The sequence below is a fragment of the Cinclus cinclus genome, chromosome 15 (genome assembly GCF_963662255.1).
Source record: "Cinclus cinclus chromosome 15, bCinCin1.1, whole genome shotgun sequence".
Taxonomy (NCBI): domain Eukaryota; kingdom Metazoa; phylum Chordata; class Aves; order Passeriformes; family Cinclidae; genus Cinclus; species Cinclus cinclus.
This window is the reverse complement of record NC_085060.1, coordinates 12,886,955-13,030,575: the sequence shown is the minus strand read 5'-3', so window position 1 is coordinate 13,030,575 and position 143,621 is coordinate 12,886,955. Positions and strand designations below refer to the sequence as shown.

At 39.9% G+C, this 143,621-nt stretch overlaps 4 protein-coding genes across 8 annotated transcripts; 2 read left to right on the top strand and 2 right to left on the bottom strand.

The window, feature by feature from the left end:
• Positions 1-58,471: 58,471 nt before the first annotated feature.
• On the top strand, positions 58,472-98,870 carry COL4A6 (collagen type IV alpha 6 chain). The gene is made up of 41 exons (XM_062502604.1): positions 58,472-58,510; positions 64,043-64,159; positions 64,930-64,998; positions 65,876-65,911; positions 66,327-66,389; positions 67,016-67,051; positions 67,184-67,225; positions 68,723-68,815; positions 69,838-69,891; positions 71,281-71,340; positions 71,803-71,847; positions 72,836-72,889; positions 74,191-74,260; positions 74,993-75,103; positions 75,911-76,060; positions 77,402-77,506; positions 78,318-78,478; positions 79,416-79,595; positions 80,152-80,335; positions 84,016-84,087; positions 84,488-84,595; positions 85,389-85,610; positions 85,849-86,010; positions 87,987-88,157; positions 88,827-88,970; positions 89,201-89,326; positions 89,622-89,803; positions 90,075-90,138; positions 90,626-90,700; positions 91,064-91,171; positions 91,864-91,971; positions 92,384-92,455; positions 93,740-93,865; positions 94,216-94,332; positions 94,510-94,671; positions 95,588-95,686; positions 95,946-96,092; positions 96,466-96,582; positions 97,276-97,467; positions 97,698-97,984; positions 98,610-98,870. The coding sequence occupies exons 1-41, from the start codon at positions 58,472-58,474 to the stop codon at positions 98,868-98,870; spliced, it is 4,791 nt and encodes a 1,596-aa protein (XP_062358588.1).
• Positions 98,871-101,233: 2,363 nt separating this feature from the next.
• On the bottom strand, positions 101,234-119,058 carry ATG4A (autophagy related 4A cysteine peptidase). 5 transcript variants are annotated; one of them, XM_062503143.1, is made up of 14 exons: positions 118,753-119,058; positions 113,756-113,850; positions 111,667-111,777; positions 110,415-110,486; positions 109,970-110,068; positions 108,600-108,701; positions 107,943-108,015; positions 106,976-107,055; positions 105,825-106,012; positions 105,644-105,722; positions 104,573-104,718; positions 103,963-104,019; positions 103,001-103,112; positions 101,234-102,678 (listed from the first exon to the last, which is right to left on the bottom strand). In XM_062503143.1, exons 1-14 carry the CDS (start codon positions 118,770-118,772, stop codon positions 102,614-102,616), a joined length of 1,299 nt encoding a protein of 432 aa, XP_062359127.1. In that variant the 5' UTR covers positions 118,773-119,058; the 3' UTR covers positions 101,234-102,613. The 5 variants fall into 5 exon arrangements, with proteins under 5 accessions (XP_062359127.1, XP_062359128.1, XP_062359129.1 ...); XM_062503144.1 differs by lacking the exons at positions 113,756-113,850; positions 118,753-119,058 and adding an exon at positions 113,276-113,291; XM_062503145.1 differs by lacking the exons at positions 113,756-113,850; positions 118,753-119,058 and adding an exon at positions 113,276-113,285 and having other exon boundaries at positions 111,667-111,729.
• Positions 114,712-116,472, top strand: PSMD10 (proteasome 26S subunit, non-ATPase 10). The gene is made up of 3 exons (XM_062503148.1): positions 114,712-114,958; positions 115,066-115,232; positions 116,194-116,472. The coding sequence occupies exons 2-3, from the start codon at positions 115,075-115,077 to the stop codon at positions 116,345-116,347; spliced, it is 312 nt and encodes a 103-aa protein (XP_062359132.1). The 5' UTR covers positions 114,712-114,958; positions 115,066-115,074; the 3' UTR covers positions 116,348-116,472.
• A 3,728-nt stretch (positions 119,059-122,786) lies between the features above and the next one.
• On the bottom strand, positions 122,787-142,550 carry VSIG1 (V-set and immunoglobulin domain containing 1). Its single transcript, XM_062502982.1, has 8 exons — positions 142,508-142,550; positions 139,040-139,200; positions 134,035-134,142; positions 127,761-127,959; positions 126,034-126,189; positions 125,275-125,394; positions 124,388-124,514; positions 122,787-122,970 (listed from the first exon to the last, which is right to left on the bottom strand). The coding sequence occupies exons 1-8, from the start codon at positions 142,542-142,544 to the stop codon at positions 122,787-122,789; spliced, it is 1,092 nt and encodes a 363-aa protein (XP_062358966.1). The 5' UTR covers positions 142,545-142,550.
• Positions 142,551-143,621: the final 1,071 nt, after the last annotated feature.

Genomic DNA, 143,621 nt, shown 5'->3' with positions numbered 1-143,621 from the left:
TAGTTTGTGAAATTCTTCTCCTGGCTTGTAGTCAGTGAATGATATCAATGCTTTAATTATTACTAAATGCACAAATTTCTCTCACCTCTTAGATTCAATAATGATTATATTACATTACCTGCTAGCAAGAGGATAAAACCAATGCTGTTTGTGAATGGGAAAATATATGGTATTCCTTTAATACAGTAATTTGGCAGAAAGAGAACTATACAGCATTGTTTCTACTTTCTGTATTTCTTTAGCTATCTACATACATGTTTAACCAGGCATGTTTCAGACACATGAAATAATTTTATTGTGTTATATTTGTTAATGTTGTGCTGGCTATGATCAACTACCATTGTTTATAAATAAAACAGATCTTCTCTTCAGAACTTTCTTTCTTGTAAGTTGTGTGGCCAGAAATTTAAGCCTTGCAGCTCTTGAAATCTTGAGCACAAACCAGTGTTCAAAATAAGAGTGAACAGCAACCATAGTTCTCTCACTGAACCTCCAAACAGCTGGTTCATGTTTTAAGACACCACAATTACCAATAAATGCAGAAACTTAACACATATCTTCCAGGTGAATAAGAAGGAACTTTCTATTTTGAAGGGCCAGCTTAAATTCCATATGCTGTGCATCTTTGTTAATGGAGTTTGGAGGGATGCCAAAAGCTGTTCATAGTCTCTCTCTTCTTTAGTGGTGAGTGGGACTAGAAAAAAGCTACTGATACTGTGGGACAGTAATGAGTGTTAAGAGTCATCCTACCACCTGCTGCATGACAGGATATTGAGCTCCAGCTCCTGCACAATGTGAGTGCAGTGAATGGTTCATGTAAACTCACCCCAGAAGGAGAAAAAGGGACTTTTCAGTCCTGTCCTCCTCTTCCTAGAAATCCTAGGAAATGTCTTCTGATCCTGCATCTCTAACTACTCTATTACTTTGTTTAAGAGCTATCAACAAAGTTCAGCAATAGTTGTAAAGTAGAGCAGCAAGGTTTGTAACATTCTTACTGATAGGGGAGAATGGGGAGCAGCAGAGAGTCATATCTCTTAGAGACATGCATCTACTTATCCTAGAGGAAGAATGATAAAAGATGAACTTGACTGCAGATCTGAAGGTCAAAAGAAAATCTGTGTCCTGGAGACAGTGAAAAGTGTAAAGCACTTTTGGCAGCTGAAAGTAAGGTGCCTGAACTTGGGAGTTAAGCTGACTAGAGAGCTGCAATAGCTGTGTATGGAAATGGAAAAGCTATTTTATTTATTTTTACTATAAGTGCCAATACAGTATTTCAACAAGAACTTTAAACCTTAAAGCCTTGCAAATGAGTTTCATATAACTCAGCATTTGTAGAAGAGCTGTGAGCAGATTAAATATTCTTTTTCTTCCCCATTTATTTTCCCTACCTCCAGCTAAATTCCAGCCTACATCTGCCCTGACACTGAAAGCTTAAAATCTTTTTCCTTCTGAGTGATCTTTGCACCTCCTCCCATAAGCAAATGCAGGAGCAGGGGTCGGAAGTGTTGTCCATCTCCTGCCAGCAGCAAGATTTCTTCCTGAACAAGGGCAAAATCCATTGAGAAAATCAGGATTCACATTCAGGCCAATACAGCATATATTAAAACCTTGACACTTAGATGTTATCAAAATATTATTGCCAATACTGAGCTCTTTTTAGTGCTGTACAGTTTTTCTTTTCTGCTTAAAATTTAGGAGGGTACTCCTACTTTTATTTTTGGGATCAAAGTACTAAAAGCAGAGGTTGATTTGAATACTTCCATTTTAATAGGTCCATTAAGAAGACTGTACTGTTGCTGTCAAAATACAATTATTCATGCAGCTCTTATACTGACATGAAATGCCTTAGACAATTTAAGCTACCTTTGCACTCCAAGGAATCTGACAAGATCAAGACCTACATGTTTCTTTTTATAAACTGTGTGCAGTTTATTTTTCCTTTTTAATATTAGTAGTTTCTTTCCTTGTCATTCTGACCTTTAAAGAGGGATGTGAAAGATAGGAACTGCAGCTTTTGAAAAATACCTCTGAATACAAAATGATTGAAGCTGATAGTTTTATATTCAATTAGATCTTATGAATGCAGTTCAACACATATGAGCCATAGGTTGATGGTCAAGGTTGTGCAGAATGAATGTACATAAAGAAATGTACCTCCTCTAGTCAAATTTCTGGTTTAAGCCACATGAAAATAAGTACATTTTAGATATTAGGTATGTGGAAAATGGAATATTCTTTGTGTTCTGGCTCTTGCTTTTTCTGTAAGCACCATCCTAAAAGTTTTTACTGAGTGCAGAAGCAAGGAGGGGTAGTTTACAGTGTTCAAGCTGTGAGGTGGCTCCCTCTTAGTCTGTTTTGGCATTTTGCTGACCTGTGCTAATGCTAGACCCATACATTTGCTATATTATCTGGATCTGTTAAGAGATAGATTTGTCTCTGCTCATAGTTACTAAATTTAAAAGGGCTTACATCAGAGCAACTCCCCAGAGTTGCTATATAAATAACACCCAGAGATTGTTTGGCCTTGTGTAGATTTAAATGACTCATTACATCATGGTGGCATGTTTTGTAATGAATAGAACTGTGGTTCTGTACAAAAAAGGTGACTGTTTTTATTTGCTCTATAACAATGCCAAGACACGTGAGGATACACTAAATAATTTTCTATATTCTGTTCTGAACATGTGAGTGTAAAACAACTCAAAACATGAGGCTGAATTAAGTATTAGGAATTAGGAAAATGAGCCACAGGTGTTCTTGGTTGTGTTGACTTCAAAGTTGCCATTGCCTTCCCTGACTCTCTTGAGATTTTGAAAAAGTAGTTTCTAAGAACATCCTGCATACTGGGAGGAACATATAATATTCAGACAAGATCGTGTGCAAGTGTTTGGCCAGTAAGATTCTAGAGCTCTCCTAGTAAAATCAAAGTCAAATGTATATGTGATGAGTAGCTTTAAATACATTGATTTATGACAGCCATTGATACTTGGTGTTATTATTGGCAAATTTTTACTCTCAAGATTTTATTTCATGTGTAAAAAAGAATGTTCAGAAAGAATGTTCAAAGGACCATGAATTCTTCAAGAGTATCAGAAGTGGGGTCCTGGCTATATTACATAGGCTAACAATGTTTATGAGTGTGATTACAAGAGATACTATTTTCAGTTCAAAGGAACTGTATTTAAAAAGTTTCAAGGGCTTTTTTTTTTTTTTTTTTTGTGTCTGTTAAAAAGATCTGAAATCAGCACATTTCAACTGCTGGTATGCAGTCTTTCAGTCATGGTCAAGGATACCTGAGCATTTCCCTATATTCTTGTGCTTCTACCTTCAACTACTTGATTTCTTCTGCTGCATTCAAGATGGGTAGAAGTCACAGAACATCCAGTTGTTCCCACAGTACATTGAGCTGAGTGGGGAGATTTTATGATTTAAGAGGCCCTGGAGGCTTCAGGTAAACAGTCTTCACTGTTTGAAATGTCAGTGTTTGTAAAACTCTCCTGGAGCTGTCTTCTTTAAACATGCTGTTCAAACTCCAAACTGGAGAAACAAAGAGCAATTCTAACAGATATCCCTGACAGAGCTCTGTTTACTTTGCTCTAATAATGATATATATGACATTGATATATATATACCACATATTTGTTCAAAGACGGAAAATATATGTGTACAAATGAAGGCAGAATTGGCTTAATCAGAATGTGGGTGGGAGGAAAGTGAATAACCTTATTCTGTGAATGAATGTAAATTTCTGTAGTGTGGTCTCTTTAGATATGTTCTCAGATGTGTTCTCATCATTGTTTACATCTCATTAGTTCCTGTTTTCTGAAAGAACTATTTTGCTTCACATTGCTGACATGAAAGAAGTCTTTGAAGATGGTCTAATGTAAAAGAAACAACCTTGTGTCATTGTGGAAGTGCCAAGCTAGAATTTTAAAAAAAATCAGAGTTTTGATTGTGGGAGCACTGGGTGACCATTAGTAATTTTGGTAATGTCCCTCTGTATTTCACTCTGCAGCTGTCAATGGGAGTAGTGATAAAGGTGATGAAAAGCTGTTGGCTAATACTGATGAAGTATATAGTATTTCCAGCATACTTTAAGCTCTAAGTATTAGCAGATGCTGTGTATGAAAAAACATTTTGCCAGGAAAACAAATTTTAAACATTTAACTGTGCTTGACACTGATGTTGTCCTTAAGTCTTATGCTGCATTTTCATGTTGATTTCACACTGACAGCCTCTGATTTCTGCAATATCATTTCTGTAGTCATTCTGAAATCACCATTAGAAACAGCATTTGCAGAGGAGAGGAAAAGAATCCAGCTAGGTAAATTACTTTCCTAAAATATTTGTGCAATAGGTGGAGCTTTTAATGAAGTCTAAGGATTTGGACAGTGCTAAAACTTATCTTCTACAAGATAAAACAGTACAGCATAATTGAAAAACCATGGAGAGATGTATTTCTGCTGATGCTTCAGCAAATTATTTGTTAGCCTTCAGATGGCAATACACTGAAGTCTCAGGCTGGGTCATAAAGAAAGACACCTGAGTTGCCTGTCACATGTTCTGTGTACCTTTATTGCAGCTGGAGCTGGAATGGATCAGGTAGGTCCTCTTAAAGTTGTAACCATTGAAATAAAGAGCTTCATCCTTTATGATACTGAGCTTCTTCAATCATGGCAACTTTGTTCACATGTTCTCATATAAACGAAGAGTAAAACTTAATTCAGTTTATTTTTCAAGTCAGCTGAACCTGACAATTGAGCCAGCTTTCAATGCATCTCACTGTCCACTTGTCTAACCTGTGCTTTATTAGTTTCTCTATGAGGATCTTGTATGAGTTTCTCTATGAGGATCTAGAGGCACTGTTGAGTACCTCATTAAGGTCAGGGTAAAAAACAGCAAAGCCTCTCTTCTCATCCATCAAGCCTAACATCTCATCCTAAAAGGCCATCAGGATAATTAGGCATCATTTTCCCTTTACAAATCTGTGCTGACAGCTTCTGGTAATGTTCTTGTTCTTCATATGTTTGGAATAGATTTTCAGAAGAATTTGCTCTGTTAACTTCCCAGGGACTGAGAGGAGGCTGAGTGCCTTCTAGTCCCCCAGATCCTCCTTCATGCCTTTCTTGAAGATAGGAGTGAGATTTGCTTTCTTCCAGACCATGGAAACATCTGGTCACTGTGACTTTTCAGAGATAATCAAGAGTAGCCATACAACATAAGTTGGCTCCCTCAGTACTTACAGGCACACTTCTAGGTTTTATGAGCTTGTGTATGTCCAGTTTGTTTAAACGTCCTATATCCAGCAAGCTTAAATCTGTATTAAGACTGCAACCAGGGTCTAAAATATCCCAGATCCACAAGCAGGTTAAGATTCAGTGGAGTGCTGAAATATTGGCTTTGCAAATGTAGTTGCGAAATGAAGGAACATTACTATTGTAATTTAGTTTATAAAAGGATATAATGTGACCTTTAAACATCTGCTTATAAAGAGAGGGTGTTAAGCAGGAGATAGGCCAGAGCACTTTGTTCTTAAAATGACATTTTTGGAGTTTTCATTACAAGGACTGGCTGTTCCTTTTTTTGTGAGAGGCCCCTACAAAACTGTACTGACATGTGAAATTCTCTCATACTGCTGCCTCTCTGGGCTGCTGTCCTTCTGCCATATGGTCAGTCAGAAGGATTATTTGCTTATAGGTTTGACAATAACAGGAAAGCTATTCAAATGGTGAAAGTTTACTAGTGCTGTACAAATGTGTTTAGTCTTGGCTTAGCTTCCGACAGCTGAGGCAAGGAAGTTTATCAATTTCAATATAATTATTTACTGTCCTATAATGATAACTCTGATGGCCTAGTAACTAATGCATTGTTGGGAAATATGCTCTTCTACCATATATAGTCTTTATATTAAAATTATGTGCAGGAAAGAGCAGTATAAGCAGTCCTGTTGTTCCAGTCTTGTAACAGCATCAGCAGTCCCTCCACACCACAGTTCAATTTTGTGAGACCACTAGACTGGAGTGCATGTATGCAGAGATTGCTGTCCTTCCTTGGTGTGTTTGTCCAGTCATACACCCACTGCTCCCTTCCCTGCATGGCCTGTGGTATGGATTGAAATGAAATGTGAAGTCTCTTACAGTATGGGAAGAAAGTAACCCTGAATAGAGTCTAAACATCCCAATATTGAGAGCTGAGTAGCTGTGGATCTTTCCTGTGCTTTGGCAGGAGATGACTATGAGGAAATTCCAAATGCTGGGGAGCAGCAATGTAAGAAGTGCAAGACATGGCAAATTATTTTTGTTCCTTGGTCACTAATAAGAAGTTAAAAGAAATCATGGAGCTGAATATGTAAACTACTTCTTTCCTATGATAGACTGTATTTGTGGACTTTAAAATCCATACATTCTCTCTTGGTGCTGATAAACACAAAGGTACCCTCAAAATGACATTTAAATCTTGTTCATGGCTGGTTCTTATACATAGCTTTAAATGTGAGTTGTATGGAAAATGTTTTGGTAGTTTTATATCTATAGTTTTGTGTGTGTATACATACATATATATATATATATATATATAAGCTACAATTTCTGGTGCATGCATGAGGTACTGTGTCAAAATATCAACTTAGGGTTGGGCACACAGCATAAAATACTCCCTTGAGAGTCACCAGATAAAATTTGAATTTGCATGAGAAGGACATTTTGGTAATAGGCTCAGTTTCACCTCTGTTGGAGTCTGTCAGAAATTTCTATTGACCTCTCTGAATGCAGTATTCACAAGTACTTGCAAATCTTTAGTGAGGTCAGATGCTTTGCCCCTCATGCCAATGCACCCAGCAAAGAAAAAGACTAATCCCACGGGGACCTGAGCCCATCAAAGTGAGAGAAGTAAGTACAACTGAATACTTAAATTCCAACCTTATATCCTCTGTCTTCTATGAAGTGCAGTCTTACATTGCACTTAATTCAATCCAAGTGTGGGCTAACCTGTCTCCTGATTGTGGTTCCCTGCCTCCCTTTTGCTGGATCAGTTGATGAGATGGTGAGGTGGATCAGTTTATTGTTCTGACAGAAAAGTACTCTCTGCTGTTCTTCTGACCCTCTGTTGCCACAGACTCACAGTTTGCTGGCTCTGAAGAGGTGGGAATGGGGAGCAGCAAGACAGGGAGAGAAATCTGTGAGAGTGGAAATGAAACTTGGGGCGGCAGCCTGCAGTCCAGAGGAATTAATGTGAAGCTAAGTATTATTGTATAAGCAAAACTTGCCAAATCAAACTCTTAACTGGCCTCTTCAGGTACCAAAAATGTACTTAAACTTTTATTGACTGAGCAGAGTGAAGGAACAAAGTCAGCTAGAATCGTGTCAGTGAAAATAATGTGCATGTTGTCGCAGCAGATGTGTTTTGTCCCTTGTCCCTGTGTGTTTAAGGAATAATGTAGCACCCATTTCTAGTTGCATCAGGCTGAGAAAAGCCTAAGTGTATGTGCAGTTTTCTTGAAGAAAGTTTCATAGTGGTCTAAACACTGTTCTAACTAATCTTAAAACTCTTACATCCTTTCTAAATCTTTTCATTGACCTTTGTTACTTAAATTTCAGAGGAAGGAAGAATTATAACAGTTCATATTGAGGTAATTTGGTTGGAAAAGTTGGAAAGAATAGTTAAAGGTGCATTTAGGCTTTTTTTTTTTTTTCTGATGATAGCAAATTTCCAGTCACTTCATGTCATGACAAATACATGATGATTTCAACAGTTATCAAGAGACTGTATTAATAATTGTCTTAAAGCAAATGAGTAAGTTGCAGAAACTTTAACTTCAAAGTGCTGTACAAATAAAGAGGGCCTCTCAAACAGAAATGCTTTTTCTGTTTAGTGCTATTGAAACCAGATAATGCTGCGTGTGTGTCTCATAGTTTGTCTCATAACGTGGCAAAAATACTCGGGAGTTGTCTGGTGGATATTGTTGCTAGCAGGATGCTTTCAGGGACTGAAGAACTATACAGCTCTTTCTCACCGTTGCTTCATATTCACCTCTGGAGAATAATGCAACAGCTACATTGTGTTGTAGATGTTCTCAGCTCAGGCCTGGAGAATTGAATATTTTCTTGTGTGAGGCTTTTAAGCAAAAGGAAATTATGGAAATCTATTTTAATAACTTTCTTACTCAGTTATTGTGAAAATTTCTGTGTTCCATTGTGTTGAGCTCAGATGTCAGTCCTTTTGAGGAGGATTATCTACTTTTTTTTACATATTCAGGTCCCTAAGATTAACTTCAGTAGAGGCCAATGGTCCTGATACTTACCTAGATAACTTACCTAGAATTGTCCTGTGCATGTATTAGCAGTCTGTCCTGCTGATATAGCCTGACTGCTGTACTGAATGGCTTTGCTCTGTACTCTGTTTCTGCAAGTGTTAATAATACTGTATACAAATTGCTGTAATGATACCTGCAGTACAAAGCATTCTCTCAGAAAACACTGAATTTCCTCACCAAAATGGCTTTTGTTTAGTTTGTAGGCTTGTAACTACAACACTATGTAAATTTTCCTCACTAGATTTTAGATTTTTTTTTCCTGCTGTTCTGTGCTACGAACAATCACAGTAGGAGTTTAAAAACAAGACTTTCAAGACTTAGCTTTTTGAAAATTGCTTTGAAATGGTTTTGACATCTTCAAGAATTTGGACTAGGATTTGTGGATAGTTGTTTTGGGGATTATTGCCACTATAGTAAATAATATTTTCTAGAGCTTTTGTAGGTTTCTTGAATATTTGTGTCCTGCAAGCCCAGGAATGTGATGTCTCTGCCTCTGCATTCACTGTCTCCTGACCCTTCTATAGCTGAAGTAAAAAAGCAGCTAGGGAAGAAAGGAGGCTGGGAAGTTTAACTAAAGTATTTCATTGGCAGAACACATGTGGTCTGCTCAACATGTAGTGGGGATAGATGTGATCTGTAATTGCAACCTACAAGGTAACAGCCAGGTCCATCTGTAGGTTCATGGTTGTTGTAGTCTTGCAGCTCTGGGAGTCACATCTGTTGAGAGCTGATGAGTAAAATAATCTTGTAAAAAGAAAATTGTTTAATCAGAAGTTACCTAAATAACTCAGTTTTACTGGACAGTTCAAAGGATGAATTAATTCCACTCCTGCATTTTCAGAAATTCTGAGGAACACGAAACAGTTACATTTAAGTTATCCCTTGTCCAGATCTAAACTCTGTGTTGCTCCCTAGTTTAATCCTTCAAAGGGCCATGCAATGGGAGTCTTGAAATATTGTCCTAAATTACTATGCGTGTAAATGTTACTAAGCCTTCTCTGATGCTAGGACAGAGGTGACTTTGGGAAATTCAGTACTGGTCTGTAAGTTTTCTGTCAGTTCAGATGGATAAGTTTTCTTTTTTCATGCTAAATTTGCTCATTTTTTTTTCCAAAGTTCTCTACAAACTTTCTTCTTTAGGATATAATATTATCCAGTAGGCCATTCCTTTTTTTTTTTTTTTCCCCTGATGGTTGTAGGATCAGAAGTCTTCGATGTGTCGTGTTGCGACTGTTTATCCCTGAAGAAAGCAACAGGGCTGCAAGGAGGTTGGATTTCATTGTGATCTGTGCTGCTGCTTTTTGGGGCAGGGTTGGTCAAGGGGAGTTCAACAGTCTTGGTAATAGGTTCCAAAATCAAATGAACTTGTGCAAGGCAAATTTGCAGCGTGCCTTTTCTCCTTAAGAAAATTCTCACTGGCAAACGATCTGAAAGGACCCAACATCTCAATAAGACATGGTCCCTCCCCTCTGCTCCTTGTCCTGAAAGGGCCCATTGTTTCCAGGTTTCAAGGTGGGCTCATTGACTTTCACGTTACCATGGAACCAGCATGTCTTTCTTCCTGAATTATATTTGCTGGTAATCTTCACAGCTTTTTCAGCAAATTAACACAGGTGATTTGTGAGTGGACTTGGTTGGACTAAAGGCCAGTGAAGAACCTGTTTGATTAACCAGATGAAGAAATAAAAGGTGTAAAAATAAAATTCTGGGATAAGCCTCAGTAGAAAGAGGGAGGGCAGCTAACCAGAAATGCTGTTAATTCCTCGTTTCTATTATATGTAACACAGGAATGCTGGTGTTGAATTTACATGCTGGAAAGCTTAAATACAAGTAAATCTGTTAAAACTTAGAATTTAAAATTGACAGTAGTACCTAGTATGGAGTTACTTAGATGAAAAAGGAAGAGGTACTTTCATAGTAATTCATGGTCCACACAATTAAAAGATAGATAATTATAATTTGTTCAATAAAACCTATGCATGCATTTACTATTTTTCCTCTATATATTTACTAGCCTGCTGTCCAATAATACAAGTGCATTTACTAATTTAGATGGAATATTTTGTCTCTCAAAAATTCTGATTGAGTGAATTTGAGGAATTGGATGAAATGGACAAATTTTGTTGGCCTTCTGTACAGGAAATTACAAACATTTTCATAAAATTAAGCCACTTTGCATCTAGTCCTGTTGTGGAAGTTTCATGCTTAGCTATTCAAAGGAAGATTGGATGATTTTGAGATGGTATAAGGTGATTACACAAAATCACAGAATGTTTGGGGTTGCAAGGGACCTCAGGAACTCCCCTAACCCAAGCCCCTGCTGCAGCAGGGTCACCCAGAGCTGGCTGTACAGAATCACATTGTCCAGGGGAGTTTTGGACATCTCCAGAGAAGGATGCTCCACAACATTTCTGGGCAGCCTGTTCCAGTGCTCAGTCATCCTCACAACTAAAGAAGCTTTCCTCCTATTCAGGGAGTGGAACTTTGTGTTTCAGTTTGTTCCCACTGTCCCTTGTCCTGTGCTGGGCACTACTGAAAAGAGTCTGGTGCCATCCTCTTGACACCCACCCTTAACACATTTGTTGTCTCCAGCCTGATCAGGACCAGCTCCCTCAGCCTTTCTTTCTATTAGAAATGCTGCAGCTCCTCATCATCCACTTCACAGCCCTCCATTGGACCTTCTCCAATAGTTCCTTGTCTTTCTTGATCTGTGGAGCCCAGAACTGGATGTAGCACTCTAGATGTGGCCTCAACAGTACAGAGCAGATCACAGAAATAGTACTGGCAAATATGTACCTGACTTGGGGAGGGAGGTTTATTCTGGCTGAGCACAGGCTGGGCTGGCCAGCTTTGAGCCAGGGCTCACAGGTGCTTTCTTTGGGTTCAGACTGACCCCTGAGACTCCACTCACAAGTCATTGTTCCACATTCCCAATCAACTGGGAGGAGATGAGTTTGGAGATGGGGTGGCAGGGTTTGAAGACAAGGTACCAGCACAAACCCATTAAACCATCCTGCAGGACAAAGAGGTCACCAGTGCAAGTGAGTCTGCTGAGTTCTGGCAGTGCTGTCCAGTTCAGTGCTGGGAATGACAGGCTTGGCTGTCAGGATGGATGCTGCAGGTGCATTTGACATTTGGTAGAATATGATTTTTCATCAGTACTTTGTTATACATATTTTCTGTCGATTCTGAGATTTGATTTGCTGAGTGTGCTGTCATGTCTTTGAATCTCAGAGTGCTCAGCACTTTGTAGGGCAGGTGGGCCCAGTGCCAACAAGAACAGTTCCTTTCTCTGCCTGGCATTTCCTTGTGAGTGATAGCAGTTGAAAGTATCTGAGTCTGTTATTTTAAGACATCTGTTGTTTTGTGTCACAAACCATGGTATTTTTCAACAGGAGCTGGTGTAAAAGTTAGAATCTGGTATACCAACTAAGGAAAAAATTAAGCAGTCTTTTCTTGATCCAATGCAATTGGAACTAAATACCGTGCAAGTGAAAGTAAAATAAGACAGGTTGTACAGAAACACATAGGAGAAATTAATATGCAGTATAGAGAAGGATTGTTTGTTCTTCCATTTTTTAGAAATTTACTTATATTTGTCATGTTGCCATTATGCATGTGGCCAAAAAAATAAAAGGAAACTGCTTAAGCTGGCAAAGTCCTTGAAAAATATAGTTTGAAATAGCGTGGGTGTTTTTTTCTCAGGAGGGCCAGCTGTGCTTAGCTAGCATGTTGCTCAATGAGACCGTAAATTTTAGCACTAACCTTCATTTCATGAATTGTTTGGTTTGCTGTTTTGAGTGATAATGTTCAAGGTTGGATATTAAGTTACTAAGAATTTTCTAGTAATGTGTTTTCTACACTGCATTGTACAGCAATTTTTAATCTCCTGGGGAGGTGCTTATGTGTAGTGTAGGTCATCCCTTATCGCACTGTGCCTGACAGCTAAGAAATGAAATCAAAGAACAATTTAGGAAAATTTCAAAGCTTCATGAGTTATTTGGTGCTATCGTTTCAACTGTGACAGTGTCCATTCTGAGCAGCAATTTATTTTTCTTTTTTTTTATTTTAAATGTTTCTTTTTAGTAAAACTTACTTTTGAATATGGTGGCAGCTGGTTCTTAAGTGAAAAGCCTTACCCTTTGAGTAACCAATGTCTGAGCAATTCTAACTGCACAACGGTGGTGTCAATCCTGAGGGACTGCTTGAGAGGATTTATAAAAACAGGTCATAAAGTGTTGATTTCAGTGACATTTTGTGATTTTTATCTTCACTGCGTTGGTTTCTCTGTTTAGGTGACATCTGTCCATTATTATCTCTAGTGGGTTTCAGGGAAGAGAGCAAGGTAATGCCTTAAGCAGAATGAATGTACTCTTGTTTTACAAACTAACTTCTGGAAACATACTTGATGGGACTTCCAGAATTAAATAACTGTTTAGCCTTGTCCATTTTTTATGTTATTTGGTTAAGAGTTTATTTTAGCTGCTTTTACTTCCTGGGCTGCTTTTTTGTCATCTCCCAAATGAGAAGTCCAAGCAGTATGGCTTTAGGTTGGATAGTGGTAAAAGGGGATTAGAGGGTTAAACATTTACAAAAATCACCATTTCAAACAGTTGCTTGCAAGGGCACAGGCACCTATTGACAAAGATCTGTGCCTTTGTCATAAAAGAGTTCTGAAGATTATATTAAGTAGGTGTTTCTGTTCTAAATTGCATCAGACTCTAGAATCTAATTTTGTATAGTTTGTCTTTCTGATGACAGATTTTCCTTTGCATGGTTTAATAAAGACTAAAAAAAATTTTTATTCAAATTTCATGGCAGGTTCTTTGGCAAACTGGACATCCAAAGGTTGACGCTGCATATGCTCACTGTATACATTATCTGTAAAATAGTCTGAAAACAAAAGCTTTGTTTTCTGTCCCCCCAACATACAAAATAGTATGTGAAACAAAAAAATCTAAAATAAGTTTTATTTACATAGAGGGGAATAAAAGGAAATTAAAATATTAAATTAAAGTTTGCATTATTTTCAACTTGAGAAATTGTGATAATGATGTCTCCAAAGACATATTTTCAGTTTTTTTAGCTGTTGCTAAGAATAGTTTTCTTTTGTCTCAGTTTTTCCTTCCCTTATCCAGTAGTAGCTGAGACATTTGTTTCTGTGTTTTCTAATATATCATTCTAAAGTTCATACTCTGCTTAGTAGCCTAGAAACACACTTTAAAAAAATAGGATATTTTTAAATAAAATGATACATTTATTCTGCCAATTCTATTTTTTGTCCTTTTTTGGTTTCCTGGGAGAAATGTTTGTGGCACACTTCGTCTCAGATTTAATCAGTGCCTATTCCTCAGCAAACATACTCTCATCCTGTCAAAATACTGCATCAAGCTATACCTCCTCTGATCTGTTTAATCTAGATAAATGTTATAAAGGCTTTTTGTCTTTTTCCATTCCAGACAGGTAAGATTATCCATAATGGAGATTGTACATTTTGGCTTGGCAAAAGCTTGCAAGATCCACAGTTAATGAATAGACATCTGCTCTGCTCAGAAGTGTTACTTGAAATTAAATAGGCATAACAGTAAATTAAATATTAAAACAGTAAATTAAATACATGGCTGCACAATGGAACTTCTTGAATTTCCTTTGACATTTTATTTATTTGTTTACCTCAGTTTATATTTTCTCACTTCTCTTTTATCAGTGTCACTAGGCAGAGAAGTTATCATGATAAGCCAAAGTTTAGAACACAGCCTGTTTTGGTTTCTGGAGTTGCTGTCTAATTTAGTGTAGTGAGTATGCAGTGTGCTTGCTGGGCTGACTGCAGGGTAATCCTTAAGCAAAGCAGTTGTGCCCTGCAGGGAGGGGCTTGACTGGCTGAATTACTACAAGGGATTGTTTTACCATGAAAGGACAGGTTGCTTGAAAATCTCAGTGAAATGAGAAAGGCAGCCCAGAAAACAAATCTGAACCAACAGCTGTAATAGTAAATACAAAATCCTATTGTGCACATTATTTGCTATATCTAATTATGATGAAAATGTGACTATTCTGTGGCAATAAAGTCTTGGGTTGATTTTGCATCTTGGATTCATCAGATAAACCAGAACTCTCAGAGTCCTAAGTGATCGTCTAAAACTGTGGACTGTGGTGCTTTGTTTGTTCTGCACGTGTTCCAACCAGGTTCAGATAGAGCCAGGAACCTCTTCCAGGGGTTATGCCATTCCTACTCTACAGAGCAGAAGTACAGAAAAGCACACTTTCAATGTTTCTTTGTGAATTTTTCTTGATCCCCTCTTTGAATTTCCGGGGCCTGGGACGAGCTCCCCTCCGAGCTGCTGTGTGAATGTGAAGTGAGGGTGGGACTCCAGAGAATGTGCAGGACCTACATCTCAAAGCAACCCAGGCATACTCAGCTGGAGAACAGGGAGCAAGCAGACTTGGCTGTAGCTGTTTATATGGGTTGGGCACAATTTGGAAAGGGTTTTATTTCTGTTATCTAAAAGTCTTAAATTCCCAGCCTTGTGTCCTCCAACCCCTTGTTATTCTTCTCTACCTGGTCTGAAGCTGTTCTGTCTCTTCCTTGCATCTTCACCCCTACCATTTATAGATGCATTTTGGGATGTTACTTGCTTTTGTTCATTTCCAACTAATGGACAGATATTTTATTTGCTCCCATGGGTTCGAAAAAGTGACTTTCATTGGGAATATTGCTGGGGGTTAAACTTGAAAGGCCCCAGAAAAATCTGTTGTTGTAGATGAATGCTGGGAAATAAGTTTTTTTTCTGTAGAAAACCTGCCTGGCTTCTGGTTTTTTGTTTGTTTTTTTTTTTTCCCTATCATCAGCCAGAGCCTGCAGGTTTTTGGACTCACATGATGCTGAAACCCAAGCTCCTGGGCCTTGCTGCAGAATGTGAAAATGTGCCCAGATCTCTTTCTCCAGTGTCAAAAACATCCATTTTATTTTATCCTGAAAAGACTAATTTTTCAAGTTTTCTTCTTTCCTAACATTTGTTCCATATGGAATGAAAAGAAGATGTGGAATGTAGTATTTCCAGTAGATAAAATTTTTGCCCTCCCTGTCTCTTCCCAGAGATAGTTTGTTTGAAAAATACTTTGCAGGACCACCACTGTATTTGTAGAGAACGTTAAGATAAATAAATTTATAGATAAGCTCTGTTTAGAAACATATGGTTATATTCATCAGTGTGATAGGAAGGCTCATCAAAGTCACTTCACTCTCTACCACTGTAGCTAGAAAAGGGAATTACTTCAGTAAATCCATAGTTAGTTATGTAAGCCTGCTTGAATGATGATATAGTATCTCAAATGCATACTCTCAATTTTTTAACATAATTTACTTTTATGATTTTCCACCTATTGCTTACTTTTGGTAATTCTGATATTTTTTATAGTGTTGGAAGATTCTTAATTGCCAACTGATTTATCCTCTGTTAGGGACTAAATGGGGAGCCTTTGGACTTCAAAGGGCATTTAGACTGCATTTGCTGCTTGGATGGACCTTTTATGCAACTTTTCTTTTGCAGCGTTGTAGGGCTACAGACAAACAACATGTCTGAATTTTACTCTTTAATTTGTTTGCTTTGTTGAAGATACTCACAGATGTACATAAAATTTTAAGGATGTCCTATATGCATAATTCATTATTTTTCATTTTAACATAGAAGAACTGATATATCACTGACATTTGTTCTAGCACAAGATGTTTGCAAATGGTACAGATATCCTGGTGGTATTCTACATTTCTCATAAAGGATAAAAGACCAATCATGAGTCTAAAGTTGTTAACAGCCAACAGTAGACAGTTGTATGGTCCTGGGACATGTTGTGACTTGATTAAGTCCCACTCACTGAATATAGAAATAGTACACTAGAAATAGCATAGGGGATAGAGGAACAGCTCCAAAGATGTTTACTTTTTTAAAAAAAACACATTCTTTTCTTAATTATGTTTACTACTGTGGTGCCCAAACATTAGTTAACAGCAAGGACCAATTGTGCAAGGACCAAATCAAACATAGTAACAGACATCTTCTTCCCCTAAAGGAGAGCAGTTTCTCTGTGATTCTACTCTTTGAAGTATTTTGTGGGTGGAGCATATAGTGCCTCCCTGATTTTTTTGTTATTTAATTAACCAAGAACACAGTATGTGCATGGTACTTTCCAAAGCTGATGTAGTAAATGTTTCCTAGAGGACTTTAAACACAGTGGGATGTCTCACTGTGCTATTTGCAGTGGCTTTACTCTGTTCTTGCTTCTGTCAATGACAAAACCTCCAGGGAAATTAGTGAGATACATCCACATACAAGCCAGCTCTTATTTTCAGGATTACAAGGTACAAGAAAATAGAATGTCTACAGGTGTGGAGGTTAAAGAGTTAATCATGTTGGTACTATAACAGGTAGTCTCCTGACAGTTCCAGGAGATGACTGCATATGTTTTTATTTAGATACTCTATAATTATATAGACTTTCAGCTGTTTGGTCTTTTGGCCCCTCTGTAACATGTAATGAAGATTGTCTATTTAAAAAATAGGGTGAAAGCTTAGGTGAGAGTTGAGTTGCTGAGTTGTTTATCTGTCCCACCCCAAAAGGAAGAAGTGACCTTGATGTAGATATTGTAAGTGAGCTGGAAAAGATGGATGAACTTTATACATGTGGGCCATAATTCTTTGCTAACTTTTGCTGCTCATGAGAGGCGTTCTTGGCAGATTCCACTCTATCTGCACCTGAATGTGTGCCATCGATTTTGGAAATTTAATCTGGGGTAATCTGAACAGACAAATACTGTGTCTGTAACCATTAATTTGGGATACAGGCATAGCTAATAGTTTTTGTGTAAAATGGTGATGCCCAGCCCCATCTGTGTATGAATTCCATTATTAATGACAAGCTCCAGCAGCAATAATCCTTGTTACAGGAACATTTTTTTAAGGTAGCCCAGTTCTTAGTCACTAATTTTAATTTTTAAAATTGTAGTCCTCCGGTAATTAAGCATGGGATATCAGAGTTTCTTAATGACTGGCTTGATAATGCGACCAGCAATTTGAATAGAAAGCTCTGTGTGAGATTATTTAGTGTAGATTTTGAGACCCTACTGCATTAGTTAGAATGAGTCCTTGCATTCCCTCCCCCAAAATATGGGATTTGTAGAATAAGAATTATTGGTCAGAATAATGTGGTGGTTGAAGTAGTCCCAGACACTTTTATCATGTACCATGTCATGGGAAGGGGATGCAAGAACTTTCCTATATATGCATTCTGGAAATACTAGAGGTATAAAAAATGGCTATGGCCAATCAGGATTATTTCTGTCACTTTGCTGTGGAGAAAAGTTGCTGTCTACATTATTTCAATTATTATTTCTGTGAAAATGTGCATACCTGGGCATTCAGTGCTGAGGGCAACCTTTTCCTAATCTGACAAGGAAGAAATCTGGAATATTCCAAACATTTTATTTTGTCCTATTGGCTAATCAAAAGAAATGTGTGCCACATTCCAGCTAAAAGCTATATGGAATATTTATTTAAAATAAAAGTGTCAGATAAAAGAGAGAGTTTCACACATATCTCTTAAGTGTTTTGGAATAACACTGCTTTTCTTATAGAGGTATTTTCATCTTTCTCACAGTGATTATTCCTAAAGAAGGAATAGTGCTATTTGGTTTTTCTTTCCATGTCATGTTCAGAGTCATCTGTGGCAGGGAAAGGCAGTCTGCTGTACTTCTTTAGCCTTTAGCCTTAGGCAAATCCAGGAGGAACTAATGCATATCCTTATTTCTTTGCAGGATTACTCTGTGCTGAGGGAGGTTTCCTGAGGGGGTTTCTGAGGTCTTCTCTGGGCTAAGCCAGCATGTGCCCAAATTCGTCTCTGTTTATCAGGACATTCAGCTGTGTTCTTTGGTCTCAATGATGTTATCAGATTTAAGTATGGAATTGTAGGATGGATTATTTTGGTGTTTTTTCACTAAAGATATGTTTAACAGTGTACAGCAGTGCGCAGACTTGTTTTTAGGAAGGTCATGTTTAAATAAAGTAGTAGTTAATAAATAAATTAATACTGATGTGTACCGTATGTGCACAAACCGAGCAGACCTGGGGGGATTTTATTTATTTATTTATTTATTTTTTATGCCACAAGTTGATTAACTTTGCTTAGGAGACAATTTAATGGAAGAAACTGGCATGAAAATAATAGAAACCAAGGTATTCCTTTGAACAGGATTGGTGATGACTTCAGTGACCTTGGTAGTTACACAAGTTGTGCTTCTTTGACAATATCTTGAAGGATGCAAACAGAATAGCAAAGTTCTACAGTCAAGTGCACTGAGGGCTGTCCAGCTGAAGCACCCAGTTTGCAGCTTCCATCTGTGTTTTAGGCAGTGTTTAATGCTGGGTCAGCTGAGCCTGCGGACCAAATTGTCCATGTGAAGCAATGACTCAAAAGCCCCTTGGCTAAGAGCTCTGCTCGTGTCCCTCGCTATGTCGTTCCCTTTGCTTGTCCTGCTCATCACTATCTCCCCAGCAGAAAGATCAAGCATCCTTCTCCCAGCTGTCTCCCACACATAAGGCTGCATTGACCCCTAGTGTGTCTTCACTGGAGAAAGCTGTTACAGAAGAGATTTTTTTTTTCACCTGACTCAAATCCAAAAGGTGTATAGAGAGAGTTTAGTAGATAACTTTGGTGTAGGAGGTCAGATGCAGCTCCTACCTTCACTTCTCTAATCCATCAGCATTTTGCCTCAAGAATCACTAAAAGTGTGGTCAAATTCTACCAATATTTTTCTTGGGTTTTACTATTTAATAGTCAGGCTGGAGCTTTCATATCATTGTTTTTGTGCCAGATGGTTCTTCCCTGTGACTAGCTGTTATAGGACAGGCCAACGTTCTGTCCCTGACAGTCACCCCTGCTGCTGAATTATACATTCTTGCCAGAGATCTGTTTCTGTACTTTCTCAGTTACTGATAGCCATGTAAAATGCTGCTAAACAGCACTGGGGTATTGAGAACACTATTTAAATAAAACTTGTTCACTTTTCTGGTATTTGCCTTTCTGATGAATGCATAGGGCCATTATATCACCACCCAAGTCTTCATTCATGAATTTAACTAAAAACCATGAATGCTGCAGTGAGTGAGGTTATCACAGCAGCTCATGAATGAACAGAGATATTAGGTTTCACTAATTTTTTTCCAGTGAAATTTCACAAGGGTGTTTGAATGTCTGGTACTGTGAACATAATTTCCTTATTAGCAGGTAATAAGATTCTGAATTATATGAAAATTATATATTTCAAGATTCCAAAAGTTTTAATTATACTTGCTTTTTATCTTTTGATTATGAGGTTTCTTGTTATGATTTTGTACTGCTGTAATGGAGCAGTCCTTAAATTGAGTTGGGAAGTTACTGGAGACAAGTGTTGGGGAAAGAAAAGTCATATCTCTATGCAAGATAGAGATTCTTTCACTTTCTGTTTTATCAACTTTTTTTTTGTCATCATCCTTTTTTTATATGCTCTTTTGTCAGCATACTTTACAAACTCCAATTTTGCGTGCTGCCATTCCTTATAATCCATTCTTTACTAAAATTTTCCAATTTATTTGCACATTTCCACCAGTGCTACTTTAGCTTCCTCATTATAAAGATGATGTTTTTAACCTTTCTGCAGTCCTTTCCCAAAACATGCTTCTAGCCCATACCTCTGGCTTCATTTTTCTATCTGATTGAAGTCATTGTCTTCAGACAAGATATTTAAGTCTTCTGCAGTTGATCCTTTGAAACAGAGCAGAAGTTTTGATGCAAAACTGAGCCGCAGCTCTTGCATCTGAGCTGTGCTTCCTGGTGGTCTCCCACTAAAGTCCTTTGTTAGATGGTTTACTCCTACCTACTCCTACCTACAATTTTTGGATTTGCAGGCAAGTCCTTCCAGGTCATGTACATTTATTCTGTTGCCTTGTATGTTGCTTTAGAGAAGCTGGAATGAACATTCTGGGACACCTCTTACAGCATCACAACTACGAGGCTTCTTTACTTTCAGAACAGGCTGAAGTAAATGGAAATATTTGAATGCCACTGCTTCTTCATTATTCAACTGTGCATAAGTTCTTGATAGAGATACACTGGAAGCACGAGAAGAAAATTATCCTTACAATGACTCTTGGTTTTGAATGTCTTTTAATAATAGTTTTTCACGTGTATCAGTAGTTCCCAAATGGAGCGGGTTTTTTATACATTGAAATCATAGTAGTGATTCTTATGTAAGCCTGAAATAACTCAGTTAAAATCAGGATGTATGTTACTCAGTTGATATTACAGCTATTTAAATCCTGGAGTATGTGTTTCCGTAAGTGCTGCTATTTTGTTTTTGTTTTCAAGATCTTGGTATGCTTTCATGCAATTAAATGAAAATGGTTTCATTAATTTTTCTTATAATGGTGGAGTTTACCAGTATAACTAATAACCTTATTTTTTAAACTTTTTTTTTTCAAGAGCATATTCATCTATCTGAAATGTAGAGCAGTAGGCAATAATCTCTTCCCTAAATACATGCGCAGAACAAGTATGACAGGCTCATGTTTACAGAGTCTGGTTACAATCTGTAAATGTTTGAATGACCTTGCATTCATATATTTGAATGGGAAAATGTATTAACCTTTTCATAAGAGAACACTGTTGTCTAGAATCTTATATGCAGTCTTTAGAGTTGTGTTCACAAATATTTTGCACATGGCTGTTTGCAATTTAAATAGTCATGGAGTGTCTGATGTCAGCTACTTCCCCTAAATAAAATACTCAGGACATGTACACCTGGTTTCAAGCCAATTGGCTTTGCTTTGCTTCCTTTCCAAATGCCTTCATTCACAAGTGAGCAAAATGACTCCTCACGCTGTGAGAAAGAAACCTAGAAGTACATGGTGATCACAGTTTTGCACAAAATAGTGATGTGGAATCACAGAATCACTAGGTTTGAAGAGATCTTCAACATCATCAAGTCCAACCCAAGCCCCAACATCTCAACTAAACCATGGCACTGAGTGCCACATCCAGACTTCTTTTAAACACATCTAGGGGTTGTGACTCCACCACCTCCCCAGGCAGACCATTCCAGTACTTGATCGCTCTTTCCATAAAAAACTTGTTCCTAATATCCAACCTGTATCTCCCTAGGCGCAGTTAAGACTGTCCTCTGGTTCTGTCAGTGCTGCCTGGAGAAAGAGACCAACCCCACCTGATACAGCCTCCTTTCAGGTAGTTGTAGAGGGTGATAAGGTCACCTCTGAGCCTCCTTTTCTCCAGGCTAAACAAGCCCAGCTCCCTCAGCTGTTCTCACAGGGTTTGTGTTCCAAGCCCCTCACCAGCCTTGTTCCCTGCTCTGGATGTGCTCAAACATCTCAACATCCTGAATGCTTTCAGTTTTTCACAAAGCTCAGTGAGAGTTTTGTCCAGCTTCCAATAAATTAAAGAGAAGTATTTCTTTTGGCTTCAGTGGGATTTTGACTGGAGCCATGTTTACTGCACTGCATCGCTGATGGGAGCAGCAGGAGTCTGAGGTATAGAAGGAATAATGGATTCTTGTCCAGTCCTCTGCCACTGGGAAAGATCTGACTGCCACCAGAGGCAGGGGACTAGTGCTCTGAGACAGCAGCAATTACAAGGCAGTGACCTTAGAGGGATACAGAGCTATGGTGAAAGGAAGGTTCTTTGCTCGCTCCTAGGAGGCATCTGAATGGGCAGAACCATGGGCCCCAAGGGCTTGTGCAAAAGACTGCTGGAGAAAAAGTTGATTGGAAGTTTAAATCTCTGAAGAATTTAAGGTTGAATAAGTGTCTGGGAAAGCATAATCTGACCACCTGGAGGCATAAAGCTGTGTGTGAAGAGTTTAAATGTAAGGTTAAGTGTCAAGAATAGAGATACACATTGCTTAGCAATGCGTCCAAATTTCCACTGTGAAATGTGCATCTAAGAATGATAAGAATGGCAAAATATGTATCTCAGTGCACTTCACTCTGAAAGCAAGTTCACAAAGAAATGACCTCTCAGCTGAGTGTCCATTAAGACGGGGACCAGTTTTTATGTACTTAGCCCTTGCTGTTGCACATTGCAGACTCAAGTTCATGGTGACTGTTCCTTGTCTGAGCAGAAAGCATGGAGATGCACTTGCAGTCTATAGCCTCTAGATATAGTTTGTCTCCTTCTCTTTGCTTTTGGATACTTTATAGGGTGGTTGGTAATTTTTTTTGTTAGCTGTTTGTTTTGGTTTACTTTTTTCCTTTTACCTCTACTTCATTCTTTATCTTCTGCTGCTGACAGCTAGAATTGTCTGTGATGCATTTCCTGTTGTGGTGACTCTCGTGGTGCCTTTCTTCAGTTCAAGTTTTGTGCTAGGTCCTATCATAGGATTTTAATGAATAGTCCAAAAGCCCCATATCTAATGGGGCCTCACCTGAACAAAGCTGCTAAAAAAAGTCTGCCAAGTGGTTTCACTTGATGCCTCTTAGAATTGCTTGAAGGTTGTTGTGACTATTTTACAGCAAGAGATAACATTCCTTTCTGGATAAGGACGTAGGGGAGGTTGGATTTAAGGCTTTTTGTTGTTATCTGCTCATTTTAAAACCAAAGGTGTTTAGTTTAGCAAAACAGTGTGAACATCAGCATGTATAGAGGTTTTTTATTTACCTGCTGCAGAACGCTGTTCAACTGATGTCAGACTAGTTACTTTCTTTGAGAAAGCTGATTCAAAGAAACTCAAAAGTTGAGAAGCTTGCATGAATTGTCTTTCATTTTTCACATTCCTCACTATCAGGGAATTTTAAAGGCTTTAAAAATATTTCCTGTGAATGCTTGTAGTAAGGAAATTTTTTGCTCCAGTCTGAACTTGTTTTGGCATTTAGTTTGAACACCTTGATATGAGAAGCTTAAATGTTTATTAGTTTCAGAATTTCAAAGCCCAGGGACTGTACCTGAGCATGCTGGACACAGTGAAAGTTTCCTTAAAGAGGGGTGCTCACAGTGTGTCACAAAACTACATTGCTAAAGGGGACCTTCTTTGCAGGACTTACAGTATTGTCAGTAGCATTACAGGACTTTAGGAAGCCCAGTTCTTCAAACCTGTTCAGTGTGGAAGCAGGTCAAACTCTCTAAACTAAATTAGTGTAGTTAACTTTCATGTACTCTATTAGATAGGAATTAAGTTTGTGATATAGGGACTTCAGATTGACATAAATATTGTAATTATTCTCGAAACAACTAATGCCATTGCAGCAAATTTGGAATATATTTTCAGTTTCATCCAAATCCATGATGGTTTCCTACACACTTCCTTGCACATGTGTTCATGGTTGAAAAGCCATCTCATCCAGTAGCTTTTGTTCTCGTGGTTTAGAAGCTTCTTGTTCCTAGAAAAATGCAAAGGTCCCAAAATTAAATTTGTCTTGATAGTTCCTATTGATGTAAAGGAACTTGTTTATGCAGGATGGCTGAAGCACAGGTTGCAGTTAGTAATTATGATCCTAGTCTAACAGTGTACTGAGTACCTCAAAACATCATCTAGTTTCATGGGTTTGAGAGCCCTAGGAAGCACTCTGCACCTTGCAGAAGAGCACCAACTTGTGTAAATTCAGTTGTCCTCAAAGAATTTCTAACCCAACTTTTTCTGTTTGTTTGGCGATTCTGAAAAGGACTCAGTTGTGGAGTAGTTAAAATGTAATTACATTTTGCCCCAATTACTTCCCAGCAAATTCACACAACAAAGGAAGGTAAAAAGCGTTGATACCGAGTGTTTTAATTAAAGGAGATCTTTAGCTAACAAATAGTTATGAAATTCAATTTTTAATTAATTTTTAAATATTTTTAAAATTTTTTTAGGGTGGAAAGAAGTCCTACAGTGGGCCATGTGGGGGCCGCAATTGCAGTGCTGGATGCAAATGTTTTCCAGAGAAGGGTGCACGGGTAAGTTTGTTTACACAAATATAACTTGTTCTTGCCTCTTATAAATATTTTTAGAAATAAATAAATAAATAAACACCATGTTAAAATGTGTAATTCTCAATCTAATGACCTCATGAAATGACAAATGATGAAGGCCAGCTGCATTTCAAATGTCCCTGGCCAGGATTTCAAAAGCTATTCTAAAGATTTACAAAAGGCTCACTTTGTACTGAGTCTTCAATAGAATCCTATTTCTTTATGTGATCTGAACCCTAGTTCAAAAGAAGTCAGATGGTTTTTAAGTAGATTACAACAATTAAATTTAGGAAAATCAAAGTAGTATGGACTTCTAGTACAGATTTTGCCCAGGCCTCACTATAATAGCTTCTTCTTTATTTGTAGAAGTGTTTTTGATTTGTGTATTTGGTTGTGGAGGAATAATAACTTGGAATGTATCTAAGCAATTGCCTTTGAGAAAGTTGCTTGTGTAGCTAAAGTCTCTCTCTCTGAAGTCTTCATTTGAAGAAACCAAATGTTTAAGCAAGACTTCTGTAAAATCTTGAATTTCTTTTGCTTGTGTGAACAGATTATAACTTATCTTAATGCAACTCCTTATCTCCTGCTTAGGGGAATGCAGTAACTGACTTCACCCTGCCTCCAATTGCAATGTTGATTTTTGTCCAGACACCATCTATTTAATGTTTTATCTTTATATTTAAGCTACAGAGCATTTTAACATGTATGAAAATTATTTACAGATTTTAATTTTGGAAATGAAAGGAGGAAAGAACACACAGTAGGTACTTGAGGCATTGGAAAGGCTTAAAGAGAAGGGAAATAATACTAGTTGTCTTGTTTAAGCAGCTATACATCCCAAAATCTTATTGAAACCTCATCCTCTGAGTGAAAACAAAAGAAATTAAGTCTTATTTAAACACTAGCAATCCTGATTTTTTCCTGTCTATTTCAGTGACACAGTAGGTGTATATGCAAGGCATTACTTTATGGACTGAATTTAGAAAAATGTTGCTATTCAAAAATTATTGGTTTTTAAATGATGTTTTTTTCTAGTTTCAGACAGAGTTGAGTGTAAATGCTTAAGTGATAATTGGATATATTGATAATGGAAATACAAAAATTCTTTTAATTCATCATGTGGCAGAGGGAAAACATGTCTGAACAGATAAGCAGAAGAACTTTGCAAGGAAGTTCTCAATATACCCTACAATATGGGCTGAAGTGAATTGCAGTACTTTTTGTGATTAGATACAGTAAGGGGCAGACCTAGTTTGGTTCCGGAACACAATATTCTGTAAATGCTTTGACCTTTAAACAGCAATGAGCATAATTTTTCTGTCTCTTTACATTCCCGAGGTCCAATTTGATTGTTTGAAGTGTCCACAACGCTGTTGACCTTGCAGTTTGAGCTCTTGGCATCTCTTTTGTTAAGATGTCACAAAGACTTTAGGCTGTTTTCATTGCTGACCTGAGAACTCATTTGGCTTTTAGCTTATTTCTTCTGTATCAGTAGTGTATATTCAGTCCTTCAAACACATCCTGCTGAGACCTTTCCACGGAGTAAACTGCCTGCTACAAGTGGTGATCTTTCCCTCTTACAACAGTACTTCCATCAAGGGTGCTGAGCCCTCCTGACACCTTCTTGGACATCCGAAGGCAGCTACTGGAGGCCTGCCATGCCTGAGGATATGGAGGTGACTGGCTGAACTGGGAAAGTGCATGGTGTGATTATGTATCCTACAGCACACCTTGTTTCTTGCAGGACACTGTACAGCCTGAGGCTAATTCCTTGGCTTCCTGCCTAGCTGCTTCTCCACTGCTGCAAAGCTTTTAAGTTCAGAAGCGGAGACAGGACTTTGTCAATACACTGAATCCATATTTTGTTTAAAAAAATGTTTCAGCTGTCAATTTTCCACAATTAACCAGATCAGAATAAAGCTAAGCTTTTTTTTAAAAAAGAAGGAAATAGCTAAAAAGCACAGGAAAAATGACAGTAAGCTGACAGCTTAATGAAAATAATATAGACAATGTCCTTAAATGTCCTCCCTGAATGCACTTCTGATCAAGATTTAAAAAATTTATTTAGGCAATAAAAATGTCAAAACTGCCTCAGACTTTTTGATTGGTGAGAGATATTTCTAGAAAAGGGATGCAGATGTGTGTAATCCACAGGTGCCCACATTCTTGTTTTTGCTATAGACTGCTGCTGCATTTGCAGGGTATATTAAAAAAACACCAAAAACCACAAGCACCAACCAACCAACCAAACAAAAAAACCCATCCCAAAACTCGACAAACCAGTATAATCTCACTATCTGTAAAACTGACCTTGTTAGAAGACTTGTCTCTGTGCAGTGAGTCAGCAATTTGTGGAATAATTGAGATTCTTTTCTGAAGGAAAAGAGGTACACTACTTGTCTAGCAGCCCCTTAGGGAGATCTCCTAGCAGAGTGGTAGGGCACATCTCCTGAAAGAGCAAAATTACCATTCTGTTGTCTGAATGCTTGCATTACATTTGAAAAGCCATAATGTTACCCTGTTCTAATTTTAGGCTGTGCATTGACTCTTGATATGATCCAATTTACTGTGAAACCTGCACAAGAAGAAATCTGTTAGGGGAGCATTCTTCATCTTAGCCAGTGATTCAGAATTGGTTCTTTTATCTAATGAGGAGTTACTGAAAAGCCTGTCTCTGTGCAGTTAAATTGTCAAACTCCTGGCCTTTGCAGCCATTCTGCCCTCCTTATCAGTTTCTGTCTTGTAAAGATTTGTGAGTAGCAATCCAGTGATTTATGCAGAAGTCTAGTTCTTTGTGGAGAAGTGTTACCTTCACTGGAGGCTCCCAGCTTGGATCTTGTCTGGAGCTTTTCTCAGAGGTCAAGTTAAAAGATTAAACTGAGTGTGTGGCTCTTGCTACTTAAGTGCATAAGAAGATATCTACGCATCGTATGATAATGTAACAGTAAATGTAATGGCAAATGAAGCCCAGGAAACTGATTTTAAATCTAGGAGTTTTGGATCTGGTTGTTCTGTTCCCCTAAACTGCATTGTTAGAACTTGTACTGATTTTGATATGAAAGCTAATGTAATGCTCTGCAAAGAAAATGCCAGGGAACATTCCAGAGGTTACACGAGTCCCTGCCTAGCTGGAGTCTCTAGATGGATGTGCATATCTTCTAAATCTCTGTGTTCCTACTCCCATTTTTCTGGCCAGCTGAGATACCAGTTATCTAAGTAAGGCAAGGGAATTCTGCTGTGATAGTACCCAAATGAACCCTAGTACATACATTCAATTTTTTTGGGGCAGGAAGCAGTCTGAACACAAACTTACTCCGAACACACTTTTGCATACAAGACTTACATACAGTCATCTTTATGAACAGCAACTGATGGGTAGAAAAAGTGCTTTATATTAAATTATAAAGCACAAAAAGAAAGGTGAAAGCAAAGCAACCGTAATAAATTGTAAGTTAAATGAGGAAGTAAATGTAAATTCTGATACTAGTCCCTATCCTAGTGCAAGGATATGTTCAGTTTCAGCGCAGGTGAGCGATCTACAGCTAGAAGGTTTTTGTGACTGTCAGAAGAATTTATTGTGTTTAAAACTGTTTTTCATTCCAGTTGCTCACTGGGTGTCCACAGTTTATGAGCAGGGACAATGCTGCTGAAAGTTTCATTCTGTATTGATGGCTGTCGTTGTTAAGAAATGCACTGCAGATAAATCAGCAGGGAACAGGAGGTGTTTCTCATACTTTCAGAGTATCAAGAAGCATTAAGTAGTTGGCAGCCTGTACCATGTCATTTTACAGCTCATTTGTCATTTATTTATAATAATGTTGGCTTTTTTGTTTTTATATAATGTCATCAACTTTCAAACACTCACAAAGATAAAGTAGCAGACCCAGTCTTTGTTGCATGTATACCTTCTCCTGATGCCTGTTCACTTATCTTGGAATTTATAACAATATTAGAGTTTGTTTTAAACTTTGCTCAACATGTGCTGGAACTAAGCTTTTGGGTTTTTTCATTCTCCCTCACCAAAAAAGAAATCAAGGAAAACAATTTGAAAATTGTTTCCAAGGCTTCACAAACTACTCAGGAGGGGCTGTGTCCCAGGCAGCTTTTACAGCTGCAAATTGGGAAAGCTTGATGTTACTAATTGTATTAATTTTTTTTCCCTATAATATGTAATCATGTCAAATAATATATTTTTAATGTGTTCTTTAAAGGCCACTGAATTATTGTTACATGATCAATTAGAAAATAATTAATGGCATTATAGAACTACTTTCCTGTCTCGAAAAATATCTCCACAGAGACTGTTTCTAGCAACTGGTGTAGTTGGAAGGGGGGTATCTGTAGAATGAGGCAGTTGGTTCTGGGGGCATGATGGACACTTTACACTGGATTGAGTCTGGTCCAATAAAGTAAAGGATCACTGGAGTGCATCAGGTATGCCAGGAAACCCATCCCCTGACCTGGTCCCCCTCAAACAAAATCCTCTTTGTCTACTCCAAGACTATACTGCAAGGTGAAGCAAAGCATCACGAGTAGGAGGAATTGACTAAGATTGAGAGATTTGCTCAAAAATGTGGCTCCCATCTGAATGACAGGTTAGTGTAACCAGAGATACACTATTTTTTTCTGAAGTTAAAATGATGACAGCAAATGTAGTGTAAATTATCTCTGGGCAATCAGAGAGGTTTTGATAGAATTACTGCAGATCAAACAAGCAAGAAAAGATAGACAGATCCTCAACATCCATGCAGTGAACAGTGTAACCTGAGGTCAGAACTTTGGATGATTAATCTAATTGTTATCTAGCATAAACTAATGTCAGATTGGCAAGAGATCTTAGATTAACTTTTGTCTGGAACTAATCCCCTCAACTTAATACTGGGTGTACAAAGCGTCTCTTTTGTGATAATCAGTTGAAGATTGGTTGACCTTTCTTTGCTATGAGATTGTAATAATTATAAATTGTATTTTTAATAATATTTGCTGATTTCTGCTTTGGCTGGTTAACTATTTTATTAGGAACAGTCAGGAATTTCCTGATGAAAGACAATTTCTTTGGAAGTGTTGACTCAACAAAATGATTTCTTTTTGCAGCCGTGCTTTACACAAACACATTTGCTGGTGACAGAATTCTTTAATGCTGTTGGTTCAAACTTGTCTCTGTTTCAATGTGGCTTCCTACTCCCTGGCTTGATACTGTGGGACATAGTGCTGCTATTTTGATACCCATGGCCTGCAGGTTCACCAGTTAAAACCAAAACAGACTGGGAGATACTGCCATTTCTTTCAAACTGACAATGCCAAGGTGTGAGCTGTGCAAAATGCACTGACCATGAATACAGGTACAAGTAATTCTGGAGTTCTTAGCTAGTTACTTTTGTAAAGATGGACTATAGGTAAATAATGTCTAATTCTTGTTCAAATTCCCTTCTGGTTAAACATATAAAATACCATCATTTGGTTTGGGAAGAGATTATCTATAGCACTGAAAAATGTTGACCATCTGTTTGCTGTCATTAAGAAGTTCTGGCAATATTTTGGAAGAAAATGAGGTAATAGTTAAGTCAAACAACTTACGTGCCAGCTGCTTTTGTTAACAACTGCCAAGGTTTCGGTTTTTTTAAGTGATAAAACAAACTTTGCCAAATGTTGCATTAAACAATTATTGTACATGTCCTCCTGACCGAACCTAAATACACTGAGCTTAACTCTCTAATGAAAACCACTCTAAATACTAAAACAGCATAAATAAAACCAAACTCATTGCATTCGAAAGTGCTCATTATGCTGTGGGTATAAAGACCAAACCTGTTCCTATGTGCAGTCTTACATCATCTCTTTTGGAAGAGTTCTCAAGGGGACAGGCCCCCATCTCATTGTAGAATTCAGTAATGATAACAACTGTGTTCAAGCAGGGTAATCAAGGAGGCTCTGATAGCAAACCCTGTCTCTGTCATTTGGCTTGAAGTTTTGTCTGAGAGGACATGTGTACTAAGTGAGGCTAAATATATTCTAGGAACTGTATCTCCTTAAGAAGATTTCCACAGTTTTCAAAACTAACCAGGATCCATGGTGTTTCCCTGTCACGCGGGTGGGTGAGGTGGCTGTGATCTGAAATTTTATCAGTCTGCCTGCGAGGACAGCAGATTTGGTAATTGCAGTGGGGACCTTTGAAATCAGCCAGAACATGGGCCCTCAAGCTGTGCTCCACAGAGCACTTCCAGATGGCTTGGAAAAGCCCAGCAGAGAAGTATATGTCACTGTTCAAGTAATTGTGCTTCATGTGTGCTTTAACCCAGGATTTTACAGTCTTTACACTGTTTTGGAAGCAAATCGAGCGTTTAAAAAGCTCCTTGTTTCATCCCACAATGCTGTGAGTTGTCTTAGTTTAAGAAGAAGTTGTGTAGTCTCACTATACCAAGTGAATGTCCTTTTTGTTTCTCCTTTCTAGCCTGAAAGTTTCTAGTTTTCTCAAACTGAGCTTCTCAGAGTTGAGGTGTTACTGATACGGGTGCAAGCTGAGATGACTCCTGAAAGTCCCGCTCAGCTGGCACAGAGTTGGATCCCTCTGCTTGTACTGTGATAAATGCTCCTCATCTGAAGATACTTTGTGATTCTCTGCTCTGCTGCTGGCATGAACTGAGGGTGCAGTCGTGTTGCCCTGGGAATAGGAGCCGTTTAATTTCTTGTTTGTATGAGCTGCCATGGCTACCCCTGGTAACCTGCACGAGGAAGGTGCTGTTTCCCTTGAAGGCAATCCCATCACTCCCACTGATTTCATTTTAGGTGTGTAGACAGATGGGAAGACAGAACCAGACTAGCCTTGTCTCTTCCTCTTTGGAGCTTTGCCATGACTAACCTGTTCTAACTTTGCATCTGTGGTACTTTCTCCAAGATCAAAAGTGATAAGTTGTGCTGCAGATTTGCCCCGTATGGACAAAGCAGAGAGTTCAGCAAGAGTTCCTAGTACTGACCCCCTCAGCTTCCTAAGTACTGGACAATAAAAACATGTATCCAAATTATTTCTCATAAAAATTGTTGCCTTTCTTGGCCATAGAATGCAGACTTTGATGAGTTTGTGATGTTTTACTTGTCATGTAACTCCTTAGAATAGGACTAGCATCAGCCTTTCAATTTCTCTTGTGTTTTCATTTGTTCATTATAGGAGAAGAATTGTAAATATTCTTAAGATTGTTTTCTGTCAGCCACTCCACCTTCAAGTCAGAAAGAAAACGAAGAATTTCTGCAGGAAGATAAACTCTCTAGTGTTCTGCCCAGGGCAAGAGAAACAAATGTTGTCATGAGTCTTTGAAACATGTAAGTGGCTGGTTGGGCTTTTGCATAACAAAAGTTGCAGAATTTTGTGCAATTAGTCCTGCAGTGATGTCTCAGTTGAAGAGAGATCTTTGATGCCTTCTTACATTTGAGAAATGGCACAAGACTTTCCAAGCATTTGATAGACAAGAGGGGGTAACATATCCTGCCTTGAAATTGCCCAGTTGGCATTTTCTTCCAGCACATTCTATATTACTCATGTATAGTACTCACCACCTAGAGTATGTCTTAGTAGCCTTTTTGTAAGGGTTAAATTTTCTGAAATATCTATTTTTTGTCATGCCCCTTTTCTCTCACCCTACTCCAAGACTTGCCCATCTTCTAACTAACTGTGATTGGCTCAGAATATTCCTGTTACTAATTATTTTTTAAACTTCTTAAAATGAGAAGGATGCCCTTTGCAGAAACAAGAGTATTTTCTAAAGAATTTCCACTTGCAGCAAGTGAAAGGTGTGACAGAGATTTGCAGTGTGATCCCTTGAGTAAGTCAGCCTCGGAAACAGAACCAATATGTGAGCAAGGCCCAGTTTGAAGAGATTTGGGTGACAATTAGGTTAGCCAGTTCATGAGCCAGGAAAACAGCCAACAGCAGGGATTACTACAAAGCAAACTTAATTAGGCAACAGATAGGCAGGAAGTACACCAGTCATGGAGCCTGCAGCCAGAGAGAGCACACAATGAAGACGGCTAACCAGGCAAAACTGTGCTTGTAGTGATGGAAGAGGCTGGAGTGCCAATTAGTTGGAAGTAAAGCTGAATGCATAGGTGTCTCACGCTGCCTATTTTCTGGGAAATATGTGCAGTATTTTTTTTTGTGTGAATTATAGTTTTTCTGGTAGGAGATGGGAGATTTTAGAGGACAGGAGAACAGACTATACATTACCTATCAGTGGTACTCAAGGAAAATGGGGAGGTGCTGTCTCCTTGTGAATGAGGAACACGTGTGTCTCCTGGTGTCCAGAAAAGTGTTAGGGCTGATTTTCTGAACACTTGATGGTAAATAAAGTGGAAGAAGAATAAAAGATAGAAGGAAATGATGGAATGATGGCACTTTTTTTTTTTTTTAACAAATAAAGCATCATCCAAATAATAGAACATAGTGGGAATAAGAGGAGAATTAAAAACATGTAGGATACAGAGTGGTCTGGCTGAAAATCTGGGTATAAGTGTAAATTATATAACCTTTCCCTTGGCTTTACTTATTCTACAAAAATAGGAATATTCAGGTGTTTACCAGTCTCCTCCTTTTAGGCTGTTGATTAGAGACATTTTAGCTGGTGCTCTCTAATCAGTCATAAATCCATTGATAGAACAAGCATTTTTTTACAACTGTCTTGATTTGATGGGTGACATATCAGGTTGCTCTGACCTTCTGTGGAGTTGCCAAAACAGAAAACAAATTTGGAGGAAAGGTGCAACGTAGTAAGAATGGGATGCTGTGAATTTTATCAGGTATCTCACCCAGCTACTTGTTTTGGAAATAGAAACATTTTATTAGTCTGAAAAGTAGCATAGATGCAAATGTCCTTGCTCCTAACTGGTGATTTTTGGAAGGGTTTTTTTGTGGGTCTTTTGTAAAAAACTGCAGTGTTGCCAAAGCTAATAAACAGGAAGTTAAAATAATTTCAAAATTTCTGGGCTTGATCCATAATAAATACAGTACAAACGGTGCACAACTTTTGAAGGACTGTTAGAAAGAAACATCTGGTTGTCTTTTTTTAAAGGTTGATTATACTTCTTTTAGATGATTAAAGAAAGCTGTCTAATGTCTAAATTACCTCAGCATGTGCTGAATTCTCAGGGTATAGTAAAGGAAGAATTTTTTAGTACCCAGTATTTAACACTAAGGGTGGTGCAATTTTGCACTAAATTTTGTTTTTCAGAGTTCTGGAAAGCTGCTATCTCTTAAGACAGATCTGTCAGATTTGTTTTTACATCCATGATATTCTGCTGGAACAGTATAGGAGAACTTGCTCTGCTTTATAGCTGAGCTGTGTTCTGCTCACCTGCTCCTGAAGCTCGGGTACATTTTAGCAGAGTGGCAAATCCCTCTGAACACCAGATTTCTTCTGCTTCCATCTCTATTGCCAGACCAGCACCACATGTCTACTTGTGTGTCTGGGTAGTTCTATTTCCTATCAAGTTCTAAAAACAGAATAAAAAGTTCTAAATGAAGGGGGAAAAAAGAGAAATGCATCAACCAGGGTATTCTTGCCATAGCTGTTTGCTGGAATTGCTACACTTAGGGAGTAGATTTTGGTGTAAAAAGAACTGTAAGCTCCTGGTGTGCAGAGCCTGTGCTCTGGAAGGCAAAGTCACTGCATACAGCAATTCTAGACTTCACCTCTGTGCTAGTGAATGTAGGTCATAGAACTAAAAAATTGTTTTGGGTCTGGACAACCTGACCCCCAATAGTTGCAAGATACAGAAATAATCCTGTTCAGTAAAGTGGGATGGGGGTTTTTTGTTTATAGTGATTTTATTATTTGTGACTTGAACTCCTCACTGCGCTGTTGGTGGTTTGGATTGATAAACACTGATATCACTTTCAAAAGTGCAGAAGCTGTAGCCCAAACTCCTAAACAGATACTCTGTGGGACCTGCACAGCACTCTGGCACCCACTGGTTTGGAGTGGTTCAGAAATGCTTCACCTCAGCCCTTCCTGGGGTCACCATGCAGGCATACTGGCAACCTCGCTGGAAATACTGGTTAATGTTGCTCCCCAAATATATTGGAGACTGCTTGCCCTGGCATCATTAATTATCTAGGAACATGTAGAATGCAAATCAGGATGTTTTTATGTGAGAAATATAGGTAATACGTATTTTCTAAAAAAATTTTAAACAAATTGTGTTTCTTCTTTGTGTAGCTTCATTTCCCTTGATACTCACTGTGTTGTGTGTTCTGAATACCTACATGATGTTGCTGTCTCATTTCCTTTATTGTGATGACTAATGACTGAAGATCCAGCTGAGATGGGGGAAGTCCTGCAGTGCAGGGCAGATACAAACATACAGTAGGAGAAGGTCGATGCTCCAAAGTGCTTTCACTCTCTGAGAATTACTTTAGTTACATGTTTCTTCAAATTTTAGTTAAGAAATCTGTTGCTTAGTCAACTATATTTTCAGGAAAGTAAGTGACTTCACAGAAAATATTTTGATATAAAACTCTAAAAAGTTAGCTTTCTGTACTCCTTAATAAGAGACCCTTGAGAACAGTTAATCACTTCTTTTAGAATACATTTTCTCTCCAAACATTAGACACATTTAGAAGATAGCAGAAGAGCTTGTCTTGTCTCATTTTAATCAGTGCATATCTTCCTAAGAGGACAAAATGTTTTTGGAAGATGTCAACTTTTGGAATATTCTTAGCAGTGGAAATATAGCCTAGTTTGTCTCACAGCAAATTTAAAATAAAGAAGTAAAGTCTGCATGCAAAATCAAGGCAGCAGGTGGTCATTCCCTGTATAACTCCAGCTGTACTTGAATTGTAAATCCAAAAGCATTACAAAAAGAGCAATGGGACACCCAGTGAATCCTTGCAGGCTTGGATCAGTGTTTCTGGAACCTTTAAGGAAGTTTTCCTGAGATTTAATGTTTTCTCTTGAAACAATAAATGACATAACTGTTATCTCCAGATTTTTTCTGGAGCGATGAATAAATTCATTTGTTTTTCCAACATCAGGACTAAAACCTGAACTAATCTAGTTTAATCATTCCCTTGTCTTTTATTAGCTGGAATGTGCATTAAGTCCTGAGAACATTTGGGTGAATAGAAGTTCTGCTTGCAGTGGCTGTATTTTGTACACTGGGTAACAAAAAGTAGTCAGGGTTTTCTTCACAGAGTTAATGCAGATGTAGTATTCCGCATTATTTTTTCTGGCAGAATCACATGTCAGATGTTCCACATTTAGATGTCCTTAGGTTTATTTCATCAGTATGAATGATCAGTATCAGTATTTCATCTGTAAGCAGAGCCTGGCCTCTGTTACACATTTGTTTGTATGTGTATCAGTATTTTCAGCTCTCCAGTCTGCACTGAAGAGGAAAGCTGGGTTCCATTGGTGTTATTGAGGGATTTCCCAACATCTGTAAGAAGCCAAGATTTTAATTTTCAAACCTTTAAAGCAAATTGCTTTCAGGCTTCTAAGAATGACTGCTCAATCAACCATTTATGTGAATTTTAAGTGAAATTTGTGTTAAGGGAAGGAATTTCAAGGGAAGTACCTCTCGATGTATTTTTCTTCACACTTGTTAGAAAAGCTGTGTGAATGCTCCATACAGTGTTGGCAGGATGTTATAGCTGGAAGACATGCATTACTTGAAACTGGATCTTCCCTTCAAAATTAACACATTATTTTTGTAAATGTTGCTCAACTGTGACCATAGTGAGTCAATGTGACATTTCAGAACTTCATCCTGCTCACTGAGTTCTAGTGTAGGGTGTTACCCTGGGAGGAGGTTTCAGCTCTGTGACCTGGCTGCTAGAAACATATACAAGTTCCTAATGCTGAGTTTTTGATTAGATCAATTACTCTAAAGAGGTGGAGATTTTCTCTTCAGCACATGGACAAACAGGAATGGACAAGAGCAAAGGTGGAACACTGGGATTTCTCATGTTTTAAAGTATCACAGTACAGTGTGCCCTGGAGAAAGAAAACAAGCTGTGTGTCTCTCAAGGGTATGGAAGTTGAATGATCCTTCCATCTTGCGTAATAATTTTCTTTTTAACCTCCAGATATATGATCTTTTCCAGACCTTCTCTTTAAGCAGAACAATTTTGCCATGTTTCCAGTCTGTCACTTGCAGAGCCTCATGAGAAGTGTTTAACAGCGATTTTCTTGCCCTTGCTAAAGGGGTTTGGGATTTTTATTGTTATTTCATAAAATGTCTTATCAACTTGTGAGCAACTGTGGTGCTTGGTGTACCCATTTTAATGATGTTTCAATTTTTAGAAACATCATTCTTCTGTCTTACACTTTTTCAGTAAATACATCTCTTGGCACAAGAGAAATTGAAGTGGGAGTGTGTTTCATTAAAAAAATAACATCTTGGTCAAATCAATCTGTACTTAATTAAATTTCCTCTGTTTTAACTGCTCATAGACACAGATAACTGTGACAAACAGAAATAAAGAATTTTTTGGAATACTGACTTACTTCTAAGAGGCATCTGGCATGTACATATTATTTTTTTAACTTATGCTTTACTAACAACTTTATTTAGTTTATGCTTTAATCAGCATTTGATTCACATTTCTTCCTTCTACTTTAGGCTTACCTAATAGATTAAAGATATATAGCTTGAAGGTTAAAGACCTATTTTAGGATTTTTTTAATAACTTTTTTCTTACATACTGAAAAGCATATGGTACAACTAGCTTTTGCCTAGTAATTACATGAGCATAAACAACTATTTGATAGTTTTAAATTTTGTAATAAAAAGTAATTTGTTAATTTCCCTATTTGATAATTGTTAAGAGACTGTAAAGAAAACAGTAACTGGTTTTCACATTGTTAATAGTACAGCTGTGGTTATTATCTTGGTAGCCAGCTATGTTAATCGTGACTGCTTTCAGTGCTTCAGACTGTGGCCATAAAAATCTTAGATGACCTGGCAAAATGACCCTGGAAAAACAGTCTCATGTTCCTGTGACTGTTTCCATTTCCATGTATTGCTGGTCTCAGCTGTTTGTCCCAGGGCTGTGTGGATGTCTGCAGGAGCAGCCTTGGGTCAGAGGCTCCCCAAGGCAAGAATGTGTGACTTGCACATCAGTGCTCAGGTCACCCAGGATGCAGGGAGCTCCCAGCTCCCTTCACTTTGCATTTCCTGTCTTTTAGAGGGGGCCAACTGCCTCTACTTCCCACTACTACTTGTGCTGGGGAACTGCAAGGGATGTTGAGTGCTGTGGTTCAGATTGGGAATGTGGAGCTGTCCTTTCCAAGTTGCATGGCAGCGAGTGTGGAGTTTTCCTTTAATGGTCACCCAAACTTATCCAACACCTCCATCTACACAGACACCTGCATCTGTCTGACACCTGTCTTGGTGCCAGCAAAGCACAGGCTTTGGCTTGGAATCAGGTCTACCTTCAGAATACATTGTTTATCTATACAATGTCTATCTGTCTTACAAGTTTGCTGCTCAAAATGGCAGAGCACATGGATGGAGTTTAGCTCAGAGAAGAGCCTGAAACCCTGGAAATTCTGTTAGTAAAAAAGGCAACTTCAGTTCCTGGTAACTTTAATTTCTGCTCCTGGCTACATCAGAATCTAAGTTGAATCATGGGCACACACAAGGAAAAATTGGCTTTTTGAATGGCAAGTGATCATATTATTGCATGTAAGTTGATTAATTTCAACAAAGAGTTTAAATAATTTCTCATATACTTCTCATTATTTTATGTGTGGAAATGTTGGTCTGAAAATTGATGTGAAGTAAGCTGTGAACACAAGAGTTACAAGGCTTTTATACTTTCATTGGATTTGTAGCTACTTTTCCATTCCCTCAACAGATCAGCCATAGAAATATCTCCTGTGAAGAAGCTTCCTCTCTTCAGTCTTTGATTAATTAGGGGGCACTGGGGCCAATGTGGTTTTAATATATTACTGGTTTTGGCATATTAAAACTTGTATGCAAAAAAGCTCTGGCAGAACAACTGTCTTTTGATCCTATCTCATTGCAAGGCCATGTAAAAATGGCCTGATTTTACTGAAGACAAATAGAATTGATACAAGAGATGGGAGAGGAAATATATTGCCACTCATCTTTCAGTGGTCCTTTTCTGGAGGAGAGTAACACAGAAATTTTAAGTTCCTTCTAAGATGAAATAGTACATTGTTAATATCTCAAAATTTTTGACTGTTCTTGGTCCCATCTGAATTGTATTTAGCAAATACTTGTGACTTCAGGCTGAGGTTTTTCTTTGGTGGGAATATATGAAGCAGAACAGCATCTTCTGGTGGCGTCTGCCATTGATTTTTAATTGTTGTCATGCTCCTCTGCCAGAAGAAAGGAGAACAATGCACAGGGAGCTTCCTGAGAGGCTTCAGGAAAAGGCATTATCAGGTGAGAGCAGGTTGTGAAGTTGGACCCTTTTCCACAGGGTCTTCAGAGTAAACCCTTCCTCTGTTCCTATACATTACATTATTAGTGAAATACATCAGCAAATGTTTATAGTCAAGGCAAGTTTGTACTAACACTGTGTCATGCAACTAATCTGTTTGCATTCTAAAGAGGGAACACTAAGTTCCTAAGAACCTAAGCATTTTGCTCAAGACTCAAGTGTCTTATTAAATATTTATACATGGATTAGACTGTTTACTTTTCATCCCATACTATAGCTGTATTGGGAAGATCCAGAACACCTGGGTTTTAGTGAGGTCTTAAGGAAAGTTTGCTTCAACTTTCCAAATTAAAGATTAAGAGCTCACTAAATTACTGAGTATATGCGGGAGAGTTTTAAATCAAGAAATGTCAGTTCTAGAAGCACATTTCTAAAGTTGTGAATAACAAAATATTAATGAATACCAGATCTTGAATCTTGATTTCAATCTGCTCTGCTGCATTTCTACACTTCTCAGAGCAGTGTCAGAAATACCAAAGAAATACCAGTTTCTCTTGGTTTAGCTTTGCTGGAGGTCTGTTCTTTACATTAGTGAAAACCAGTTGCTAGGATTAAGAAGTCACTTGGCTGACTGTGGTGATGCTACTTTAGCTTTGTGCAAAAAATGGTAAATTAGCAGGATTCTGGATCACAGTATTTCAGATATGCTGGCTTTGTAAAATATCCTTTTTTTTTCTTTTTTTTTCAAGAGAGGCTGTAGATCTACCATTACTTTCCATATTTAGGTGTAACTACACATAGGTAATCAGATCCAGAAGTAGAAATGAAGTGAGAACAGTTTGACTGTCGAGGCAGAAAGCAGAAAAGAATAGCCCAAACTTATTTTGCAGAGGATAATCCAGGCTTTTGATGTGGAAACACTGATTCCCTGTGTATTTAACAGTTGTATCCCCTGGAAGAAACATGTACAAACTTAATGTTCTTTAAACTACTGAAGTGTGAGTGAAAAGCTTCACTTGAAGATTGAAAGTTACAGCTAAATAAAGTTGAAAGCTGGATATTTATGTGCAAGTCATGCTAGGCTGTGCATTTTATTAGAGAAACTGGGGAGTACTACCTTTAAGCCCTCACCAGTGGTTTTTAGTATTCTCTCTTATCTTGTTCAACACTGGGAATGTTGGTGCTGTTCAACCATTTCACAAATCAGCAATAACTTATCTGATCAGCACTCACCTCCAGCAAGTATCTGCTGGAGGTGAATATCACTTCACCATGAGATGTGAACATAGAAGACCTTTAACTCCTTCTCTTGAATGTAGTGGCTTGGGGTCTCTGGCAGCTTTGAATGTAAATGGCCTCTGAACAAATTTACACATTTCTGGGATTTAGTACCTGTTGTCGGCTCCTAAATGCCACTGCATATCAGAAACTTCCTCCTAAACACAACGAGCTATTCAAGTTACACACTTTGAAGGGTTTACAAAAACCATAGCAAGTACTGCTTGTCAGAACTAGTAGATTTTGCTAATTTTTACTAAACATATAGCATTTGATCTCATTTCAGCTTTACAGGAGTTAAGGTTTTAACCACTGCCTTACAAGAGTGGAAGGAGCCTTATTCTTGCAAGATGAAGTAATGAAATGTGGCTATGACTAATGACTATGTGGCTAACGTGTCTATGACTATGACACTTTGCTTTCTTTCTGCTGATTCTGAGCTAATGCTTCCTATGTTTAAATTAATTTCCAAATATTTTGTGCAAGTTTTGGAAGTAAATAAAACCTAAATTTATAGGTATGTACTCTTAAAATCTACTTTTCCCCTGAATTTGTTTGGATATGATTTAAGAGTTGTATGTGCTGTGTAAAATTTGTATTCCAGACTAAACAAAAATACATTTACAAATTGTCTGCTTAGTTTAATTTTTAAGGTTCTTTCCACACGAGGTACTGTTTGAGGTACTATTTTGTTGATATATCAATGAAAAAATATTGACATATTTTCATATAACTTTTGTGCTGAAACCTAACCAGAAAAATTAATTGTGCAGGAGATTTTGTTTCATTCAACTACTTTTTCTTTATCACTTGATGACTTTTCCCTTCCATTGAACTTACATGCTACGAGAAATACTACACAAGTTTTGTACACTATTTCTGTAGAATAATCAATTTATTCCAGTAAACTAGAAATATATTTGTCCTATGACAGCTATGTTAATGTGGGAGGTAAAATGCTATTCCTGGTAGAATTGGAAGACACCATCCAACTGGATTGTATTTTAAAAAGAATATTTGTGCAAAGACTCTAGTTGCTTTGGTTTGATGATTGTTTTCAATATTTGCAGTACAGCAGGGCCTGAGGCCTCAGTTACACATCAGGATCAGTTGTACTTTGTATAAACAAGAAAATAGTCTTGCACCAAATAACTTTACTTCTAAGCATTAAATGTCCTGATTTTTTTAAGGAAAACACACAGCTGGGACAAAATGAATGGAATGATCTCAAGCCAGCTGGACATAAGGACAGATCTGCATTTTCATCCATCTGCATTCAACTGTGGAGCATTTGGATTTAGTCTCACTAGAGACAAAATAGGGACATTTAAAGATTAATTTTATGGATCCCCAATTTATTTAAAATTAAACATTCCAAATATACACCCAAGCAAAGCTGAAGGATAAGACACGCAATGAAGAAAAGCCTGAGAGTGTCTTGTCTGATTCAGGCAAGCATAGAAGTTCAAGAGCCTCAGCCCTGGAGCTGACTCTGGGCTTGGGGTGGAGTGGGGCAGCAGCCAGCTGGCCATACCTGGCTGGGTGAGTGTGAGCTCAGATCATGCAGCCTCTCAGCAGAGTTAAGGAGCCTCAAAAGCACCATGTGACTCTGTGGAACCTTCGGTTGCTAATCATTACAGGGTGGATCAAGTTTCTTTTATTTAATTTTGAGAAAGATAGTTTACTAATTTGACCCTTGTTGGATGACTGAATGTATGTACACCACATAATTTAGATTGACTTACAGTCAGGGGTACAAAATATCTTCAAGATAGTGTTGCATTTCTGAGTGCTGGCCTGCTAAATACAGGGGGGATCTGAACTTCTTGCTTTCATGGAAGGTTGGTAGATTTGGAGATACTTACAAAAATAAAAAAATAAAAACCTTTGAACCTGCTGGTATTTGGAAAAGGATGTACACTTCATGTATTGCTGTAGTGGAGAAGAAAATAAAATAGCTGGTACTAATAGTCAATTGTTTGTTTGTTAGATATGGTATTTATCAAATACTGAAGCCTGGGAGTTTTGAACTTTCTGTGCTATCATGCACTGATCGCCAGGGGAGCACTGCTTTTGACCTGAGGCCTTGGAGAAGGCTTCCAAAATTGAATGATAGAACTAGAATCACTGGTGTGTAGTTTGAATAGAAGTGTGTAATATCGCATGGTGAAGGGTTTGGAATTTGGGGTTTTAGAATGTAGTAATAGGTATAGGACAAGATGGAGGTTTTAGTGCATTGTTTTTTCTTCCTTCTCGTTTTTCTTCTTCTTGGTTTCAGGTAGTATTTTTTAATTGGATAGAAGATGCTGCACTGCAGGTCACGGGTGTTTGTTCATTGGTTCAAAAGTAAAAATGATATAGGTGATAGCTTTTAATTGGACTCTGGCTTTAAAAGACCTTGTAACAAGCAAGATCCATTGCCATTTCTTCTTTTTTAGTTTGCTAGCTAGAAGTGCTGTAGCAGTCACTGTACTAAAGGTAAGAATTATTAAACAACTGAGTCCGAACACGAAATTCCATCTCTCGTGCGCTTAATGCCAACTCTGACTGAAGAGGAAAAAGGAATATAAAATGTAATATAGTGGAGCCTCGTGTGAGGATCAAACTCACAACCTTCCGATTATGAGACTGAAGCACTAGAAAGATGTAATAATAGAAAAAAAATCTTTCTATCAAAATAAATAATGTTGATTTGATACTGGTAATCACAATCTGAAGGAGTCCCAGATTTCTCCCCCTCTTGCTGCTGTATCTAGTATTGCAAAGACTTGGAAAAAATATTTTTATTTCTTTTTTATTTTCAGCAAAGACAAAATTTCTGGATAGTTAAATTTCACTTCCCCAGAATAAAATATCTGTTATTTCAGTTGACCAATAAGTGCTTTGACACTGCAGTGTTACTTGTGTCAGTGGAAAACTGTTTCTGGAAAGCAGAGATGATGATGCAGCTTTTGAGAATTAAATAAAATCCTGGTGTTTAGGATGCAAGTCCTGTACTCGGGCATGTCCTCTGTGACAGCTTGGAAAATGACAGCCAGGATCTGCAGCCTGCCTTTCCCATGACCACCTGTGGAACTGCAGCTCAGCATTTGTGGCTCTGTGTCTTGGATTTACCATTTGGAGCAGTATTATCATCACTTTAATGAAGGGATGAGACTACGATCACACTAAAGATGATTTATTGCTCCAATTCACATCAGCCTCAAGGCTGTGAGGTTTAGAGAAGGCAAGAATTCAGCCATAGCTCAAAAGTAGTCACAGGTTTCTGTGTTACAAAACAATACATAACATTCTAATCCAATGGAAAGTTGCTATGAAGTTTATTTTGTTTTTCTAACCTATCATTTTTATTTAATTCTGCTGCAGTGCGAATACTTTTATCCAATGAGTTACTATTACATGTACACACATATACTCATAACATTTCAACTCCTAGCTTACCCTATACAATTACATTACTACACTAGAAAACCCTTCATCATCTTATCCAATACTTCTTATTTACTTAAGGCATATTTTAACTTACAGCTATAGAAACATATGTTTATAATTTTTCTGCTTAATGTCTGTGTACTTTTATTTTTACATCAATCCAAGCTTCTTCTAAGGCTGCAAATCAAACCTTTCTGTATCTTTGGAAGTTTCCATTTTTCCATTTCCTATAGAGCAGCAGTAAGATCAAGGAAGTGGCCACCAGAATCACATAATCAGCAAACAGCAACAGTCTCTGATGTGCATCCTTGCTGCTTAGTTTCATGTTGGAAACAAGGACCGTACATACAGGACTTTTTGTGGACTTTTGTGGGCTTCCCTCATGTGTACTCTTCAGCCTGTGCTGTAAATTGAAGGTGGACAGTATAGTTCTGCCTCCTCTGTGCTTCCTAACATTATCTCCTTTAATTTCTCAGATTCTTTTTCCGTTATTCTGCTTTTAAACCTTGACTATTCAGCCTTCCTCAGTGGCATGATTCCTCTCAGGCTTTGGTGGTAGACACTGCCAAACTGGCATTTCCAGCCAGTGGCAGATATAAAACAACATTTATGCTGATTCAGCCAAGTGAAGATTGGCTGTGTTGGCAAGAGCAGTGGCAGTGAAGGCATGATGCCTATCTCTGACATCAGAGCTGTACTTCACTGCAGCCATCATTTGTTTGTAGGTTGGTCACTGATAAGATACTGGAGTCTTTATGTTATCTAAAACTCTGTAGAAGTGAATGTGTGTTTATTGAACCAGCACATGTTTTGCTGTTCTTGCTGGCTAAAAGGCCATTATAAATGCCTGTGGGGATTATAAAGAACATAGCCTAGTGTGAGAAGGGTGGTATATATGTGTGGGCTGAGGGCAGTTTGTTGCATGCTATGCAGCATAGTGTGAGGCTTTAAAAAATATTCTATGGAGAAACATTGCTGCAGCTCGCTGTGGTTTAACTGAAATTGGTGTGAGTTCAGGAACAAGGGAAATACAAAGCCAGTTTGCAGGAGTGATCAATAGAAGATTCTTTTTTTCTCTATTCTTTTAAAGTATGCTTTGCTTATTTTTCTCAAATGGCAGTCAAATGGTTGCTCCCTGACTGATGACTCTAGGGGAAAGGGTTTAGAGTAATTTGTGTAGCTCAACAGTGGCTCTTCTGGCTGCAAAAGGAGCACTGGCAGCAACTTCCAAAGAGTCCTGCTGAGTCTGTGCAGACCAGATCTGCTTCCAGTGCTTGTCATCCCAGGGTTTCTGGGGGGTTGCATTTTTTATGAGCTACAAGGAGACTATTTGCAGATCTGAGACAGTTTTGGTTTCTCTAAAATGACATGCCATCATGTTGGCATGTAGTAACACTACTCTTTGATGTTATAAGATGATGTTGAACTAAAACATCACTTTATTGTGGTGTACTGGTCCCCATTTATTATTTGTTAGCAGAGTTTGCAGTCTGAAACAAATCCATAGAAGTGGCTATGCTGCGAACTTTGTGTTTTTCAGACCTTAGATAATGCTCATCATTCACTGTGCTCCAAGTGGCTGCAAAATACATGAGAAATACGATATCACCTTTCAGAACACTATGGCTACATCAACATAATTAATAAAACCTGGGAGATGTCAGTATTTGCTATTAGAAGAATATGTATGCAAAGAGGAGAAAAGCAAAACAAAAAATAATTGACACCTACTATCTCTTAAAGAATAGAAAAGGAAATACCTCGTTTTTGTAAAATGTGCTGTCTCTCTACAGACTTTTCCTGATTTCCATCATTATACTGTCCTGGTAACTTCTGAACTACTAAACAGACTTAGCCAAAGCTTGGAGTTGCCAGCCCTCTATAAGCTACATTGCCAGCCCTCTGTAAGTTACATCGAGGTAAAGACTGCTTTGCTCCCCTCAGCCTCATCAAGACATCAAGATTAAAGCCTATTAAAGGTTTCTGTTTTTTCAAATGAAAAGCAATGGATAAAAGGCATGCAGTATCTTTAAGGTGTTTACATTTATGCTTATGTTACCTCAGGCCTTTTTTCCTTGGTTTTTCTTTTAATTCTTTTATATATGAAACTTTAAAACATTCTGAAAACAATCAGAAACAGTTGCAGCTTTGATTAGCAGCTGAATTAAAACAACTGATGAGCTACCCTACCTCTCCCTTTGTCTTGTTGGCAAGTTTCTTAACTGCAGGATACATTCCTTACCCTTACATTTTCAGACCTGCCAGGTGCAATGAAAGCCATTTTCTGGGTTGCCATCCGTCAGAACAGGGAACGCTTTCACCTTTTATTTTGAGGAAGAAGAAGAAGAAGAAGCTGAGCTGATTTGGAAATAGTAGGCTGGTTATTGTCTGTGTAAAGCTGCTGAGACCTGTGTGCAGGACGTCCCCAGTCGTGTTATCCTGTCATCATGCACAGATCGCTGATTATCACACAGTGTTTGTGATCTTCTGCAGTGCTGCTTCCTTCTGTCTCTCATCAAGGCCCAGTGAGCACAGACCGTGACAGGTAAAATCTTCTTCCAGACCTCAGATGCTCCCATACAAAGAGCCGTGCTTAATCCCTGGCCTAGTGTGTAATTTAGTAATCTGCATGGTCATGAATTCCAGGGATATATGGGCAGGAAGCGCGGAGCAGTGTGGGTAGCAGAGCAGGCCTACAGTGTCATTTAAGTCTTTGTTGTATTGTGTAGTGAGGGATTTTGGGGACAATAAGACCTGTCTGTCAAAGATTAAGCAGACTGGAAGTGTGGTTTATATCAACAAATGAATGAAGCTTTTTGGAGTGTTAATACAGCCACGTAGTAAATGTCCAATGACTAAAACATACAATTTATGGGATGACAAGCAACATTGGAATTGATAATTTATTCTATATACCTTAGCCAGTGGGAATTTAAGTAGGTAAAAAGTTCATTTCTATCCTTACCTCGAGCAATATGCAACACTTATATATGACAACTGAAAAATCCCCTATTTTTTTCTCTCCCAGACTTTGGTTTGAAGTTATTTTTGCTAATTGCAGTTTATTCTCTGACACTGCCCAATAAACCAGCTGCTGACTGACTGGCACTTCACGTTATCAAGCACTGAAGTGAAATTTTGCCTGGACCCGCTCTGCTTTAGCCTCTAGAGAAACTGGAATATTGCCAAATGTTATGTTAGTAGATTTGCAGACCTGTACTACTCTCCACTCCTGCTTTGGCTTGTGTATTTCTAAGCAATGTATAGATGAGAGTTCACAGACTCCATTTTTTCCTTTAAAGTGAATTGTTTACATGTTTGCAAAGCTCCTTCAGCTCTGCTGTGTAACAGGTCTCTGGGAAAAAGTTTTGTGCTAAATCTGCTATCTTGAATAAACATAAGATGGTTCCCATCTGAGTTTTAAATCTTGACTAATGTTATCTGTTCCAACAGATACTTTTGGTTTTAGCAGAACCCTATGCAAGGAAAGTTGCTCAGACCTTTCTGAAGTGCCATGAACATGCTGGGGAGGCTATGGAAGGCAAAATGTAAAGTAAAATGCTTGCAGGGAATCTATTGTTTGCTGCTGACCCTGTACTGGCCAGATCTGTGCATGGCCTACTTTCCTTGCCTGCCTTTCTAACCAGAAGCATCCTTTGGGGCTGAATGAGCTTAGTGGTTAATGAGAGGTTTTGCTGTGTTTCTCCCTTGTAAACAGAATGTTTAGCATTTGGAACATGATCTGGTGACTAAAATGAATACCTTTTAAAATGTGTAGAGGGGCTTTGTTGTTGTTGTGGTTTGTTTTATACTTTTTTTCTTTTCCAAAGGAAGAGGCTACTTTATTTACTAGACTATTAATGTTATACATGCTATGATAGTAAGTCTTAGAGGCAGTCATGCTTCATATATCACATGCCAGGCTCAGACTTGCTTTCAGAATTACACTGTACTCAGCACTAATTTTGTTGTAATAGCACAAACACTGAGTATCAGACAGGGGAAGGGACATAATAGTGCATCAGTAAGAACAAAGGGGAAAAAGACAAGATTGTTTTTCTGGAACATTGCTTAATTTATGGCAACTTGTAGATACGCATTTTCTGTGTAACAGTGAAATGCCATAGAATAATTAGATTAGAAAAATAATAGGACAATCCAGTGTGATAAAAGTGAGTCAAAAAAGCAGTCATAAGATTGTTGTCCAAATTGGTTAGGCTGTGACTTGGATTGCTAACTAAGGTAGAGGAAAGGTTCAGGTTTTAGACTCAGTTGTCTCAGCATTTTACATACTTTTTCTCTCAGGAATTTGAGACAAATGAAGAGAAACTCCTAGAAACATAAGTGGATACAGACACTTAAATCTGCTTTTAGAATAGCAGTGTCATGCTTGGGATCCAAATCTCTGTTGTTCGTATTCTAATGATTCACTTTACATTTTGCAGAAACAGAGAACATAATAAAAATAATTGAAAAGTTTTAATTAATTATGGTTTTCTTAAACTGTAAAACCATAGCTATGTTTTATTCCAGATATGAAAACAAATCTGTATTATTTTAGTTAATATTAAGTAGTCTCTGCAAAAAATTCACCTTGGTATTTAATTGATTGCAAAATGCAGTAAGACAAATGTCATTGGTATGAGCAGCCACATTATCAACTAGAATATCTGCAGATAAATGAAGAGTAGAAAGCAAAGACTGAGATTCAAAGACAAGCTGTTAAATATAAAGGTTGTTCTCTTAGTTGTTAATTTTACAGCATTTAAACCAAGATAAATGGCTCTGTTTTAGATGTAATACCATGAGATGGTTGACAGCAACACAGGAAACTTCTATAAGACTTGTGAAAAATAGGGAAGTAACAGGTTCAGTAGAATTACTGCTGCTAGTTACGGAATTAATATGATATTTTGATATCTCTTTTAAAATGATCCTCAGTTATGATCCTTGCAGAGAATGCTTTGCTCTAGAGTAATTACCATGGAAGAAAAGAATTATCACTCTCCTTTGAGATGAATTCTATTATCACTTTTTGCTGTGATTACACCTGTGAATAAACAGATACTTGATTGAGTGAAATTTCATTGAATGACCAAACCCCTACAGCCCCTTAATATAATTTAAAAATGGTCTGATCTGGCATCACAGCAATGTGGGGATGGATAAGCCTAGCCCAGAGTGCGTACCCTGGATCTGGGTTTAAAATTTTCCAAAGAGAGGGAACATTCCTATTAGTAGCCCAGAAAAAACAGGGCACAATCTTGCCTATCCACTCCAGTGCCTAGAAGGGAACCCAGCTGGTGAGCACAAAAGAATTGTCCTAAAGACTGGTACCCTTTAACTTCCTGGCTCTTGTTGATTCATGGGTGGTTTCTTTCTAGAAGTGCATGAGACACTAAATATTTGCTTCAAGTCTTCAGCTGACATTTTTGCTACTGTTCTTGTACATCTCTGTATTTTCCTCAGTTGACTATCCCAGTAAAAATACTCTTAGATTGCTCATCTTAGATGCATCTTGTGGAAATGGGGTCCCCAGGATAATTACCAGGATTTAAATGGAGTGGAAAATCAGTTTAGTTGCTGATAGAAACTAAAGCTGGGAATAGCTTGTCTGTAGGTAAAACTGCAATAAAAAGCTCCAGTGTGTGAAATTTCTCTAAAAAATGTATGAAGTATTTTTTGTCTCCAGCATGAGGCCTTTTAGAAAGGCCAAGAAAGCATCATGTGAGGTAAGGGTTGTGACTATTCCTGTCCATGGAAACCTCAAACGATTCTTGTTTTATTCATTACTGTTTTCTTCATCATTGTTCCTTTCTTCACTGGTTCAGTCTCATTTTTGGGGAAGTTCTGGTACAAGAGAACATCTCTGTTCCCACAGCATGAGGTAAATAGAAAGCTCTCTGTATTATCCACAGAGCAGAAAGGGCTTCTGTAGCTTCTTTTCTATATCTTCTTCTCACATTTCTGTTCCTTATTTCTGAGTTATCTCCTTATCTCTGCATAGTTGAAGGAGCAGGACATGTCTTGACCATGCTTGATTTCCAGTTCCCAAGCAGAAGGAGGTAGGTAGTCACGTGAGGAAACACTAACTTTTCATAGCCTTTGCTTGCAAAGGGGAATTAGACTCCTTTTTTTAAAAAAAGGGTTTGTTGTAAAGGAAAGAACTGGAGAGGAGCCCAGAGCAAATTAGCAGATCTGGACACAGAAGACCCTGTGGATGTTTGGAGTCTGTTCGCCTTCAGCATGTGGCTGAACCCTGCCTTTCAAGATACAATGTCCTTTTAATAGTCTTAACAGGCCCGACACTGGCAGGATTTTACTTGTTTAGTGCACTAGTTAATACAGCTAATTTTCTACTGACAACATTTTTTTGCAACAATGAATCTTCTGTCACTTGAGTCCATGGGGAAGGCAGCTTGGAAATGCCAGCCAGAGGGGGAGGGAGCAAGTTCATTGTCACTGTACACTTAAACACTTCTTTAGAAACACATTGAGCTTTTTTTGTTTGTTTGTTTGTTTGTTCTCTGGGGTGCTGGGGATAAGTGGAAAGGAAAATAACACAACACTGCATGTTCTTCTTTCCTCATGAGTGCATAGCAGATCCCTGAATATTGTGTGTTTTAGGGGGTACCTTAGGGAGAGTCAGAAGCTGTGGTTTTGTGGGTGGCAGTCCTGATGTGGCTGCCCATGAAATTACTACGATTCAACATCTGATTTCCCCAGGAGACTTGTCCAATATCTATGATTAGTGTTGTATCTTCCTCAGTAATAAGTTAAGTAAAAGCCCTTTAAATTGTTTGTGAACAATAACTTGCTTATCTCACCAGATGTGTGGGAGAGATGATAGATGTACACATACATATACTCATGGCAGGGAGAGAGGGGCTGTGACCCTCACTTCTCATTCTACCCATCTCCCCTTTTGGGGACTGACTGCCATTTGGTCATTTCCACTGCCCATCTCTCATCAGAGATGGCTTGTGTACATCCTGGGAAGGAAAATACTTTGCATATGCTACCTTGTCTACTTTCCTGTACAGCCACCAGGAGAATGGAAACAAGTTCTGGGGTAACCCTGTGTTTTCTTCTGAAATAACTAATTCTTTTGTATTAAAATTCAGCTCAGGACTTACTCTGCTGTCAAGAGATGTACACAATACTCAAATTCTCTTTCTTCAATTAAGGGCAGGAAAATGTTATGACAGCTGCTGTCCTATGTGAACAGGTTGGGGAACTGTAAAGGCTTTCTAAAACATTTTTTAGAGATTAGGCACTGAAGGCTTGAGGGGGAGAATATGAACTGAGGTTGCAAAAGACTATAAAATCTCATAAATCTCATAAACCATTCAAACCTTTGGCTGTACTATGCTCTTTTGTTAAATTAAAAAAAAAAGAAAGAAAAAAAAAGGAAATAAAAAGTTTAGTTCATAAGTAATTTCCAGTCAGCTAGACCTCACTTGCTTCAGGATTTTTGTTAATATTTCATAATTGAGTATTTCAATATAAGCCCTATTTTTTGAATGTTGATGAGTGTAATGTAGTGCCAGAGCTCCATGAGGTGCAGCAGCAGTTCCTATGTTGCCTCCTCCTTCATGTCTCATTTCCTCTAATTCAGGCTTAAACATGTGCATGATTTTAGAAGAGTGGCTGCTGTCAGTCTCAAGTGTTGCCTACATTAATTGTCTTTGTTTGGGTATGACGCTTGTAGTGCTTTGCCCACGGAAAACACAAAAAGGCCCTAAAGATATCAGTCAAGGTAGCAAAAAAAAAAAAAAATCCTTTTGCTGTGGCAAATAGCAAAACTTATAATCTCAGCTAACCACATATCACCTGAGACTCGCAGCCAATTGGCTTAAACAAGCAGTGGGTAAGCTGGGGATTCAGGGCTGATCACCTTGGCTCTGGTGATACTCTGCAATGCGATTCATCAGGGTCTAGTCTCTGCAAATCTTTTTTTCTGCTCAGAAAAGGCATAATTTTGACTGATGGTGATGAAAAAGGCAAGTAAACTGAATTCAAATATATAATGTAGCTCCTTAAAAATAAGCTTTAACTCATAATTTTCATGCATTGATTATTTGTTGAATTGAAATACAATGTGTCATCACTCTGCTTTGTAAACCCTGCTGCTTGTTCTTTCTTTAAAAAAAATCTCCATAAGTCATATCTTTCTGTTCCTGTAGTGCCCATCATTGTGGGGTTCTGGTGGTCCCTTCCTCCCTGGAGCTCAGCATAGGAAGGCTGTTGCCTCAGTGGTGCATCTCTCACACAGATGTTACAGCCCACAAGGGGCTTTCACAGGCTTTCATGTTATCTGTGCTCTCTGTGGCCTGGAACCCTTCCACAGGAGCTCATTTCTTATCTAACTTGGACATTTCACAACATCAAAGCAAAAAAGCAATCAAAGTTCAAGTCATGCTTTTTGACTTTTGTACATTTTTCATAGTTGCTTTAGAAAGTCGTGAAGTATAAAGTGGAATAATTACTCTCAGTTAATATTAAGTCACTCCTGGCATTGTCTATGGTGGGAAAAAGATAACTGTATGAGGTCTCTTTGTGTGTTTTGAATAGAAACAGCAAATATGTGGAATTGATCAGGATGTTTCATGAAAGCTTTTAACTGGAAATCAAGCATTCTAAGGAACAAACTTTTTATAGATTTAAATATCCAATTAAAATAAAGATATTATCAAGCATTGTCTAGGGTTCATATATAGTTTTATACTCCTAATGTGTAAACCATCCATTGCAACTTTGTTACTGAAGTATGGGATTCATCAAATGATTTGTGGAATCAAATTTCTTTTTTTTTTAAGCAATCAAAAAATAGGGTGCAAAATTATACGTATACATACACACATTTTTTATCACCTAGATTTTCTACTTGCAGTCATGTCTAGTAAGGCTTTGTGGAAATAACAAAAGTATTTATTGAAAATGGAGTTTATCACATGAACTAAAATTTAAAATTGTTGTGAGACCCAGCCTGCAGTTGTTCATTACTACATTAAAAGATTGGCCCTGAGATGAGGAGAGAAGCCTTGACAATCAGCAGTGTGAGCATGCCAGAGGCTGCTTTGCATAAACAGAAAACTTCTGAAAGGCATTGTGATACTAAAGAATTTCACATAGTACATGAAAAAATTGTGTCTTTTGTTAAAATTAAATGAAAAAAAATTATCAGGATATTAGGATATCCTTCCTTAAACAGAGAACAAAACAGAAAAACACCCAAACAATTGCATTTTTGGGAGGATGCTGAATGAAGCAGGATTGTTGCACAGGATTTTTTTTCTGGTCCATTATTTCTGTGTGCACATATAGTTCTTTGTATTCTTCTCATGCTATGTAGGTAAAAAGCTGTGTAGAGGAACAGTGAATTATATGACAGAAATAAAGAAGCCATTTTTAACTTGGGACTTTCCCTAAGTTTTTAGAAGAAAAACTGAAGAATGATTTTCTTTAAAAGTACAAAGCGTTTTTCAGTAGGGAGAATAATTACTTACTCTGGAATGTGAGCAGGGCACTGGATACCTGACCTGTAATTTAGGAAAATAGTGAAGGGGTTTTCATCAGTAATTATTATTATTACAGTGGTACTGTGGGGCCCCAGTTGAGAGCAGGACTCTGTTGTGCTACACACTCTCTATGTAGCAAGAGAGAACCAGTGCTGTGGGCATCTTGCAGTGAAGGCAGGGACCAAGAAGGAGAAGGGAGGAAATGGAGGTAGAAAGTTGAAGGTTGGCCCAAGGCTGTGCTGCTTCCAGTGGACAAAGCTGCCTTGCACTGGTGATTCACTGACTGACCCCTCATCTGAGTTCAGTGATATTCCTGGGTCAAATTTTGTAACCTGGTGTCACTCATCAGAGAGAATGACCCTGGTTTAAATGGGAAATGCAATTAGTGTGTGTGAAAGAGCATCTTGAGGGACCAGTCCCTTGTACAGGCTGTCCTGTCCAACAGGACTTGGGTACATAGACCTTAAATGTTTCAGGTTTACAGCATGCAGTATATGAGAATATCCATGCTTAGGGCCATAATGTAATGAGTTAATGGCTGGCTCTTTGGTTCACCTTTATGCAATCAAACAAGCATAAGATGCTTCGAGCTACAAAGCATTTGCTCATGAAGTAAATATTTCACTAACAATCCTTTTGTGTCAATAAAACATGTTTTATGGGGGAGATAATTGCTGAAGGAATACATGATGTGAATAAGACTATTTTAAAAAATTTGGTCACTGAATTCTAGTAGAGAAGAAACTACATGTTAGTTTCAGAAGACATGAGCATTAAATTCAATTGCTCTTTTCATACACAAGACCTTAATTTTGCTTAGAAAATGGATAGTGTTTTGCTGCTTGAAATACGGCAGTCTGAAAGTTTACAAATAAAAACAGGAATTAATTCTCCCTTCCTGATTAGTAGCATTTTCTGCTTAGTTACCAGAGCTGCTAGATTTATCTTAGTGGGTTCCAGTGTTCTTTATGGTGGTGAACCACTGAGTTGGTATTCAACAGTGACTTAGGCCAGTTGAATTGTTCCCCAAGTAAGTATGTACTTGTTTTGTTTTGTCCCAGAAATAAGGGGCATATCCAGTGGTTCCATACAACTTCCACATGTGTTCCTTTACACAGTGGCAAATCAAATAGATTTATGCTTTATTCTCCAAGCTCAGGGAGGCAATGGGAAATAAAAGAATGTTTGGAATTTGCAATGCTATGTGTAGCAGCTCTGCTTCAGTGGGCGAAAATTTATGTGAGGTATTAGAGTTGGCAAAAGGGGTAGGGACAATAGAGAAACTGTGACATGTTGGATTGTGCAGCAGCAGAGGCCCCATCATTACCCATTGTACAAGCCTTTCCTCATGACATCCTGGGATGCAGATGAATTTAAAAGGGTATAAGGAAGAAGGTACATGTTGTAGAACTTTTTCCATCTTGAAAGACACTGCCATCAAATTTCACTTTCAGGCGGCTTGGTTTTACTCTCTTCTGCAGTGTGGTGACTCAGAAGCAATGGGAGGTTCCTTTTCCAGGCATTTTTGCTTACTCTTTTACCAGACATTGAGAATGGAAACCTGAATGTCTGGGCCAGCTGTGTATTTGTAATGGTGTGGTTTTTATACATGTAATCAATATGTGTGTAACAGAGATGCATATGATTCATGCAGAATTTGTGACACAAACTTGGTCAGAATCCAAAATTATCTATGAAAATGCCAAAGGGTACAAAGAAACCCCACTATTTTTACTAACATCATATTCATTACAGACAGGCATCTCATTTAGTGCTGCTGCATGGTAAAAGCCTGGTGCACAAATATGTTTGTGAATGCAGGTCATAGATTTCAAGTATATGAAATTCTAGTGGGCATTCTGTAATTTTCCTGTTTTTAAAAACAGTTGTCATGCATCTGGGAAACCAAAATGATACCGCTTGCATTAATTGCTAATGGCTTTTCTGCAGGCTACTGTGTAATATATGTTGAACATTAAAGATTAAAAATAGGGAGCTCTGTTGATTTGTTGTAGTTTTTCTTTGATGTAATCCACATTTCATATTTCAGCTTGTCCTCACTGCTAAGAGATGCTTTATTCTTTTAATCCTTTGGATAAGTAAGAGCACTCCAGGTGCTAAAGCATAGTGAAAGACTAGGTAAGTGCATTGAGGTCAGACTGAAGTTCCATCTGGCATTGAGCTCTGTAAGTTTACCTTAGGGTAAAACCTGAGTCTTCATTGTGCTGTTATCCTCGAATTTCTCCTGCATGCCACCATGCCTGCTCTTTATAATGCTCTAATCTTGGAACAGTTCATGGGAGTGCTGCTGAGTGATGAAAAATAGTGCTTTTTTAGCAGCGAAGGCAAGTCCTTTGTTTCGGCGTAGAAAACATTATTTCCATCCACACAGACTTCAAAAGAAACAGTGGGAATTCTTGAGAGCCTGATTATTATGGCATAATCACATTATCATAGAGATTAGAAGCATTTTACTGTGTCCTTATGCTTTAGTGACACTCCAAGGCACTGGGCAAAATCTTCAAGTGCTGTTAAAATCTTTCTTGTAGGGCACTAATGCAGGAGAGACTTGTTTAGCTGTGGGCCCTGAAATCACAGAGAACATGTTTAATTCTTCTGTCACAGAGCTGCTCATCCAAACACAAACAGAAAGTGTAGTTGCTGGTCTTTACTCTCCAGTCTAGATATTTTTCTCAGAGCCACCTGCAGCAGAGCAAAACAAAAGCCTCCTAAAATGTTAATTCCCATCAGTTCCAGCCATTGTGAAACATTGTCATTAACTAGGCAATCAAGATAATGGAATACAGAAGTATTAGCAATTCAAACAAAAGAGGAATTCACAGTGTGTTTTCTCTACAAACCTGGGGGCTCTTGGATGCCATTTGTTTTGTGAGAGGTAAGTAAGACTGTAAGTGTAATGTACCCATTTTTAGGTTATGCTTAGCACTTCTGCCTTGAGGTAGATGGTTCACAATCCATGCTTTGTAAGTGAATTGTTGCCTGAAAGCCTCTGAATTGCTTGTGATTATGGGAAATTCAGTCTCAGATTTAACTTTTTTAAGTGAGGGTAAAGCAGTGATTGTTAACGTTTCTTGTTGTATATGGTTGCCAATGACCACTGAAGATTTGGGGATTAGTGTTCTGATTATATAGTTTCCAATATAAGGGATTCCATTGATAATTAGCCCAGAGTGAAGAAAGCTAAAAATAATCAACATAAAAGCCTTTTCAGATGTGAATCTGCCTCTGGCAGTGAACACTATGGGCAGTGTCTAGACAGAAAAGATATGAAATATCAAACATGCACTTGACCTCAGTTAAAAGGCCAGGATGAAACAATCACAACAGAAAGAGTGATACGGGAGAATTGTTGCAGTTAAAAGAAAACTGCTCCAGCAGTGAAGACGTAGAATACAGGAAAAAATATTTTAGCCTAAACAGGTACTAAAAATGATCGTGGAAAAATAATTTCTAAAATCATGTACAGTTTGTTTCACTTTGCTTGATTTTAAACATGTAACAATGCATTTTAAAACTAACAATAAAGTCTTTTACCTGCCAAGCCATGAGTCAGGGCTTTGTGTGTCTCCAGCTGAGATTACTAAAACACTTGCAGCAGGGAGCTGCATTCCTTCTGCTGTTTTACTGCGTTGGGGAAGTAGGAGGGAAACACACTTCCATGGACATGAGAATTAAAAGGAGGGGGAATTATAAAGAGGGGACCTTATCTCTTTCTGAAAGGAGGTTGTGGTGAGGTAGGGATCAGCCTCTTCTGGGCAAAAAGCAATCGTACAAGGAGAAATGGCCTCAGGTGGGGCCAGGGGAGACTCAGGTTGGATATTAGAAAAAAATTTCTTCACTGCAAGAGTGGTTAAGAACTGGAACATACTGGGGTCACCATGCCTGGAATTATTAAAAAATGAACAGATGTGGCACTTGGTAATATGGGTTAGTGCGCATGGTGGTTTTCAGTCAAAGGATGGACTTGGTCTTGGAGGAATTTTCCAACCTTAATGATTCAGCACATCATCACCAGACAGTTCAGGGAGGTGATTGCCCTTCTCTACTCTGTGCTGGTGTGTGGCCCCATTTTGAGTCCTGTATGCAATTTTGGGCAGTCTTTCTCTGAGAATGGACAGGGAAAACTTTAGGATGTCCTAACTACCCAGAGAGGTATCAAATTGCATTAAAAGTTGAGTTGGAAAGAGTAATTGCAAAGGAGTTTGTGGACATGATGCATTGACTTGTTTTTAATGTATATTAGGGTCGCCCAGGGCTGATTGGACTTCAAGGACCAATAGGAGCACCTGGATTTACCGGCCCAGAAGGATTGCCTGGAGCAAAAGGTGAGAGAGGAGCAGTGGGCCCTCCTGGACCAGCTGGACAGAAAGGTGACAAGGTAGGCTCAATAGGGACTTTTCTGTACCCTCAATAGCTCTATGGTCTTGTATATATTCTTGAGTGAATAAAAATAATCTTGGGCTATATATCCAGGGATAAAAATGTAATGGCATTTCAAGAATATCTTTGGAGAATTGTTTGCATTTATTTTTTAATGAGAATGCAGACGCTAAAGCTACTGAACAGTATAGCCATCCTGGTAGGTGAACTACAGCCAAATGAGTATTGCTGTTTCAAGTAGTCACTTCACATGTGCAGGGGTAGATGGCTATTATTCACACTCTTTTCAGGGAGACATGGGGCTGGTTCCTGTGTAGGAGATCCTGAGCTGGCGTCCAGAAAGCAAAAAGAATGGGTACTAAACAAAATTTGCAGTTCAGTTTTGCAGGTGCAAAGTCATTTCTGACAAAAAGAATGCAATAAACTATGCCATAATAAATGGAGTATCCCATAAGGTGTAGGTGTCAATGAATGCAATGTGCAAGATTGGAAACAATTTCTTTGCACTGAAGAATTTACCGTAGAACCATTTATATCCCCTGAAATGGTACATATGCAATATCAATGTGCCATAAGATTCTCTCTCTCTTCATCCCTTGTGGGAGAAATATATTTTACCTTTCCAAAGCAAGAACAGTTTAGGCTGGGTATTCTGCTTGCACAGTCTGTTTTACTACTATTCACAGCACAGCAACAAGGTGTGATAGTTACTTGCAGCTCTGGCAGTCTGAAGTTAATGCAGTGGTCTGCATATCTCTGGGGGTCTTATCCTAGTATAGACAGAAAAATATGTAAATTTTGTTGCAACTCTTGGAAAGCCAAGGGTTAAATTTAAAGCAGATTGTTTATTTTCCTGGCATCTTGTTTTTCCCAGATGTGCAGTAGGAGATTATATTTTACTTTAAATTGCCTGATTAAAACATTCCTGAAACACTCATTTGGCATCCAGTCAAGTTCAGATGTTCAGTTCTTGTATTCACTGACCCCTGTGGTCAGAGAGAATCTGCATGAGATAGTTTGCTCCTTTTGGTTTTGAAAGCAGAAGTCCAAGACTGAATGTTAGAGTGAAAAATATCTCACAGGTAACTGAAATACACAGACCAATGAAGTGAAATATAATGTGTACTCTTTTTTCCAGGGTCCAATGGGAGTTCCAGGATTTCAGGGGATCAACGGGATCCCAGTAAGTTTGCATATGTAAATATAAATCACCAGAATGGTAATCACAGCTAAAAGCACCTGAACATGATTAGATTGTCCTAGCACAGGCAAAGTGCACCTTGCAATTGCTTGCGTCTATCTGGAGGAAAATAGCCCTGTTTGTTAATCTACCTGGCTATTCCATGCTGTTTTGTAAGACAGTAGGAAGTTGAAACATATGAGAAAGTGAGCCTGAGTTACATGAGGATCATTTATGTGACTGAGTAGCTCTTCTTTCAACACCATGTACCCTCAGCACTGCCTAAAAAACACAGTATCATAAAATTATGGACTTGCAGAATTGAAAGGGACCTCAGGGAGTCAAACAGGCATGATGAGCTGTGCTTCAGGCCACTTTTAGCACGTGTTTCCTAGCCAGTTCTTAAAACCTTGTGATGATGGAGACTAACTTCTCTATTAGAAAAGCTTTGCTAATGACTAACTTCAGTCTTTCTGCAGTTTAAAGCTCTTAGTTCTCATGTTACTGATCAGGGACACAGAGAGAAGATTGTTCACTTTTACTTTGTAGTAGCCTTCTTTGATGTGATAGCTGTAACCAGGTCTCTCTCAATCATCTTTTGCTATGACATGAATGAAAACAGTGATGAGACCTGAGGCCCTCCAGATAACCCTTAATTCTTTTCTAGGTTCTAGTCCTGGTTTAAATCAGGTGACATGTGGGTAATCACTTTCCCTGACCATCAGGAACTTCTTGTTTCTTTCATTCTTTAGAACTTTACATTCTAGAGACAGTTTACAAAAAAAATATGTGCCTATAGTGTTTTGGCCAGCTTTCTTTTGCTTGGTTTCTCCAGTGATTTTTGCAGAGGTGTCTTGCTGTATCTCAGGAGAACTTTAGCTGGATCAGCTTTAGAAGTTGCCCCAAACTTCCTTGTTCTTTCTACACAGTTTGGCTCACCCTGCTTTTGCCTTCTGATATTAGAATAATTTTTATTTTCTTGATGACATTTTTCCATCCTGTGTGTCATTTTCCCTTCAGGCTATGCTCATACTCTTTCTCATCTTTCCTGCCTTCTCAGATGATCAGGAGCTCCAACAATTGAGCTGTTTTGTTACTTCATATCAAAAACTGAATTGTAATAGATTGGCTGAAAATGCACATTTGGCCTTGTAAATGAGCTTGTTTGATTCCAGTTCCTTCCTGGCCCTTGTCCTTTAGTCCTCCTCTGCTCATCCTTGCCTGTTTTCTCTCTTGCTCTACTCCCTTGCTGCTATTTTTTTTTCCTTTTACCGCCAGCCAACTGTCCAGGTCTGAAGAGCACAAGCTGTTCCCATAATGCTTAATTTAATTGAACACACTGTGGGAACATGCTGTTCTCAGGGTGTTTTTTCAGATGATGCTCTGGAGAAAGGGGATTCCCAGCAATGAGGGGAGGCAGAGATATAGCAACAGCCATTGCTGGGTATTTGGCAGTAACAAGCATTCCAGCGAGAGAGCAGGGGAGGTAGATGAGGGGATTCAAAGCCTCCAGCATATGCAGATCTACTCTGCTTGGCAACATTCTGCAGGTGGGTGAATGGGAAAGAAGCAGATTTTGCTAGTCATGAATAGCAAAGTGGGTCTCAGCACTGTGGGTCTTCTGTGCCATAACTGCAGGGCAGAAAAAGGAGAAATGGAATTTTGTTCATACCGTTTACATTATAGCCACTGAGATAAATGCTTCCATTGTAGGGTGAAAATAGCAATTGCCACTGCTTGAGTAAATATTTTTACTTTTGTCATTATGTTTCAGTGTAGGGAGCAACTGATATTTTTTTGTGAAGTGTATACATAGGCACTTTATATGGATGTGTGAAATGCGGAACAGAGGAGAGAGCACATGTGTGTGAGAAAGATGGGAGAAGTAAAAATATATTGCTGTATCTGCACATCCAGTGAATAGAGATTCTTTGTAATATGCAGATTTGTTAGTGCGGGCAGGTGTAGTTTAGTTATGGCGATGGGCAAGGCCATAATTCAGAGGGTAATCCCACTGTTGATCGTAAAGGGAAGTGGTATTCCACAGAATTGGGGAATGCTGGTGGCAAGTAAATCGTGTTGTTGCAGCTGGCCTGACTAATCCCTTTAACCTAGTAAATACAGCAGCTACATGTGTTTATTGCTAGACTTTCATGTCATGCTATAAGAGAAGCCCTCACATCCTTAGCTCTACTTGGGAAGTTTATTTTTTCCTATAGGACAAGATTCAAGGACACCTCTGGCAAAGGCTGAAGCTGGGAGATGTATATAGCTTTTCATGAACTTTCCAAGGAGTCTTAGAAGGAAATATTTTTATGTTAAGTGAGCCCTTGTCTGTGCTGTGAAAGCCAGAGCTATATGAAGAGGCAGTTTTGTGACCTTCCTAGAGTAAATGCAAGCACTTGCTCATGGCTGTAGAAAGGCCACTTGCCTTAGCAGGCCATTAAACTGTTTATTCAATTAGTTTTGTATTTATCCTTAATTGCATTTGTTCCTCTGTTTTTAATTATTAGTGGAGATCTCCTGTTGGGATTGCCTTTTCACTGTTTGATTTAGAAAAGAGGCCCCTTGGGATCATGGTGTCAGTGTACAAGCGAGAGTCAGGTAAAAGAGGCCCAGATAACCAGTTCAAGTTTCCTTCTCTGTCTCACGCCAAATGCCTGTTTTTTGTGAGTACAGAGAGCACAAGCATCTCTCCAGCCTGTGTTTTAACTCAGATCTGTAAACTAATCACCCTGACACACGTAAGTAAAGTCTGTGAAAGTCTTCTTTCTTAGTTAATCGAGATGCTTGTGTTCAATTGGCACATCTGCCAAAACAAATTAGAGGAGGTGAGAGCAATTAAACTATAAACCACCATATTTCCAGATCAAAACAGCTCTTTAAATCAGTATTTTAAATCCCTTGGAAAAAGGTTCTTTTAAGGCAGGACTTAACAACTCTCAAGAAAGTCAGCTGTGGGTGTTCAATATTTCCTCAGATAAGGATCTTAAAACAAAATATTATGAACTCTGATTGCAGATTAGCTATAAAGTAGGAAATCCTGTGGATTGTTTTCCTAAAGCAAAAGACACAGAATGTGTGTATGTGCTTGTGTGTCAGTCTGTGTCATGCTTTGGCACAGAACAACAGACATGGATTAAGTGACAGGGGCACAGATTTATTTAGCACACATACGAAATCACTGTGATCAGCATATTTTATGTCCTCTCTCTGTGAGCCCTACTCGCATTTTGAGAGGATACCAAAGTCCTTTGGGCCTCTTACAGGCTGTCCTGGTCTGAATGTCATGAGATCTCACCCAAAGTGTTTCCCAGGACACGGCTCACCCGGCAGCTGCGTGCCACAGGCTGGCTCTCGGCCAGCACGAAAGCTGGAGCAGCTTGGCTCCCTGTTGTCTCACACTGAGGGGCAGATGTTGGCCCTTTCAGCTTCACTAAACCTTGCAGCTGGTTACCTTGTGCTGTAACCAGATACGTGTGCACTTGTCCCACATAGCTCCTGGTTTTGTTAATACTGTAAACAAAGTGAAAAACCTGGTAGATACTGACAACTCTGGCCTCTGACTCTGCAGTCAGTGCCTGTCCTGTCAGAGACTTTATGCTCTTGGCTATGACATCCTGTGTGGATCAAATTAATTAAGCAATTTCTAAGAGAAAAATGTAAGTAGCAATAAATTGCTGCTTCAGCCTACTCCAGTTGCTTTACCAGGGCCTGGCAAGTCCCTGCTTGCACACCACATGTGGTTATTTTGACAAGCAGACTAATCAGCAGAGCAACTGGTACTGTTAATGCAGTTAAGTGATGGCAGTGCTTTAGGATGACTTCATTTCATTCCTTGTTAAATCTCAAATGTATAGTTATCTGGGTGAGCTGCCTTAATCGTGCAGTTGAGACACACTTGACATTGATTCAGTTTGTACCTTGTTGACTAACAGAAAGCAGATCAGATCTCTCTCAATTTTGTTGGCACAAATCTCAACGAAGTTGCCAAATGAGCTGTACCAAGGACTTCATCTGAGTGAAAATTAACCCCATTAAGTAACAGAACAGTTATTTCTCTGCTGTGCTTGTTTCCTGCTCTGCCAGCACAGGGAGGAGGTATGTGTGAGTAAGCAACAGGCTGTGTGGAACAGCCTTCCTGGCAGCAGCTGAGATTAGCTAGAATATTTGCATAATTATGGCCTAAATTGTTCTGCATCCTTGAGAATATCACTCTGCTACTGTGTGTCCCAAGCTTCCCATCTATAAAATTAAGATTATTGCATTCCCACGTTTTTTCAAGGTATTTAAAGATCCTTAGATAAAAGGCTTTACATTACTGCTAAGTTCTCATTGAGTTTCATCACAGTATATGCTATTGGCTTGGACTGGGAAGACCTTTAGTGTTGCAAATGTGTTTATTTTAAGTGTCAGGCATGAAGGATTGTTAACGTTCTGCTTTATCTCAATTTTATCCATATTTTTCTTTCCTAATGTGAGTCATAACTTGCTGGGATCAAACAAAAGTACTTTTGGGATGAGTTAAGATCACCGTGTACAGATTAGGGAGAGAACTGTCAAGTTACCAATACTATCTCCATAAGTTTAATTTTTCTTCTTACCTTAAAACAATGTTGTTGAGTGCCACAGGACATATTTATAGGAAAAGCAGTATAGAATATGGAGCTGCCTGACACTTGGGCATTGTGACTGACTCAAATACTCATATGGCACTGAAGTAAAATTACTTGAAGTCCCAAACTTTGATCTCCTTTGCACGAGTACCATGCTGAGTAAACTCCAGCCAAATTAGCAGAGCTATACCAGGGCAAAAAATGAAAATCAGAAATTCTGTGAAATCAGAATTAGGTGCAATTGTATTTTGCTCTGCTTGATTAATAATTGGCCATTGCAAATGGTTTTTAAAAAATGTTGTTAGTTTAATTGGATCTTTCTCCAAGTTGCTTTGCCTAAGGTCTTATGTTTAATATAACAAATAAAGCTGTTCTGCTTGAACAGCCTGATACTGGAGCTTTAACATCTGTTGATCTATTAAAAGAAATAATCCACACTGGAGAGGAAGAGAAGTCACTGAAACTCCAAGCAGATTGGAATTATGAATGCTCAGTATTTTTGAGTCTGCCTCTGCCCTTTCTTTCACATGAGCAACTTCCATTCCTGGTGTCAGGTGCACCCTTGCGTGCTGTTTGACACTGTTACATTCCATATGGTTCACACTGCTGTAGGATGAGTACTGCCCTTTTGGGACCTACTCATGCACAAGTTATGAACTTCAGAAAACTATTCCTTGGAGAAAAAGGTAATTGGATGAATGCAGACAATGTTTGAGGACTTAACCTTTAGGGAGGATAAACAAAGCTGGCTAAAGAAGCTTGTTCTGTTGCACTCTGCCATACATTGAACTTGGATGGGAGTTGTGCAATTCTTTTTGTGTTGCCCTTTGGAAGGAAGATATCAGTTTTCTGAGGACAACAGTATTACTAATAAAATAATGGATCCTGTTGGTCATTCTCTCTCTTTTCCTTTACACAGGGTCACCCTGGGCAGTCTGGACCTAGAGGCCTTCCTGGCCTGGATGGCTGCAATGGTACCACTGGGAGCCGTGGCATTTCTGGACCAGATGGGTTTCCTGGCCTACCTGGATTGCCTGTATGTCGCAACTCAAATATGGTGTTCTGTAGTCACTAAACCAGGATTTGCTTTTTGTGGCAATGTTGGAGAAGTAACTGCCAAGTACTTAGGAAGAACCTAAAGAATCCTGAGTTTATTAGAATTGTTAGAGCTCAATTTTCTTATCCACTCTGAGGATAAAATGTAGATCCTGTGGATAAAATCCCCTCCTTCACCTGCTGCCATCGCTACTTTGGATACAGCCCTGGATATGGGTGGCTGTCTTGGCTGTGAACTCACACTGACAATTTTGCATCTACAGGTACCTCCAAGTCGTTCTCTGGGGCTGCTTTAAATCCAGTCATTGCCCAGACTAAATCTGTGGTTGGGATTGCCCCAACTCAGTTGCAGGATCTGATGCTTGATGAGGTTTACATGGGCCCATCCCTCAAGCCTGCCAAGGTCCCTCTAAAAGGCATTGATGTGTATATGAACAGGGGAGTTATACCATGTCCAACAGGTTCAATTTGGTTGTGAAAGGCCTAAAATGAAAGGGAAATCTAGTATAAACAGGAAAATACCAGAGAAAATGTTTGTCGAACCCTGTTTTTGTAAAGCTGCCAGAAGTCTTTGCTTCTCCTAATAGCACAGCTTCTCTAATGGAGCAGCAGTGGTACTGTCACAGTTAAAAAGTGGGAGCCAGGAGTTTGCCTTGTTCATTATGGTAATCAGATAGTCTTTCAAAACAAAAGCAGTACTTTTTCAAGGAATTTATTTTTTTTACTTTTTTTATTTTTTTTTTAAATCAGGGTCGTCCTGGCCCAAAAGGCCTTAAAGGAGAACCTGTTTTTGCTCAAGGCAGTCTTAAAGGAATGAAGGTAAGACTTGTCATCACACAGGAGAAAATGCAGTACAAAAAACTCTTTGATGTCCCACAGGTTGCAGGGCTGATACTGCAGGTTTGATTGCTTGTGGTATCAGTCCTGGGTGTCTGAGTGCAGAGCTGTGGAAATGGCCTAGTAATAACTTCATTAATGACACCACAGAATGCTCTCAGAACCTGGAATTGCTTGGTCTTTGAAGAGGTCTTGTTCATCCCATACTGGGATGCTGGGACATAGCTCATCCTGTTACTGTTCAGTGCATGTTATGACTTCTACTGTGAGATTCCAGCTTCCTCTCATTGTTTCTTGTACTGGAAGGTACTAGAAATTTATCAGTCACATTCTCAGTTTACATACATGCTTCACTAAATATTGAAAATATTAAAAACTTTACTCTGTGATACAAGGCCTCTCACACTGACTTTGCTGGTTAAAATTAGGAACTCTTCTAACATTCTATCCACATTATATACCCTCATAAATTTATAAAATTATAATAGGTTTTTATTAATTTACTTCTGAATTTATGGTAAATTAAGATAATTTCATATTATGATGATATGCTTTTGCATATTTTGTAGCAGTCATATAGTAAGAGTTTATATAGTGTATTTTCAGTGGTTTAGTAATTATTATTTTTGATGCCACTTTATTTTCTCCTGTTACCCATAGATAAAATGGCACTAATTTCTCTAGAGGTCTCCATTACCCAATTCAAATATGAAAGCACAGATTTCAAGATATTTTCCCATTTACACTTGATCTAATATTAAGCAACAGCAAATATATCTATTTATACAAAGCTTGATGTTCCTTATAGTTTGTTGCAATAATGTTGTGTAATTTTTATATATGCATTTATGATTTTTAGGGTGAAAATGGTCTTCCTGGATTGGATGGAGTTCCTGTAAGTTATTTAATTTGGAGCATAATGATTTTAAACAATATTAAGAAGGTACATTTTTAGGTATTGGTTCTCAAGGACTCTTTTCAAATTAGTGGGAGGTGTATTTACATGTGTGATACCAGTAGCAGTTCTAGATTTGTAAGGGTATGAGTGGATCCACATTATGGTAGAGGAAGTCCAATTTTTCCTATTACCTATGTCATTATTCCTTTTTCAAATCAAACTCCCTCTACCATTAAACTCTGTGATTTTGATTTTAAAAGTACATCTAATCATATGAAATAAATCACTTTTATATTTAAATTGGCATACTTAGCTAAGGGATATTACTTACGGTTTCCTGAGACTCACTTTTGGTAGGGTTTGATGGGGTAAATGCTCCACGTTCTCTATTTGTCCTCTGTTCTTTCTACAGGGCCCAAAAGGTTTTCCAGGTCCAATAGGTCCTACAGGCCCTATAGGATTACCAGGTTTGCAGGTACGAGACCTCTGCTGTTGTGCTGTTGCACTTGTTGATAGAACAATTCAAACTGTTGGCAGTTTTCTCTTCCCTTTCCCTTGTGTTTGTGCCATGACAATGAGCAACAGAGCCTGTGCATCTGAAAAGACTGAGCACAGCTGACTTCTAGCATAGGGTGGGTAATTTAATCTGATCACAAGAGCAAAGATTCCTCTCTGGAGAATCCAGAGCAGCAAACATGACCGAGGGCTTCAGCAGAGCTCTGCAGTGCTCTCTGCAAACCCCTTGTGATGCTGTTCTGAGCACTTTCTCATCTCGGGGCTTGGGGGAATAGGTTAGTCTCTAATGTCTGGAGCCTTTGTTGTCATGAGCTGTGTTAGAGTTGCTTTTTCAAGATCCTGCAAGAGTAATTCTATTGGGCAAAGGTAAAACCAAATTACATTTTTGTTTGGTTTAAACTGAAGTTTTCTCTTAATTAATGGTGTTGCTGAAGATCTGTGCTATTAGAGATGTGAAGACTTGAGAGCATGTGTCTTGCTTTTGCTTTGAAGGCAAGAAAGGCACTGCAGTTCCCAGCATTGCTCCAATTGTTTGCATCTGAATTAAGTCAAAAGGAATAAAATCTTGATCTTGTTTACATTTAGGGTCCAGTGGGTCCCCCTGGGCCACCAGGTCCAAAAGTAAGTAGCTATCTTTCCTGTTTTCTTTTTAATTTTGGGAGATTTAACAGTGGTGAGGGTATAGATGACAAAGGTAGTGTTGTTGCTGTTGTTTTATATTCATTCATCCATGAATGATTTTTTCTCTCCTAGGGTAACATGGGATTAGGCTTTCAAGGAGAGAAAGGAGAAAAGGTAAGTGAAACTTGTTTTAATATGGAAAGAACATGAAATAATTTTCCAGAGTTCCATCATAGCTTGATCCTCTAGGAAGTGGCTAGATTCCAGCATTTTATTTTCCTTTTTCTTTTGTTTTCTTGGGCTGATTGGCAGTTTAAATACTAAAGAATCTTCATTATTTGTTGGTGCACTAAAAAGTATGGGAACCTTTTTTGAGTGAAGAGGAATGTCTTGGTTTGAAAGACAGGTGTCTGCTCAGGAAGGCAGGAGCCTCTCTTGAAATGGAAAATGTAAACCCCCTCCCTTCAAATTATTGTAATTTTGAAATTAATAAACTCCCAGGCAAAGCTACAGGAATGGGAATAACAGCTCTTTACTAGGAAAATTAAAATAGAAATACAGAAATATAAAAAACCAAAACACTGAGTCAGAATACAACCTGACACCCCATCAGTCAATCAGGATGTTGGTAGCAGTCCCATTAAATGGTGGCTGCAGCCCTCCTGCAGTGACAGATGTGGTTCTGTTGAAGCAGTGCTCCTGTAGAAGGGTGCAGTTTTCCTCCAGAGGTCCAGTGATGATGTAGAAGGGTCTGGTTTTCCTCTGGAGTCCAATGGAAAAAAGGCTGCCTTGGTGTTCCAAATCTCAGTTTTTATCTGGGTAGGAAAGGTTTGGCTCCTCCCCCTGGGTTGAGCATCTCACAATGGATGATGTAATTTTATCAGTCATGCAGTGGGACTCAATGGTCCATTAACAGCTGATATCCTCCTAGAGGAAGGATGGGTTGTGGGAAAGGTAAAGATCACTGCCCCACCTGGTTTTAACTGATGGTGATAGAATATATACTTTTGGTTACATCCTGCATTGCAAGCCAAGACAAAGAAGAAAGGAAAATCTCAAGTCAGTGCAGTATTTCATGGTTATCAAGACCTGAGGTCAACAGACATCTTTTGAATATCCTCTTTTCAGTTTCTTTGGACCATCACCTCTTGCATTGAGTTATTCTAATGACTTCATTCTTCCTGCTTTTATTACATTCTTTGGGTCAACTGGTATGAATTTATAGTCTCACTATCCTAAATGAGTGTCTTGCAGTCTATGTCAGAATTTATACAGGCAAAAATAAGACTTCTTCAAGTTCTCAGTCTGGGACTTGATTCTGCTGATTGGTTCTCTTTCCATAATTCAAATTGTTCCTTGTCTTCTTTTCTTTCATATTTCTCCCCAAAGTTTTTTCTGAAATGTTTCCCTGTTGGTTCAATGGCTGAGCCTTTTTTTTTTTTTCATGTTTTATATCCACAAGGCTTTGGAAACAGATGCATTTTGTTCATCCTGATTTTTCCATCTGATCTTTTGATTCCCATGACCAAAGTACCATGCCAGCATACAGGCATACAGATTTATATCCATGAGATATAACTGAAGTGTTTTTTCTTCTTATTTGTAGCCCATTTCCATAGAAAATCAGAATATGGTCTGCTATGTTAATATCTTCGTCTTTTGTCTCTACAGGGTGATGTAGGGCTGCCTGGGCCTCCAGGTCCCCCACCATCCACTGGAATACTGGAATTCATGGGATTTCCAAAGGGGAAGCAAGGAGAAAAGGTCTGTAAATACAGTTTACATGCTCTCTTCCTCTCCATGTGCTTTCATTCAAAATGAATGAAATTACTGAACAGTGAGGGCTGTTTTATTTCCAAATAAAAATAATTTTCTGTACCACTTTATTCTGTCAAATGGTTGTTGAATAAAGATATTCATAGCTCAGGGCATTGTGGACCACTAGAGAATACAGACCTCTCAGAAGAAATCTGGAAGCTATTTAAAGGTTTTTGTCATTAATCCTAAAAATAAATTAACTGTAGTCTATTTTTGTTGGACCTGTGAAATTGTGTCAGCTGAAGCAAAAAAATCAATGTAGGAAAATAAATGGAAGCTCCAGGTCTGTTGCCTTAGTGTACACTACTCTGAAATAATCAGACTTTTTTCACCTTTGCATTGTTATAACTGAGATGTGTATTTAGGTCATCAGTGTTTTTATAAAAGCTGTGTGGTCCTTGAGTTAAAGATTCTCTAGACACATGAAATTTAGGCATACTGAATTAATCTGGGACTTATACAGGTTGGTTTGGGAACCCAGTCTGACCTTGTCTGAGCCCCTGTGTAAAGTCATGAGAGAGATTTTTGCATTTGGTTGATTTACATTAGTGTGAGGTGAAGCTCAAACAAACCCCCTTCCTTTGGGCTCACCCTGGAGTTTGTAAGTAAAGCTGTGAAAATTTTGCTGTTTCCTCATGTGTTATTTTGCTGCTTTCATGAAGCACTGTGCATGTTGCAGTCTTCTAGATGATGATATGAAATGCCTCTAGTTTGACTTGTAGCAGTTGTGGACAGTAGAGCAGCAGTTCCCAGGCAGTAGCATTTGAAGTTGTAGGCAGTGGCATTTGAAACCGTGGCAAGTGGCCAGAGGATGCACCAGCACTGTGCAGAGAACAAACCCAGTGAACTCGCTGACAAGCAAATTACAAAGCTTTATTTTAGGTGTCAGGTGCATGGCAGGTGGGTAGAGGAAGGTCTTGCTTTCACAGGCACAGTGATTATTGCATTTGGCTCTTTCCCCTTGCCAGGGTGAACCAGGTCCTCAAGGATTCCCTGGAGACCAAGGATTGCCCGGCATCCCGGTAAGGACAGAGGAGTGTTTGTAACATGTGCCTAATTGGGGTTAGATGGTTCAGCAACCTCTGAATAGCTCACAACGCCTCTGCAGGGGTTCCTAGGCACCAAAGAACTTTGAGAATCTGATGAAAATGTTCACAAGAATTTTTGAAGTGTGTGACTGTAATCTGATAGATTTTTGTTCTGTAGATACAAAGAATATAACGCTGTCCTGCTACAGACTTACAAAGCTGCCCAGACTGCAGTACTTGCAGCCTGCTGTTTGTGGAGACCTGCTTAGAGCTCTACCTGTGGCATGGCCACCTGGTGGCAGTGTTCCTTGTCCCGTAGACATTTTTAAAAAATCCTAATTTCCCCCCTTTTATTATATCTAAGCATATATTTTGTTATTTTATTTTAAAGCTGCAAAGCACATGCAGATGTTTGTTTCTATCCATGTATACACCCAGTTAAAATGGGCTGTTTAACATTAGTGCTCATCAACTCAGCATGGTGCTCCATCTTCTCTATATGAATTAAGAAAAACAATTTACTCCTGAAATCCAGAGAGGTATTTCCCAGCTTAAAACTTTTTCTAAACAGAGGTTGTTCCAATAAATTTAGGGAATAAATACTTTTGGGAGCTAATTCTAATTTTGACTAATAAGATAAATTGTTTGCCAGTCTCTTCTGTGTACAGATGTTCTTAGGAGAAATACGTGAAAGAAAAACCTGTTCATGAAGCACAGTTTGTTATTAGCCTTTCTGGACATGTTCCATTATGAGCATACTTAGCTTTATGCATCACAAGAGACCCACTGAAGCATCTGAAACTGAACATATGTACCAACTTAGCCACAAGATATTTTAAGACTGAATTCTGGGAATTGCTCAACTACTGTAACTCTTGCTGAAATTAAATCCTGGTGTTCTATCTCTGAATTTGATACTTCTTGCTGAGATTTCCAAATGTAGAGAGTGAAAATGCTAGTTTTGTGTCATTCTTGGCCTTTGGAAGGGAAAAGCATGCTCTGAGCATTCCCTTGAGCTGCTGCTGTTAAGAAATGAGACTTGGAATAATTTCTCAATGTAGAATAGAATACAGAGTAGCATTGGCAAGTCTTTGCTGCCTATAACATGGGGGCACTTACAGTTAGTACTGAAATATATGCCATGGTTTAAATGGATGGAAGTCTTGGGGAGTAAAGCAGGTGCTGTACTGCACATGCTGCCAGGTCTGATTGATAGAAGCTCTTCTTCCTAGTACAAAGTAGCCCCAGCAGAAACAGTCAATTCCCTTTGTGTTGCTATTGTACTATTTGTATTAATAAATGAGTTTGTGTTCCCTTTACTTAGGGATGTGCTGTTCAATTCCAAACAGATCACAGAGATTTAATGTTGACATTCCTCCTCAGGGCTTTGGAGGTGTTGGAGAAAAAGGAGAAAAAGGTGTGCCTGGCTTACCAGGTGGAAGGGTAAGTAAATTCACAAAGTCTTTAAATACCTGTTCTCAAACACATGAAGTAGGCCTTTCATCAGCAGACACATTCCCTGCAGTGATGTGCTCATATGCAACAGGAAGACGAAGACATTCTGTTCTGTATGTGCAGAATAAATTGTCTGATAGAAAGTCTTGAACACACTAAGATTTATTTGTGATTACACAGTAACACCTAAGTTCATAGTAAGTTGAGACACCATGACTTCCTTAACTTGAACTGCCAATTAGAAAAGCAATGGTTAAATAAGATAAACCTGCTTTTATCAATCATTTTGTTAAATTCTTTATATTGTGATTATTAATAATTGTGAGATAAGAAAAGCAGTGGTAGCTTCTCCTTTGAAAATTTTAATTTTTAATTATTTGATGCTGAGATATTTGAAGCCTGATCAAGCTGAGATGGAGCCTTTAAAAGTTAATGTCTTTACTGTTCTAGGGCCTTTTGGGACTGGATGGATCTGAAGGAATTCCAGGAAAAAAGGTGAAATTTATTCTATTTTTTTACTCAAGAGTTACAGAAGCCCTTGAGATCTACTGACTTCCTTATATTGTGGCTTCAAGTTTTCTGATGGATAAGGATACCTGCCTTATTGAAATAGTTAAGCCAAATAGAAAGTCCACAAAAAACAGTAGATCCTACATCTCCCAGTGTTACTTCATATGTTTTGGTGCTAATACATTTTTAGAAGGGGAAAACAGTGGGGGCAAAATGTGTGGAAAACAAGGAAAATGTTTTAGACTCTTCATTTTGCAAGCATTTCTACAGTTCTGTGAGAACTCGTAGGTGTTCTCCTGATTTGCACACCTTCATCCTGCTCATGAGTTCTCACCATCTTCACAGCATAAGGAGGCCTGAATGAGTTCTGGTATTTTGTGAGTGCTGAGAAATTGATGCCATCAGTTTTCTCTTTAATTCTTCTTCAAATATGTGGTAGGACAAAGAATTTTGTTGCAGTGAGGATGCCTGCTACAAAACTCTTGTGTTCAAGGTATTGAGAGTTTAAATGGCAAAAATAAAGGAGCAGTAACAACTGAGTTGGCTGAAAACTAAAGAACTTTAATGGAAGATAAAGCAGGGATGATGCCTAGAAACCAAACACTGTATGGGGACAAACTCCAAGGACCAGAAACAAGGGAGGAGTGACAGTACATACACTTGAGGGGAGAACTTTCTGGAACTATAACCATACAGGGGGAATGAGTAACCAACAGGGGAACAGAACTTGGACCACTTAACATAACAATACTAAGGACTGTGGGAACAACACTTAAATTTGCCTTGAACCACAAGGGCTTGAACCTAACACCTGGCTCTTTCTTGGTGAAATCTGGCTGACTCTGTGTCCCAGCCAGGCTGACTCCCAGAGAATTTAGTTTGTGATTTGAGTCCACACTCTGCAGATGTTTTGGCTGAAAGATAATGCCACTTACTGTCACACTGTGTATCATTGTTCCTTGGGATTTTGCAGGGCCATCCGGGTGTTCCAGGCTATCCAGGACTGGATGGAGTTGAAGGCATGAAGGTAACATCTCACTAAAATTTTGGATTTTTAAAGGTATTTGCATGAATAAATAACTATTATTGCTCCAATCAAACCTCCTGTTTGCCCCTATATCACTGTAATTTTCAGTGTGCTTCAGTTCCTTGTTCACTTTATTGTTAAGCACAAAAATGAGTGGTTGCTGAGCCATGAATACTTGGGTATTTTAATAATTTTTCAGTTTTAATCATTGAACTTCATGACTTAAAATTGTAGGTGCAGCATTTCTGGTCTCCTTTATCCTTACAGCAGTACCATATTTATTGAAACGCTGAGGCAAGATTAGGTGGAAGTAAGTCAATGTTAAGATAGTTGCCAAGGCTATCTGAAGTCTGGGATCACAGATTTATGAGTATGGACAAGCCTGAGAATGTGTTCAATTTCTTGTATTAGATATAGGTGATGAATAGCAGACATTTTGTGGGTATCTTATAATTTGGGCAGTCAGACAGCTGGAAACTGAGTGGAAAATGATTGGGTAGTAGCTTGCTGTGAAAACACAGATCTGCCACCAAGATTGCAGATTTGTAAAATGCAAATGCTTAAGAGATTTTTTTTTTGTGCAGGTACAGTACATGGAAGTAGTATTAGATGTTTCTGTACAGAGAAGTATTACTGGAAGAAGCAACAAAGTGTGCACTCCCTTGGCTCACTGCATGGTGTTTATATGATAAATATGATGGTAATTTGGATGACAGTAAAATTTTGTGCTTGTGATTTTAAAGAGGATCTGATACTCTTTGAGCATGTCAGTGAGAGGAGGGAATGGCACTGCAGTTTGTCACAACTTGCTTGTTCTACCTGGATGATTTTATAAAGGAATCCATTTTTCTGTAAGCTTCTATTATTGGTATTCTGTATTCCAAGGCAATAGATAGTTGCAGTGATGAAAGCTTTTAAAAATGAGATAGGTCAAAGCAGCTTCTACCACGAAGTGAACAGATATTATGTACCTGATATTGGTCAGTGTGCTGACATAACTGGTCTCCAGTACACATTGTATATACGTGTGTGTGCTTCCTATTGAGGTAATTGGAGACCTTCAGAGGATAGCTGGATAGTAGCAGCCATCTTCTTTGAAGCAGCCATCAGTTTCATCAGACAGGAACAGTGTAAGTCAGGATAGCAGATGATTATGAATAGCAGAACAAAGTGAATTCTTCAGCAAGACAAATGATGGTTGCTCAGTGAATGGCCACATACCAAAATACAGTCTGCTTCCTGACAAGCAGCCTCCTCTCCATCACCCATCTGAACGTGGTACAAATCTGTTTTCTTTACAGGGTGAATTAGGTGACATTGGTCCCCCAGGTCCGCCTGTCATTATTGACAGGGAAGGTGTAGTCATTTCAGGTACACATTTCCATTTTGTTTTGGAACTCATCTAAAGCACTTTCTGATCCAGCTTTCTTTCTTACTATATTTTACCACTTTCCCACACTGTATATTTGGTCTAATCTTTCCCTTGTTATTTTTTTCTGTATTTCTGTATTTGGCTACACATATATTTAGTTCTTTGTTTATAACTTCAGAATTTAAAGAAAGCCATTCATCCCCACATTGCAGAATGATGTGTTTCAAGGCAGAATGAAATGTCTTGCCTGGGAGAGAGTGTGCACAAGCATGGGCAAGTGCTGTGTCTGCTCTGTAGATACACTTCAATCTGCTTTCAGTATACCAAGGAAAAATGGCTTCCTGGTGCTGCATGGTAAAGGGTGCTCTAAATGTCATTCTGCAGTTATCTGTTGTCCAATGTGGTAAGAATATTGTTGAGAAAAATTAGCTTAATTAATGCCACAGCTGACTGAGGTCTGCATGGGAACTATCCCTGAAGCCATGAAGGTAAGGGGACAAATTGCATGGTCTCCTTTTTCCTTCACATGTAGGCAAGTTTGAAACAACCTCTGTGACAGCTCAGGAGGAATTTTTCCCAATATTATTAACTTTGACTAACAGACTTCTTGCTCACAGCTTGGTAGCCTTTGCTATCTGTGAGATCAGTGGCCACTACAGTAATTGACTGAACAGTATTTCAGCAGAAATTCTGATGAGATTTTCTTCCTTGTTTTCCTCTTTCTGTAATAGGTGCCCCAGGTGACCCTGGAAACGTGGGAATACCTGGTCCTCCAGGAGACGAAGGGATCATTGGTTTACCTGGCCTTCCAGGGGCTCCAGGGTTTCCAGGCCTGGAGAGAGGTAAAGCAACTGCTCCCAGTGCACTTGGCAGGCTGTTTGGTAGGTTTGGTGGAGAAGTTTCTAGGTAGTGGCCTGGAGATGGTGAAAGTGTTGGAGCAAGCCACTCCCTGCTCCTTCAGTTGGCTGATTTGCAGGCTGCTGTATGAGAAATAAAAGGCAGGGATGACACATAGGGAAGCCAATTGTGTTGACTTGGATGGGAGTAGAATTAGCACCACAATTATTACAGCCCAGGTAAGTCTTCACATGTGAATATTTGGTGTGGCAGTGTACACAGGAGGCTGTGGTTTGTTTTCCATTTTGAATGTGTTGACTGGAAGAACTTTTCCTACCTTTTAAATGATAATGAATGTTTTTGAAATTTGTAATGATTTTTATATTTATAATAACAGATTGGCTTGATAAACCCACTGGGGGTGCAACCTATTTGTTCCATCCAAGATCTCATTCAAAAGTTTTTGTTTTACTTGAATGTCATCTGGGAAATTCTGGCCTGTAATAAACCAGAGACTAGGAACAACCAAGAAAATCAGCAAATAAACCTCCCTCAGTCTTACATAGTTAATTGTATCATTGATCATAGGGGCTTAAATGCAGTGCTGTGAAGTTTTTTGGATGACCAAAGGAGGGCATAAATGGGAGCCAGCTGGTCCCTCCAATTAGTACTTTTTCCTTGGTGTAAAATTATGAATTGTTCTGTCCTAACATGATTGCAGTTTGGGGTACAATGGTAATTATCTTAACATTAAAAATACTGAAGTATGTGTTTGCTGCTGGAGAGCTGCTCATTGTTTCATTGTTGTCTAGATGGAATGGGACCTGGAGGGTCTCCAGGTATTCCAGGAGTCAAGGGTGAAGTGGGAGAACCAGGAAGAGCAACAGTTGGAATACCAGGCCCTCCCGGCAGAGGTGGTTTACCAGGTCTGCCAGGAGCACCAGGATTGCCTGGTTCACCATGTATGTAGAATTTTTACATGTTTTTTTTTTTTTGTATTGGATTCAGAGTGAAATAAGATCAATAATCATTTATATATTTAGTTCTTTTCCAGCAAGGTTTATGGATCTGTGAATTGCTAATGCTTGACTGACACCTCATTGTGATTGTAGGTCACATATATATATATCAATAGACACTCCTATAAAGTAAGACAATAGACCTAATTATTGTTTAAGCATAGTAGCCTGAAGAGACAGAAACACAAAGTTGTGTAGACACAATTTATGACACAAAGGACTTTGAAAGTCTGTGCTAGTCTCCTGTTTGCTTAGAAAAGAACAGACCATGACCTTATGAACACCTGAAGTAAATGTCTGTCTTGTGAGCAAGCAGTTTGGGTACCAGGAGTCAGATAGGATGCCTGAAGAGACAGTTTCCAGACCTAAGGAAATGGGATTTTGTTTTTACATGTTTATTTGTATGGGTGTCCTGATTAAATTAATTGTGCATTGTTTTGTTTTACTCAGAATTTGAGTATTACAGCTTATGAAACTGTGTTTTACCATTCTGCCATAAGCTGTTTTTTTTTTTTGAAAGCTAACCCTTCGGAACAAGGGACACTTCGGTGATGGTCCCAGTGAACATGGTCTGATAAAATGGTTTTCTGTGGAGAAGAAATAAATATTCTCTTATCAATAACTGTTTGCTAGTCAAATCTGTCTCACTTTTCTGCAGAGTCTGTAAAGCTCCTGTGGCTATGTTTAGCTGATGGCTGCAGTTTGTTTCCATGCAGCAACAGACGGTGCTGGTCAGCACTACTTCTTTCTGTTGTCACAGAGAGGAAGGCTTTTTAGACAGTGTGGTGTTAAATTATGTTTGATTGCTTTCTGCTGCCGTTTCCATCAGCTTAAGTTTCATTCTATTCAGCACATAAAGAGATGTAGACAACAATCCTGCAGTCATGAAGTGAGGGACAGGAAGTCTCCTTAACCCTTTTGCCCTTTAGTATCTTTCCCGAGCTGCAACCACTGAATGAAAGTCATTTGCCCTTCTTTATGCTACCTGTCCACGGTTTGGTGAGTTCTTTGGTCAGCTGGTAAATCTGTGAAAAAGTGCAGTGGCAGAGTAGAGGAATGAAGCTCTATTGCGTCCACACTCTGAGAACTTTTGCTTTTCTGTGTGAGGAGCTAGAAAAAAATGTGACAGAGAACTGTAGTGAGTGGTACCAAGATCCATCTGCTTGTGTTATGTCCACAGCTGCAGTTTTGTCTGGTGCCAGTTGCATCACTAATTTTATAAGTCAGTAATGAGCTGGAGATCAGCCTTCTCATGGCTTTTCCTTGCCTTCTTTCTGCATATAGCCCCTTCATTCTCCCCAGTGATAATCCTGAGTGGAAGGACTGGGGCCCCGGGGGAGCCTGGGCAAAGAGGGCTTCCAGGAGCTTTGGGTCCAAAGGGCTACAAAGGTAATTGACTCTTGTCTTGAGAGAGCTTTTCAGCAGACATCGGGCTGAAAGATATTTACACGTGCTTAATATCCTAAGGGAAGAGTTGTAAGTGTTATTATGAGAAATCACAGGAGGGGTTGAAGGAACCAACAGCCTTTGAAATTTAGAGAGAGTTGTGCCCAGTAAAATCTTATTTCTTCTTCTTCTTACTCTGCTCAGGCAAATTAGCTAAGTAAGTTATACTTTAAAGCCATGAGACTTAGAAATAAAATCTTTTTCACTGCTTTTAGCAATAGAGGCTGTAAATGACAGAAAAACTTAATTTTATTCTCCTCTGTGCTAAAAATGGTGAGAATTTGGATCCTAGTGTGTGACAGAACCAGCAGCAAAAGCCACGATTACACAGATATCATCATACTTGGTGATTGTTTGAGTCCATGGTCAGTAACAATTCAGGGGGTCATTGTAACCTACTGTGCAGGGGAGTATGGATTTGTTTTCTTTGATAACTATCTCTTAAAAAATGCACAAGGCCTTCCAAAAACTCCCCTAAACCCATCTGTTTAGGAAAGTTTAAGCCTTTGGGAAGAAGTCTAGAACTGCTGAGGTGCTACACATGGTTATTTGGTGATGGGTATTGCATGAAAATTAAACTGGAGAAGACCTGAGCTTCATTTGCTTGGCACTCACATCACCTGAGCATAGGAGGTATAAAATCAAATCATATGAGAATAGCTTTGTCTTAATTGAATTAAATACTGCTTTTGGAGCTCTTGCAAAGGGTCTTTATCCAAATGAAACTCAGTTTGGAGTGTTGACTGTTTTCCAGGGGAGGCAGGTGATTGTTCTTGTGATGGAGGAGTTACAAGAGCTGGTCTAAAAGGCATCTCAGGTCCACCAGGTCCATCGGGAAGCCCTGGTGTACCTGGTGCCAAGGGCGTTTGTGGAGACCCAGGCTCTGTGGGAGCACCAGGTCTGCGAGGCCGGCCGGTAAGGCAAGAAGATTTTATGTTGGTTGTTGTGAATTACAGGAGTGGCCATGTGCAGTTGCTGGTCTTGAACATAATGAAAGCAGAACTTTTTTTTTAATATATAATTGCTTCTATTTGTTTGGATTTTAAAAAAAGGCAACCTAGAAAATTATCTGTGTTAATAATCAAAGTAGAGATACTATCATACTATAAAAATCGGAGAACAAATGGTTCTTAAATTCTGAGAACTGCACATTCATCAGTCAAGAGAAAAGCAGTTAGAGTTATTCATCCCAGGACTTCTTGGAAGTAGACACACATGGATTAGGCCCAGGGCTCTTCCTAAGTGAGGGCTGGCTGGGGAAGCAGTTGTACATGTGTATCCGAAAAATCAAACAGGGAGATCTTTCCACATCATTACTCATAGCTATAAAAACTGCACACCACAGATGGAGTCTGCTTCCTAACTGCTGTATGCTAAATACATTAATGAGAATTGAGCTCTGCTCTTTATCAAACAGCGACCAGAACAAATAGGATTTTCCAAAGTGCTGAGCACTGATCATTGCCAGTATCTACTTTTGAAAATCGTAGTCCATAAACATGCTAGTCTTTTGTCTTCAGAGTGTCTATCAGTGTCAGTAAGTGCAGCACACCAAGCAATAGGGAAGAAGAGTCATTACTTGGGTCTCATTATATCATGAGTGATGTAATGTTCCCCAGAGGCCATGAAAGATTGCTATCACTGTTACAAGGTTTGGCTTGCCACCATGGAGTTGTAGTGACAGAAACAGCTGAAAACAAACAAACGTCTTTCCTCCCCCTCCCCAAGTTGATGTGTACAATAGGAAGCCCTCTGGAGATTCTTTCTGATCTGGTCATTGTGTCCTGTCCTCGTATGACATTTTTAAGAAGCAAACCTTTTCTCTGCATGTTCTTTATCTATTGGTCTGTAGGCTTCAACTGGTCAGCAAGGACTTCCAGGTCTTAAGGGAGAAAAGGGGGATCCATCCTATGCAACAGTCAAAGGTGCTCGTGGGGATCGCGGTGCGACAGCACCCAGAGGACCTTCAGGTATCCCAGGAACTCCAGGCAGGGATGGACTTCCAGGCGTGCCAGGCCCACCAGGCCCTCCAGTAAGTTCAGATTAATTTAGCATGAGTGCTTCTGGAATAAAGAGCAGAGAAAATGGCCAGGCCTGGCAAACTAGTTCTGATTAGCCCTGTCGCAAATCTTCAAATATATAAAAACTCACAGTCCCTGAGCAGAAATTTGTCTTGGTCAGGTTTAATAATTGGCATTCCTAACACCTCTATCAAAAGAGAAACTTCACTAGACCCTAACACTGTTCTATGTTGAATCCTAAAAGATAAAAGACATTGTAGGCATAATTATGTGTGAAATTTTAAATAAAAAAAAATCACACCAGAATCTTATCAGTTAAAAATAAAGTAAATGTCTTTCAGAATCTGTAAGATTAGCATTTTGGCAAATACAACATAAAATATACTTTGTAATAGTTACCAAGTTTTGCTGCATTTTAAAATAAAGATGGATAATGTACAGTGTTTGCTATTTATCTTCAGGCTCACCTGAACCTTGCAGAGAGTCAACAAAACTCTTACACACTTCTTAAAATTATAGTGGTGCATCCCTTTGATTTTCAGCTGCAATTGTCTTTGTTGTGCACAGGGTGATGGTGGACTGGGTTTCCCAGGTGAAAAAGGTCTGCCAGGATTACCTGGCTCCAAGGGCCAACGTGGAGAAATTGGTTCTCCTGGCATTGGATACCCAGGTCCTAGTGGAGTTCGTGGACCACCAGGTGTCACTGGAATGGATGGGTTTCCAGGACAACCAGGTCTTCCAGGCCCTCCCGGTAGGTATTGCTGGGTCTGCTCTTACATTAAAAAGGGTAAAGCTGCAAGTCAAATGGTACTCAGTTTACTGCTGTGCCTGTGGCCAGGCCAGAAGATTGCATTAGGCTAAAGATTGCTCTTCAAATTAATTGAAACTCATTTGTGGGTTCACCAGGCCTCACGTAGCAGTCACAGCTTTCTCAGGTTGTCATGTTCTTGAGGACACAGACAATAAGCGATAAATATTCAAGCAGTGCTGAAATACTGAATATTAGATGGACCTACTCCCTGACTATTGTTGGAGAGCCATTTTACACCAAAGGTAGTTGGGAAGAGTGATAAAATGAGGTTTTTGAAATTGTCCAAATAAAAATAGTAATTCACTGATATCTGAGGTGTCTGATTCAGTTTTTGGAGCTATTACTATAATTGAAATAAGAGTTCCAGAATTTTTTTAGAAGAAATGGTAATATGCTATATGAATGAACAGGTGTTGATGAATAAGAGGTTGTCAAGACAGTCAGGTAGGGAGTTCAGTTAAGACTTGTGCAACCAGCTCTGGGCTGTGTTTGCTTCCTGAGGTACTATAGTTTGGCTCATTATATGCACCTAAAGCATACCATAGTGGCAAGTGATAAATTAAGTAAATATGGGTTTGATAATACTTCAAATATGGTGTTTTATGCTTATTCTTAAATTGAGTTACATGGAAATTCATATCTAAGCATTTATGGAAAATGTTTTCATTAAAAAATGACTGCAGAAAGCTGGTCCCAGCATCTTGATTCCATGTCAGCCATTTAAATATAACTTAAACAGTATTTAATCTTTGTCACTGCTGATTTTCTGTGTATTTTGCATGCTGTGTATACCTGGCTTCTAGGTTTGTAACTCTGTCTGTGTCAATAATGCAGAGCCAGTATTTGCAGCCATAATATAGTGGCATATTTTTCTGGACTGATAAAGTGGTGCTCTGAGTTCAAAACCCTTGGTGTTAGACCACCACAGTGAAAAGAGTTGGAAGACTAATCTCAAACCCAGAGGGAGGTGAGAGCAAGGCCAGGGCAGCCCTGGGATGTGCCAGATGTGCCAGATAGCAATAGTACCTCACACCAGTGTCATGCTGCCTTGTTGTTATGGGGCGAGGAGACAGCTAGCATTAATGTTCTCCAGGGACAGTCTGCATCAGCTTTTTTTCTAATTCAAGTCACATGCTAAATACTACAAAGCTTTACTAATCCCTAGTTGTGAATGCTTGCATATTTGTTCAGTAAATTTTCTCTTGCAGAATCCTCTAAGTTAAAATTGCATTGTGAGATAAATAAAAGTAAAATGCTCTGTGCATGATGTGAACTCCATTTATTTTGCGGAGCACATGAGAAGCCAGCTTATTATGAATGCTACATTAAAGCTTTGGGAGCAAAGTCCTTTGCGTAGGAGAGTATTTATAGCTAACATATGTGGGAAGGGGAGTAAATCGTTAGCCAGTTCAGTTTGTACCTCCATAGAGATGTGTAAGAAAACTTGTGAGTACATCTCTCCTCCAGACCAGGAAATAATTTGCATACATTAAAAGATCCTTTGATATAGTAAATTTCATCTAATATTAAATGTGTGTGGGTAGAAAAAAAAATTCCTTTCTTACACTGTCCAGATTGAAAAGCCTTATCGTGAAAATAAGGAAGGACCTTTAAAGAGTCTGTGACTTTGCATTAATTTGAAAGCAAACCAGTGGGAGATCTCAAGTCAGAACTACAATTTAATTAGAAAATTAAGATAAAGGCAGTAATACAGTATCACTGGCTTAAACAGACAGAGACAGAATACAATCTGACACCCTGTTGGTCAGGGTGGTGGTAGGAGTCAGATTAAATGGTGTCTGCAGTCCTCCTGGTGTGATGGATGTGGTTCTGTTGAAGCAGGGATCCTGTAGAAGGGTCTGGTCTTCCTCTGGAGGTCCAGTGGTGGTTGTGTAGCTCTTCTCTGGGAATCCAGTAGATAAGACTACTGTGGTGTTTCAAACCTCAGTTTATATCCAGGTAGGAATGCTTGGTACCTCCCCCTGGGTAAAGCATCTAACAACAGGATGATGTAATTTTATGAGTCATGCAGGGAGGCTTGTTGGCCCATTAACAGAAGACATCTCTCCCAAGGGAGTTACCAGGGATGAGTCATGGGGGAGATGAAGAACACTGCCCCACATGTTTTTAACAGGTGGTGATGGAATACATGCTTTTGCTTACAACTTGTAACCTAAGACAGACTTACTGAAGTTAACAGGTCAAAGGTACCACTGAGGAATTTTCAATTTTGTGCCTTAAAACAGGCTTTGGAAGTCTAACTCTGTTTCTACCTGGCATTATGTAATCACTCAAAAATGTTGGAATTGGCCATATTTCACTTTAATGCCTGACATTATGGTTTCCTAATTGTTTAATTTCCTTGATACTCAGATATTATTGTGCAAACTGTGAAAAGGTAAAGTAGCTGGGGAAGGTAAAGGTTTGATTATATCATTTTTACAGTAAACCCTACTTGAATAATTACAAGGATACAGTTTATTTACATTTTGGTTATTCTCACATGAAATATCCATTGTTCAAGTATTCTACGGCTAACTAATAATGTAAAATACAGAATACACTCTTGTACAGAGTTGCTTTTGGAAAACTTGCATAAGATAGTTCTTAAGGTCATGTGATATGAATGGAACTCTATTAATTAACATTTCCCCTTCTATGCCCGGTGTACCCCAAATGCCTGTTTTTTGAAAAATGTCATTCTTTATTGTACTGTATGTCTCAGAGAAGGACCTTAATGCTTTATTTTACAAATCATTCAGCCACAGGCTCACACAGGATTGCAGAAAACCAGAAATAGAATGTTTATTTTGTGTTGGAGATTGTTCAGGCAAATGTGATGTGCTGGCAACTCTGATAATAACCTGCGAATTTCATTCCACTCAAGAGGGATTGCTAGTGCAAACAGCCTTTTTTAAGAGGTGGGAGTCAGTCAAAGAGCTCTGCAATTGATGAGTCGTGTTAGCTGCTAATAAACTTTTTATACATGTGGCTATTTCTTAGTCTGGGAGACTGTAGAAGAAACAGTTTGAGAGTAAGGCTGAAAGTAAAAAAAAACCCTTGTAATTCCACCCTCCATGGATGCACATCTCTGCCCTAACCTCTTGGGGGAAGTTTGTTTTAAACACCTGTCAGTATTCTCTCTCTACAGATATATTTCACCTTGCAAGTGCACATTTATTTTAGAATTTCATACTACACATACTGGTTTTACACAGTTTAGAAACTTGCTCAAGTATTAACAGTTAAGAATACCTATCAGCTCCCACTGACTTCAAAAGCTCTGAGCCTGGACCTGTTGGAGTCACAGAGCCCCTGCCATAGGGAGGACAAGTTGCTGGGTGAAAACCTGGGTCTCATGCTACAAGAAGTCCACAGCAAGAGATACTGACTTTTACTGGTCATGCCACAAATCAGTAAGTAGGGATGAGGTCAGACAATTACCAGGCTCTGAATGCCTTTTATTTAACTTCACATATTTGCGATGTCAGCAGTGCTTGATGTGTATAAATTCACTTGAAGTCACTTATGATGTGTCATGTATAAAACATCTGGTATTCAGTGTTCCCCTTCCGTTTCTGAAAGGGGCTGTATGCAACCTCAGTGTTTCTTTGTTCTAGGTATCACCTTGCCCTGCATAGTTCCTGGAGCGTATGGGCCCCCAGGGACTCCTGGCTTTCCAGGACTGCCAGGTAGGGAGACAAGATGATGTAGTGCATTGGCTGACTGCCAAGAAACACTAATTTGTTAAAATTGATAATACCTCCTAATCCTCCTCCAAGTGATAGTTATTCCAGAGGGTTAACTGGCAGAACAATGCCCTTTTTTTCCCCAAAGTGACTAGGCCTAAATCCCAGGGAGGATCATATTGACTGCACCATTTTTTAACCTTCATTTAGCCTTGAACACAAACCCTCTGCTTCTGTGTTTATGTAGCTCATGAACAGCCTTAGCTTTGAGACTTTATTTAGCTTGACTTGTGTATCCAGCACCAGCTTTGCTAAAAACATTTGATCCTGTCTTCTTGTGCTGTGTTTTTGTCTTCTGCTATTAGTTTGTTAATATTATTAATTAATATGTTTTTACCCTTAGGTCCCAAAGGCAGCAAAGGCTTTTCTGGCATTCCAGGCCAACCTGGGTTACATGGGTCTAAAGGACAGCCAGGGTCTCCAGGAATCATAGGCTTGCTAGGGGAACCTGGTAAGAGGGAAGTTGCTGGAGATTTTTTTTTTGTCTGATCAATGTGTACAATACTTTATCAAAAGAGTTATCTGATCTTCTTGGGCACTTCTGCCTCATAAATTCATAGTGCTTCATTGAGTGTTCCATTGTGTTCCTTGCAAATGCAAGCAAGGGACTGCAGCTTGGGAGAAAGCAAAGAATATTTTGCTTTTTTGCTATAACATTCAGGATGCTTATCATCTGCCACTGTAATGCTGTATCACTGGGAGAAAAGAAGACTGTCAACAATTTGCTTCTCCAGAGACCATTGTCACATGCTTTATTCCAGTTTAGATTAACTACAACTTCAGTGTAACACTTATTTTAAGCCCTGTGGTACTCTGGTAAAGGCACACTGTACACACAGTGTTTAGACTCATTTTAGCCATGGGAATTTCTGATGGTTGTGTAAAGAAAGAGCAAGAAGCAAAGGTGATGAGCGTTAGGGGTTATGTCCTTTTGCTTAACCTGTGATCTAGTGAAAACAAGCTTGAAATGCTTTATACAGATGCTGCTTCTACACACTTCTACAGTGTTCTTTTCTTGAAAAAAAATCCCCAAAAACCCTAAATCTTTCAACAGTTTCATCACTTTCTATCACCAAGTATTGTTTCTAATTCAGTACTGAAATACTTCGCCACCTTTTCCAGCAACTTTTTCTTTCATGGAAATTTTTAAAATGTATATTTTATTTGAGATGCTATTGGAAGCAGTATTCTGTACTTCTCTAAAAAGTCACTATTGAGTGACTTTTGTGGGTCTTCTCTTCAAGGCTTCCCTGGACCTCGAGGAGAGCAAGGCCCACAGGGACTTCCAGGACTGGATGGAACAGATGGTTTGCCTGGGAAAATGGGTGCTTCAGGCTTAGCTGGAATAAAAGGAGCTCTTGGAGATGTATTTGGTGCTGAGAGTGGACCCCTGGGAGAGCGTGGCCAACCTGGACTTCCAGGTGATAAAGGGCTTACAGGTGATATTGGATTTCCAGGACCAAAAGGTAAGCACTGATACTGCTTGTATCTGGGAATATCAAACTGTTTTTCTTTCAGAGACCCTGCCTCTTTCCACTCACTTTAAGATAATGCAGCTCCTCTGAGCTGCTCATAGATGGTGATTTGCTGGTTTTCTGTTAGAGTCTAGCGCAAATCAAAGGCTTTTATTAAAAATCATTTTTTAATTAAAAGTGTGATTTTTGCTCTATTTGTTCTATAACCTCCCATTTCTCTTTTTTTCAGGGCTGGATGGAAGACCAGGCCTCCTGGGTGTTAAAGGTGAACAGGGTCGTGCAGGATATTCAGGTGTCCCTGGATTGCGGGGACCTCCTGGCCCTGGAGGTCCTTTTGGCATTAAGGGAAAACCAGGACCCTTGGGGTCAGCTGGCCTTGCAGGAGCACCAGGTAAGTTATGTTTTCAAATGAAGACAAGTAGCTGAGCTGAGCTCTGTGGTGTTGAAGTGTGGTGGCTTTTGCTCAGACTAGGCTCCTACACCTGTTTAGGGGTAACAGTGCAGAATTTGAGCCTGTTGACTCTGCTGGGCAAATTCAGCTGGGAAATGTTATCTCAATAGATAGAAATCAACTGTATCTCAACTATCTCAACTGTAGAAACTACAACAGAAAGATAGGAGAAAGCATCTTAAATGTCATGATGTTTATAACATCTTTGCTCTTACATGTTGGCTGTATCATTGACTAATCTTCATTTTCCATTTTCATGACAATTAATTTCTGCTGTGTGTGGTTGCTTGAAATGTGATAGATTGAAAAATTGTTGACTTTCTCAGGACAAGCACTTGTCCTGTCTGTCTTTCTCTTTGCTGGGGCAGAAGAGAACTTTATTTTTCTTCACTTCAGAGGGAAAGAAACCCCATCACTTGAGTATAGCGGTATCTGTCAAGCTGCACTGACTAAGTGTTTCATAACAGTATATGAAAGTCTTGAGAAACAAGCAAAGAGAGACCTGGGAGTTGGTAGATAACAGTCTGGGACATAAAAGGATTCTTCTGACATACAGACTGACAGTGCTGAAGCACAGTGGCAACAAATGAATGAAAGCAGTACCATCACTTGACATGAAAATTGCAGAGTTTTTAATTTTAAAAATTTTTAATATTAGCATTCCTTCTGCCTCTCTATTGTTCTACATTTATGGTCTGTATGCCGTATTTGACTTTTCTTCACCTGTTTTTAAAAACCTCCCATTGCTAGGATAAGCTCCAAATTACGAAGTTTTTTTGCAGCTGTTGTCTCACTGAATCATTAATTTCTTTTGTAGCTTTGTTCTTTCTGTTTACATATTTCGTCTGTTTTTTCCTTCACCATGTTTCTATTCCATTTATCATCAACTCTCCATTTCTGATGTCACACTCTTTGGTTATGGGTCCTTCACGTAGGCTGTCAAGGTGAGAAAATGCAGTGTAGCATAAAAGCTCATGGACTAACAACCCAGCTTTTAATGCTACACAAATTGCATTGACCATAGGTGATACCCCTTATCACTGCTAATCAAAGCAGAAGGCAAAGAACCATTGTAATGAGAATGCTCAGATGGTAAGAAAGTCTCAAGCCTATAAGAAAATTGTTAATACGCAGATATTTTTCACTGTGTGTGTTTTCTCTGTCTTCTTAAATAAGGCAACTCTTTCATCTGCTTTAAAAAATGCTGGGGTGTAGCATAAAGCCATGAGTATAACAGAGCTTGAATATTGACTGCTACTGCTGCAAATGTAATTTTTCAGAAGCCACCTGAGTTTTCCTTCTCTTCATTCTTTTGGATCTGAGCATTCTGTTTTCAATGGTTTGAATCTTTTAAAAAAATTGTAAACCATTACAAAGCTTCAGCTAGAAACAATTAGAGGCAAAATAGTGCATATGGTATTGGTTTTGTGACATCACAATGAGCTTTCTGGAGTGAGCAATTGGCTCTTGAGAAGTACAGTTCAACTACTAAGGTGAAAAAAGAACTTGTGAAAATAAGCCTGTCTAGCTGATTGATCTCTGGTTCACCCAGACAGTGGGGTAGGGAGCAGAAACTGGCATTAATGATGCCCCCCATTCTGTCTTGGCTGCCTTGATGATGAAGGTAAGACTGCATTACAGGTCTGGTGGTCAAAAATGGATACATCATAAGGGGTTTCACTCTCGCCAGTTGTGTAGTGATGTAGGCAGTAACCTTCCTTGTAGGTATTTTATTATTAGATGACTAATGCTTTCGTAGTTCTAAACTTTATGCCTTCTAGTGGGCTGCATGTGCCATAAGGTCCATTTGTCATTAAAAACAACGCTGTGTTTAAAGAGCTTGGGAAGCTACCAAAAATTGTCCTAGTTTTGTGCAATATCCTCTATTGATTTATTTATTTCTTGTATTGATTCAGGACTTCCTGGAGTCAAAGGTGTGACTGGGGATGTAGGACCACAAGGCCCTGCTGGTATGAAAGGCTTCCCAGGTCTTGATGGTGCTCCAGGATCTGCTGGGGAAAGAGGATTCTTAGGGCCACCTGGGCCTTTTGGTCAGGATGGACATCCAGGTTTCTCTGGACCAAAAGGTAGGTGTTTCTGTCTTGAGATTGCTGTGCCCATGAAAAAAATAACCTTGCTGGTGCTGATTTTAGGCCCAACTTGATGGAAGAGAATGAATCCCCAGGTAGTGTTGGGGTGCATTTGTTTCACTGTAGAGTTACAAATTATGGATTTAATTATCAAATAATGTTCATAATGCAATCTATCTTAAAGGTCTTAGGTCCTTGTGAACAAAGGATTGTGTAAATCAGAATAGAAAGACAATAAAATTGAGGAAACTATCAGTGAATTAAATTTATAGAAAGAAGGGAGAGAATCAAGCACAAATCAAATGGGAAGTCAAAATTTACAAACTGCATGATCCTTAAGCACCAATACAGTAGTTGGTTACCTGGAGAATAACACAAAGCAATGGAACTGTGGAACTGCATGTTGTTCTCTTGGAATCTGTGTTTGATCTCTGCTGAAAGCAGGACCAGGGTCTCAGAGGTGAACTGAGAAGTGCTGGTTGAAAGTATCTTAAGTGGAGAGCTGTGACAGAAGTGACAGTGCTGTGCCTGTGCCATGTGCTTGTCTAAGTACTTGGATTTGGGTGATTGGCCAGACCCGGGCAGCCTCTACCTGCCCCAGAGTGGGTGTGCTGTGTACCAGGAGAGACTGATATTCCCTTTTTATTTCTTAACATTTCTATGCAGGCGAGAAAGGGTCTTCTGGCCTGCTTGGTTTCCCTGGCATGCCAGGACTGCCTGGTGTCCCTGGAGTGAATGGGATTAAAGGAGCTCCTGGCACAGCTGGAGGAAAAGGAAGTCCAGGAGTTGTGGGACTTCAAGGTCAAAAAGGTGAGAAACAGTTGAATGGCTTTTGCTGGCTGTGCAGCAGAGGGTCTTATAGGCAGTTCTGAGATGGCTGTGTCTGGTATCATTCTTCTCAATATTGCAATCTTCTATTTTCCAATACTTTGGCCTGTTTACCAAAGATTACTAATGAATTCACATCAGGAGACATAGAAGTTCTGCTTTTCTCTGCTAGATTATTTTGCAAGAAGATTTCCTGACTTTCATTTCTTCAGGTGACAGAGGTGATATAGGTCCACCAGGTCTTCCTGTTCTATGGACTTCAGAACAGGCACTGCAAATCAAAGGAGACAAAGGAGATCCTGGATTAGCTGGACTCGGAGGATTCCCAGGACCTAGAGGTATTTGAAGTTAATTGCCAGTATCAGTTGTTCAGTGTCTGGGTTTGTTATCAGTGGAGCATGGTCTGTCCTTTTGACAGTGCTTAAAGCGTTACTGTTTTCTGTTCTGCCGTTCCCATTCTAGTAAGTCTTGAATATGGCAAATCTGAATTTTGACAAAAGAGTTTTCCTTTGAAGTTCTGTTCTGTAGATCTAATGTCATCCCTTCTTCCTCTTTAGGGTAACAGGTCAACTGACCCAAATGAGCTGGATGTCTGTATTACTGAATGAAATTCCACTCTTCTGTATTACCCAGGTGATAAAGGAATCCCAGGAAGCCGTGGACAGCCTGGTGTCCCTGGTCCAGCTGGGTCATCAAGCAAAGAGAGAGGTCTTCATGGTGACCCAGGGTTCCCTGGTCCACCTGGGCAACCTGGTCTGCCAGGACAGAAGGGTGCACACGGCATCATGGGATTTCCAGGAATGCCAGGAGAGAGGGTAAATACCTTCTTAAGTATAATCATCTTCTGTGGGTGCTCATTAGAAAACCCTGTGTTCTAATTGGTACTCCTGGAGCGCAGCAGCAGAAGCTGGCAGGATTTTTCCTTACAGATCTTCCAGATTGTTTTTGTTTGGCTCATACCATTAAGTGACATTTTACATAGTATTTCTTCCTACACCTTTGTGTTCTGTTGTTCTACATGACCCAAGCTTGGAACAGCAAGAATAGAAAACAAAGATTAATTTTAGTTGGATTGGTTTCTTTCAGGGTTCAGATGGCACCACAGGAGCACTTGGATTTCCAGGACCTATTGGCCTTCCTGGTCCAAAGGGTAAAAAATCTTTCACAGGGTATATGGTCTTTCATTATACACAGTCCTAATATTAATGACACAAAGGAATAAGTAGTGTTCTGGAAGTTGCTCTCCAGTGGCTGACTCTAACTACATATCCCCTTGCAAGAGGTTTCATTCAGACAAGACCCTTACCAAGTCTAAATACTTTATGGTCCTCTGAAAGTTTGGCCACAGCACTGTGTGAAGCTGGTTGGACAGTGCAAGAAGCACCCTTTTCTCTCATCTCCTCATGTCAAAAGTGCAGGATGTTGTGGAATTACCTCTAAATGTCTGTCTTGTGCATTTGCACGAGTGGATCTGCATCTATTGATGGTTATAAGCATTTTCAGACTAAGGTGCATAATTTGCTCTTGTCTTTGTTTTCACTATGAATTTGAAATATAGCAAGATTTATTTTCTTAAACAAGCTGTGGAAACTGATGTCCACAGTCAGTGACAGAATGGCCTTTCCTTCCTTTTCCAGGTGAACAGGGAGAGTCTGTTGGTGTTTCTGGCATTCCTGGGCCAAAAGGGGAGAGAGGAGACCCGGGGTTTCCAGGTAAAGTAGGCTTTGATCGCTCACTTCAAGAAAACAAAATTCTAGAGACTAAACAGGTTGGAACTGCCAAATTCTGGTATTTTTGTATACCTGAAAGTGAGATTTGAGGAGTCTGCAATCCAGATGGGGCACAAATCCAGATCATAGTGAATACATCTGAGACCATCCCACTTCTAATGCTGGGTTCACTTCACTTCTTGAGGAAGCACCTGTGAACTTGCACTGGCATTTGGCTCCCTGGGAGTGCAGCCCAGGGCCCCGGCGATGGCTGAGCAAACACAGGTGCTGCAACCTCAGCATACCATGTTTCTCACCCTCTTCATGCCTTCCTCCAGTTTGACTTGCACGTTTATATCCTTTTAGGAGAGAGAGGGAGAGAAGGACTCAAGGGTGAACCAGGCTACCCAGGAAACACTGGGGTGAATGGACCCAAAGGCAGCCCAGGAGATCTTGGCCAAGAAGGACCAGCAGGTACTGGACTGAACACCTAAGTTCTGCAGCTCATGTTGTGACTATGACAACCTCACCTTGATGCTTCCTTAGCCCTTTTTGGCCTGTCTCAGATGAGGCTTAAATAAGGAGTTTGGCAAGAAAATGGGAATTTTCTTTGACAGTAGTGTAAGGTGTCACCTTGTCCTGCTGGTCAAATATGGTTAATCCTGCAACACTAAAACCCAAAGGAATCCCATTAACAAATAGGGAAGATCTCACTTAGATAGAAGCAGAAGCAGCTTCTTCACAGCTCTTTCATTGCAACATTTTTGGCTGTTCCCTCTCTAGAGCCAAACCTGCCCAGAAGAATGGCTACAAGTGTCTTTGGGTTGTGGGTTAATTAGCAGGTAGATTCCCAAATAGTTATCAAGATCAAAGCTTGGAGAGCAGTGAAAGTTGTTATTGAATTGTTTCATTCTTGTGTTACTTAGTGGATGATGAAGAGTGTCATTGCTATGATTAAAAATACCCCTGTCAAATAAATAGCTGGTAAATGTGATGCTAATAGTGGCCATGAGGAAGATTTGGATCTGATTTTGCTTTCTTTAAATAGTAGTTTGTTCACCCATCTTATGAGTTAAGTGCAGGAACAGAGGCTGTAAGATGGAATGGCTTCTGTTTCAGCCTGGACATAATGTGTAGTATAGGAATATTTTTCTGCTTGCTTTTAGGAATCCCTGGAAATGCTGGGCTGAGAGGAGCCCCTGGCCCACCAGGACCCCCAGGACAGCCAGGATCTGTTGGATTCCCTGGAGCTCATGGAACAGCAGGACCTAAAGGTATATGTGCAATCTGCAGATGGAAGGAAAAGTTGGGCCAGAAAAGCAACGTTTTGGCCAAGTGTCTTTGGCAGGTAGCATGTGACAGGCCAGCCATGTGTGGGAAAGAGCTCCCTCTTGGCAACGTTGTGCAGCTGTTAGGAATGAGCAGAGGAATGCTTGGAAAGGGAGCTCTCACTTGGTTTGAGTCACTAATGGGTGTTCATGGAAGGTAAAACTGGAGAGAGCAGTGGAAAGAGTTTCTGGGAAGGGCACGTGTGTGAAGAAAGACTTTTCAGCTTTTACATGCTGTGGTCCCCTATATGTCAGGTTTCTCTTAGGTGTTATATTCTCTATGAACCATCTTATGCATTTCCACCTAACTAGATTGTTTGCCTATTTGCTCACATATGTGTTCCCAATGTCTCCTCAGGGTTTCATGGATTTCCAGGTTTAAATGGCCTGAATGGCTTGCAAGGCACAAAAGGGTCTCCTGGAACACCAGGTAATGGAAACATGTAGTAGAAGTGTCATAGCTAGGGAAATACATAGCTGCTCCACCATGAATGCACTGTTTCCCACAAAATTCCCATATTTCACCCAGTTCTGGCTTTAATTATGACATGAAGAAAAATCTCAGGATACTGAATGTGCATGAGCTAATTCTTCTTCAATGCAAGGAACAGGATGCAGCCTGTGGAATTGATGGTTCTGGTGGCCTGTTCTGGTAATGGTTCTCCTTGAACTCCTGGAACATTGTGTCACTTCTGGAAAACTAATGGAATGAAATAAAAAAAAAACTCTTTCTAATGGATGTTTGATTTGGGCAGGGCAGCACCAAATGCTTGCTTTGAATTGGACTTAGCAATTAAATGTTTCTGTACTGCTTTTCAGAGCCCTCCATTATATGGAGCTCAAGGAAAGCATCAATAAAATCAGAAACTGATTTCTTTGATTTGTTTCCAGATTCTGCTTTTAGGGAGCTTTTGCTGGACTTTTTCATATTTTGAATCATATGAAATGGAATCTAATTCTGTGTTCCAAACACGGTTTTACTGATGTAAAGAAGTGAGGAAAGACCTTACCAAAAATACTTGTTTAGTTACAGTCATGTTGTAAAGTAGCACCTAAAATTTGTGGCAGCTGTTTTATGCATGCAAATGGACAGACTTCATGTGTACAACTCCAATAATATCTGTGTTTTCTTTGTTTTAAACATTATCAGAAGGCAATGATTTGCAGCATATAGATCCTCCACAATTTTCCTGAGAGAGCTGCTTTTAGTGTATATTCTTCCCAGAGTGGCATGCTGAACATCTCTCTGAAGCTTTTCCTGGGAGCCTCTGTCCTGCACCACTTGTGTCTGTGTGCATTCTGCAGCAGCCTGTTCAAACTGAACTCCCTCCCTGTGTTGCAGCATGAAGCCCACAAGGTTATTTAAAGACCAGAAGCTTGAGTCTGGTGTGTCCTCATGAGAGACACAGCATACAGGCTGGCAGCAGATCCTGTCACAGGACTGCTCTGTTCCCATTCTTATGCAAGAGCTTGTGGGGACACCACAACAGTCATATGCTTTTCTCTCAGCATCTCACAGCTTGTTTAAATTCACTTTGCACAATCAGAGTAGCATGTGAAGCACCAAATCATCAATTCCAGCTGCTCTATTGAAAACACCAGAGACAGTAGTAAATGGCTAGTTTTAAAATCACCATTAATTTTGTGTAATAATTTGACTGCTATTAGGCAATTTGAATAGGCTCTCTTATCTTTGTTAACCATGTTTAATTAGGTCTGAGTGAAGCTGGACTGAAAGGTCCTGCAGGTCTCCCAGGTGTGAAGGGTGAAGAAGGCTCTCCAGGCTTGGGAAGAGGAGCTGCAGGATTCCCTGGACCAAAAGGCTCATCTGGAGACAGGGGTAAATACTGATGTTCTGAAAACAAGGATGTATTGCAGCTGAGGTTAATGGGTTGCATGGTCAGCAGAACTACCAAAGACAATTCCTGAAGCCTCAAAGGTGGTTGGAAGCTTGACAGGTAAATGTGAAATCTGTGATGTTGCTCTGTATTTTGAGAAATGGTTGGTTGTACAGTTCTGAAAGTATCTGTATCTCTCCTGAACAGCACAATATGTATTGTTTCCCCTCCTGTAGTGAGATTTCTCTTTGTTCCCCTCAGTATAAATGCTTCCCAGACACTGCTTCTGTCAATGTCTGTGAAGATCCATGAAGACCTTTGGTTGTCCCTCACTTTTTGTTTCTTATTCTAGGTCCCCCTGGTCCTATGGGACTGCCTGGCCTGCCAGGAACACCTGGAGTTTCTCTTCCATCTGATATACGTGGGAGACCTGGAGATACTGGCATTCCAGGCACTGATGGGAGTTCAGGTGTGTACAGTTTGGAAGCTTTGTCATGGTGGCACTGGTACCCATTCAGTACCTCACAGCCTTGTTGGAGAGGCTGAGACTCCAGTCTTTCCCCAGACAGAAAGAAATGCTGGGGATAGCCCCAGAATTTACTTTGCCCCAGGAATAAATTTTGCCAATTAACTCTATTGTCTCTAGGTTTTCCAGGTCCTCCAGGACCACGAGGGCCCCCTGGCCCAGCTTCTGATCAAGGTGACACAGGCACTCCAGGTTTCCCCGGCGTTCTTGGCTTGAGAGGCATTAAGGGTGACGTGGGACCCACTGGTCCAATTGGACTCCCTGGAGCATCTGGATTCAAAGGTAATCTTGCCTTGAAAGGATCTGGGAGTGGTTTGGCAGCTGTCATCTTGATAGCAGGAATAGCTGTTGGGTGGTTAGTATGGCCTCCTCATTCAGGTGTAACAGCTGAATTTGATGTCTCAATTTTTCCTTTTGGCTCCTGCAGATTTTACCTACTGACTCCAAAAGCAGCTAAGTGGGACCAGCTCCAGTGTTCTTCAATGTGTTCCTAATTATTTTTGTCTCTTATCTTTGTTTTTTTCTGAGTAGATGGTGTCCATCTGCAATGTTGCTGTGCTTGTTGACCACAGTTACCCACTTGTGCTCTCTGGGCAAAGACTGGAGTTGCTCTTTCATCCCAGCTGTCCTGTATGCTCAGAGGTGTTAGCGTGGTGGATTTAGGTTTCCACAACAGGCTAAGAGGATTGTAGGAGTTCAGAGATGTGTTTCTGGGCTAAGGCAGAGAGCATGTTGTTCTCTCTTTAGTCTGTATGAAAGGAAGCCAAAGGGCAGCTGCACACAGGGACTCCAGGAGCAAGGTTTGAGAGACACCACACAACTAAAAAGCTAGGGCAGGATGGAGAATCACTGCCAGGTGAGCAACTGTCTGATGTCTTTGTAGGCTGGCAGATCCCATCCCCCTGTGCTGTGTGCAGAGATGGATTTCAAATAGTAAAGATGTGCACTCTCCAAACCCTGTCCCTGGGTTACCCAAGGAAGAGTAAGGGTACTTTCTTGAAAGTACAATTAAGTAGCTGTGGAAATTCTTGTCTTGAGGCTCTGCAGCCATTGTGGATGTGAAATTGGGCACAAACTGCCTTGAGGGTTGTGGTCCCCTCCATCTTGGAGCCCCAGTGCTGTTGCTGCTGTCAGTGAGAGCTGCAGCTGGGTATCAGAATTAGTGCTTAGCCCCAGCCTTAGCTCTGTGTCTTTGCAGGTGCAAGAGGTGAGCCTGGCCTGATGGGCATGCCAGGTAAAGATGGGCCTCCAGGGGATCCTGGTTATGCTGGGCCGAAAGGTGAAACGGGCCATCGAGGTGAGTGCTCGAGGATTTAAAAAGCTGTCATTTATTGCACCCTGGTTTGGGCTGGGGATGACTTTAGAGCTCCCTTGAAAGGCTTATTTGGGAGACTCTTGATTTCTTAGAAACTGAAATAAGTTAGAAAGGGCTTGACATACTTTTTACAAGATACTCAGTGCTGATGTACAAAGGTGGTCTTAATTTCACGTTTTTCTTTGTGTCAAATCTGTATGGCTTTTGTGGGGTACTTATACATCCTTTGCCCCATGTCCAGGTCTTCCTGGCAGACCAGGGGCTCCAGGAATCACCCCACAGCCAGAAGAAATGACAGCCCCTGCAGGATTGCCTGGTCTGCCAGGAATTGATGGTATTCCTGGCTTTGATGGAGATCCTGGATTCCATGGCCCAGCTGGAAAACCAGGTAGAAAGTACACTCAGACCACCAAAATGCTGTTCTTCTGGAAGAAAAGCACTACTTTATCAAATGCATTAGGAATGTTTACAGGATTTTTCAATTAAGGCAAGAATTCCATCAAAATGCATACAAATATAATATATACAACTATAATGCTGCCTTTTTAACCATGTGATACTCAGCTGCACCTCTCAATCATTTTACAGACAACTAGATCATGTGGAGTCTTTTTTGGAGGTGACTGTTTATAACCACAGCTGGTGAAGAGTGAGCTCTTGGCATGGCAGCTGACATCTTATTTCCCTTCTGGATTATGTTTGCAGGAGACAAGGCAATAGTATGAGGAAATAATGATACTAATAATTGTATTTTATTTCAGGCCCAAAAGGTTTGCCAGGAAGATCTGGTTTGAAAGGACGTGATGGCTTACCTGGAACTCCTGGCATAGCTGGGGATCCAGGACTTTCAGGTGTCCCAGGACCACAGGGATTTGAAGGTAATTTTATGGTTTCGGGAGCACAGATCAAAAAGAAGCAAACATTAGAATTGTGTTTGCTTACAGCTTCTGCAGAGACCCTTCCCAACACCCACTTACCTTAGGAAAACTAGATGTCTGTGGTATTGTGTTTTGTATCTGCAATGAAGGAAATTTAATCTTCAGCGAGGAAAGTTCTGTCACATGTCCTTGTTGATGTCACTGCTGGTGTTTTTGTAGGTGCAATTCTAAACACCTTTTGTTGTTAATGTTTTGTGGATGTGGGAATCATCTTGAAGATCTAGAAGAGTGATATAGTATTCACAGTAACCATAGCTGTGAGGATTGGACAGTAGAGGAAAGGCACAGTGAGAAAGAAGAGGAATATCATTGAGAAGAGTGCTATAGCAAAAATGAATTAATTAGGTTTTGGTTGGTGCTTTGAGGTCCTCAGAACTACTGCATTGTGATTACCTAACACACTGTCACCACAGTTGTTGGGCAAAGAAAGAAAACTAAAAGAGAAAGGGAATGGGTGGGTGGTTCTGTGAAATGACTGCTTTTGGAGCTGTTAAGTCTAGTAATTCATATAACAACCACATAGCTTAGGCTCCTCATTGTACAAGACTGCTGTAAACAATGCCAAATGGGGTATAGAACCAGCTGATGTCCACACTGTGCCCTAGCAATAGCAATTCTTCTTCTGTCTCCTAGGTGTTGCTGGGAAGCCAGGTTCCCTTGGCTTGCCGGGAATGCCTGGTCGGAGCGTGGGTGTTGGATACACTCTGGTGAAGCACAGTCAGTCAGACCAGATCCCCCCGTGTCCCATAGGGATGAATAAGCTCTGGGATGGCTACAGCTTATTGTATGTGGAGGGGCAGGAGAAGTCACACAACCAGGATCTCGGTGAGTTGACAGAATTCTCTCAACAATGAACAACACAGGCCAAAATTACATTTAAAAAGCCATCCTCCCTGGCAGTGCAGAGGGCTGTAGTGGAGGTGGTGGCAGTTGAGTTTGGCCAGATCTGCACTGAGAGTGGTGTCACTTGTGCCATCCTCACCACTAAATGTTGGTGTGTATGATTTGGAATGTTTGGCAGATGCTTGATATGACCACTTCTTCCATTTTTCCAGGTTTTGCTGGCTCATGTTTGCCTCGCTTCAGCACCATGCCTTTTATTTACTGCAGCATCAATGAAGTGTGCTACTATGCCAGCCGAAACGACAAGTCCTACTGGCTCTCCACCACTGCTCCCATCCCCATGATGCCTGTGGACAGTGTCCAGATCCCACAGTACATCAGTCGGTGCTCTGTGTGTGAAGCACCTTCCCAGGCAGTGGCTGTGCACAGCCAGGACATCACCATCCCACAGTGTCCCCTGGGCTGGCGCAGCCTGTGGATAGGATACTCCTTCCTTATGGTAACCTATGGTGCACTACTGCTAGTGAAAAGGCAGCTTTAAACATTTCGATCTCTCCTCTCTGATGAGGTCACTGAGACTGTGTTCTGTGAGTTACTTACAGGAACCTGGAACAACCCTGTCTCTTCTTGCCTCAGTGCATTTCTTCATCAGCTCCGAGTTTGCTCTGTTTAGCACCTGCCCTGCTTAGTTTTGGTGGTAACACTGCTGCCTGAGTTCTGTATTGCCACAGCATTTTTTGTTCTTCAAACCTTTAAATGTGGGAACAGTAACTGACCTACAGTATTGACTTAATCCTCTTTCTCAGTGGAAACAGTTCTCCATTGCATTCTTCTAGAAGCTTATTAGTATAAGACTGTTAAAAAAACATGATGTCAGCATTATTGTTTCCAGATTTTCCCAACTTTCAAGTGAAAAGCTGGTTTTCCCTTATTCCAGGCCTTCATATTCAGTCTAAGTATGTTCCTTTGGTTTTTGCTTTCTAGCCCTAACTCAAGAGAAAGATACACAGGGCCAGGGTATAATTTTGGTTGCCCCTTTCACTCCTTTTAGCAATGGAGCCAGAACTCCCCTGTTTATCTCCTTCTATTCCTTTGAGTTCACTCAACTTACTCTTTTTTTTCAGCACACTGCTGCAGGGGCGGAAGGTGGAGGCCAGTCCCTTGTCTCACCTGGTTCCTGCCTGGAGGATTTCCGAGCCACTCCATTCATTGAGTGCAATGGTGCTCGGGGAACGTGCCATTACTTTGCCAACAAGTACAGCTTCTGGCTGACCACGGTGGAGCAGGAGCAGCAGTTTGTCAGTGCTCCTCTCTCAGAGACTCTGAAAGCGGGGCAGCTTCGGACTCGCGTCAGCCGCTGCCAGGTGTGCATGAAGAACTTGTAGTGACAGAAATGCAGTTATGGGAACAGTCTTTGTTACCCCAGATTAGACATCACTGACTGGAGAAGGATAAATTCACAAACCTGCTTTGTGTGTGTTTGATATGGGTGCATCAAGACAGCCAGAACTCTGCAAAAATCAAGTTTCAGGTCCGGGAGTTTGTGCACAGAGGAGGAAAAGACCAGTGTTCTGAAGCCATTTTTTTAATGAAACATGGTGCTATGTTTTTACTTCAATGTTTTTTTCCCTCCTTTATGGCTACCTCAGAAAGTCTCAGTGAGCTCATTACTCAGACTGAAAAGCAGCTGACAACTTGTACCACTCTGAGGCACATCCAGCTGTCACCCAGAGAGACTTTGCCAAAGCTATGCTTAATTAGTGTCTTTGCAAACAGTATTTGGTCTAGTGTAAGGGAGTGGAGACTCATTCTCCTGTGCAACACAGATCTAGCCAAAATTTATCAGTATATGCTGGGTGACTCAGAAACACTATGTACTAATGGTTGATAATGCATTTTCTTAGAAAAATTGAAAAGATTAATGTTTTGTTTTGCTTATCACACAGATGGAACATTCTTTCCTCCAGTGACAGGTAATCAGTTCTAGTCCAGACTGATATCCACAGCAGACCTTAAAGAACTACACCAAAGAAAAATGCAGTTTTTCATGTGAAGATAAATCCAAAACACCTCTACCATTTTTCATGGCTTTCTATTGAAATATATTCCAGGTCTGTCGGCTTCAAGGTCTGTGCTTATCTCCTTGCAGCCAATGATACGCAGCCATACTTCATTAGCCAAAACTTTATTACTATGAACATAAATTTCCTTTCTGAGGCACCTTTGGCACACTTACTTTGTACTTATTCAAGCTGTGTGTGTTTGAAAAGTAGAGCCTTTACTAGATGGCATGCAAGCTTATGCAGATACAGGAGTAAGCAGTTATGGGATGTATGTTTTTTTACTCCCGCAGTCACCATGTGTTGTATACTGCTTCCTCTGGGCTTTGTTGCTGGTAGTTTAAAAAACCTGTATCCCTACTGTATACACACTGTTAACTTTCCTTCAAAGCATAATTAAAGAGAAGTACCACTAATTGGATTTTCCTTGTATATTTTAAGGGAAACCTTAACAAAGGTTTCAAACCATGACAAAGGTATGCTTATACCTAGAATGAATTCATTCAGTAGGACTAAAGTTATTACCATTAACTTCTGGAGGTGTATGAAATCCTTGGCTATTGACATTCTAGGATATTTCAAAAGAGTGCCTTGCAAATACACTGTCACCTTGGCTTAAAAATCTTTAATAATAATTTTTGGAATACTTTTATCTTAATGTGTGACTGAGACATTATATTAAGCAGATACTAATCAGTAAAGATGAAAGTATTACTTGCATAACATAGTATTGTCTTGAGAGATGGAGGTCAGAGCTCTCCAGGTTCTGGAGTTGAACCACACTAGAGATGAACAGGGGAAGTTGTGACGAAAAATGTAGTCTTTCATCTCACTTATTCCTAATTGTGAAAGATCAGCAACAGCTTTGCATGTATTTTGCAAGTATCTTTAAAGCATTTTAACAATCCTGAGCAGCAGTCCTTTCCTGCACGATACCCAGTCTACTTCCTAGCTGTCCTGGCACAGACAGAACACGTTGGATTTACATCCTGGGTTATGCACATGCCAATTTAAAACACTTGCGTGCACAGAGCAAAGCTCAAGACTTCTGAAAAATCACACAGATACTGGACAAAGAACCATGATATTTTCAGCCACTGGGTTCTCGTGGTGCTACAAAGAGACATGTTGGTCAGGTCTTTTGTCTGCAGGGACTCGGCTTTATTTTTGAACATGACACATGCAAACACAATTAATTTATTCCCCAGGATCAGAGCTTTATGCATTTTAAGCACCACTGTCTTTAGAAAGCTGCTTCTCTTGAAGTAACTGGCTCCACTGCTGTCCCTGTCCAAGCTTCCATCGTTCCACCAGCCACTCCCTGGCAGGTGCATGGAGCAGGAATTCCTGTCACCAGCTGTTCTGCCATTAGCCCCATTTCCATCCCTCTGTTTACCCCCCACCCAAAATCCTTCAAGTGCTCTGCAGGGCTCAGGCTCCTCTCTGAAAAGGCTATGGGTGGTTTGGAGAATAAGCACGTGGTACTACACTGAGGGTCTTTTAATTATTTTTTTAGCAGCTACTGCTCAAGACTGAGCATTTCCAAGCAAGGGCTCAATTTTTTGTCTGTGGGGAGGAGAAGGCTGCAACTAATGTCATAAGCACAGTAACTTCATGTATTAATGAAAGAAATATTTTGTTTAAAAAAGACTAAACCTGAGCAGCTAATCCATGGAGAGGGCAAGAAAATGACATTTTTCTCTACATGTATAGTTTCCAAACCATGGCTAATAAAACACTGAAGGCAAACAAGATGAGCTGTGCCCAAGTAATGACTATTTTCTTGGAAATCACACTGGCCCTAACCCAGAAGTGCAAGTGAGAGGAGACAGGATTCAGGATTTCTCTATGTGGTAATTTATTACTGAAGCTGAAAGTGTGTGTGTCCATTCACACCCATTACACTATTGTGACAAAACGATCAGAACGGGGATTGTCTGATAGTAAAAAGGAACTGTAGAATGAATTAGAAGATCTTTGCCTTTATTCTGAGCTGGTTTTCATATAGCTGCTACAGCACTACTCTTTCTAAGAAACAAAACTGCACCAGCTCTTCTGATAAACCTGGAGAATTAAGGCACTTTTACCAAAACAGATTTCAAAAGGCAACAAGTAAAAACTCAACAATTAAGTAATTTGCATATGCCTATATATTAAGTTTTAAGATAACCTGGGTTATATTTAGTTCACACAAACAAATTAACAAAATATAGCAGCATACAACCTATGAAAAGCTTAAGAAATTTATTAGATGCACAGATAAAGTGCAGTAACAGAGATACTTGTGTAAATCTTTTTTAAAATAAATAAGGTACAGTTAAACCACCTTTGACCCACTTTAGCTCCAAAAGAAAAGTCAGCCTAAGTTTTAATGATTGAACTTTAAGGTCAAGGTGAAATATATCATAACTATAACAGTGGTTGTGATCTGTATCAACTATTTGAGGCTCCTGTTCCTCTTGAGGTCTCCCAGAAACAGGAAGGCTATTGCAAAATGGATACGTTAGACATAGTTCCTTTCACAGAAACATTTTTGTCATAAAGTGTGGTTGCTCAAATACATGTTAAAATATTTAACAAGGAAACAGTTTTCTCCTGATCCAGTTGATCTTTTAAACAAGACAATGCATTTTGTCTATGATGCAGCCCATGGGAAGAAACAGAAATAAACATCCTCCTTAACTGAAGACTGTTTTACTTTAAGAACTAAACTATTGCATTATATGAGAGCAAGAAATACCCATTTTGTGTTATCCCTTTCTCCAAACATACAGCCCACTGACATACTTTTGCCTTAATCTCAGAGGTCCATTTGTCTTCAAGAAAGACACACATTAAAAAGAAGTTCCCTTTCAGGGTCTTATAATAAAATCTTTCACTGCCTTTCCATCTAGGGAAGCTCTTTGACAGAAGGAACTGTCCCTGCTGGAGTTTTGGATGATACCAGGTGTTTGTGCTCTGTTATCCATGATTTCAGGCACTTTTGGGCTAACATGGCTGTGTAATTTAAGTCAATGCAATAATATTAGCAATATGTTCAATACTCAGAAGAGTCACCACAGTTTCCTTCATACACTGAGGATTTCAAATTCTTCCTCCAATTCAAATAACTTGTCAGTAGACTCAATGAGTTCTGAAAAATAAATTAAACTATTTAGAATGTAAAGACATGCCTGATTTTGTTTACTAAAAAAACCCTAAAGCCCTCCCCCCCCCCCCCTCTTTTGGAAATGCTGCCTTTGAAATATTTTCAAAGATTTAAAAATATATTGTGCTAACACTTGTAAACTGGACACGGCCTGTTTGGATAACTGATGCTCCATAAGAGCAAGGCACTTAATCATGCAGTGATTGCTTGATCCTCAGAAAAGCCCAATTATTCCACCTGTGATGGTTCTCCTGTTGGCTGAGGAGCCCCACTCTGCTGCCCAGCAGCACTTTCAGTGGTACCACACCTGCTCCTGTGGTTGTCACTTCTGGCTTGGATGGAGGTATGAAAGGAGGCCAGTGTGGTGGGTGCTTCTGGACCAGCTCAAACATCCGTAGGCTTTGTTGCTTTAGAATCTCCTGAGGACAGAATACAAACCAAAAAACTGCCTGCTTAATTAAAAATACTTTAAATACTGGGTCTCTATCAAAGACCAAAGGCTGTAAATTCCTGTGATTTCAGGTACCTGTCATCATGAATCACTGCTTCATACATCTCTAGCACTGTCCTGCTTGAAAACACACCTGGAAGAGGGATCTCTTAAACCCTCCTACACGTTAGCACTGCATTATGAGCTTTGATGTCCATACATTTATAATTTTGTTTACATGGAGCAAATAGATACCAAGAACATATCTGCCTTTTAAAAGTAAATTACTTGCTTGGACCTCTCTGTGTTCAAGTTTTCTGTTGATCAATGGGAGCAAAAGACAGATTTATCTACTAAAAAAAATCTAACAGATTTTGGAAGATAGGTTTTGGTCAGGAGAAACAAATTATTATTGAAGCAAAATGTCACTGCTATCAGGTGAGCTACATCATATCCTCTACTTCAGTTATTTCCAAACTACTTTCTGTAGCCTTTTTTTAAATAAATGCTTTTGGTTGGTGGTACATCATATTCACATTCCTGTTGCTTAATATTCCAACTGTTTGCTGTGTTTCTCAATAAACGACTTAGGTATGAGCCATGAATGCAGTACTGCTAACAGAACACAAACTCAGGAAGGGGGTGTATGTACTTGCTCTCCCAGTGCCAGGGCTCAGGGCTGTGAAATGCTGAACAAGCTCCATCCAGCAGCAGCTCTCCCTGATCATTAGTGCCACCTTCACAGGAATCATCTGACTTGCAGGCAGGGAATTTCCATTAACCAAAAAAGAACAGTATCCATGATTTCATACAGAGCAAAAAAAAGATAGTAGTATTACCTTTTGTACAAGACTACACCAGTTATCAAAATCACATTCTTCTTTGCAAAAGAAGCCCTAAGGAAAGAATACACACAGTAATATTAAGGTGCTGTGGTATCTATGTATGGGTTATATCTCAAGTGACAATCACCCATAACTGCACCAAAGGATACTGGCATGATATCAGACTGAATCTCATCAACTACCACAGTATTCTTGTGACTTATACTGGATGACTTCTAGTAGTAATTCCATGTGAAGATTTGTAGATTAAATAAAACAAGTTCAGGTAAGTATCTTCTTGAGAGCAACCAACACACAGATGATAGTGATGGAATAAAATAAGGAAACCTGATTCAGTTCCTTACTTTGACTTTCAAACTACTTAATGGAAAAGGTCTGTGTTGCCCAGGAAAGCAACTTCATTAGCTGCCTGGGACACAAACAGTTGGTCCCCTGCTCCAGCTAAAATTAATGTATCCTACACAGTTAATATGTAAACTACTATGTGTTGAATTTTAGACTGCAGAAGAGTGCCCTGTGATCAAGGAAACGTTTCTGCCCTTACCAATACACAGAGGTACTGTTTTGAATAAAGTACACACATTTATTATTTTCTAACACCTACTAAAGCTACTGAAGGGTCCAAATTCATGATCTTCATTCTGTGAGGGGCTTGCTGGCAGTGAAAGCTCTTGTCATCAACTGTGCCATTTTCTTCTGAATCCACAAAACTCTGAGTGGTGTGAGGGTCCAAGTAGATGAGCTCATTGCCTGGAGGGGTAAAATCTATATGGTGATAACAAGCAAGAGGCAGTAATAAACACTTATTCCACCCAAACTTGTAAAACATAAACTGGATTATCAGCACAGCCCATATCTCAACCCTCTAGCTAGGGAGTCTTTAAGGGAACTGGAAAGCCAGGCACAACTGTATCCCACAGGGCATTTGGTATAATTTTCTCCTGTTATGTTTTAGGGTAGATTTTTTGGATTTTTTTTTTTCCTAGCTTTGTCACACACTTTCCTTTATCTACATGAGGTCTAGTACATTTTAAAAAAATTCAACTGCACTAATCCCTAACATTCCTCACATCAAAGATACAGGATGACCACAAATGCAATCTCTAATCTCATTAGGCATTCGCCCAGAAATTGAACAAATAAGTCCGACTAAAACAGCTCAGGTTTTACAAAAGAAAGAACAAAATATCCAAGAGGTTACAGATCAAACCAGGGTGAAATATGAAAGACTGACTCTAGGATCAACTATTGCATTAATTAATAAAGGAAGACATGGAAGAAGGTGAAAGACACACTGCTTTGAGAAAGAACTGAAAAATAGGAGACAACAATTTAAGAAAGCCAGGAAGCAAAAGAATAAAACAAGACATTTTTCCCTAGAAAGTATTAAAGATTAGAAAAAAATCAGTATTTAAGCAGCAGTGACATCTGACACTTGTTGAATGCTATCAACTTTTCTTAGTGTCTTGCTTATATCATTCCATAATTTTATGTCAAGCTTTGCTGCTCCTTTTCTGTTCCTATGGTCTCATACTGCTCCTGAAGTGTCTGAGTGATGTTTCTTCTTCTCCATTCTCATGCTTAAAATGCTTGTTACTGCCCCTTCCCAAAGAAAAAAAAAATCCTTTCTCTTTCAGTCACATGGGTATTTGGAGTAAGTTTCTTTCTTCCTTACCTAGAAATCCTATAAAATAATAGGCATTATTGGGTTTCCCTCCTAATGCTCCCAAAGACTGTGGCATCTTAAAGCATTCCTAGGAGTCCAAAGAGAGAAAAATTAAATTGATTTGTTTATTGATATAACAGATACCTGAACTTTTTCACATACACAAACAAATCACTGAAGAATCCCTTACTTTAAATGCATCAATATACACTGGGTTGATGTGATTAATCCCTAGCCGGAGAGGGATAATGAGCAAGAGGGGCTTCCAGCCTGGGCACAATCCTGCTGTGTTCTTGTTCTGGCCAAGAGCACTTCTGTGCAAATGTGCACTGCTGTGGGCAACGCTGCTGCTCTGGGCAGGGGACCAGCACATCTTCTCTGGGGGAATGAAAAGAGAGATCAGTGAATGCACAGAGGAACACAGAGCAGATCTTCCTCTCAATCATGAATTAAATTACTTTTCAGACAGCTTTATAGAGCTCCTGTTTTAAGACAAAAGGAGTAGGGCATGGAAATCCTGACAATTTAGAAGTAATTCTGGCAGAGTATTGCTGGCACATTAGTGAGACATGAGAAAAAAAGAGGGGATGAACGTTTAAGACTGGAGTTACATTTACCACTCGCAGCATTAACGCTGTCATGCTTTGCCTGGGAGATGAGCATTAGAAATTCTTCAGGGAACTCTTCACTTCCAGTGATGTAGAAATAAAATAAGCAGAAGTAGGGACTAAAGTATAACCAGACTGTGGCTAAATACCACTTGTAAACCCACCCTTCTTACAACTGAAAATGGGGCACATTTCTGAAGGATCTGCCCCTCATTTCCCTCTTGCCTGACAAAAGCCAATTTCTGGCAAACTCTATTATTACTAGCAATTCTCTGTATTATTTACATACTGCAACTTCATTCCATTGCTGGAGTGGGAGTTAAGGTAGCACAGACCAAACTCCACTGTCTCATCCACACAGTATGTAAGCTGGTCACCAAAAATGCCTCGCTGTTCTGTGCTAACTTCACTTTTGGAAACTCCAAACCTGAGTATCCAATTCCTTTATTCCTTTTCTCACCCTGAGAACAAATAGGGATGGTCCCAAGATTTTGCTTATAAAGACACATTCAAGAGAGTGAAGTCAAATCAAAAACTGTCACCAAGGAAATCATCACAGAATCATCAAATCATTTAGCCCAGAAAAGACCTTTAATGTCATCAAATCCAACCACTACCCTAATGCTCCCAGAAGTAATTTGTCCAAACAATTAAATTTGCCCTGAGCTTGAGCTACTCTTTCATGTCTGCTGAAACACTAAAGCAGTCCTGCAAAAATTCCTCTTTCACTTACTGATGTCTTCGATGACCACTGTATTGTCCATAGATACATAAACTGCTAAGGAATTCCATTCATCAAATAAAGCAAGCTTCCTAGAAAACATAGTGTCAATAATTAATAAAGGCTTATAGGACCATGAGGATAGCTTTTAACTCAGGACAGTTAAATGGCTCTTGAGTAAATAAGTAATTTATTTGGAATTTTAGGTTTCCACGCAATAGAAAGACAACTAATAGTGTTTAACATATTTAGAATAAAATAATAATGAGTGGTTCCAGGAAAAGTACACACACCATACCGTGTGAAAATTGTTTTGTCCTTTTGCCAAAGCAGGGATAGCAACAGCTCGACCACATAACTAAGTTTATTACTTCTTATTGCAATTAATGGATTCCACTGTGGGATTCTGGCCATGGTGCCAGACAGTATGTGGAGAAGAAAAAAAACTCTTAGCCAGTTTTTCACATTACTTTGTGCTTAAGAAGTTCCACTAAATTAAGCAGAACTATTTCAGGTTGTTAAAAGCCAGAGCAGCTCAAGATTTTGGCACCCAAAAGCTAGGAGGGTGGCATAATAGCACACAGGTTTCTGTCCACTTTGTGTGACATCCAGAACTCTGGGGAAAGGAGCTCTTAGGCTGCACAGGCAGCGTTGGCTGTTTAAAATAAGCCTGAAAAACTGGTGAGTTGTGAAGAATTTGTAAGGGAAAGGAGCTGGAGGCCAGGACATATTTTATCTCCTTTCTCTCTCCAGAACGTGTTTGTCCCAGGGCTGCAGCAAACGGCATCCAGGACCTGCAGTCCAGCCTCCACCTGAAATCTGGCATGTTCACCTATCCCTCAGCAAAGTCAGCTCTAGTGTGGCTTCCAGACTAGGAGGAGCTTCCATGTTTTCTCCAGCAGCCTCGGGCAGCACTGCGCAGTCTCCGAACTCAGCAGCCCTGGGAGCACGTTCTGAGGGAGCCAATGACATGACTTACTTCAGCACTTGAGCAACTGTATTTGGTCCAAACCATTCTCCAATGGACTTCCCCTCTCCAACACCCATCTGTGCTGTTTTTGTAAGGGAAAACACACACAGGACAAGAGTACAGAGAGGCTGGTCACAGTCTGTGTCAAACAGCATGGCCTACTAATATCTTGACAAACATTCTTGAGCAAGTGCAAACTGTATTTACCAACAATTATTTTCAATATTTCTTTCTTATTATTTACCACCAATTATTATTATATTCAATTATTTTCTATACTCTTTTCAAAACCTAATGACTACCAGTTCCCTTACAAAAAGTTCCTGAACGGTATTGACAATTAAAAATATGTCCTTACTTACAAATTACAGCAATAAGTTTTATGGCTGACTATTTCAATACTATCAACTCTGCTACCTAAAACTTGTACACTTCATCAAGAGCTAGACTCTAGAATACAGATTTATTTAGGTCTTAGTGAATAATATTCCTGAATTATTATACTTTGTACCCACTTGCATACATTGTTATTTATATATAAATAAATATATATATATAATCTTCATAATCACCTTTTAAAATTTTTTTATTAACTTATTTCAAATGAGAAAGCTTCAATACCGCAGGAAATTCAGTAGACAAAAGAAAGTTCATGTGTGTTCTTACCCATTTGGTGGATGGAATAACAGCAATCTTTTCTATCCAGAAAGCACCGTAGGATTCTATGATATTCTTCTGGTTGTTTTTTGTGTTTTTCCCATTGCCAATCTTACAGGAAAAAAGTGATACCAATTAAAAAATAATGTTTTCATTGTACTGATCAAATTTCTCAATGGCAGAAAGCCATACAATGACATCTTAAGAGACAATGTATCTCTAATATAATTTAGATAAATATCATTTTATTTAGAGATACTAGAAGTCACAACCTGTCATTTATTATCGAGCTGTCCTTTATCATCACATGCTATTGTGTGAAAATTGGGAAACTAAAGTAACAGTGCCAACTGCAAGTATATCCTGAGTGATCACTGCTAAGAATTGATAGCTATTGCTTTGTGTAAGTTTCCAAGACTATTTAAAATTATCAGTTCTGTTTGGACTTTATTGGATTTGTAAGCATTTGAAGGATAAGACTCATAAAGTAAAGCCCAAACACAATGCTGGCCCTCTCCTACAGCAAAATCCAAACCATGGCTTTGCCATGTGAGCTTCTGCTTCTAACATAAGGTAGTTACCTCACATTTCCTAATAGAGAAGCACATACACAGGGCTAATGCTATTTAGGCCCATAGTGCAATTTCAAGGTCTAGTTTTTCTCAGGTAATGTTTGTTTGCCTACTCTTTCAGTTAAATCTTTGCACTACCATTCTGTGGATTCAGTTATTCAAGTGGATAAATTCTTCTGTGGATTCAGTAATTAAAGTGGTAAGTCCACAAATCATGTTCCAAGGAAACCATGACAAAAGAGCATAAGGATCACAGACCCAACCACAGCAAGGTAATTGACAGAAGAGTGACAGAGCAGACCTACAACATTCACCCATGACCTTGGGTGATGGGGTGTTAGTACAGGATTAAGAGCAGGCACTAGTGGGGTCTGCTGTGGGGTTTGGACTCAGGCTAGTGATGGGTGAGTGGTTTGTGAAGTACTTTGTGTGGTGTCTATCACTTGGTCACTATTCACACTGTCACCCTGGGCTAGCATTTTAGTGGCCGTGTAATGAAAAGAAGGGAAGAACCCAGACCCATGGTGGCAAGTTTTCCCTTGGCTTCAACTTGGGTACTCCTCAAAAAGATTTATCAAATAACAACAGTGGGATTCCCTAATTGTCTGTCCTTCCTCTGTTTTTGTTTCTCTGCTTAAGGTTGACATGATTTTGCCTCATCAGACAAGAACAGTTCACTAACAACTTTATCAGGGCATCACAAAAAGTTTCATTAACAAATTCAGGTTTTATGCTTTTATGGAAAATGACAACAAAAATAAAACAACCTCCAAATAACACAGAAGTTGCCTCAGCAACAGTACTCACCTCGTCCTAAATGTCTGCAGATCAATGCCTGGGCCAGCATCATCTGCCCACACCTCAGCATGCATCCCCAGCCTGCGTCAGACGAGGGGCCGGTGCCTCCTGGGAACAGAGTGGCTCACAGTCAGCACGGGCTCCACACAGAGCCCAGCTCCTGCAAGAACCCCACAGCCAAACCTCTAACAACTGTCCTACAGCTTAAAGGCACTGAACCAGCTCCTTTCTCTCCACAGTGCTGGTGTCACTTCACAGTTCGCCCCACAAACATGAAGACATGATTATATACAGGTACAAGCAAACATTGATTTGAATACTTCTAATCTTCTGTTTGCATACACAGTTAAATTATGGTCAAAACGTTCTAGTCCTGTAAAAGTAACTTCGGTCCCCAACATCATCACCAATCCTGCTAATCCATAACAAGGCAGCTGGAATGCTGCATACTCACCAATAGGTGAAAACTTTCTTCTATACGTAAACCAGAGACGAGCACTTACATCCAACAATAACTTAGATTTGTCTGGAATGATTTCAAGAGGAAATAAATTATTAAAACAGACTTAAAACTGAAAAATTCAAATCATCCCTGCACAGTCAATATATAGAGTGCATGGAAGGCTCCTGTTAGCTTTTACATACAAGACCCTCAATACTTAAAACATTTTTTGCAGTTTAAACACTGAGATCTTTTGCAGAATACTAATTAAAGTTAACTTATCAAGGATTAAATAATGATTAGCCAATGAAATTTTACAAGGTGTTTGGAATAACTATGCTCAGCCTGAATAAAACAATGAGAACTATGTCCTCAGGAAAGAACTGGAAAAGCAGGTTAAGGGTTAAGACATTCTACATGCAAATCAACATGGAATTATACTTTACCTCCAAACCCAACAGAAAGTAATTTTAAGAAAAAGTTAATAATGTTAAATTTAATTAAACCTCCCTCCTTTTTTTGTTTGTTTAAACACATGCACTTACAGAATTCTCCAAAGGCTCTGAAGAACGCTCAAGAATCCTATTTGCTGTATTTTCCCTTAGCTGTGGCTCAGACTGGCTGAGATCTTTTCCAAAGGATTCTCCAGCTGATAAAGGCTGCATGCAGCACCCTGGGCTGTCCTGAACACCATGCCTGCATTGGTGGTCACTGCTTTTGAAATGTACCACAGGAGGACGCCCCTGTCTTCTCCCCAGGGAGCAAAACTCATTTCTGAAATCTTATTTTTATATAAACACATTACTCTGCTCCAACTTTTAGGTCATGTATTAATTTTCACTAAAATGCAGTATGTGCCATAGATTAACTTATTATTGTTATTTGAAACATAATTTTAGCTGCAAGTAACAGGCTGTAGACAGCACCCCTCATAGGAAAGTGACTTCAGTAATGCTGAACATTTCCCAGGAATTATTTATATATTTATTTCTGAGGCCCTGATATTGTGAAGTGACCAGGCTCACATCTGACAGCCTTTGCTAGGACTGTGATCATATTTTATGAATTACAGCTGGAAGCACATTGGCCTTGGTTCTGACTTCTCTACAGGAGGAATTCCACTGCTTATACCTGGTCTCTCATTGATGAAGAACAAACTTCCCTCATGAGACATTTAGGGAACACAAGGAAATCAGGAGCTGATGCTGCATGTCAATCTATGAATATTCTACAGGTGTTACAGACAATTTAATTCTAAAGATACCTGTGTTTAGGTGGTGTTGCCTTCCTAAAATCCACACAGGCTCATCAGTTTCTGGAAACTCTTCTAAGTAGTCTGACAAAATAGTGATCTGGTTTTCATACCTAGATAAAACTGAACAAGAATACACAAAATTCAAACTCCACTTTATCCCCTTGCTCTTTTATGCACAACTTGGAGCTCTCAAACTGAAGTAGTCATATCAAGTCTGCAGCTTTAGGGGCTTCTGAGCAATGCTGCCAGCTGCTTCCATCTTCTCCCTTAAAAGCTGTTCTGACACTGAAATAGCTAAAGCCTTGGTTTTTATTTAGATTCTCAGTGAGTGCTGAGAGAACAGCAGGAATAACAGCAGTCTCACTGAAGCCAGTGACAGAAGTTTGGGATGACTACAGTGAGATGAGATTTGATTCAAGATAATGAGGAAAGGAAAAAAAAAATAAGCACCGCAGCTTGCTCTGAAATGTAGAAAAAATACAAATCAGAGTGATTATGGACTCGTGCTTAATGGGAAGCATGTGAAAAGTGTTAGCAAGACTGGGCTTTGCTTTCCCAACTGAAGATTTGAAACACTTCAGGAAAAAAACTAGGTGTATTAATGATATTATTCAATACCACATCTATTTAGTGAAAAACAACATATTACAATTAACACCAAAAGAAGCCAGTCCCACCATTTTCTAGATCATTAAAATTGTGCTTTTTTGGAAGAGTGAAACAACCCTTCAAGTGTAAAAACTACTGTAAAATAATTTATTATAAATAACAATCTTAAGGAATACACTGCTAAAAAACTTGAGTTAAAAATGAAAGCAAACAATTTATCCTACTCTTCAAGTAAGTGCACATATATCCAGTACAAAGAATGAATAATCAGTAGGTATATATATATATATATATATATAAAGAAAAGATTCCATTTAAAAATATCCCCATTTCAGCAATCACAAAGGAGCTGCACCATCCTCTGGCCGGAGCACTGGGGCCAGCCCTGCCGAGCCCCGACATTCACCGTCCTCGCCGGCAGTGGTGAAAGAGCACGACAGCCTCCTCTCAGGCTGTCAGCTCAGCAAAACAACTTCTCGCATCGTGCTCCCCATTCTCAGGCAGAAAAGCCGTCGCTTATTGCACTTCGAGAGCAAATAACCTATTTTTGACTCCAAAGCCTTAAGACACTCTCGACCCCCGAAATCCAACCGGAGGCACCTGCGACCCCTTGGCGGCCACCCCTCGGGCCACATGAGAACATACCGCCAGGGCTTCTTTTCCCTTCCCGGGGTCTTCCTCCCCTTGCCGGCGCTCCCCCCAGAGCGCTCCCCGCCGAGCTGCGGCGCCTCCCGGAGCGGGGCTGGGCAGATCCGGCTCCGGTCCCCCGGCTCAGGCCGCCCCGCGCCCCGGCCGAGCCCCCTGGAGCCCCGGCCCTCACCCAAGGCCCCCAGCCCCGGCCCCAGGAGAGGCCACGGGACCCCAAGACCCCTCAGGGCAGAGCGCACGGCGCTGCCCGCGCCGCCCCTCAGCCCGCGGGCGTCCCCCGCTGCCGGTGCCTCCACTGGATGCCCGGAGCCCCGACCTGGCCCCTCAGCGCCGCCCCGCCAGCCGTGCCCGCGCCCCTCACCGGCCTCCATCCTCCCGCTGTCACCATCCTCCTCCCCTTCGCCCCGACACGGAGGCACAACACGGCCGCGCCGCGGGGCGCCCTGGGAGCTGCAGTCCCGCCGCCCGCCGGGAGCGCACCGCCCCCGCGGCCGCGGGACTACAAACCCCAGCGGCCCCCGCGGCCCGAAGGCGAGGAGCAGGCGGCCCGATGCGATTGGCTGGACTGGGCCCGGTGCCCTCCCGATTGGAGGCTCGCGGGCTCGGCCCTCGCCCCGTGGGCGGGGCGGCGCGGGCCAGCATGGAGGGGTCGGTGTCGGACGTGGCCGTGTGTAACCTGGCGTTCACGGGGCGCCTCGAGGAGCTGCGGGCGCTGCTGCTCCGCGACAGGGCCCAGGCCACGCTGGCCGACCAGGTCAGCCGGCTGCGGTCCCGGGCGGCCTGGGGGCGACTCCTCGCCGGGCGGCTCCTGCCAGCCATTCCCCGTTCTTGCACCGCTCACCGCTTCCCTCCCGCAGGATCACCGCACCCCGCTGCACTGGGCCTGCTCGGCGGGACACACGGACGTCGCGGACTTCCTCCTCGGACTTAGCGTGCCTGTGAACGATAAGGACGATGTGAGTGCTGCGGCCCTGCCCTGGGGCGGCTGAGGGAGCCGTGGCCCGCTGTGCGGAGCGGTCCGGGGGCGCAGGTGCTGCCGGGGCCCGTTGCTGTCGTGGTTTCAGCCGCAAAGGGTTCCTGAGAGCGGCCGGGGCCAGCGCCCGGAGCCGCTTGCACGGCTCCCTTCCGCCCTCTTCTCCCTTCTCCCGTCGGCTGGTGAGCCCGGCGCGGTGTCTGACGCTTGGGAAAGTCCAGGCTGAAGAGGAGATTTGAAACCAGCATAGTGTCCCGGGATTTTAGGAGAGCTCTTCTTAAGAAGGAAGTTGCAAAATCAGCGTTGTTGGGGTGATTCTTTGGGCTTTCACGTTACCTTTATCTCGGTGTGATGTCTCAAATGCGTTGTGCCAAATCATGAGGCACCCTGAAGATTTTTCACACTGGGGAAGGCATTAATAAAGCAGGTGCAGGTTCAGTGATTTCACAGTTGGAAAGGAGATGGCCTGCTCCTGTTCTGGAGAAAGAGTTGAAATTTGCATCCATAACAAAGCGTCTTAAATGTCATCCATAGAGAAGGAAATGTCTCATGAGTTTAGAGAAGAGGATATAGAAAAAGTTGCAGAAACTTTTAAACATCCTTTTCTACTATTGCTGTTCGTTCTTAAAAAGGCACTAGTGTAAAATCTGCAGGGACTAAGCGTTCTGCAAAGATACCATGCATAACTGCATAGCAGAAGTGATTTCTCTAGTTTAACTGGCAGCTTTTTCCAGGTACTGAATGCAGGCATGTAAGAAGACATGAGCTTTGCATATAATGAAAATCAATAATGTTTTGCTTTTCACTGATAAGAATATGTGTAGTGTGAGTAGTTCAGCTTTGTCTGGGTTATGCATTGTCATGTTTTTCTGCCTGAAACTCATGCTCTGAATAATGTGGATTTCTCCTTGCCTCTTCTTGTAGGCTGGTTGGACTCCTTTGCACATTGCTGCTTCAGCAGGCCGTGATGAAATTGTAAAAGCCCTCATTGCTAAGGGTGCTCATGTAAATGCTGTCAATCAGAATGGCTGCACGCCCCTGCATTATGCAGCTTCCAAAAATAAGCAGGAGGTATGTTTACCTAAGCTACTGGAGCTGGTATTGTTCTTGGAAAAAGGATTTAGATAGATTAAGTCCACATTGCCTTCCCCTACTCCTTTCTCTTTCAACATACTCAGATTGCAATCATGCTTCTGGAGAATGGAGCAGATCCAGATGCAGCAGATCATTTTGAATCCACCCCGTTACACAGAGCAGCAGCCAAAGGAAACCTAAAAATGGTACAGATCCTTGTGCAGCACAATGCAACTGTGGATATGCGGGACTCTGAAGGGAATACTCCTCTGTAAGTTATTTTTTATTTTTTATTTTGCTTAGTATAGCATAATCCCTGTGAAATGAAACTCCATTACTTCAATGTCTTTTTAATTTTTAAAAATTTTACTGCCTCAAAATACTCTCTTGCTTCACATCCCTGTGCAATTAAAAAGCATTTCAGAAAGTCATACATAGTATTTTGCCATAGTGGTCTGTACATGCATACTTTGTGTTACTGCATGTTCTTAAAGAGTGTAGAACATGTTTTGTATTAATCTGGAATATGGTTGCTGCTACAGGGTAGAAAGTGAACTAATGACATCAGAGTCAAAGGAAACTGGTCTTGCAGGCTGGACTTGCCAAGCAAGGACTCATTTCAGAAGCTTTTCTTCACCTCTAAAGAAAATAAGTTGCAATTGAAGTACAATCACCCCAGTGTTTGTTGTTAACTTAGAGATCAGTTTGAATCTGTAAGGGTTACAGCTACTTTGAAGTTGGTGTCAAAACCACAGTAGAATCCAGATTTTGCTGTGAATAAGATCAAGCAGTATCTATAAGCTGAACATAAACCCCAGTATGGCCCTGGAATGCACACAGTTCTTCTTAGGACACTGTGCCAAATGGAAAAAAGCATTTGCAATAGCTCGTTATCTTTTAGCACTGGACAATTTATTTCTCACCTTTTCCATTCTCACTATGGATTATGTGCTGTTTAGCTTTGCTGACTCCAGAGCCCAATCCTAACCCAAAGAACTGTCTTAACATTGCAAAGAGAGCAGTGGGAGGAATAATCTTGAGTTGCTTAATGACAGCAGAGTAATTGGACAGCAAGCTTTGGAATCTGTCTAGGTAGTTGGCTGCTTGTGGATTTGTTGTTCTCAGATGTCTCCTCCCAACATTCACACTGTCATTTTGGCATGGTGTAGTTATTGCTCTTTAAAAGCTTAGACAGTTTAACAGTTGCTGTGGGTTTCTTGTTCTCCCTGCAGTCATTTAGCCTGCGATGAAGAGAGAGTGGAGGAGGCAAAGCTGCTGGTGTCTCATGGTGCAAGTATTCACATTGAGAATAAAGAAGAGCTGACCCCACTGAAAGTGGCAAAAGGTGGCCTGGGAGCCATCCTTAAAAAAATGGTGGAAGGCTAGAGGGCACTTGTGTCTCTCTCCTGTTGCATTTCTGCTTAAGACTGGAAACTTTGTATTTTGATAGTTCAACTAGGATGTCATGTATGGTATCAGCATGGTAATAAAATGCTTTTATTGAAGCTGTCCTTTGAGTGCAGTGCTAAAACAATTCTTGTACTTCCTGATAATTAATTAGCTCACTGATTTTAAAGTATTTTTCAGTATCTTGCAGTTTACAGTGTGATGTGTAAAAATGTGGTATTCCTTATACTTCAGATCCCAGTTTAGAATTATTTCTTTCAAGAAAAGGACCAAAAATGTTTTAACCATTTAAAGCCATTTTTTTTTCTTCTAGAGTCTTTGTTTTTTGTCTTAGCCTTTGTGATTCATGTGTGGGGCTTTGTGGGTACTGATTGCCTTTCTCCAGATGATTCTAAGCTACACTGTATTTCTCCTTGTAGAATGCACTTTGCTCAGTTACTTAGATAATTGCACCAATTTTTGCTACTCTTGGTGTATTGAGTGAAATCTGAGTGTTTAAAGCTTTTCTGTTACTGTTAGTATCCTGTTTTTCTCTGAGTCTTTAAGTACATGTATTTGATGAAGTGCACTGGACTGCTTGCAGAATGCAGGCAGAGTTTCTGTGTTACCTCTGCAAATACACTGTTTTATAATGGATTGCTCTGGATACTCCTCTGGGATGTACTTTGACTTCAATATTTTTTCTTCTTGGTCCTTTTGTAGGTTTCTCTTTCTGTTCTCTTTGACTCCCATATGCAGCACTGACACTTGCAGTTTACCATGTTATTTTATAACAGAAGCCTGGTTTAACTTTTATTTACTCAAAGCAAATCCTGATAGTAAGTTATTACAAGGCAGTCTGAAAAGTGACCTCCTGTCCTGATGTTAGTAAGATCATTTGTGACACCAGTGGATAGATTTCCAAAGAAAGGCCTCATAAAATCAGGCCTTGCTCTGCTAAATTAATTGCTGGCTTTTCACTTCTTCTAAAGTGCAGCTCAGTGGTTTGCAAGTTCCCATGTGAAAACAGTCTTGGGAATGAGAGTTTAACACAATAAACTATTCCTGGGTGAAAAACAACAACACCTGGTTTAACAATGGTTTTGTCCCATGAGAATCAGTGAAGAAACATGTAAACAATTCAAGAATAGAGAGATGGGTAGTAAAAGGTATTTTACAAACCAATAAAGTGATTGGCAAGAAAGCTGTTAACCAATTAAGTTTACCAAGTTGCACACGAGGTCTGTAAAAACTGTATAAAATGAGTTGTGTGAATAAAGAATTGCCTTTTCCTGCTTGAAGAAAATTGAGTCTTGGCTGAATTATTGCAACATCTGGTGGTCTCAACATGATAGCAGAAGGCTGCAAGCCTGCCTGCCCTGAAAAGGACACGAGCCAAGCCAAGATGGGACTTGAAAATGGAATACACAAAGTAATGAATGAACAGCCTGCAGCAAAACGAAATTCAAGCACAAAATATACAAAGCAGTGAAAGGCTACACCAAAGCCAGCTTCAGGGCGACACGAAACCAGCAAAGACAAGAAGCAGGCAGCAGAGCGGGACCTGAGCGGCGAGCGCACAGCGCTGCAGAAGGCACGGAGCACTTGGAAGCAGACACAGCTCACGGGAAGGCACCTCCCGGAGGAGCAGGCGGTCAGGAACTGGTAAACACAATGTGAGATCTTGGATCGTGGAGGGAGCGCAGTCACGCGAGCCGTGGGGAACGGCTGAGAGCCGGAAAATACATTGTGTCTGAGGAAGTGTGGAGCACGGTCTGAAGGACCGGGGAACGTGTGACCAAACGAGCCCTGGAGACAGCTCTTGAATCATGGCGATATGGCCAAGAGAGCTGGTGAGACAGTAGCCAAAAAGAGTTGAGAAAACTGTGCGATAGCAGAGTTGTGGCATGGAAGGCACACGTGTGAAGGGTCACATGCGTGAGGAAGCACTGCCACAGAGAGCAGTCCACACTGGGCGTTTGAAAGGCTAAAATATGGGGAATTCGAGATCACGAATTTCAGCTGGCGTAAAAGCAGTAATAGATTTATGGGCAGTTATACTGAGAAAATGGGATAAAACAGAATAAAAAGAAATTGCGAACTTTACTGCTATGGTGTAGAAAACATAAGAGTAGATGTACAAAATGCCTTTTCGATCAAAAGGTGGGACAAATTAGCGCAGTGTTTGTGGGCAGTGGCCCTAGGGGAGGACACGGTAGCCACAAAATCGCTGCCGACATGGTATCAAATGAGAAATTCGTAGAAAAAAAATTAGAGTGCAGCGGAGGGACCGCAGCTGCTGCTACGGCTGTCCCCCCGCTGACTCCAGAGACCCTTCAGGCGGTACCCGCTGTGTCTGTGGCTCTGTTTCTGTTCCTTTTGCCCACAAACGATGGAAAGATTACCTTTTAAGTCCGTTTTTCATGTTGAAAAGACAGAAAATGCTGTAGTCGCTTTTGAAACTGCTTTTAATCCAGCCGGTGGGGGGGGACGCAGGGAGAAAAACCAGCCCGGAAGTCACTTCAGGAACCGGAAGTCAGTTCAGGAACCGGAAGTCAATGGTGTGCACCTGCAAAAGTGACTCGGGCGCAACTTAATGCATGTGTCCCATGAGAATCAGTGAAGAAACATGTCAGCAATTCAAAAACAGAGAGATTTGATGGATAAGTAAACAAACCAATAGAGTGATTGGCAAGAAAGCTATTAACCAATTAAAGTTGCACGTGAGGTCTGTAAAACCTGTATAAAATGTGAGTTGCTTGAATAAAGAATTGGTTTTTCCTGCATGAAAAAAATGGAGTCTTGGCTGAATTATTACAACAGAAATTCTGTGAAAAAGAACTTTCCTAAACAACAGTCCTTGATCTTATAAAATTTTATTGAACTTACATGTAAGAAAACGAGTATTTTCTAAATCGCTTGTATGTTTGGGATGTGAACAACGAGATGAAACCCTGCCATCCATTACAGAGAAATGCATCATGTTTGATCTTCAGCCTCAAGGATTGGGTGAAATGCAAGATGGCAGTTTCTACAGTTTGACTTGTAGGGATTAAGATAATGCAGGTTATTTTGATAAGCAAGACAGAAACTTGCAACCAACCAAATACCTTTGCCTAGGACTTTAAATATGTCTTACAACACAAAATGCAGGTTACATTTCACTGATGGCACTCATTAAGAACAGGAGGGATAACTTGCCTGTGCATGTAAATGTTTCTTATGTATTGCACAGGCACTGCTGAAAATTTGATTGGAGAGCAGCTGAATCTAAGAGCTCTGTGTTCATTCTTGATCTTTGTATAGCAAAAGAACCCTAGCTTTGTAAATCCACTTCCTTAGGAGATGGTGACTTGACTGTTGGCTTAAGATCTGGAGTCCATATCAATGATCCCTACTCCCTAAGGGATGCTAAATGCAGCAAAGACTGTTGGAACATCTAAAACATATTGTGAAAAATATTTCTGCATCCTGCATAGCTCTTCAGGGTTTTAGAGCTACAGACCAGATCAGTACCTAATTTGACTTGTGCTTTGCCAAGATTATCAGTGGGAAGCTAGGAATGGTGCCCCATCCTTTTAAAAAAACTTCAGATAAACTCCATAATGAGAAGCAAGAAGCATCTGCCAGAAGGCTTATAGAAAGCCACACTATGGTAAGAAACTCCAAATACATGTTATTTTCCTTACCTCCTTATTCCCAGCAGCCTTTTGCCTTCTTACTAACCTCTGTTACTCACTGGTGGTTAAAAGCATGAGAGGAATCATTAGTCAGGAATGTGGTCAGCTCTTCCTTTCTTTTATATAACTACTTTAACATAACTTAAACAATTTCTACTTTTTGTTCAAATATAAAACCTGTGGTGTTCTAGGAAGACTGTACTATCTACAGAAGTTACTGACAACTTCACCAGCATAAGCTCCTATCTTACTGTAGTAAGTTTTGTAAGGAATAGTAGAATATAAAAATGTGGGAGTGAGATGAAGGAAAGATGAAAAGAAATATAACCATATAATAAGAGTCCCCTCTTCAGTCACAACAGTGCTGCTGCAGAGATGTGGAGTTGGAAAGGTGTAGCAGTAAGAACAATGTGACAAGAGCACATATGCAGGAAATAGCTTTAGAAGAGCTAATACAGCTATAGTGGTGATATGAAGACGTTCATGTTTTCCTATGAAGGGCAAGTCTAGAAGAATGCTTAGGAATGTCAGATAAATTATTGCTGCTGTCAGTCAAGCCTTTGGACCAATAATTGATTTGAATTATATCATCAGGAAACACCTTCAATAAGAAATAGCACCCAAAGAGCAGCAGGTAGTACTGACTGTTCCCTTGCTGTTTCTGAGTGTGTTTAATGTCATCATCCTGCAGGTTTACACAAATCAGCTGTCAATATCAGATATTTTCAGTAAGCTGCTTAACCTGGCTGGCAGGATGTGAGTTAGGAATTTGGCCTGGCACAGTTGTCACAAGAGTCAATAACTGCCTGATTAAGGAGACTTCTGTATAGATCCTAATTTGAAATTTAACCTGGATATTTTGGGGAGAGAGGAATCTGGGGATTCACTGCTACAAGATGGCAGTATTGGTATTAGCAGGGGTGTGGCCCTCACAGTCTGGCACAAACAGTTTTTGGCTAAAATAGTGCTAGAAGAACACCATTAATGTTCTTTTACTCTGGAATGAAGCGAAACACTTTGATGGAAAACGTCTATCAAAGAAAAATATTTGGAAGTCAGAAAACTGAGGAAAGGGCAATGAATACAGTTACACTTGAAGATCCAAAGTAAATCTTAACTAGGATCTCATGCCTTACATCCTTAAATATTGCCACATATTTATCTTTTTTCCTTTTTCCTTTTTTTTTAAATTTTTTTTTACTCAGTGTTTTTATAAGCATGCTTAGAGCTGTAGGAACTGAACCTGAAAATTTTAGCCAATAAATCTTAAAGATAAATGTTGCATACAACTAATGTTTATAGTCTAGGAACAGTCATCAAAGAATTTATGAATATTAGATCCTGTGAAAATTTAAGTGCCAAAAAACTCCAGATCTCTGAGCCAGATAGGTGTTCCTGCAGTGCATGATACTGAAACCAGTGTCTGCCTGTGTCAGCGGGGCTGTGGGTCTGGATTTGTCTAAGCCCCATGGTCCTCGAGCTTTTCTGAAAGTATTCTCTTCAGCTTTTTGAAAAACTGATTTTGTGTAACCCTTGAAATGAGGCCCAGGTAGAAGTGTTGTCTGGTGACCCAGGTGTGTATGGTTCAATTCCCTTTCCTTCTTCCGAGAGAGCGCTCACTACTCGATGGCTGGCTGTGTGCTTTGCACCATTTACCTTCCCTCTCAACACTTTCACCTAAAGAAGATAGATTGTTATACTGGTACAGCAGACCAGAAGAAAAGTAGTGTGAGTTTGTTGCTTAGTGGGTAGGACTAGCCTGGAAAGAGATTTAAACAATTTCAGACAGAGAAAGCAATCAAAACTCATGTGCTGTATAGAAGGCAGCATCACTGCTAAGTTTTGAAAGCAGCTACAGCTGTGTGTCATGAGAAATGTGGTGCTGTGCATGCCTATTGGAACAAGCCTTGCAAAAGATTTAGATCTCCAGCTCCTGTTGTGTGGAACTGGAATTTGTGTCTGAATTGGGTACCCAAATGCCAGTCCCATTAAACAGAAAACCAGAATTGCTGAAGCAGACAACTCTGGAATGCTGGTGCCCTTGGGAACTTTAAACCAAGAAGGTCACTGCTAACAGAATGTTTTCCATGTCAGGCAGCAATGGGGTAAAATTTTCAAGGTGGTGGGCTTTTTTTTTTTTTTTTCTTTTTGGTTTGGTTTTTGTTTTTTATTTTTTTTTTAGCTTAAGTGGATTTCAGACACACAAGATTTTGACTCAGGTTTTAACATCTGTTTCAGCATTTTGATGACATTAATGTAACTTCTTTTTACTTCTGATGTGCAAAGTCAGTTTCTTGAAACACTGCAATGTACTGGCCACGATTACTGTTGTCAGTGCCCACAAAGCAGGTTGAGCCAGCAACACTGTTTCTGGAGATGGCTGCTGTGGTTTTGAACTGTGTGGACACACAGCATAGTTGCAGTTGACTGGAAAGCTCTTATTTTGACAAATGCTCCAGCCCATTACCTAATTAGTTTTGTGAAATAGATTGGATAAATGTAGATGATACTTTTTTTATACTTAATTTTTTGTACAGTATAATTAGATAATAAAAGAAAATTGGTTCACTTTAAAGGCTAAATATTCTGCTATTCACAAAGTGAATAGTCTGTTTAACAGACCCTTTTTGATCCACCCCACTGGCTCACAATACAAATACCTTGAATACAGGTTTTAGTCATGCTTCTATGTTAATTCAATGACAACAGTTTTTCTTTAAAGGGATCCAAAGGTGACAATAAAAACTCTATTACAAACTCTAGGCTCTTTCTTCTTTTTCTGCTTCTTGCTTCTCATCATTTTCAGGTGTTGCTGGAGCTGCTGTTTCATCAATGCTTGGGTATTCATTTGTTGCATTGCTTGATGGAACTGTGGTTGTAGGAATGTTTTCTTCATTGGGTACCTGAACATAGTCTGCATTGGATTGTTTCTGAGCCATTTCTCTGCAGAAAGACAGGATTAGGGTTGTGATCTCATGTTGAAATCTCGTGTACATTAGAGTCTTTCAAAATAACAAATCTTTGTATTTGTTATCTGAACAGTAACCCCAGTGCTTTTCTGACTGTTTCTGATTGTGTGAAAAGGTTACAACACCTTTGTGCTGAGACAGAGATTGACAGCATATTAGCTAGAAAGACACCTGCATTGCTGGTTTAAGTGATCCCATTAGAATAAAATGGATTTTAGTATGTTTAAATGTTATGCCAGGAAAGTGGAAAGTGAATACTGGCAGTGTCTGAGGAGCGATAGCAAAACCCACTGCTTGGTGTGAGCTTTCTGGGAAATTCCATGCACATATGGTGTCCCACTGAAGTGCGTGAAAAATAGATTTCAGTCAGAAAAGAATTATGAAAAAAACTGAAATCTGGAAAAGTAATATAAAATATATTTAGCATTTTAGAAAATATGGAAGTTAGAAAAATACTTTTAGTAACAGGTATTAATTCCATTTATCTTATCAAAACGATAAGAAACCAACTCTCAATACTGAAGCATTTTCACATGGTAAAAAATACCAGATGCTAGTGGATTAATTCATTGCAGTAAGATTTATTAGGATCCAAGTACAAAACTAGATGTTAATGCTACATCAATTGAAAGCAGAAATCAGGTGCTTGAGTGACTGATCACTGGTCTGGGTTAGCAGAATTCCATATTCGGAAATCTTAAACTTGTGCTACAGGGAAGTCACGTTTTTTTCTGGCCTCAGCTGCACGTAGTTATTTAGCATTTAACATCAATGGCCTGAATACAGTCTATATATACTGCATGAGATTATCCCTATTCTGAAGATTTGGCAATTTAAGGGGAAAATGAGCAACCAAAGGATAGAGAAGAAAACATCTCCAGGGCAGGATCAAAATGGATATTCTGGGCTCCATTCTGTTGTTTAAACCTTGTGTTTCCTGCACTCTGAGATGCCTAGGAGTATCCCAAGTGTGTGTCCTATAATTTCAGATAGCACTGACCTGAGCCCTCTGTGTTTAAATCCCAGTAAATTTCCAGATGTGACCCCTAGCTGTTCTTTCGTTTTTTCATGTCTCCCACCAGCTTTTAAAAGATTCCATTAACTTTAAATTTAAAGAGCTGTTTTTATAACTTGCCACTTTAGTTTGTGTTGTTTAAAAATACTCATTTCCCTGTTTTAGATACTGCTAAATGGTAGCTGCCTGTTACAATAGGGAAGAGGGCAATGGCACCTTCTGTAAAAAAAGCAACAGGTAATAAGTCCTCAAAAAGCAGATGCTCTCTCTACAAGTTTTCTCTAAATTTGTATTATGCATTTTACTTTACTACTGGATTAGCAACAGTGCTTTACAGAAATTATTGTCTTAATATTAAGCAAACTGAAATTCTTACTGCATCTCATTATTTGGTGACTTCCTATTTTTTGCCTTCTTGGTTAAGACCCAGACGATAATGCAGATTATAGCAGCTGCCAGAATTGCTCCAATCATTGCTCCAGCAACAAGACCACCATCTGAATCTGCAAAGGAAAAAAAAATTACTTGCATTTTTAAAAAGTAGTAGTAGTAGTAGTAGTAGTATAGCAAAATCCCATGGAAATTTAGCACAGGAGCCTTTAGCAGAAAGAAGGGATTGGGTGCAAAGAACTCCTTCCAGGAGGGTGGCTAAAGATTCTCCAGGAAAGTGAGAGGTCTGTGCTTGGATAGTCTTTGCTGCCTCCTTTCTCATTGAGTAGCTCCCTATCCCAACAAATTCTCTGTTTATGCCTGGCTAAGGGAATCATTGAGCTGCAATACTGACAATAGGCAAAAGCCTTTGCTTTTCAGTCGTTGCAAACACATACTGAAATCCAGGTTGCCTTTATTTCTGTCTTTCAGCTAGTAGTCACATCTACAGTGCCCCAGTCCTTGTACTACCACATTCACTGATGGTTGTAATTTCTGGGGTGGGGAGACCTCAGTGGGACTGTTGGCTGGAAGAAATTGCTCAAAACTCCTTGTCTGTCTGTTCTCAGCAAAAGCTCTGCAGTCAGAACAAGGTCCCGCTTCTGCTCCTTGCAGGAAATTAAGGTGGAGGTGCTAAATCAGTTTTCTAGGTCATTGTTAAATCTGGGCAGGCCTAGATGAAAACTCCAGAGTTCTCCAAATCCTGTTCTGTTCTTACTTAAAAAAAAAAAAAAAAAAAAAAAAAAATTAAGCTTCAAAGTTGTTAAAACTTGTTCCTGCTAGCTGTGTATGACCTCCAGCAGAGATGTGATTACTTTCATGCCTTCCACTTACGTTTTGCTGTTAGGTCAAGCTCACAGGTGCTGTTCCCCAGGAGGTTGCTGGCTATGCACCGATAGTAGCCAGTTTCAAAGCTGGTGAGGTTGCCAATGTAAAGGATGCCAGAGTTTGGATCTGTGACAAGCAGGGAGCAGGTACACATTACTGTTTGTATTCTGTAGAGGCAAACTGTTCTCTGTTTTGAGCTATTCTGATATTAGAAAAAAGGTTCACCAATGATTGTTTTATTTGTTTGTTTTTTAATATTCTTTAAATATAAAACATTTACCTTCCTTAAAAATTGCTCCAGTGGATTCTTTGGGGGTGTATTAGAAGCCCCTACTCTGCCAACCAGTCTGGCTGATGTTTTACCCACACTGATAGTGTGGTTGTCTGTGTAACTCCACAAATGAAAATGTGACATGTCCAGAAAATTATTGGGAGGCAAGGATGTGCTAGTACTTGAATGACAAATTGATTCAACTTAAATTCACTCAAAATTTCAAGGGAAGAGAAATGTAAAGACATAAATATTTCTCTCATTTTAACCATTTAAAGGCATGGACAGGACTTCAACTTTTTTTTTAATTAAATAGAAAAAGCATCCTGTGGTTTTGACAGTTGTCAGTTGATTTGAATAAGTAAAAATATGATTCTGTGACATTGACTATTGGAAGAGGAGAATAAATTTTAATTAGCTGATAGGACACACAGCATGTGAAATGCTGGAATTTCCAATCCTGCACATGGTATGTGAATCCTGCAGTTACATACTAAGTTGCTCTGTCACAGGCTTGAGGGTGTTCTCCTCGACTTTGTACCAGCGGTAGGTGGGGCGAGGCAATCCCTCTTCACAGTTGCATAGGAGGTAGATTAGATGGCCTTTTTCAGGTGTTCCTTCTACTTTGCAGAAAGGTTTGGATGGTTTGACTGTAAAATAAGAATGGAAACATCAGGAGTGCATACCCAGGGCTGCATACATTCACCTCAAGTTTGCTTCTCTGAGCAAAGACCTGAACCCCATCTACAGGTTTCCATCCAAGAGCAGTCTCACTTAATAAACTAACCAAAGCCCCTCCCATGAAAAAATTGAGTGATATTAAATATGTGTACATGGCCTAGGATACAGTTTTATTATCTTCAATTTGCATATTAACTAATTATTAGGGAGGTGTTGAGACTACAACTAACAATTATTTTCATTGTAATGGGAAACTCACTATTCACCATACACCATTCTGCCACATAGCAACATCATTTTCTTTAGAGACATGCCAGGAGCTTTTACACTGAGAGGGAGAGGATCAAGGCCTGGTTCTTTCAGTGTATTAACAGTTGTGAAGGAAATAAGTCATCCATAGTTCTGTTAAAAAATGTATCTGTTTTTATATAAATGTCCTCACTTTGCACAAAAGGGAAGATTCTTCACTTACACCATTGTTTTTCATTTCCTACCTCCAGATATGCTTTTGTGGTTCTTTAGAGCACTGTCAAGGGAAACTACCAGCAATGAACATAACCCAAACCAACAACTTGTCTTGGTTTTCGTATGGAAAGTGCAATCTTTTACTCAATTGCTCCAAGATTTACTATTCATTTTGGGAATTTTACATGAGAATTATCAATAGTACTTTGGTTTTTCAGGAAATGAGTTTACATATATCTTTTTCTTCTCCTTGGAAGATAGGCAAGTGATGTTGGAATCACGTTCCCATATGTCTGTGATTTGTCACTCTGATCAGGTATGAATTCTCAAGACAGGGTTAGTACAATCTTCTGTCTTAATAGGAAATAAAATATCTCGTTCTACTGCTTTTCATGCTTTCTGTTCTGCCTGTTCATGACTGAACTGTTGCTTTCTTCCATGCAAAACAGACTTCGTGCTACTTTCATCCAACACGTACTTAGGTTCTAGAGGTTTTGGGAATTGATGTGTGTCAGAACTCTTGGGCTGTGCTGCTGCCTCTCCCTAGATTTATACAAGTCATCATGATCAACATTAGGTAAAATTAGCAAAGTCTTGAACTGTGCTGAGGATGCATGTAGTGGTTTCAGTGAGAAGTTGTGACTCCCAGCTAAAATGGTGTTTTATTTTAACCCAAACTAGTATCACTTTGTTTTCTGGTATGAAAAATGGAGTGAAGCCGGGTAATTCTAGCCACCCAACTTTTTGAGGGCACAAAGTGACTCTGAAGAGCAGTGGTGGGGAGAATGAGATTTGACTGCAGTTGAGGCAAAGGCAGCTGTGGAGTGGAACCAGGTCAGCTGTGACTGGAAGCTAGAGGGCACCCAGGCTCTGCCTACCTCCAAAGCCCCTGGAAGCACTGCAGCAGTGACTCGGGGAGCTTCCCTCTGCATCATGGGTCTTGTTTACCACAGCCTGTCATTCCCTCTGGCCCTACGTATTTTGAGCTGTGAATTCAGTGTTTTGTAATACAGTAAAAAAAAAAAAAAAAAAAAAAAAAAAAGACAATACAGCAATAGAGAGGGAAGGCACTTACCCAGCACATTGATGATCACAGATTTTTGACTCTGTCCAGAATTACCCTGAGGGCTAAAAACTTCACAGGTGTAGGAACCAGTGTCTGAGGGCTGCATGTTGGAGATTGTTATTGATGCATTCCCTGGACTTGTTGAAGCTGTTATCCTGTTCTTAAATGCTCCATAGGAGTAAGATTGGCCTTCTGAATAATAATAGATCTGTGATAAAGAAACAATTGTTAGTTTAATAACAAAGGATCTTCTTGCTGCTTTGTTTGGTACTCAGAATATATTTGATTTCTGATTAAAGCCAAGCAATGTTACCCTCTTTCTTGCCTCTTCCCCCAAGAAAGCAGAAATTAAAACATAGTACATTTGAATACGTACTTCTAAAGGTTCTTAAAACACAAGCTTTTCAGAAATGGCATTTTTAATTGTGTAATTGACAGTAGCTAAATCTTTGTGGATACTCCAAGCACAAATTGATGCAATTGTGAAAACAAAGGTGAGACTATTGCCCATAATTTGCAAATTTTGTGAAAAAATGCTAAGTCGTGCACAGTGAATAATGGTATTAAGTGAAGCACTGATAATTGGTGATAGCATTGATAAGTAGCTCACTAGAAGATTATGACAAGGATGGACCTGTAATTGGAAAAGTTGGTGGCTGCAGAGCTTTCCAAATACAGAATCTGGCAAACAGAGGACTGAAGTGAATTCACAAGACAAAGGTCTAAGCAAACAAGGCACCTGATCTGTGTGCAGTAAATTTGAAAACCATAAGGATGCAGTACAAGAACAGAGCAGTCATCACACATGCAATTAGAGCAGCCCTGCTGTTCTTGTTTGTGTCATCAGTGTTGGAGCCAGTGTCATGGACTATCTTGTTTTGTTGAATTTTATACCAGGGAGGAAGTAAAGAATACCTGCTGGCTTCAGTGCCTGGGGGGGGTTCCTATTTGGGATCAAGAAGTTCCCCTTTTGCTAAATAGTAAAAAAATATTTTTTCCAAATGACAGACATAGTAAGGATAAATGTTTCTAAGGAATGCAACATTTCCTCCCAAATAAAAATTGCTGATATAACATTGACTGATTTCACTGACTTCAGTAGCATCAATTGCTCTTAGCAGCATTGTGGAGTAGAATTGGCCTCATAAGCCTGAACTTGTTGTCTGCTGATGGAAAGAAGAGGCAGAATTGTATTCACTGTGGAGCCTGGATGGCAGTCTGAGCCTGGGGCTCTGAGACTGTTTAGGAACTGCAGTATCTCATCTGCTCTGGGGTAAATATAATAATTCTTAAGGGGTACCTGCCCTCTGTCCAATCTAATTCTGCTCTGAAAGAACAAAGGTGTGGAGAATTATGATTCTTTAATTGTTTTTCTGAAGTGTTAATGATAGTGTTGAATGAAAGTGACAGTACCTGGGATAGGCAATATGTTCCCCCAGTGCCTACATGCACACACTAGGCAAAGTGAACACTTCCAGCACACTCAGTCATTTCTGTAAACTGGTGAGAGGTGTCCATATAGAATTACAGACTGTGACCCATATAGATCTAACATTGTTCCTACTGGCAGCATTCCAGAATCATCAGTGTAAATGTATTTACTGAAGTTGAAGTAACAGCATGCTTTTTTAATGGAAATATTGGGAAAATGCTTGTAGGAAAAAGTATCGCAGGCTTCTCTTCACAGGCCATTCTCACTTGACTAGTATCCAAATTTCTTTTTTGGTCAGAGTTCTCTGGCTTTTAGGGATATTGCAGATCCCCAGGTGAGAAGTATAATTTGCTTTACTTTGCAGATAACTGATTGCATTTTGAATTAAAAATATTAATTCTTAATTCTATTTATCCTCCCTGATATAGTATTGACTGAAGTTTTTAAGAAATGTTATCTAAAATCCTTTATTAGCTTAAGGCAAGGTACACTCCAAAACTGTCAGGGCATAGCTGGTTTATACAAAGATATGGCTTTGAAATGAAGGTCAGAATCGAGCTTGTGCAGCACCAGCAGCTCCAAGACTGCAGCTTGGCCCTATCTCAAGAGCAATTTTGCATACTCCTCAGCCAGACTTTATCTTTCCCTGCCCAGGATTACAAACACCAGGTACAATTGATGCAGGGCTCTGAACACCAAAGCATTCCCAAGGTGTGGAACACTGGTGGTACAGTGGGGAAGCATAACAGGCCCAGGGTTAGCTCGGTGACAGACCTGGTTGTAAAGTCTGCTGAAGCTGGATATTGCCCCCAGTTTCCATTGTGTGCGTGCAATGTCATCAGTATTAAAACTGATTTTATGCTTTGCAAATATCTAGAGATGGAACTCTATTGCCAAACCAGAGTTTGGATGGACACAGTGTATTCCCTGGGGAAGGAGAGTGTCCAAAATAGGGAGTTCGGTTTAAACAAATCACTCATCAAAAAGTTGTCTACCTGGAATTACAAAAACACACTGGCCACATTAGTCTCATCCTACATTTATCTGAGTGTGAGCAATAGCAGGGTATTATTTATCACTGTTCCTTGTAAGAGTTTAAAGATACAAGAACTGTGACTACTTCAGCCTCTTCTGAGGATGATGTCCCTGAATAGCTCTCAACAGTGATGGGCTGGATTTCCATCTCCTCTCCATCAACTGCACTGTTGGAGTAGGGCAGTAAAACGGCTGCCATCAACTCTTCACACTGATGTGAAATTGAGCTCTACAATGATTTAAATGAAGTAATGTGTGTCTTGCTGCAGCATGAGGAGTGGCAGGCCCGTCATACCCTATTAAAGGCTTGATTGTTGGAAAAAGGAGCTAAATTCTACTCAATCTACCTCAGAGTAGTCGGGGAGTATGTGAGAGTGAAGAGTAGCAGAAGGAGTCCACTGAATGCTCATTTAGATACAGTACCTCTTCCTAGGAATAAGACTGGCACTTCAAGATGTAAATGCAGTCAGGGCATGCCAGTAAACACTGTAGAGGAGCAAGTGCTCCTTGGTATATTTGACCTGGAGTCAGGGGCAGTTATATGCTTAAGTCCTCATACAATGCACTGAAAATCTAATCCCCTGTGTTCTCTCTTTCTGAGTCAATGAATTCAGAGAAAATATTTTGTGTATGCTGTTAAATGTGAGGCAGGTGTCAAAACAGCTGGGACTATTTCTTCTCTTCATACATTCAGAGTCTTACTGGCTCATTTTTGTCAGCCATGAACATAAAGGCAGTGATACATTCTCAGGCAATGTGTTCAGTTCCTCTGCAGGCTCATGCCTGTTCTTTGTTCTCTCCTGTTCTATGCTTATCTCCCTGGCTCTGGAGTTCATTGCCTGAAGGAAGGTGGTAGACACCAAAAAGGCTGAATAAGTTCTGATTAATTGCTGAGTGTATATCTTGTCCCAGAGGTATGATTGGATTGTGTACACAGGAGCTTTCATTTAAAAGGAATATGCTTCAGTTAACTGGCTATGAAATCATAGTCCATTTTAAAAAATACACTCAGAATGGGTATTTTAAGCCCTGGTATGAAGTGGTTTTATGCTGTCCTTGAAAAGCTGGTTTGTGGCTTTTGGAAAACTGAAAAAAAACCTTTGCAAAAGTGTTTCTGTTTTGTCTCAAAAGTAAAAAAACTTATTTTCTCCTGAAAATATGGAAAACATTTTGGTTTGGGGCAACTGCCAGTAAATGTTTCTTCCTACAGACACTTTGACTTTGACCTATTGACTTTTCTTTCCGTATTACCTAGTATGTGTGTATGGGAAAACTGTATGTTTAGTCAATGGTAGACTTTTTCTGGAAACCTGTTTAATCTGGTGTGGTAAATATATTTTAAGTACACCATCTTGAATGAAAACAAAAAAAAAAAAACAAACCAAAATAAATCTGCCGTGCTTCCCTTCAAACAATAAGCTTTTCATGTCCTCAAGCAAATCATGAACAGCAAAGTGAAGTCAGTGATTTACCAAGCAGAAACAATATTGAGGGTACATTAATGGTTGTTGGTTCTTACCAGCTAGTTTGTTCAGGCAAGTTATTATATAATAGTGCCTTTTCACATTTCATGGAAGCAACTGTCTGGGTGACAAATCAAACACCTGACAGAAAAAGGAGCGAGCATTATCACGCCTAAAACTGTTGTCCCTAATAACTTCATAATCTGAGACACTGGTTTTGATTAAATGGCAAAGTTGCCCAGAAGACATCTCCCTGACCTTAGAAAGGGTTGCAGTTTAGCTGAGTTGCTCAACCTGTGGGCGAGGCAGTGCCTGGAGCTGCAGTCTCTAGGCAGCCAGCAGCCAGCCATCCTTCCAGACCTGAGGCAGTGCTGTGGTTCATGTCCACATGTCCCTTCATGTCCACAGGCAGTTTCTTCTAGAGTGATGGTGTGGAAAGTATTTGCCTGCAGAGGAAGCAGTCAGCAGATCTGATGCTGAGTTGAAGACTTTCAAAGGCTGCCAGATGTTTGGCGGGGTGTGAGGAACCCACCTACAGGTTCTTGTACAGCTTCTGTAGAAAGATCTTCCTTAGGCTGTGAAGGGGGTGTGTGAAGAAGCAGGCAGGAAATCAGAAGAAACATGCCTCCCTCTGCTTCTCTTCCTCTTTTGACAGGACAAATACATACTAGAATTTGCATAAAAAATGTGTCTTTCAGATGGCTTTGGATGGACTCATTTGTCATTTCAGGTCAATACTCCTCCCATCCCCCTTTCCAGGAGTTACTGCATCACAAGGCTGTACATGCCTAGTACTTATGGATATCAAAGTTATAAGATAAGATGTCCTGCTTAATCTCCACAGAATCCTGACTTCCTCACTGGGGGGGCAGTTTCAGGACATGACCTCTTTTCCAGTACCTGTCTTTCCTCCCCCAGCCTATTCTCCCTTCCCCCCACCAGCAGATGTAAAGCTCTAGCATTCTGTTAGATGATGTTTTTCTGATGGATTCAGTGTGTGACTCAGTCTGCCTGGAGAGCTGGAAAGCTACAGCATCCAGAGGGCCCTGTCATTGGATTAGTTTGTCATTTTCTGTTTGACATTTATTCAAGCTACTAGAAAATGGAGGACATTAACAAGTTTACTGGTTTGAGATCATGATCTCTTTTAGAATCCTGAGCACAGACAGCATTTATAAAATAACAAGGGGAGAAAATGTTCATCACTTCCTTAAGCCTTCTTACCATCCTTCCTTCTTAGCATCAAAATAGGGAACAAATGCTGCATGCTCAGAGTGTTAATGAAGGTCCAAAGTTATTCTGAACTCAGCTCTCTAAGAAAGCAAATACTTACACATGTGTTGGTTTCTTTGACACATGTCACATGACTGAGTTTGGGCCCAAATCCCTTATTTCATCCACAGGTTCTTTTCACACATTTTTGTCAAAACTCTGATCTGCCTGAAGGTAGCAGGGATATTATAGGGATATCCTTTACTGGGTTTTTTGCACGGGGAATTGAGGACATTAACAATGACAAGAAGTGTCTTGTCACAATAGTGCATTGAAGATGAAGAAAGGGAGGGAGTCAGAAGCCTTTAGAGGATTAATCATTCAGCAGCTTTAAGTGATGCAAATATATTGAAGGAACAACTCTTTCATGTTCTCAGAGTATCATTCTTGTGGCTGAACTATTAGTGAATAATTCCTACAGTGCATCAAGAACAAATGTGTTTTCTTAGTGCATTTGGTATAAGTGATCTTTAGCAGTTATTATTAAACCTCAGTTTACATTGGGTTGTACCCTGTACTTCATGGTGAGATAGGAATCCTGCTGCAGTCAGAGAGTTTGGAATGGATTATGGCTGGAATGCTGAGCTGACAGCTGAGAGGAAGCTGGTTCAGCTCAGTGTCCTTGGTATCCATCATATCTCAAGATGTTTTTATGTTCTAGAAAGGAGATCCAGGATTATTTTTTTTCCTATATAAATATGTAGCCCCAAGTTTGGGCTATCCAGTCTTGCTCACATTCGGCCCAGAGGCTCCTGGTGGGTGCACACACCCTTCAGATACCCTTTGGGTAGAATATTCCTGAAGGTGCCAGTTCAGCCACCTAGAATAGGTGGGGGGGGGGGGGGGGGGGGGGGAACCCAAACACAACAGCTACAAGCAAAATAATTTTGATAGAGAAAAATACAATAAAAATAGGGCGAATTAAAAATTCTGAATCATGCATCCGATTCAACTTATTTCAGTCATGCATTGGTTTTGAGATTTCAATACAGAATTTGAATGCAGGTTTCACAGTAGCACAAATCTAGTAAAAGCTGTTTAGGTGTTTTCCCCCTTAAGATTATGGGGATTGTTTTCTTACCTTGTATCTCCAGCTACATCTTCCCCGTGCATCTGTCACATACACCGTCTTTTGACAAAGACTGACTGACTTTTCATCCATACTCAGAATACCATGACATGGGGAATGCTGTATTTGAGTAAAAATGTGCTGATCTGAGAGTTAAGTGAGACTTTAAATGCTCCCCCAAAATCAAAGAGCCACTTCTCCACACAGCTACCATCTGAGCTGATCACAAGGGCAGGTGCCTCATGTTCAGTGTATTGTGCAGAAAGTATCTCAGGCCCTGTCGACTGCAAGATGCAATAGAGGCTTATTCCTAAATTCTATCTAAAATGAGGCAAAGATAAAATTCTAATGTTTGCTCCAAACACCCTAGTTACAACCTGATTATTTTCTACTTGTTTGCACTTCCTTTTGGGATAACCACAGGCAGTCCACCATAGTCCCACTGACATCCAGAGTCACTCCAACTGCAGTGACATGACAACAGCATCTCCATTCCTTTGCACTGGAGGTGTTGCCTCTGCTTCCCATGAATCTGCTCCTTACAGTGCCTGCTCAGTGATCTAACTGCCAGATAAAACTCAGTTTTAAAAAATCATCTCTAGACAAAAAGAAATGCTTATGAATGAGAGAGGTCCTTTCCAAGAAGTTTTCCTGTACTGCCTCAAGAGGTGCTTCTTACAGGTTCATTTTTCTCATGGGCTGGAATGAGCTGCACTGCTCCCAAGCTGGTGTCCCTGACAGCCTCTGCAACACAGGATCTCAGGTGTCTTGTGGCTGAAAGTTTGTGAAGGTGTCCCTTGAATTGCTCAGACTACATGGAGGGGAATTTGTTCTTTCAGAAGCTTTTATGGAAACCCCCCCACATACAGGGCTGGCTGGCCCCTGGCTCTCACCCTGGGCTGCCCAGTGCCCACAGCTGTGCCTTGCTTTGTACTGGGCAGCAGAGTTGTCCGGTCATTGGGACTACTGATAATCTGAATTTGGGGTGTCAGGGTGGAAGGAGCTGACACATCTGTGCTCAGGTGACTCTTCTTGCCTCCTTCCTCCTTTGGGTTTTCCCTCCTTGTCCCCTGTTGCTGACCAAGGTGCCACAAGTTCTCTTTTTTTAAGACAAGGTTTTCATAGGGGGTCTACCAATAATTCTGCTTTGCCTAAAAGTAACAGCCATCCATGACCTTTGCTCATATAGTGAATTTAAAAATTCAATAAAGAATCCCACCCTAGGCACAACTTGGTTACCCAGGTAGTGTCCCTGATAATTTCATTGACTTTAGCTGTGGGTGGCCCAGGCTGAAGGCTTAAGGTGTGGCCCAGGTTGGGTTCAGGAATTGTATTTGGCTTTACAAGGCTGCAGCCTCACCCGTGAAGAATCAACAGAGGCTTCGGCTTTCAAACATTTACTTAGTTGCTTTACAATGGGGCCAGCCCAGTGACTCAGAGCATGAAATGAAGCACAGATGTAGGTCTTAACAGGAGCTGAGACTTTATCTTATGAACCTGGCCAAGCTGGGATGTACCCTGGGTGAGCAGAATAGTGTTAGCCACAGTTTGGCTAGATGTAAAATAGAGATCACTCAGTGCTGGAAAGTTCACAAGATCCTTGACTGGGAGTTGTTTTTTAAAACTTAAATTCAGTATTAAAGGATATGTTGCTAAGGGATAAATGACAAAAAGAAAAAGTTAAAAATATGTATGGCATTCTATTTTCCATGATTTTATACTTACATTATTAAGTTCAAGTGAGGGAAATTATTTCTACTAGAGACACTTCTCAGGAAAAGAGCAGTTAGGCTCAGTTAGTAGAAAAGTTTATATTCACCCACTAAAGCTGTGCTGTTTTCAAAACAGTGCTGTGAACACCTGGCTCTGTTTGCTTCCTCCCTTTTCGTTTTGCAGCCTGTGAGCAGCCTGGCCAGGGTATCTCCTCCTTGCCCACGGTGTAAGTGCCATGGTCAGAGCTGTCAAGCACCCCTGGCAGCCTGAGAGGGGAGGGTGGGCAAGGCAGAACAGGGCATGAAAACACCACAACAAGCAGCAAAAGATAAAACCAACCTCACAGAGGCTATGCTGGGAGGCAGGGCTGCAAAGTAGTCAAAAGCACAGCCAAACTACCTGGGCAAAGCCAGATTTTTAGAGATTATCTTTTTTGTTTAAATTTGTGGGAGAAAAACATGCAGGCTTTCAGGCTCTCTTCTAGTCCTTTCTGAAAGTCAGAAGAGTCATCAGCCTGAAATAGAAATACCAGCCTCATTCAGAGGGAGAGTGAAAATCCAACTTTATGTTCAGCTGTGTTGTGTGATTTCTTAAACCATATTTTCCACAAGCAATCACAAGCCTTTCTTCCCAGTGTTTGCATTAACACCAATTATTTTATTGTTAATAGGTTCAAAATGGCGAGGAATTGCCACGTAGTGGTAAAAGGATACAGGGTCAGGTAATACAAGACTGAACGGGTTGCTGAAAGCATTTTGGAAAGAGCAATGCCCCTGTCCTGCATCCTCCAGGGACACAGCAGGTTCGAGGGAGGAAAGGGAACCCTCTGAGCCTCACAGAGCATGCCAGCCCAGGAGAAGTGGAGCTGCAGTGAGAGGAGATTGTGCCTTGGTGTTCAAGAAGAATGGGATATGCACCAACCCATCGCCTTCCCAGATTTAACCGACTTTATGTAATGAAAATGCAAATCATCCGTCACAAACATAGCCATTACAAATGTATGAAAGTGAATTTGCCGTGAAATTAGTTTCAGATGGGGGAATCCACCTGCAATTTTTCCCAGTAGTGTTTCTCATGGACTTTATAGGCACAGCTTTCTATTGCCTGTAATATGAGCTGGAGAAGCTGGGAGGGAGCACTTGAGGGATTGATCCATAAGGTTTCCCTGACATCTGTTAGTCTTGCATCAGTTGGTTTTTTCTGAGTGTATTCTGGACCACCCAGAGTGTTTTATGATTATAATTTTCAGGGGGCATTTTTCTCATCATTAGCCACAGTTTACAAACGGTTTTCCCCTCCTGAATCTCTTGAAACAGTGTGATCCTCCCTCTAAAATACTTATAACTGCTATCTGCTTATTTCTCTCCATTGTGACCACAAAGATACATGGCATTTAGTGTGTTGCAATATGGAAAATTTGATGCAAGCAGAACAGAAAGACTCTAAGCAAACCTGGAAAAGACAAGCTTGTTCCTATGTCAGTGCTGTACTTCCCACTTGAACAAGCAATTAAAATTTAAGATGTAACATATTGGATCAGAATTATAATATATTGTTCTATATACAATTTAGGAAACCTGCAGCTACCACTCTTTCAGGAATTATTCTTCATTTAATAGTTTTATAAAATAGTTTTAACTTGAGGAAAGCAAACAATGAATAACAAATATTCAACTAGACAATCATGCAAGGTATACCTACATCAGCCTGGCATTCAGCTAGAGCCAGAATTTGGGATGGGCCCAGCATTTGTACTTAGCATTGATACAGGCTTTATCTGTGGCTGTGATATACTGCAGGTGAGTGAGCAGTTCTGTCTTAGGTTAAATTGCCATTTCTTACTTTTTGGCTATTGCTGTTCAATGCCAAATATGTTACAACCTGCACATTCTGCAAATATCAGGCTAATTCTTCTGTAGTTGGTAAACCAGATCAAAGGTACAACTGTATCAGCAATGGCAAAACTCCTACTATAATATTATCAAGAAACTTGTGAACAGGACAAAAATATCCTGAGTGTGGACTGTGACATTCCTCTAAGTCAAATCTTTTTACATCAACTCTCAGCTGTAACATCAGCAAGGAGGATTGAACTTTCAGAAAAAAAATGTTGGCAACAGGATAAAAACAATGGGAAATTACTGTCCTACAAGCACAAGCCTGACACCAGGGCATGGAAAAGCAGTCCCAGTCACCATCAAGGATTCAGCAACAGTTCTAATCAGGATTTCTCCTTATAAAGGAATGTGTTGCTGGCTGCTCACCACCTGTCAGGACAGAGCTGATGGGAGCTCCCACCTTTTGTGTTATGCTGGGAATTAAATTAATGGGTTCATTTCCCCACCAAAACATGAGATTAACAGATAGTTCTTGAAGTTTGGGCAGTAGTGTGAGCACATACAGGCAGATAAACATCCCATCCCTGACTCCTTCCAGGCAGACCAGGCTGCTCTGCAAGGTCTTTACAGCCATATGAGAGGCTCAGGCAGAGGTTAGACCAAGTCACTGCCTGGTATTGGTGTCCTTCCCAGTCCCATCCATGCTGACACTCCAGTTTACAGCATGGTCTCGTTACACCCCCAGGGTAAGATACTGTTTGGCTCGAGAGCCTCTTAGGGTCTCAGGAAAGGCAGGAACCTTTAAAGGCCCCAACCTGTAACTGTTCTGTTTCCACAATGACAGTCGTGGGATGCCAGGAAATACCAAGACAAGTTTGCTATGGCAAGTTTCCTGCTATAATAACTTTCTGCAGAGTGCTGCCAACACTTGCTGCTTTGTGGTCACAGTCCACTATCATGCACAACACCTCTGACTGAGCTGCCAAAAGGCAACAGCAGTGCCTGAGTCAAGGAGCCCTCATTTGACCCCTAAATGGGGAGCAACACATTGTTGTAGGCAAGGGCGTCTCACCAGGAAAGCAGTTTTCACAATGGCAGGAAATATCTGCCAGACAAGAGAAAAGGGAGCTGGTCCAGGAGCTGCAGCACTTGTGTGATTTTTGGACACCTGGTCTTTGCTTCACACTTCCTGTGTGACTTGGAGTAAGTTGAGCATCTGAATCGCTTTTGTGCTTTCTCATCAGTTTGTGAAGGCATTCAGGCATGTCAGTGGGAGCTAGGAGCCTAGATAAACTTGTTCATCTGCCCCTAAATTTCACTGCACCCCAGTCCTTAATCTCTAGGGTAGGAATCCCAACATCACCTGGTCTGTAATAAGGAAAACCCTATCAAACATAACAAGACTCTTTGAGGATTTAAGGATAGCTCAAATATAATTTCATAGTAACAATAAATAATTGTCTTACGGTATGCAGCTGGCTCTCTTTGGCACTGTAAAAACTCCACTGAATAAAGAAATTTCCCAGTGGTCCAGAACTGGTGTATGTGCAGAGGAGGGTTGCGTTTCCACCTGCTGTGACATTCACTGTCTTCTCAGGGATGGTCACCACGACCCCGCTGGTGTGGCCTGTGGGCAGCAAGTGTGGTGAGGAGAGATCAGCTGGGGCTGGCCCTGGGAGCCATGCAGGAATGCCTCACTCACCGTGTTATTGAAGAAACCTGTAGGATATATCTGGCTGTTCTCTTTTTCAGTACAGTTTCCCATGGGCTTTGTGTGAAAATTTCAGAGATAACAAGTTGGAACTGGGTAAAAGCTAGAAAGCAAATATATCCCCCAGAATACTTGTGCCCTTACAATAATAATATTCTTAAATATTCTTAAAAAGCAGAGTTTCTAAGCCCATACTTGTCCTCATTGGCTGATACCCATTTTCTCACTAAGAGTCTGTGTTAAACTGAACCTTTCTTTGGCACTCACAGTGCTCTAATGTGCTTCACTCTCATCCACAACTGTCTACTCTTCTCTTACACCTTTCTTGCCCTTTTTGGTTTATATTTTTTGAAGTTATTTTGTTAGATAGCTGATCTCCTTCACTGTGGAGCATCATCACCTACAATGTTCTCACTTCATACACCCTTATGTTCTGACCAGGACTCGGTGGCACCCTTGCATCCCTCAGGCTGTGGAGCCCAACAGCTTTTCTCTGCTTTTCTTTTGCCAGTTACTTTGCTTTTGTTTAGATTTCTAAGGTTTTACTTCCAGAAGCTGGTTTGTTGTTTTATGCTATTACATTGGAAAAGTCAAACTAAACTTTTTGGAAGTGCTTTACTTGGAAGTTGTAGGGAGTTCTTTGATAACTTGATCAACATTTTCTGTCGTGCTCAAAGCAGAAAGGGAGCAAACACAACTTGTGAGCCCTTCCCCACAGTGTTCTGATCAGTCTTGACTACACAATCATAGTAATGAAAGGAATCAAGCAACACCTTACAGTATTTCTCTGTTTATATCCTCTGTGAATTACTAGCCATGATGACACATGACAGCAAAGACAGAGCTGTCAGAAAAAATAAGTCTGAATTTGAGAGTATTGGTAAGTCACTGGGACCAGTTTGAAAGCTAATGTCTAATGATTCAAACTGAGAATGCATTTCTTCTGAATGGGATGGAAAACATAAAACCTTTTGGAACCTTCTATGCAAAACAGGCAAGGTGAGAATTTCATGTTATGACAATTTTCATGTGAGTTTATTGCATATATTAATGATTGAGACAAACATGTAAAATATTTTTCTCAATGCAGGATCTGTGCATCTTATGTTGGGGTGCTGCTTTTGAGAGTTTAAGCAAAATCTGCAGTAATACTAAAGAGTATTTTGCTGAAATTAACAGCTCGGTGTGAGAAAACATTGTTTATAAAAAGAAATTTCAATTTCAACTATGTAAATATTGCAAATTCATGAGTTCATACAATGTGTGAACCTATCTGAACTGTTTACCTTGTTTGATGGCTTCAATAGTAAAAGCTTACTTCAAGAAAGAAAGGAATAGTAAACTTTCCATGTTGATGGTGGCTAGGATGAAAATTAATGGGTTTAAACTACAACAAGATTTATGTTATATGTGAAGACATATAATATAGTGCAACAGGAGTGGCTGGAGACTGACCTAAATGTGTCAAACCTGCCTTTATTTCTGCCTTGGGGAAAGAGGGGACCCCAGGGCTGGCTGGCAGTCCTACTTGTCTTGTGAGTTCACAGCAGCTTAATCCTTACTGAGATCTAATATAAAAGCTGTGCCAAATTATTTTAGGTATCTCAGTTCACTGTCCTCAGCTTTAAGAATTAGTGTTGGCAGAGGATGATAGCTTCTTGCCACAGTTTACATGGATTTACTTTCTGCTCTTTGCAGGATTAAAGGTACTTTCTTTCAACACAATGTTATTATGCTGAAAATATCCATTTTCCAGTCCTCTGCTCCACATATTTACTTTATCATTCTCTGGTTTTAGAGTAAGGAGTGCCACAGAACCTCACTGTTAGAAGCTTTTCCCAAAGAAATTATTTTTAGCAGAAATTACTCCACAAAGCATTCTAGTTTACATAAAACTATATTTTGAAGAAATACATTTAATTGAAATAATCTTCACTCAAGTAAAAAGGCTTCTCAAAGCCAATAATAATTGCAACATGGATCTTTTGACTGGCAGCAGAGTGAACGGGCCCCACAGAGCCTGTTCCCTCACCACGAATGTTAATGGGACTTTCACTTTGCATTTATGGCTTCCAACTCCTAATCCCATTTCATACATACAGGCCTTCTGGTTTGAATTTTAAAAAAGTGCACAAATAAGAATTAACTCAGTGAAAACAGTTAGTGTGAACAGGACCATAACTTGTTAAAAATGGCTGATCCCTGTCTTTATTCCTCAGTTTTATAGTGCGACTGTTTCCTTCCCACAAAGTCATTGCAGTTAATTAGCAATCTCCCACTTTCACTGAAGTCCTTTGCAGTTTTTAACACGGATGAATTAAATCCAAGTTTGCTGATCTTTTCTGAGCCACAACAGAAATCCCCAGTCAGTAGTGCCCACCACTGCTCGTCTTAAATCCAGAACTTTCAAATTAGAGAACACTGCTTTGAAAAGTATATATGGTACCAGTCCTGATGTACTTGTCATATATAAGGTAAAAATCTGTTGGGTTTATATGTGTGTGAGAGTTAGAGCACTGAAACTCCAGGAGCAGCTACTTAAAATACTTCTATGACACCCAAACCAGATAATGCCACCTAGAAAAGAAAGTGTGGAAACTAACTTTCATTTTCTGTAGTGGATACAGGGCTGCTTATCTCTTAGTAGCATTAAAATGACTGCTTTTGTAAATTTTAGAAGTAAAGCTTAGCACAATGAAATGCCCTTGAAATATTAATAATGTATAGTTTTTACTGTATCATAAAATTCCTGGATTCCACAAAGTATTATGTCCTCATTTAATTTCAGGGAAATCCAAAGATTATTTGCATGCTTAAAGTTAATTATCTTCCCCACCCCCCCCCCCGAAATTTTTTGGTGGTTGAGGAACTGAGGCATCATTTTCCAGCCCTATTATCCAGGGGAGACAAAAGTCAAATGTGGAAAAACCTGACCTTGAAACACCTGAAACACCTGAATGCACCATACAAGAGCTCTTCCTGACATCACAGCAAAGCATTAATCTACCAAAGACAAAATTCTGTTCTTGAGGAAAAAGCTCCTACCAGGCAGGGGTCAGTTTGGGGATTTCCATAGAATGGTCTGGCAGTATAGCCGTGATTTTTATTCCATGAAATAATTCATCTCGAATGTTCTCCTAGTTTGCTAATCAGGTTCACCTGCTCTCTTACTTCAACAGGTTCCTTTGTTTCAGCGCTATTTTGATCCGTTTGTTTTTCTTACCTGCAAGGATGGCTAGAATTGGAAATATCTTGAGCATTGTTGCACACACCTTCTTGATGCTGGGAGAGAAGAGAGACCAGATCCTGCTTCTGGCTTTGACTGAAACTCAACTGTTTTATTTTTTGAAGTCGGTTTTTTGTTTTCCTTATCAGCTGTTTATCAACACGTCAGTGAGCTGTTTCATTCTTCTTGGTCACCTGTGTGCCTTTCTCCAACTAGTGGTGTGACTGTTCACTTGAAACCATTTTGTGGGGTTTGAGCAACCAAGGATTTTGTTAATAATAAACTTTTGAATCAGAGAAGCCCAAATTCTCCCACTTTTGCCAGGGCCCTGCAGTATTTGCCTACCTAAGTACTTCCACTGAGTACAATAAAAGTATTTGTGGAGCTATTTAGCAGTCAATCTGATTACTAGTGTTGGGGTCAGGCCTAATATGAATAATCTTTATTTCCTGTTAATTCTGTAATTTCCTTTTAAAAATGGGTGTGTGTAGATAATACATTGTCAGTACATTTTCAATTCAAAACATGTGTCTTATACAGTTTGTTCAGCTTCCTTCAGATTTGTTTTTTGTGCTCCATGCTGTTTGAATGAGGCTGATTCAGAGCCCTGAGCTGCAATGGGAGAATCTGGCTCTGGTACAGAGCCACAGTAAGTGAGTGCCTGAAGACAGAGCAGAGGCCAGCATTGCCTTGTACATGTGTGCCTGCACTTGGGACCAAGGCAGGTAACACGGTCAGAGATTTTTTCTGTGCTTGTTGAAAACATGGGACTAATTCATGTCTGATGATCCTATCTTTCTAGTGGCAGGCAAGGGCAGCCACCTCTTCCATGGCAGGAGCCATGCTGCTACATGGGAAGCCCTTTTGGAAGCTGGGGTTCAGCATCAGGCCATGTGATGTTGGAGGGAAAATGTATGACCAGGTTCTCCTTCGTCTCATGTAATGTGGTGGCAGATTCTTCAGCAAAGAAGTCAGGTTGCTGGTTGCATCAGTTACTATTTGGATCAGGTTTATGGGCTATTTTATTCTGCCAGATATTTCTGTGCATGGCAGATGCCTGAATAATCTCTGGGCAGATGGCAGGGCTTGGTGATATTTTTATATGAGCCAT

Coding starts and splice junctions, on each gene's coding strand:
- COL4A6 (XM_062502604.1), top strand. CDS start 58,472: ATGGGAGTTCCAGGATTTCAGGGGATCAACGGGATCCCA. Junction 89,327..89,621: donor AGGATTCCCAGGACCTAGAG/GTATTTGAAGTT, acceptor TGTATTACCCAG/GTGATAAAGGAATCCCAGGA. Junction 91,172..91,863: donor TGGCCAAGAAGGACCAGCAG/GTACTGGACTGA, acceptor GCTTGCTTTTAG/GAATCCCTGGAAATGCTGGG.
- PSMD10 (XM_062503148.1), top strand. CDS start 115,075: ATGCTTCTGGAGAATGGAGCAGATCCAGATGCAGCAGATCATTTTGAA. Junction 115,233..116,193: donor TCTGAAGGGAATACTCCTCT/GTAAGTTATTTT, acceptor TTCTCCCTGCAG/TCATTTAGCCTGCGATGAAG.
- ATG4A (XM_062503143.1), bottom strand. CDS start 118,772: ATGAAAAACGGACTTAAAAG. Junction 110,069..110,414: donor AAGAAAGTTTTCACCTATTG/GTGAGTATGCAG, acceptor CTCTGTTCCCAG/GAGGCACCGGCCCCTCGTCT. Junction 103,113..103,962: donor GGTGTAGTCTTGTACAAAAG/GTAATACTACTA, acceptor TTCTGTCCTCAG/GAGATTCTAAAGCAACAAAG.
- VSIG1 (XM_062502982.1), bottom strand. CDS start 142,544: ATGCTCAAGATATTTCCAATTCTAGCCATCCTTGCAG. Junction 124,515..125,274: donor GCTTGACCTAACAGCAAAAC/GTAAGTGGAAGG, acceptor TTTCCTTTGCAG/ATTCAGATGGTGGTCTTGTT. Junction 122,971..124,387: donor TCACCAAATAATGAGATGCA/GTAAGAATTTCA, acceptor GTCTTTCTGCAG/AGAAATGGCTCAGAAACAAT.